This window comes from Musca domestica, unplaced genomic scaffold (assembly GCF_030504385.1).
Source record: "Musca domestica strain aabys unplaced genomic scaffold, Musca_domestica.polishedcontigs.V.1.1 2, whole genome shotgun sequence".
Lineage (NCBI taxonomy): Eukaryota > Metazoa > Arthropoda > Insecta > Diptera > Muscidae > Musca > Musca domestica.
The window spans coordinates 31,097,706-31,241,884 of NW_026712249.1; the positions used below are offsets into that span (position 1 = coordinate 31,097,706).

Sequence of the window (144,179 nt, forward strand, 5' to 3'; positions counted from 1 at the left end):
GAACTGTATGATGTAGGTAGTTATGCGAATTTTTATTTAAGTGTACTAAATGGTACTAAATTTGGCACAGTTTGGATTTGGGTGAACCAACGGAACTAGGAACCTGAAAATAGGAAATAATTTTACTGTCGGAGTGCAGGATTGGGATACATATGTATTTATGGATTACTTGCACGGAAGTACTAAATGGTACTAAAGTTGGTACAATTTCGATTTGAGTGAACCGAGAAATTTAAAAATAAGATTAATATTGCATTTTAGGATTGAATAATGTAGGTTGTTTTGGAGATTGGTATTTATGTGTGCTACACGGTACTAAATCGGGCACAATTTAAATTTTGGGAGAACCTATAGAGTTGGAATGAAATTGAAGTATGTAGGTTTATTTTAAAAATTAGTACCTATGGGTACTAAATGGTACCAATTTGAGTACCATTGAAATTTGGTTGAACTGTGTGATGTAGGTAGTTATGGGAATTTTTATTTAAGTGTACTTAATGGTACTAAATTTAGAACAATATTGATTTGGGTTAGTCAATAGAGCTGGTATCCTGAAAGTTGGAAATAAAATTACTGTTGGAGTGCAAGATTGGGATATGTAGGTAATTTTGGATATTTGTACTAAAGTGTACTAAATATAGTACAATTGTATTTGGGCGAACTAATAGGTTGGAATCCTAAAATTTGGAATTGCTGTAACTGTGAGAGTGTAGGATTGGAGTAGGTAAGAAGCTTTAGAAATTCGTACTTTTGTATACTAAATTTGGTGCAAAGTGGAATTGTGATGGACCGATGGAGCAGGAATTCTGAAATTTGAAATAAGATTCACTGATGTAGTGTAGGATAGATGCATCAAAGGGTTATTTGAAATTATGGGAAATGTTCTAAAATGTTATTAAACTTCTCAAATGGTACCACTTGGTATTATGTGAACGGAATAGGGCTAACAACTGGATATTTTGTGTGAGAATTAAGGTTGGAAAATGAGTTTGATATATAAAACTGATTTAGGAAATGGGTACTGTGCGAACTGTACTGAAATTTGTATTGGAGTCCCTGTTGGTGGAGGTTTGTGATAAAAAGGTGGTTTTGGAAAGTACTAAATATTTTTTTCTTAAAGTTGGTATTAGGGTCGCTATTCATGTGTAGCTTGGACATATGGAGGTTGTTTCGGAAACATGTACGAAGCGTGCGAACTGTACTGAATTGTACTAAATTTGGAACATTTTGCTTTAGGGTGAATGAATGAAACTGGAATTTTTGCATTGAGGTCCATGTTGGTAGTAGGTTTGTGGGTAAAAAGGGTAAAAAGATTTTCAGTATTAAGTATTCGAACATTGGTTCATGTGTAGCCGGGAAATATGGAGGTGGTTTTAAAAATGTGGCCTATATTGTACGAAAAGTACTGAATGGTACAATATTTGGCATTGGGCCAACAGATAGAGACAAGATTCTGAAGTTTGATATTTTAATTAATGATGGCATTTGTGTTTGAGATTTAGCGGTGGTTCGGGAATGCATTGCGAAAAGTACTAAAGGGTACTAAAATGCGTGATGAAATATGACTGGAATCCTTAAATTTGATATAGAGGGGTCTGTTGCTATTTGGGATTGATATATTTTGTAAACGTATATTAAAATTGTTCGAAAAGTACTGAATTAGGTATTGGGTTAAGGATTAGAGATGAAACCCTAAAATTTGATATGGATGGTTTTGGATATGCGTACTATAATTGTAATTAATGGTACGAAATTTGGTAATGGAGGAAATAAAAGAGCTGAAATCCTAAAATTTTATATTTAGGTCACTGTTGGTATCTGAGTTTGGATTATGGAGATAGTTTTGAAAATGGATACTATAATTGTTTGAAAAGTACTAAATTTTGTATTGGGTGAAGGGATAAAGCTGGAATCTTAAAATTTTATATAGATGTCACTTTTGGTATCTGGAGTTTAGAGAAGGAGGTGGTTTAGAAATGCGTACTATGAATGTACGCCGTTGCGTATTGCTATTTAGATCGAATTCTGATACAGGTTTAGTAGGAATAACTGCAACCATCTTTAGACTGCTGTTATTTCTAAGCCACTTGTCCAACAGCTGTTAAAATTGTTTCAGTGACGGCTCATTATATTGTTTACAAGCGTACATACGCATTTTGGTGAGAATTTTCCAGAAAAAAGTTATTCGTGATGCAATTCAAGCGTGATAGTGTGATTTCTTTATATTTGGCTGGAAAACCGCACGTGGCTATCGTTACAGCACTCCACCATTTAAATGTGAATAAATCTTTTGAGTCTCGTACCATCGCTCGTTACCGTGATACTGGTAGCGTAGCCCGACGGCAAGGGAGTGAACGGAAGAAAACAGCAACATAAGCGGAAATGGCTAGAAAAGTAATGAAGCATCTTGGTCGAAATGAGCTCAGGGTAAAGCCATTGAAATTCTAAAAAGTGCAAGAACTTACACCGCAATAGAAAGAAAATAGACTCAAAAGATCTAAGGAGTTGCTTCGCTTGACCGAAAGTGGTGAACTGCCGAAATTGTTTTTTTCCGATGAGAAAACATTCGTTGTCCAGCACTTTGTAAACAAACAAAATGATCGTGTTTACTTGCCAAAGAGGTCAGCTGAAAATGTGCACCTTCGGTTGGTCACCAGAACTCAAGCGCCGGACAAGGTGATGGAGTGGGCCGCCATAACAGTCGATGGTCGCTCTCTGATCATATTAATCGATCGTGATATCAGAATAAATACCGAATATTATCACGAAAATATTCTTGTTGGTGTATTAACATTAACGCAGACCTTGGACAGCGCATAATGGTCACCAAAATCTCCGGATACCAATTCGTTGGACTATTGTGTCTGGAGTATTTTGGAAAGCAAGGTTGGCACTAAAAAATACCAAAGGGTCGATCACCTTAAGCAAGTGCTTCGCCGGGTATGGGCCAGAATATCGCAAAGCAACATTTGGGCAGTGTGAGACTGTCTTATTCGCCGTTTGAAGGCCAAAGGTGACCAATTCGAAAAAAATCTAAACTTATTCTAAAATTTGATTCTATTTTCGACAATTTTTGCTTTCATTCAATAAAATTAAAAAAAAAAATATGTAAAAATTATGCTGTTTGACTTTGTTGCAATTTTTTTAGATGTCACTCTTGGTGTCTAAATGTTAAAGCGGGGTTCTAAAACTTCATATAGTGTTGAGAGAAGGATTTGGAACTGTGTTTGTTCGAAAAGTACGAAGTGGTATTAGATTTGCCGTAGAGTTAATGGATAAAGCTTGAATCCTTGAAAATCTACGATTTATGTTTTATGGTGGCCAATTTTTATTAAAAGGTTTTATTTATTTAAAAGGTTTTGATTTTTTTTTTTTTTTTTGGAGAAAAAGTTGGATTTTGAAGCATTTCGCAACAATTGGTTTTTTTTTTGTTAATCGATCATCAGTGAACCTAATATATTGCTCGATTGATTACCTCTATCCCATATCAGAAACGTAATCCTTGGAGCATAGTCCCCTTCCAAGTATGAATCATAAATCGCCTAATTTCATTTCAAAAAGTCTATTAACAACGTATATTGCGTGCTTAATTATTTATCCCTGAACGACCCATATATATGTGAGTCTGAAGTAGCAATGCTTCCCTCTCTTTTATTTGTTTTGTTTTTATTTTATTCGAATTCTTGCCACCGACCCTTCGAAGGAAATAACAAATTCATTTTGTTTTGGCGGGAGGGTAAAAGCGGTTTAACTGTTGCCAAATTATACAGAAATATAACATAAATTGTACATTTACTACAACAGCAATTTAACAATAAACTATGACCGAGACACACTCACACACACACCCGACCATATACACACACTCTCTCACACGACAATAAAATGAAATAAAACTGCAGTTGGGTTGTTAAATAAATGTACAAGTTGGTATGTGTTTGCCAAGTAATTGTAGTTGTAACACTCACACACACACACACATGAATCCTTTGGTATTCTTTTTTGGTGAAATTATTTTAAAATATTTCGGTATAGCGGCTGGATAGTTTTGTTGGCATTCGCCTCGATGTTTGATGGCTGTTTCGAAGGCGTTTACAACATGAATGGAGGACTTTTTATGGAGTTTTTCAAGAGTTTCCCCATTTTTTGGAGGTCAAATGGTAATAAAAATCCGTTGCCACTTGTGGGTGTTCCTTCTACAATTGTTAAATCTAAATAGGAAGCAGATAAATGCCAAAAGTTCCACAACAAACTTTATTATCACCCGGCCGTCTATGGCTGGAATGGAGGGCGTAAAATTTATGTTCAGGGTTTGGTTTATGAGATTTTCATTAGTAGAAGGAATTTTTTGGTTTAGGTGTAGTTTCGAAATTTTAAAATTGGTAGATAAATAGGTTTAGGAAGAGCAATGTAAAATAAATAAAGCCTTACAGATATTGATTGATATTGATATTGAGCATTTATTCCATACAACACTATGTGTTGGGGGTATCATAGGTTTGATTGGGCCAAAAATTATGGAACACCTCGAAATATTGGTTTTCCACATAGGAAAGAATATATGGATCTTCCTTTCTAGACGAGCTGAGTCGTTCTAGACGAGCTGAGTCGTTCCGTCCGTCTGTCCATGTTAATTTTTAATCACTCTACAGGTCAATTATGGCCAGATCTTCACGAAATTTAGAATGGAGTTGAGCCTAGGGTCAGAATAGATCCCTATTTCATTTGGAGATGATCGCATAATATCTATGGACCAAAAACTGAAAAAAGTCCTGATTTTGCAGTTGCTCTACAGGTCGTAATTATAGAACAATCAAAGCGGAAGTTAACATGGGGCTAGAGCTTAGGGCTAGGCAGAAGTCTTCCAATTTTGATGGTTATCGGGTAATATTTAGTGGGTAAAAAAGACCATAACATTTGTGTTAGATAAAAGTCCAAGTTTTCATTAAGCTGCGATTATTTTTAATCCCGACGAAATCACAAATAGACATACAGGTGAATTCTGACCGTTACTTAGATGCCGATAGTAAATATATCGGTTATATATAGCGAAATATATACAATGTGTATATACAAAGGAAGGGGATGTTAGTAAGAATGCTTATATCTCAAGAATGGCTGGACCGATTTTGACAAATTTTGTCAATTCAAAATGCCCTCTTGACAAAAAAGTATAAAATCTGAGAAAAGCGCAGAAAATATGTCAATAATGATGTTAATAAAGATTTTGTAGTATTTTGTGACATTTTTTTATTTTTTCATATTTTTTATCGCATGCGATATTTTTTTAAATTTGATTCATAATATTTTGTAATATTTTTTCACCTTACAACACAGGTTGGGGATATTATATAACGATTGCAAATATCGTTTGATCCTCACGAACATTTTCACAAGGGTAGGGTTGGACTCAGAATGGCTAGGCCTATTGTTTTCAAAGATGTCCGCAATATATTAGGAGTTGAAATGGACCAACAACTAAAAATTTTTCCTGAGTTTACAGCCGTCACAAAGTTAGAGTTTAGAACAGCGGGTAGAATGGACCACTAATTTTGTGTGAAAAAATACCAGCATTACTTACAGGCGATATCCGAAATACACAAAAGGCGAGCTTCTGGCTTTTGTTATGCTGATTTCGTTGACAAATATAGCCAAATATCGTAGACAAGCAAATCATATAGATGAGTCTAAATTTGGAGATACAGAGGGGCTTATGGAGATGATTGCAAAATATTTAGGGGTTCAAATTAACCAAAAACAGAAATGTTTTTCCGATCACACAATTGAAGCCAATCGACACGCCTGTGAAGAGAGTTAAGGACAGGGAAGAGTTATAGCATTTTGGATGACCATTGGATTATATTTAGCTGTAAAATGGACCACAACAACTAACAGCCCGACGGAGTGCATAAAAGTTGGGCAACTGTGCCTAGTCAAAATCCTAATTTCAAAGGCGAAATCTTCCAATATGGATTTGGACATAAGGGGCTTCTAACATATTGTAGTGTTGTAGGGCATAACATAGTCGGCCTAGCACGGCTATAGCCTTTGCTTACTTGTTTTTGAAATAATGTCAAAGAGCCCCTCCCTTTCCGAAGAATTTGGCCAATATTTACGTACTTCGTAGTGTTGTTAAGTATTCAAAACAATTTCACACGAAAGTTGTGGTATATTTTACAGCTAAATATTATCCAATGGTCACCCAAAATGCTTAACTTCTTCCCAGTCCTTAACTCTCTTCTAATGCGAAATTCCGTGTAGATTAGTTTTCAATTGCGACTACAAAATTAGAAAAAAGTAATTTTTTTAGTCTATTTACACCTCTAAATGCACATCCTAAGAACAATAGGCTTTAATCCTGACCCTAACCCTACCCCCATGCAAAATTTCGTGTGAATCGGACGATAATTGCGATATACATATAATACCCTCAAAACGTAGTGTAATAATTTAGAAAATTTACAATTCAAATTTGTGAGTCAAATTGAAAAAATGCGATAACAAATATGACAAAAATTGAAAAAATTCTACAAAATATATTCACTTTTTTATTGGTATATTTTTTTGCGATATTCTTAGATTTTATCGTTTTATGGCAAGAGACCATTCCGAATTGATGGAAATTGTGAAATTCGGCCCAGCGGTTCTTGATTTATAAGCAGAATAATAAGATCTCTTTCTTTTACATATATATTGTTCCTCTATTGCAATATATTCGATGTCTTGGCTATCAGCATCACTCTAACGATCAGAAGTAATCTTTTAATGTATTTGTGATTTGGCTGGGATTGGAAATGTTCGTGGTTTAGTGAGTATTTTCCTATTTTCTTACATAAAAGTTAGGCTCTATTTTACCCGCTAATTATTGTCCGATGGCCGCCCACTCCTGAACTCTAACTCCATGTAAATTTTCGCGTCGATTGGTTCATAATTGTGGCCTATAGAGCAACCGAAAAGTCAGGAATTTTTTCTGTTGTTGGTCCATTTCAACCTAAATATCGTGCAATCATCTCCAAAAACAATAGGGCTATATCATGACCATAACCCCATCAAACTTATAATAGCTCCAACACATAGTGTTGTAGGGTATAAACATATTGTGATGTGTGTAATATAAAGAGAACCGGATGCTTATTTCGGATTTTATTATCGTTTGGGTTATTCAAAATGTTGACCTATTGTGGGTGAGGTACCAAAGGAAATTGTCCGATCTCTACCAACGTTATAACAGATCTTGCGTTGATGAAAATATTGAGATGTGTCAAGCCTAAATGGAATCGAGTGTTAATTTCGTGTTTTATGAGCTTCATGTATGTTCAAAATATTGACCTTTTGTGGGGGAGGCGCCTTGAGTTAATAAAAATACTGAGATGTGTGTAATTTGGCGACAATCAGAATTATAATTATTCAAAATTTTGACCCTTTTTGGGGGAGGCACTTGATAGAGTGGACCGATATTGTTCATTTTCGCGTCTGACGTAGCACTGATGTATGTAAAGTTGGAGAAAAATCGGATTATCCTTTCTCTTTCTGTGCAGAAAAAAAATATTTTTTTTTGAAAATTTCGGCCTTTTTTGAGGGAGTTACAAGGAGGAGGGAACCGATGATGCCCATCTCCGAACTCAATCTAAGTTTGACAATAATATTACGATGTACCATGTTTGGATCAAATCGGATACTACCTTCGAGAGTTATCGTGCGCACCAGCCAGACAGACAGACGGACTGACGGACGTCGCTAGATCGACTCCAAATGTCCTGAAACAAATTTGATCCAAAGAGACCTCATTATATATACCCTCTGTAGCCATAAGGCTGAGCGTATAAAAAACGTTTACATTGATCACAAATTTAATTGTCCATTACCTCTTATATTAATGAGGGATGGGCATCTTTATATGCTGTGAAAATCGATTCAATAAAACAGTTTCGTAAATCTAACAATGTTGTCTGAACTGTTCTTCGAGGGAATCCGGTATTTTATATTTATACCCTACACCACAAGGTGGTCAGGGTATTATGTCTTTGTGCATTTGTTTGTAACAGGCAAAAGGAAACGAGATAGACCCATAGTTTCTTTTTATGATCTGCATAGAATCACTTTCTGAGTCGATTTTTGCATGTCCATCTGTCCGTCCGTCCATGTATTTTTGTAAACAAAGTACAGTTCGCATTTATTGCCCTATCCAGATGAAATGTTGCACAAATCATTTGTTTGGCCCAAAGACGAACCCTATTGAAATTGGAGATAATCGGTCAAATTTTAGATATAGCTCCCATATATATCTCCGTCCGATTTGCCTTGTATTGTGCACCAAACGTGTAATATCAATCCGAATGGTATGGAATTTTGCACGTACGATCAGATTGGACCTGAAAAAAAGTATGCCGAATTTGAACGAAATCGGTTCAGATATAGCCATAGCTCCCATATATATTTTTCATCCGATTTATTATTTTTGTCCTCCGCAGCCGTAATATGCACTCTGCAACAGTAATATTTAAATAAATATATCAAATACAGTTTAGAAATACATTTGCTAAATTTTATCGAGATTGGTTCAGATTTGGATATAGCTCCAATATATATCTTCGTCCGATTTACCTTTGATTGTGCACCAAACGTCTAATATTTGCCCAAATTGGATGAAATTTGGCACTTACGACCGAATTGAGTCTAGAAGGTAATATGTTAAATTTGGTGAAGATCGGTTCAGATATAGCTATAGCTCCCATATATATTGTTCATCCGATTTGTCATATTTGTTACCCACAGCCGTAATATGCACTCCGTAACAACGATATTCAGGAAAATATATCAAATGCAGCTCAAAAATATCTTTGCCAAATTTTAGCGAGATCGGTTCCGATTTGGATATAGCTTCCATATATATTTTTATCCGATTTCAAATTAACTGTGCACCAAATGGACAATACAAGTCCGAATTTAAAAGATACAAATGCTTCGGCATATTTGTTCCTTTGAACTTTAAATTATAATTATAATAAAAGCGTGTATGATTGAATTCTCCTATAAAAACTTTTAATTGTTATGTGGAGCACTACTAAATAAGCAAAGTGGTGTAGGGTATCATAAAGTCTGCCCCGCCCGACTTTAAGACTTTCTTTATTGGTTTTACTACATGATTGAGAGCTTAAACTGCAATTTTTTTTCCTTCCAGCCCTTAGATTCTTTGTTAAAATTTTCTCCTAGCCCTCTATTGTGAATTTACAATTATAACCCCCTCGACACAGTTATCTAATTACATACTCAAAAATTAGTTTGCAATAATTCCCATTCCCGGCCAGCGTTCAAATACCACGGCTTACTTTTTGCAAAAACAATGGACAAAACAAATATTTGAAATATTTCATAAGTTTAAATTGTTTAAATTGTTTCAATTCTTTTCGTTTTAATATGAATGAATTTTTATTATTATGCATATGTTTGTTTCGCGGTATGTGCGTGAGTGAGCGAGTGTTGGTTTTGTTAAGCGGAAATTAAAATTGCATATTTGAAAACAAACGTTCGCCACACTCATACACACACACACCCACGCGTGTTCTTACATGCATTTGTGTGAATGTACAATTATGCGTTATTCAAAATTATGGCATTTACTTAACACTATATTGTCTGTCGGTCAAGCACACATATATACCCTTGCATATGTATGTGTTTGCGTGTGTGTGTGTGCAAAGGATCACCGTTCGGCCAGCCGTCCCAATTGTTTGTTTTACGGTTTAGCAAAACAAATTCATGCAAAAACAAGTAAGCAAAGGCTACAGTCGAGCGGGGCCGACCGTTGAATACCCTACAACACTATAATAAACCATACAGTTTATATAGGCGAGATACTCGAAAGAATTCCACAAAATATTGTGACAAATAATAAAAGAAAACCATCAGGTTTCGTTCTCTAATTTTCGAATAATAGCAACTTTAACTAATTTGATCATTTCCAATTTATTTGTAGGTGTTGCACTTAAATGGTCTTCCTAGATCTGGAACCAATATTTCCCAAAGATCTATAATCTCTCAGAAGTGGCAAAAGATTAACATTTATTATTGGTTTTTCACTGAAACGCATCTATATGATATATAGACATTTGACTATATTCTTCAACGAATATTGAATATTTTTGGATGGCCATCCAAAACTGCTTGGCTTGTGCAATGTGCGGTAACCCCCATTCAAATATGCGTGAGGATCGGGCGATAATTACGACCTGCCGACAATTTTGCAGTTTTTGGTCCATTTCAACCCCTAAATATATGACGATCATCTCCAAAAAGAGTAGACTTCTATTCTGACCCTCATCTTATCCCCATGCAAAATTTCGTAAGGATCGGGCCATAAATGCGATCTGTATATGATATCCTGATATCCTAACTACTTGGTTTTGTTAGCTGTAGAAATATTACCAAATGTTTAATTCAAAATGAAAATATGCCAAAAATATGACAAAATTGAAAAAAATATGAGAAAATTTTACAAAATCAATATTTTCATCTTTAAAGAGATATTTTTATGCGATTTTTTAGACGTTTTTTCTTTCCTGCCAAGAGACCATTCTGAATTAATGAGAACTGTCAAAATCAGTTCAGCCGTTCTCGACATATAAGAGATTTTTCAAGCATATCTCCTTTGATAAATATATATATCGCACATATTTTACTATATATCCGATTTGTTGGATAATAACATCAATGTAAAGGTCAGAAGTAACCTTTTGATGGCTTTGTGATTTCGCCGGGTTTTAAAATATTCACGGTTTAATGAAAAATTTTGATTTTTTTCAACACAAAAGATATGGTATATTTTACCCGCTAAATATTATCCGATGACCACCCAAATTTGTAGGCTTCTTCCCCGCCCTAAACTCTATCTACATGCGAAATTTCGCGTCGATTGGTCTATAATTGCGACCTGTATAGCTACTGCAAAATCCGACATTTTTTCAGTATTTGGTCCATTTCAACCCCTAAACATTTGGCGATCATCTCCAAAAGCAATAGGGTTCTATTCTGGTCCAAGCCCCACCTACATTTTAAATTTCGTGAAGATCGGGCCATAATTGCGACCTGTAGAGTGATTACAAATTAACATGGACAGACGGACAGACGGACAGACGGACGGACGGACATACATAGCTAGATCGACTCAGCTCGGCGAGCTAGGAAGATCCATATATACTTTCCTATGTGGGAAACCAATATTTCGAGGTGTTACATAATTTTTGGCCCAATCAAACTTATAATACCCCCAACACATAGTGTTGTAGGGTATAATGAAAATAATTTTTAATAATTACGCCGAAGCATATGAACGGAAATGAAAATAATTACTATCTGCTTGAATACATATGTACGTGTGTATGTGAGTATGTGTATGCATGTGAGCGAGCGTGTTTGAGTATATATTTCATCAATCTGTGTTAGTCGTAGTAAATACCTACACAATTGCAAATATTTATTCAAATGTGTTGGCCAAGGCAACACCAGCGAGCAGTAAAGCCTGTAAAAATTACTAAATAGTTATGAATGCAATGATAATAACAACAGCAACAACAACCACAGCCACTATAGGTGGCTCGAAAACAATTGAAAACTCTTTAAAATTGTGTTAAACAATTTTGCAAAATAAATCTTGTGCGTAAATTTGTAGAAAAATAAATTTAATAATTTTCTATTCAATTTAAAGAGATTACAATACGATTTTTTATTTAAAAATTATTTATGGTGCTCATGCATTTTTTATTTGTTTAAAGTAAATACCTTAATGTTTAAATACCAAATTCTCTTCAATTTGGAAATTATGCAATAAACTTCAATTATACCAATTTCATATTGAGCATATTGAAGGTCATGGTATACGAGATCAAAACTTACAATTGGACAAAACATTATTTGGTAAGCCCTGATCTGAGTCAGGAACTATACCGAACCACATACCTTTATTGAAATAGACAATATGGAGATGGACAATATTTAGACACAGGGTGAGATAAAAAAAGTCAAACGCCATAATTTTTAGATTTCTTTTTTTAATTTTATTGAATGAAAGTAAAAAATGTCAACAATAGCATCAAATTTTAGAATAAGTTTTGATTTGTTCGAATTGGTCACCTTTGGCACGAATTATGGCCTTAAAATTGCCAATGAAACCGTCACACGCTGCCCATATGTTGCTCTGCGGTATGTTGGCCCGTTCCCGGCGAAGCGCTTGCTTGAGGTGATCGACACTTTGGTATTTTTTTAGTGCCAAGCTTGATTTCCAAGAAACTCCAGACACAATAGTCCAACGGATTGGTATCCGAATATTTTGGTGGCCATTGTGGAAATGAAGCGATGAAACTCATTTTGTAACCTTTCTTGTGTGGCACGTGCTGAATGCAATGGTGGTGAGTTCTGTTGGAATGACCAAGGTCTGCCGCCAAAATTTTTGCGTGCCCAAGGCTTTAATACACCCGTTAGAAAATTTTCGCGATAATATTCGGCATTTATTCGGATGCCATAGTCGATTAATACGAGCGGAGAGCGACCATCGGCTGTTATGGCGGCCCACACCATCACCATAGCCGGCGCTTGAGTTCTGGTTGCCAACCGAAGGTGCCCATTTTCAGTTGAACTCTTTGGCACATAAATACGATCATTTTGTTTATTTAAAAAATGCTGGACAAGTTCTTGGTGTTAGTTCTTGCGCTTTTTGGAATTTCGAAGGCTTTACCTCGAGGTCGAGCTCCTCCTTTGAAAGGAGGGTATATTAACTTTGTCAGTCCGTTTGTAACATCTTTAAATATACGTTGTAGACCCCATAAAGTACATATATTTATAATCAGCATAAAATTCTAAACCGATTTAACGATGTCCGTCTGTCTGTCTATCTGTCTGTTAAATCGCGATACAGCCCACATAATTTGACGTAGATCGCCAAAAATTAGCGGAACAGTTTATATTGTGTCTAGGATGGTTGGTATTGAAAATAAGATATATCGGTCCACGCTTTGGTACAGCCTTTATAAAAAGGTTATTCCCGATATTCGGTATTTTGATTATTTTTGCCATATTTGTTTACAGATTTGTCTGAAAATTGGCGAAACATTGCATGTATAGGTCCACGTTTTTGTATAGCCCCATATAGCCCTATTTCCCGATATTCGGTATTTTGTTGATTTTTGGCACATTTTCCCATGAATATGTCTAAAAATTTGTATTTGTGGGTCATAATGAGCTCTAATGTTTCCTTTAACTTAAGGTGGAGGGTATTAAAAGTTTAGCCCGGCCGAACTTAATGTTTTTACTTGTTTAATATCACGAGCCATTTTTCGGCCATTGCGATGCGGGTTTCGATCAAATCGCTTCGTTATATTTCGAACCATTTCTGCTGATGTTGCTGTTTTCTTCCGTCCACTTCTTTGACGTCGGACTACATTACCAGTATCACGGTAACGAGCGATGGTACGAGACATTAAAGATTTATTCGCAATTAAATGCTGGACTGCTCTAAAAATAGCCACTTGTTTTAGTTATCCAGCCAAATGTAAAGAAATCACACTACCACGCTTGACGGACGAGTGATTTAGAAATGGCAGCAGTCTGAAGTTGATTGCAGTTTTTTTATTTCACCCTGTATATTTTATTTTATATGACGATTATTCAATATGATGACCCTTTCTAGGGAACATTTCAGGTGTCGTTTGGTCGTATTAAGTACAAATGTAAAAGTAGCTCCTAATTTTGAGCTCTAATTTTGAAAAAATATCCATCCAATATGGATATGATCTATGGTTTGTTTTTGGTAGGTTTCATTAGGGTTTAAAATGTCAAATGTATTAAAAAAAATGTCTACGCACTAAACTCATCATATTTAAAACCAATCCTTTATAATATAGGAACTCGTACAGAGGATGTTTTATTATTTTTATTATTATTAATAATAGTAAGATTATTATTATTGTTATTATAATTATTATTTTTTTGCTTTAATTTGTCTAAAATACCACAAAATTCATGTTGTTGTGAAATTAAAATGTTTTTAAATATTAAACATTAAACATTTGAAAATATTTCCGACACGTTGTCATGCATGTGATTAGTGTTTGAATTTTCGGTTCGATTTAAAGCTCATTTACCTTTCATCCATCGATAATACCTTTAACCCAGAAAATTTGTTTGCCAGTCCAACCAATATTTATTTATACGCAGTGAGCATTATATTTATCTTATTTAAATTTAATTGTCTGTTTAGTTGTTAAATAATTATTTTCTCACTCCCCTTTGATCGCTCCCCGTTCCTTTTCCGCCACCCCCCGTTGTGGGAACAAAACAAATATAAACCTCAAAAGTGTAGTAATTAAAATTTAAACCCTTTAGGCGCACACGACCAATGTGGCAAAAATAACTAATTACGCTAAACGTTTTGCATGGAAACCGCATTGAAACCTAATATTTATTGGTGGCCAGCTTGCCTTGCCAAAATCTGCACATGCTTATGTTGGCTGTCGTTGTTGGTGTTCTTCGTTTTGTTGATGTTGTGTCGAATCTATGGATTTGAATTGTGCACAAAAGCTTTTTGCGAAAAAAAAAACATTTCAGTTAACCAATCAATTTTCCTATTGAATAATTTTCCTATTGTTGTAAACATTGTTGAAACTAACAACAATACTAAAATGAATTGTAAAAGAGAAAATAATTATTTAAGGGAAAATAGATAGGAGTGAAGTGTTCCGATTGGGATTTTGAGATTTGTTGTTTAATTTTGTTTGTCTGCTCAGTTACTGCTTTTATTAAAACAGAATCAAGTTATACTTAATTGAGGAGTTGTATATTATCGTTACTGGTTCCTGGACAATTCAGAAGGGAATGTTAAATTTGAGTTTTGAAAGCATTTCAATATAAAATTTCTAACACCTAAATACTTGAATTAGGATCAAATTTTAAATAAATTTAAGAATATATTTTGAATTTAACAAATTAAAAAGTAGCTCTCGGATTTGCCGACAGATGTATACCCTCAAGCTATGTCCACAAATTAATACGATCTGACTTGTGTTATTGTTATTTAAATTGTGAACAGTTTTTGAGGGAGGTACAGAAGGGTGGACCAATACTATTTATTATCATGAACATATTACAAAGTACCAAATTTGGACAATATCGACTTTCTAGAGGAAGCACTTTACATAAAACTAGCTGAATCCGTTGCGCTTCGCTACCCCCTTAGATTTGATATGCATTCAAAATTTTATGTACGAATATTTGTTGGTTAGAAAAAAACAAATTCAAAAATTTAAAAAAAAAAATATTGTAATAATTGTAATACCATACTGCTGCTTTAATGCCATAATACGCATTCAGAGAGGTTTAGAGCTTACTTCACATGAATTGAAAATATAAACTTTTATTTGTGGCGGGTAGCTTTGATTAATATTGGTGAACGGTCTTATATAGTCGACACCGACAGTCATATTTATATTTATATTGCTCTACAGGACGCAATTATAAACCAATCGACGCGGAACTTAGCATGGGTCTTGATCTTAGGGGTGGGTAGAAGCCTTCCAATTTTGATGGTCGTTCGTTAATATTTAGTGGGTGAAATAGACCATAACATTTGTGTTAAATAAAAGTCAAATTTTCCATTAAACCGCGAATATTTTTAATCCCGGTGAAATCACAAATAGAGGAACAGGTCAATTTTGACTGTTACGTAGATGCGATAGTAAATATATTGGATATATATAGCGAAATATAAACAATGTATATATACAAAGAAAAGGGATGTTAGCTAGAATGCTTATATATCAAGAATGGCTGGACCGATTTTTACAAATGTTGTCAATTCAGAATGCCCTAAAAGAATATGACATAAAGTATAAAATCTAAAAAAACCGCATAAAAAGATGCCAGTAATGATGTTAATAAAGATTTTGTAGGAATTTGGGACATATTTTTATTTTTTCATATTTTTTATCGCATGCGATTTTTCCATTTTGACTTATAATATTGAATTTTGAATATTTTGTAATATTTTTTCACCTTGCAACACAGGTTTGGGTTATTATATACAGATTGCAAATATCGACCGATCCTCACGAAGGGGTTAGGCTCAGAAGGGCTAGGTCTATTGTTTTCAAAGATGTCCGCACTATATTTAGGGGTTGAAATGGACCAACAAACAAATTTTCCTGATATTGCAGCCGTTATAAAGGTCACAAACAGAAACCATTGGAAACGAAATCTCGCAAAAAGTTAGAGTTTAGGACAGCGAGTAGAATGGACCATTACTTTTGTGTGGAAAAATAGCAACATTACATACAAATTTGAAGATACAGAGGGGCCTCTTCATTTAGCATTTTGGATGACCATTTGAATATATTTAGCTGTAAAATGGACCACAAAAACTAACAGCACGACAGAGTGCGTAAATATTGGGCAAATGTCCCTGGTCAAAATGCTAAGGATAATATCTGGGCTGTGCTTCGTGACATGATTTCAAAAGCGAAATCTTCCAAAATGGATTTGGCCGTAAGGGGGCTTCTAACATATTGTATTGTTGTAGGGTATTACATGGTCGGCCGCGCACGACTATAGCCTTTGCTTACTTGTTTTAGAAATATCCAATGAAACCGTCACATGCTGCCCGAATATTGCTCTGTGGTATTTCGGCCCATTCCCGGCGAAGCGCTTGCTTGAGGTGATCGACACTTTGGTATTTTTTAGTGCCAACCTTGATTTCCAAGAAACTCCAGACACAATGGTCCAACGGATTGGAATCCGGATATTTTGGTGGCCATTATGCGCTGAAAATGAAACAAGAAGCCTTATTTTGTTGGTTGTTGGTGCTGAGTCCTGTTGGAATGTCCAAGGTCTGCGGCCAAAATGTTTGCGTGCCCAAGGCTTTAATACACCCTCCAAAATATTTTCGCGATAATATTCGGCATTTATTCTGATGCCACGGTCGATTAATACGAGCGGAGAGCGATCATCGGCTGACCTCTTCGGCAAGTAAATATGAACATTTTGTTTGTTTGCAAACTACTGGACAACGAATGTTTTCTCATCGGAAAACCCAAATTCGGCAGTTCACCACTTCAGCAAGCAACTCTTTAGTTTTTTTTTGAGCCTATTTTCTTTCTGTTGCGGTGTAAGTTCTTCAATTTTTTTAATGACAGAGATTTTAATGACTTTTTCAATATTTGTCGAATGGAATATTGCGATATGTTCAGCTCACGAGCCATTTTTCGGCCATTGCGACGCGGGTTTCGATCAAATCGTTTTTTTACTTTTCGAACTATTTCTGCTGATGTTGCTGCAAAGACATAGAAGTATAAAGATAGGACAAGACAGAGTAAAATATGCAACCCTGTGAAAAATACCTCTGTTGTTATGATATCGTAACAACATAGTTACCAATGTTAAGCAATTTAAACCGCTAAGACAGTATGCAATTATTTTGGAAGTTATATGGAATAAAATTTAGAAACCAATATTTTGGATTATCCAAACTTTTATTTGTCATTCTTTCCTATAATTGTGTTTTTTATATTAACATGCCTTTGTCATATGCTGTTATTTAAAGTGGTACAGCCACAAACCATTTGCTCAGAATGCATTTCGTCTAGTCTTTACCATTTTCGGTCTTTGGTTGCTGTTTTTTTCGACCACTTCCTTGACGTCAGGCTACGCTACCAGTATCAGGGTAACGAGCGATGGTACGACACACAAAAGATTTATTCACATTTAAATCCCGGAGTGCTCTAACGATAGCCACTTGTGGTTTTCCAGCCAAATATGAAGAAATTACACTATCACGCTTGAATTCCATCACGAATAATTTTTTTTTCTGAAAAATTCTACCAAAATGTTTTTGTACGCTTGTAAACAATATAATGAGCTATCACAGGAATAATTTTAACTGCTGTCGGACGAATGGCTTATAAATGACAGTATTCTGAAATTGGTTGCAGTTTTTTCATTTCACCCTATATATTATGTCTACGTCCCTCAAAGCCTTAATTTTCCCTGCAAATAAAATATTTCGTACAAGATTCCAGACACAGTTTAGGAATAACTTTGCCGCATTTTTTCGAGATCGAGCTCCTATATACGTAGGTTTCATCTGATGTTATATTTAAACCTTCTCAAAGTTATGAAATGCGGTCTATGACATTGATCTTTGTCGCATAGCCCTTATATACTTCGTAATCGTGGCGTAATCAACGCGACCGTTTTCAAAATAATGCATCATTAGAACCTTCTAAAGATATTTGCGGATCCAAGTCCTAAAAAATAAAATTTCAACCCATAATACAAAGTTTCTAATTTTGTTGGTGTATTTTATTATGAATTTCCAAGAACATCACCCTTTCACCAAGAGCTACCTCCATGTCATTGTAGCCGTTTTTTCCGGTCGTTGATAAGGCATTCTGATATTCCTCTTTGATTTGTAAATATGAAATCAGAAGGGGCTGCTACCATTTAATTTTCGACCATTTCAATTAAATTTGACCCATCTTCTAAAAAATAATTTTATTTCACATTGTTTTCGAACTTACCCTTTGTCACAGTTCATTGCGGCCAAATCTTCTTTGTGTCATTGTTTACCAGTGATTGTTGTATTGCGTTTAAATGGAATTGTTTTATGTATTTTGCATTTTTAGTTGATCACAATGGCAAATAAAATAGTAATCGCTTTCACATCCATATATATATGTGTGTGTGTGTAAATTCACTCGACTAACATAAATATTTATAAATAAAATGAAATATTCATGTTGTCAAAATAAATATTTGAATTCACAGAAAGAAAAAAATACAATATAACGAACAAACATGTGTTCGTACAATACATGTATTGTATGGGAGTATTAGAATGGGTTACAATTGACATGTTTATGGCATATAAACTTAAGAAAATTTTTTTCCAAGGAACTATACAAAAATAGCCAAGAGAAATTGATTTTATAAGAGGAGAGCAAACAAATCAAAGAAGATTTTTTTCCGAAAAAAAAGTTCTACAAAAGAGACTGTCTCAGCTGTCTCCTTGGAAAAAGAGACAAGAGATAGGTATAAATTCAACGACTTTCCAATTTCAGACTAAGCCATACTAATACGAGTATGTGATTTATGATTTTAAGTTTTATTAGTTCTTATTATCAGGATCGGAATAGAGTATTTCGTCTAAGACTTCAAATCATTTGGAAATATCTACAACAACCATAGGTTGAGAAATATTAATGATGATGACAAGAACTGCAACCAATTTCAGACTGCTGTCATTTCTAAGCCACTCGTCCGATAGCTGTTAAAATTATTCCAGCGACAGCTCATTATATTGTTTAAAAGCGTACGGAAGCATTTTGGTGAGAATTTTTTCAGAAAAAATATATTCGTGATGGAATTCAAGGGTGATAGTGTGATTCCTTCATATTCGGCTAGAAAACCACAAGTGGCTATCGTTAGAGCACTCCAGCACTTAAAGGTGAATAAATCTTTTGTGTCTCGAACCATCGCTCGTTACCGTGATACTGGTAGCGTAGCCCGACGTCAAGGAAGTGGACGGAAGAAAACAGCATTTTTAGCGGAAATGGTTCGAACAGTAAAGAAACGACTTGATCGAAACCCGCGTCGCAGTGGTCGAAAAATGGCTCGTGAGCTGAACATATCAAAATATTCCATTCTGCAAATATTAAAAAAAGAGTTCGGGGTAAAGCCATTGAAATTCCAAAAAGTGAAAAAACTTACACCGCAAAAGAGAGAAAATAGACTCAAAAGAGCTAAAGAGTACCTTCGCTTTGCCGAAAGGGCGGAATTTGGTTTTCGCCGAATAGAAAACATTCGATATCCAGCTGTTTGTAAACGATCAAAATGATCGTGTTTACTTGCCAAAGAGGCCAGCTGAAAATGTGCACCTTCGGTTGGTCGCTCTCCGCTCATGTTAATCGCCTGTGGCATCAGAATAAACGCCGAATATTATCACAAAAATATTCTGGAGGGTGTATTAAAGCTTTGGGCACGGAAACATTTTGGCCGCAGACCTTGGACATCCCAGCAGGACTCATGGTTATAATGGTTACAAAATTAAGCTCTTCCCTTTTTTCCCGCGTACAGTGGCCTCCAAAATCTCCGGATACCAATCCGTTGGACTATTGTGGCTGGAGTATTTTGAAAAGCAATGTTGGCACTAAAAATACCAAAGTGTTAATCACCTCAGAAAAGCGCTTCGCCGGGAATGGGCCAAAATACCGCAGAGCAACATTCGGGTAGCGTGTGACGGTTTCATTGGCTATGTGAAGGCCATAATTCGTGCCAAAGGTGACCAATTCTAACAAATCTAAAATTTGATGATATTTCCGACATTTTTTGCTTTCATAAAATAAAAAAAAAAAACAAGTAATAACACATTAAGTTCGGCCGGGACAAACTTTTAATTCCTTCCACCTTAGGGTAAAGGAATCATTAGAAGAAATGTGGTAAAAACCAATAAAATCCCAAATATCGGGAGGTACCGTTATATGGGGGCTATACCAAATCGTGGACCTACACATGCAATGTTTCGCCAAAGGAGCTAGAACCCATTATGACCTACAAATACCAATTTTCAGACAAATCCGTGAAAAAAGTGTAAAAAATAATCAAAATACCGAATATTGGGAGGTACCGTTATATAGGGACTATATCAAAACGTGGACATATACATACAATGTTTCGCCACACGAACTAGGACCCATTATACCAATTTTTAGACAAATCAGTGAAAAATTGTGGCAAAAAAAATTAAAATACCGAATATCGGGAGGTACCTTTATATGGGGGTTATACCAAAACGTGGCTCATACATGCAATGTTTTGCCATACGCACAGGGACCCGTTATGACCTACAAATACCAAATTTCAGACAAAGCCTTGAAAAAATGTGGCAAAAATAATCAAAATACCGCTCTACGTCCAATAATGTGGGCTGTTTCGTGATTTCAACAGACAGACGGACATCGTAAAATCGACTTAGAATTTTATTCTGATTATGAATATATATACTTTATTTGGTCTACGACGAATATTTAAGGATGTTACAAACGGAATGACAAAGTAATATACCCTCCTTCCCAAGGTGGATGGTATAAAAATGTAAAAATTAAGGCGTTTGATTTTGTTGCCGTTTTTTTTTTCTCACCCTGTATTGTATTGTCATCTACGCCAGCTGCTGCAAACTTCACATTCATTGCGCTGCATTCATTCACCTTTTCCAATGACCCCACTTCATGTACCAGTTCTAAACGAAGCTGTCACTCCACCATTGGCCTTCTATAACATTGTGTCAACTTACTTCCTTCCTGCGGTAAATACATATATCCATGCATGCATATGAATGAATGCATAACAGGTTCGTATGGCAATAACTACTATTGACATATTTTTGCAGCAGTGTGTAGGCGTATTGCCGATATTTCACTCAATGCCATTTCATAAATTGAATTATTTTTCAAATTATTTCGGTTGCTTTAGATTAAAAAAACATATTCAAATGCATCGGCGATAGAAATGAAATATTTTGCTAAAAAATAATTACCAAATATCGTTTGACAAGGCGGCTTCCGTTGCAGTCGAAATATTGATGGCTAAACATGCGGTTATTTATTTATCTTTTCTGTTTAATTGGCAATTGTCAAAGCGAAAAAAGAATGAAAACAAATTTAGATTTTGGATGTTTAGAAAAATTTGACTGAAAATTCAAATTAAGTTAAATGTCGGGGTGATTGGAAGATTTCAACTGAAAATGGAAATTGGTGGTAAGAATATTAGAAAATAACAAGTTAGCAAAGGCTATAGCCGTGCGGAGCCGACCATGTGATACCCCACAACACTATAATATGTTAGAAGCCCCCTTATATTCAAATCCATTTTGGAAGATTTCGCTTTTAAAATAGTGCCATAGAGCACTGCCCAGCTATTACCCTTATCATTAGACCAGGGGAATTTGCCCAATATTTACGCACTCCCTCGTGTTGTTAGTTGTTGTGGTCCAGTATACAGCTAAGAATAATCCAATGGTCATTCAAAATGATATACTTCTTTCTGGTCCTCAACTCTCTTCTCAGGCAAAATCCCGTAGGTTGATAAAATTTTCTGAAATGTATATTATGTCTGTAGGACTTTTGGTATTGAAAATGGGTCATGTAGGTCCACGTTTTGGTATAGCCCTCCCTACTTTCGGTATTTTGGTGATTTTAGCGAATTTATTCACGGGAATTGTTTCAAATTTGGTATTTAAAGTTCGTAATGGATACTACAGCCTAAGACAGAAAATTGTCTGTGCAGGTCCACGTCTTCGTATAGGCCCCATATAACGGTACCTCCCGATATTCGGTATTTTGATGATTTTAGCGACATTATTTTCCGGAAATGTTTCAAATTTAATATTTGTCGTTCGTAATGGATACTACAGCCTATGACAGAAAATTATCATTTCTTCTGATATTCGCTACTTTGATGATTTTACCTACATTATTCACCGGAATTGTTTCAAATGTTGTATTTGAAGTTCGTAGTGAATACTACAGCCTACGAAAGAAAATTGTCTGTGGGGGTTAACGTTTTGGTATAGCCCCCCATATAATGGTACCTCCCTATATTCGGTATTTTGATGATTTTAGGTATTTTGTTAACCGAATTTTTTTCGCAGTTTCGCATTTGAATATTGTAATTGCTTACGGCAAAAGTTGCTTATGGAGGATTTTAACAGAATTTTAACGGATTTTTTTTTGAAAATTTCCACATTTTTTGCAAATGGTGGAGGGTACATAAAGTTCGGCCCGGATGATTTACTTGTTTAATTATTGGTTGAATTCGTTTTAAACGTATTATATATTGTGTTCGTTAAACCAATTTTAATGGTAATATAAATAAAAATCCATAAGTTTTTTTTTATTTTTATATATTTTTTATTATTGTTTTCTTTTTGTTTTGTCAGTATATTTTTGCATTATTTTCTCTAGCGGTTGGTTGTTTTATTTAATATTCAACATTTCTGTTTGTTTTTTGAGGGTTTTTCCACTTTCATATACAACAAATTTTGTTTTTTTAGTTTTTTATACTTTTTTCTAATAGTTAATACTTTGTTGCGGTTTTTTGTTTATTTATTCATTTGTCATTTATAAATAGTAACTTATATCCAATAGTTATTAATTTTCTTTTGTTTTTGTAGTAATTTCTAATTTGCATTTTATACAAAGTGTCTACACATTTCTAGGTAATCGATTTTGAAGGGAGTGGGGAGGGGGTAATTATTTTCTAAATAGTTATAGTTCGTATTTCTGGAGACATGGTTCCCTTTGAAGCATTTAAACTCAAGTAGTGTTAACAAAATTTCAATGGCACCTAATTCTTTTGCTTTTATGGTTTCTTTAGTTTTTAGATTTGTTTTTTTGCTTTTCAAATACAAACAATAATTGCACAAATATATATCTAGTTTGTTTTTCAATATAAATAACTATAGTTTAACTAACGATTTTTTAATATATATTTTTATATATTTATTTAGTACCATATTTAACTTATTTTATATATTTGTCTGTATATTTTATTTATTTAATTTATGTGTCTAAATTAGTTTATCTTATATATTATTATGTTATAATTGTAGTATATTAACATAAGCTTTTTAGTTTGAATTTTAAGAAATGAGTTTATTACAATAGTTGGTTGGTGGTGGAAAATCGGATATTGAAAAAAGGAATTTAGTTTATTTTAGGTGAAAGAGTTATTGTACAATAGAAGTAAAAGCGGCGTCGTCTTTAGGGTAATTCATAGTAACTCGTTTAAAGGGCGTACATAGTGTGGTATGTGTAACATAATTAGGAATGTAACATGTATACGACATATGGGACTGTAGTCGTCGAAGAAGTGATCTGATTTGAGACAACAAATTTTAATCATAGTAACTCGTTTAAAGGGCGTACATAGTGTGGTATGTGTAACATAATTAGGAATGTAACATGTATACGACATATGGGACTGTAGTCGTCGAAGAAGTGATCTGATTTGAGACAACAAATTTTAATCATTCCCAACCAGTAAAGAAAGTCTTAAAGTCGGACGGGGCCGACTTTATGATACCCTACACCACTTTGCCAACTTAGTAGAGCTCCACATAACAATTAAAAGTTTTTATGGGAGAATTCAATCATATACGCTATGATTATAATTAGAATTTAAAGTTCAAAAGACTAAATATGCCGAAGCATTTGTATCTTTTAAATTCGGACTTGTATTGCCCATTTGATATATATGGGAGCTATGTCTAAATTTGAACTGTATTTCATATTCTGTATTTCATATTTTCCCCTGAATATCGTTGTTACAGAGTGCTTATTAAGGCTGTGGGTAACAAATATAACAAATCGGATGAACAATATATATGGGAGCTATAACTATATCTGAACCGATCTTCACCAAATTTGACATACTAGCTTCTAGACTCAATCCGGTCGTTTATCCCATTTGGGAAATATTAGATGTTTGGTGCACAATAAAATGTAAATCGATCGAAGTTATATATGGGAGATATATCCAAATCCGAACCGATCTAGATAAAATTTAGCAAAGATATTTCTGAGCTGTATTTGCTATATTTTCCCAAATATTGCTGTTACAGAGTGCATATTACGGAGGACTAAAATAACTAATCCGATGAACAATATATATGGAAGCTATTGCTATATCTGAACCGATTTCGATCAAATTTGGCATACATATTTTCAGGCCTAATCTGGTTGTATGTGCAAAATTCCATACTATTGGGGCTGATATTACACGTTTGGTGCACAATAAAAGGCAAATCGGACGAAAATATATATGGGGGCTATCTAATTTTTTACCGATTATCTACAATTTCAATAGGGTTCGTCCTTGGGCCAAACAAATGATTTGTGGAAAATTTCATCTGGATTGGGTAATAAATGTGAACTGTACTTTGTTCACAAAAATATATGGACAGAACAGACGGACGGACATGCATAAATCGACTCAGAATGTGATTCTATGCAGATCATCAAAAGGAACTCGTTTTCTTTTGCCTGTTACAAACAAATGCACAAAGACATAATACCCTGACCATCTTGTATTGTAGGGTATGAAAAAAAAAAAAAAAACTTCAGCTCATTTGAACCTATCGCTTGGATTATGTATAACCTCTACTACTTCGCACATATAAGCAGTAGGGAAAAGTCAAAAGTCGGGTCGGTGATTTTATGATACCCTGCGCCACTATGTATATTTAGTAGAGCTTCCTTAGAGTACATGATATCACTTGGAGAAGGATTATATTACAAAAATATATATCGGAGCCGAGTTACACAAAATGGAAACTTACATCCCGAAATTCACTCCATGTGGGCTGATATTAAACATTATTTGCACAATAAATATGAAATCGGATTAAGGATATATATGGATGCTATATCCAAATCTTAGCCGTTCTCGATAAAATTTGGCAAAGGTATTTCCGAGCTTTATATTGGAAAAGCTCGTATTCATTTTTTCATAATTTACATGCAGTTTAAATAATGCAAAATTTTCCATAGTTATCCCTAGTAAGAAATATTTTTCATAGCATTTGATGACATTCGGAAATGACAACCAATTACATATTTCTCCAAAGAATATCTCTCAAACAAGAGAAATGAAGCCGGATCAGCCGGTGGAAGTTTTTTTTTTTTTTTTTGAAAATTTCAAAATTTTCTATTTTGGAAATATCTATATTTTTGAAATCGGTGATTCCTGTTCCCCAGTAAATCGAATTCCGAACCTATGTTATAAAAAGATTGACTGTCTCTTTCAAGAGTACATCTTAACATAAGTGTGAACTGTTATGTTCATGGAACTATTCATGTATATTTCAATCAAATATAATGTGTCACATCATAAATACAGAAATATTTTCCTCATTCATATAAAAGGTAATTCCGAGTGAAATTTAGATCTTATTTTTTACACCATCAACTTAAAAAAACGATTTACAGCTAATAATAACATTTAGTTTAAAGCTTAAACCAATACAAATAGATTTAAGAAATCTTTGTCGAGCGATATACACTTAATGTAGTTTCAGAGAAAAAAATAAATATTTTTTCTTCAATATATATTATTTTTTTAATTTACAATATACAACTCTTCAAATGATGATTGCATAACAAACATTTGCGAATAAATCAAATGGAAATATAAACAAGTTTCAACACTTTACTATTAATAAAAGAGAAATTAAATAAAAAAAAACAGTTGCATAAAAATCTCAGAGATTTTTTTTCTGCCGTTGTTGTTGTGTGACAATCGTTTTGATTAAATACATGGCGTTTAATGCGATTTCAATGTTATTTTTGCAATGGATTAATAATAATGATAATAATAGTAGCTATTTTTTTCAGTTTTGGTTTGTCGTCTATAGTTTATGTATAGGATTGTATATGTATAAGTATGTATAAATTGGTAGGTAAATTTTTCGATGATTATATATTGGGGTGTAAAGAAGAAGGGTAATTTTATTTGGGAAATAAAGGTGAAATTTATATAATTTTGATTTCAGTGACTTTTGAAATTAATCTGACCATTTTATATTAATTTCCCCAACATATATTCTAGGCAAAGGGTAAGGTTTCCTACTATCTGAAAATGACAATGACAATGGAAAAACCTGATTAGAAGGCAATAAAGAAGTCAAATTAGAAATCTCAAGTAGCTTGGAAGTTTAAAGTTTTATCCCAGACAAAAAACAAGGGAACTGATGAGGATTGGTGGCTCTTTCCGAAAGCTGGGTATTCCCAGCATTACCCCCTGGTAAACATTACCATCGTTCTCCACTAATAAACAAACGTTGTTTTTATAAAAACAACAATGAAGGGATTAAGCCTGATCATTTTGCAACAACATAATACTATGGTATCCCGAACAAACAAGCCAACACTGTTTTTCAAAATAAGTGTATAATAATTTGATGGAAATTGTATTGGATGTTATTTCATTACGCTAAAGTTCTGTAAGTGAATTGAGAGATTTTTTAAGGAGTTTTCATACTGAGAACTTGCTAAATTTTAGCGGAAAATTTTAAAAAGTAAAGTTTTGTAATGTAGCGTCTTCAAAACAATTTTAAGATAATTTGTTAAAACTTATTTAAATCTATATATATAAAAAACCAATTGTTGTTCGTTGGTAACGGAATCAGTTGAGAACGGCTGAACCGATTTTCATATTTTGTGTCCAAACATTCTTCATACCCCGAGTTAGGTTTTTAAAGAAAAAAAATATTGACCGCGCCTACTTTTACGCCCACTATTTCGATTTATCTAAAATCCTTATATTTGCCGAATAATGAAAATATCGGTTATAAAATTATTACACGACATACTGTTGACTTTCCCTCCAATCCTAAGTATTTGTTTGGAGGCTGAGGAACTGACCACGCCTTATTTTTGATTTATATATAAACCATTTGTTGTTCGTTGGTTATTGAATAAGTTGAGACCGACTGGAACTATTCGGATATTTTTTTTAAATGTTCTTCCTACCCCAATTGTTCTTCCTTGCGCCATTTTTTTCGATTTATATAAAATCCTAATATTTTCCAAAATCATGAAGATATCTCTTCCACAGTTAGTATACGACGTAATCTTGTCTCTCTCTCCAACCTTAGGTATCTGTTTGGGGTCAGAGGAACTCGCCACACCTACTTCTTTAAATTTATATGTAAAAATTTTGAAAAAGTATAGTAACACATAAGTTGAGAACGGCTGGGCAGATTTGACTTAAATTTTCTTTTGGTTATTTGTAATTACAGTGGAAACGTTGTCATGAAAGAAATTTTGAGAAAAATCGCGGAACTGAAAAAATGACTGTGTTATTATGATATGGAATTTTTTGTAGAATTGTTTCAGAATGCCTTTTTGGAATTGAAAATTCGTATTGAAAAAAAAAAAAAAAAATCAAGAAAGTTTGCATATTTTCTATGCGTGCAGTTATATGGTTGACATACCAAACTTTTCAATTTTGATTAGATATGGAAATAATCCATCCAGTGAGAACTCAAAAATGCAAAATTCATTTGGACTTCAGTCAGTGAAATACCGAATATGAAAAGGCACTATAATATGCGGACTATACAAAATAGTGGAGTGAATTGATAATATAGTAAGAAAAGGATTCATATACTCGAAAAATTCTTCCGAACCTTTAAAAGTAACCTTAATCATAGTTAACGTTGTACGGGCACTATGCGCTATCATCATCAATTACACTGCGCCGCAGATAATCTAGGGTTTAGGAAATTTTTCGGTTGGTAAATAAAAATCCCAAAAGAGGGGTTCTCGGATTAAACTTTTTTAGAGTCCATTTTCCATACGCAATGGGCCGCAAATATATTGTAAAAAGTTACGATGAAGTTTTAAATTTTATACAGTCCTAGGGGTTACATGAAGAATTGTTTGTACAAAATATGTATCAGGTTGGTCTACATTGTGATATAGCCCCCTCAAATGATATAGCCGCATTCAAATTCCTCCAATATGGTAATTTGAGATTTTAGAAAGAAAAACAAATTATTTCAAATAATTATAAGCATGCTTCATTATAACTCTTATGTGAAGGTATCTGGTGATTTTAGCTATTACCAGGGTCTTGGTCACACTTTTCAATTGATTTTGCCCTTATTTGGAATCTAGCTTCTGGTAGAAGACCTCTTCGCGAAAAATTTTCAATGTCAATGTTTCGGAGTAGAGCTCATATAAAAGTACCTCCTGATTTTACCTATTTCGAGGGTTTTTATTATACCCTACAACACTATATGTTGGGGGTATTATAAGTTTGATTGGGCCAAAAATTATGTAACACCTCGAAATATTGGTTTCCCACATAGAAAAGTATATATGGATCTTCCTATTTCGCCGAGCTGAGTCGATCTAGCTATGTATGTCCGTCCGTCCGTCTGTCCGTCTGTCCATGTTAATTTGTAATCACTCTACAGTTCGCAATTATGGCCCGATCTTCACGAAATTTGCAATGTAGGTGGGGCTAGGGTCAGAATAGAACCCTATTTCTTTTGGAGATGATCGCATAATATTTAGGGGTTGAAATGGACCAAAAACTGAAAAATTTACTGATTTCACAGTTGCTGTACAGGTCGCAATTATGGTCCAATCGGCCCGGAAGTCTACCAATTTTGATGGTCATCGGGTAATATTTAGTAGGTAAAATAGACCATAACATTTGTGTTAAATAAAAGTAAAATTTTCCATTAAACCGCGAATATTTTTAATTCATAAGTAGACGAACAGGTCAATTCTGACCGTTACGTAGATGCCGATAGTAAAAATATCGGATATATATAGCGAAATATATACAATGTATATATACAAAGGAAGGGGGATGTTAGCTAGAATGCTTATATCTCCAGAATGGCTGGAGCGATTTTGACAAATTTTGTAAATTTAGAATGCCCTTTCGGCAGAAAAGTATAAAATCTAAAAAAATCGCATAAAAGATGCCAATAATGATGTTAATATAGATTTTGTAGTATTTTTTTTTTATTTTTTCATATTTTTTATCGCATGCTATTTTTTCAATTTGACTTACAATATTTTGTAACATTTTTTCACCTAATAACATCGTCCGATCCTCACGAAAATTTTCACAAGGGTAGGGTTGGGCTCAGGCCTATTGTTTCCAAAGATGTCCGCAATATATTCAGGGTTGAAATGGACCAAAAACTGTGCGTAAATATTGGGCAAATGTCCCTGTTCAAAATGCTAAGGGTAATATCTGGGCGGTGACATAATTTCAAAAGCGAAATCTTTCAAAATGAATCTGGACATAAAGGGGCTTCTAATATATTGTAGTGTTGTAGGGTATCACATGGTCGGCCCCGCACGACAATAGCCTTTGCTTACTTGTTATATTTTCGAATCGATTTGACCTAAAATGTGTTTTTAGGCTACTTTGGGGGTAGAGAACCACCTTTCATGGGCCTATTTTAGACAGTTATTGTATACTTTTTAATACATATGCTGTATTATTTAGGTTTTTAACTTTCAAACTAAAACCTCTTACTGAAAAATAAGATCAGGGTTTTTGAAAGACGTTTTTGTTTCTATTTAATCGAGTCATCATTTAAACTAAAAATTGTGCCACTTATGTGAGCCAGATTTGTGAATTATTATGCTTTTAAAACTATGCATTAAAGACTAAAACTACGGACCGTCAACGCCGACTGGGCCAGATAGTTTACTAATAAAATTTAATGTTTTTACTGAATTTTTTTGGCTTACTTTTTTTAGAAAGTATCGTTCTCTCTCGAAAGAGTTTACTGAGTATATATTAATCGAAAAATACCGGAACCAGAAGTTATCGGAAGGTACAGACCATATTAAACCATACCATGGCAGCCATAATTTGAAGTTAGGTTACAGATACACAAGTTACATTATTGGACTCTTTGATTTTTAGGGAATACAAATAATTATGATTATATAGGATTATAATAGGATTTTTTGCTATTCAACTCTGAAGGGCAAGTGGTACAAGGAGACAACTAGAAAGTCGCAGTCTAATCAAAAAATCTACTTCCATCTATTAGATTAAAAACATTAAGTAGTGGAAAATCGGAGGTGAAAAAAAGAAAAAAATACTAATTTTGCAGTATTAGTTTAAAAAAATATTTGTAATAACTTCATTTATAATTCATCATGAATTTTCGAAAATCATTGTAAAAAAAATATCTTCGAGTTTCAGGTCAACATTGTTTAATATTTTGAGAACATATTCAAATCCATTCCTTCACTTGTACAACCAAATATATAATCATCTCTTAATATCTTTATACTGATTACTGTAGCAGTTTAAATTATCATTTAATGTGTGTATGTGGGGATGTCAGTTTTGTTTTTCTATAAATATTTGATTAATTTATGTATAGCAAGTTGTTATTTCAGTAATTGTTTCTTGTCTATAGTTTCTATTTTTTTATGTTAATATATATCGTATGTATATCTTTCCTTCCTATATAAATTATGTTTTTATGATTTGCTATTTCTGTTATGTTTTTTTTTTTAATATATTAATAATATTTGTATTTTTTCGTTTTGTTATATAGGTTATGTTAAAGTTATTGTCCACCCATCCAGTTTTGTGTTTTCTGCATTTCCATTTTCCTTTTTGTAAGTTCTTTTTTTTTTGCTTTTTGTTAATTGTATATTTTGTTGTTTTATAGTTTCATAATTAATTTATAGTACTGCTGTGTTTGGTATTTTGTTTTAATAGAGAGGGAGAGTGATGATGAAAAAGTGAAATTATAAAAAATATATTTATATCAAAAAAAACATATCCATAATATAATATTAAAAAAAAAAAAACGTTCAACAAAGGCTTGAACATAGTATGTTGGGGTACAGTGGAACAAGGTAACAGAGACATTTCCACAAAAATTTTTCTTCATAACACCAAATAAATTGTAACGACCATTAGATCATGAAGTCTTAAAGGACAGATGCATACACTTAGTTAATGTTCGATTATTAAAATATATTTTAAATTCTGGTATATTTATTTATATATTTGAACATTTATAAAGAAGAATCCGAACGAATGAACCAATGTTGTCCTTTCCGTATCAGACCTAAATCCAGGGTGAGATAAAAAACTGGAACCAAATTCAGACTGCTGTCATTTCTAAGCCACTTGTCCGACAGCTGTTCAAATTATTCCAATGACAGCTCATTATATTGCTTACAAGCGTACCAACTCATTTTGGTAAGAATTTTTCCGAAAAAAAAGTTATTCGGGATGGAATTCAAGCGTGATAGTTTGATTTTTTTTATATTTGGAAGGAAAACCACAAGTGGCTATCGTTACACATTTAAATGTGAATAAATCTTTTGTGTCTCGTACCATCGCTCGTTACCGTGATACTGGTAGCGTAGCCCGACGTCAAGGAAGTGGACAGAAGAAAACAGCAACATCAGCAGAAATGGTTCAAAAAGTAAAGTAGCGACTTGATTGAAACCTCCCGTCGCAGTGGCCGAAAAATGGCTCGCGAGCTAAGTATATCGCAATATTCCATTCGGCAAATATTGAAAAATGAGATCGGGGTAAAGCCATTGAAATTCCAAAAAGTGCAAGAACTTACACCGCAACTGAAAGAAAATAGACTCAAAAGATCTAAAGAGTTGCTTCGCTGGGCCGAAAGGGGTGAACTGCCGAATTTGGTTGTCTCCGATGAAAAAACATTGCACCTTCGGTTGGCCACCAGAACTCAAGCGCCGTCCATGGTGATGGTATTATAAGTTTGAATGGGCCAGAATTTATGTAACACCTCGAAATATTGGTTTCCCATATAGGAAAGTATATATGGATCTTCCTATCTCCCCGAGCTGAGTCGATCTAGCTATGTATGTCCGTCCGTCCGTCTGTCCATGTTAATTTGTAATCACGCTACAGGTCGCAATTATGGCCCGATCCTTACGAAATTTTGCACCAAGGTGGGGTTAGGGTCAGAATAGAAGCCTATTTACTTTGGAGATTATCGCCAAATGTTTAGGGGTTGAAATGGACCAAATACTATTTAGCGGGTAATAATATTTAGCGGGTAAAATAGACCATATCTTTTGTATTGAAAAAATTCATAATTTTTCATTAAACCGCGAATATTTTAAATCTCGGCGAAATCACAAAGCCATGACAAGGTTACTTCTGATCTTTACATTGATGTTAACATCCAACAAAACGGATATATAGCAAAATATGTGCGATATATATGTCTATCAAAGAGGATATGCTTGAAAGATCTCTTATATGTCGAGAACGGCTGAACTGATTTCGACAGTTCTCATTAATTCAGAATGGCTTCTTGGCAGGAAAGAAAAAACGTCTGAAAAATCGCATAAAAATATCTCTCTAAAGATGAAAATATTGATTTTCTAAAATTTTCTAATATTTTTTTCAATATTTTCATTTTGAATTAAACATTTGGTAATATTTCTACAGCTAACAAAACTAAGTAGTTAGGATATCAGGATATCATATACAGACCGCATTTATGGCCAGATCCTTACGAAAGTTTGCATGGTATAAGATGAGGGTCAGAATAGAAGCCTACTCTTTTTGGAGATGATCGCCTTATATTTATGGGTTGAAATGGACCAAAAAACTGCAAAATTGTCTGCAGGTCTTAATTATCGTCCGATCCTCTTGCACATTTGAATGGGGGTTACCGGACATAACAAAAGGAGTTCGCCAACTTTTGTAGACAAAATACGAAAATGTCCATTCCAGCGACTTTTTGGAGAATTCACAAATACAGGAAAGACGCACTTCTGACTATTTCGTTAACACTTAAATGTCTGTATCTCATATAGATGCGTTTCAGTCAAAAATCAATAATAAATGTTAATATTTTACCACTTCTGAGAGATTATAGGTCTTTGGGAAATATTCGTTCCAGATCTAGGAAGACCATTTACGTGCAACATCTACCAATAAATTGGAAATGAGCAAATTAGTTTAAGTTGCTATTATTCGAAAATTAGAGAACGGAACCTGATGGTTTTCTTTTATTATTTGTCACAATATCTTGTGGAATTCTTTCGAGTATCTCGTCTATATAAAGTGTATCGTTTATTATTGTGTTGTAGGGTATTCAACGGTCGGCCCCGCTCGACTGTAGCCTTTGATTAATTATTTGTTTTCATTCAAAAAAAAAAAAAAAAAAAATTATGGCGTTTGGCTGATGTTGCAGTTTTTTATTGCACCCGGTATTTCGTTGGAAATATCAAATTTGAAATTTGCATTAAATGCGTTATGGTGACCATTAGGTCATGAATTACTAATCATAACTTTCATTGGATAACAAAGTGCTAGAAAATTTACTAAATGTTCCTCATATCCATGTGCCACTGTACCCAATAATTATATTAATTTTATACCTTTTTTTCTGTTCTTTTTGTTGTCGTTCAATACTTAAATAAAAGACCTGAGTCTATGGTTGTATAATCATTGTAATTGTTATTAAATTTAAAATCATTATAAACACTTCCACCAACACCAATGCGGTGATGATTGTGCTGGTCTTGACCACCTCCACCAATGCCGTCAACAGCAACACCATTACCGCCAATGTCAACATCAACATTGACATCATTATTAAAGCCATCAGCATCGAGATCATCGGAACCATCATCGTCGTCGTTGTCGTTGCCATTGTCCTCCACATCATCATCATCATCGTCATTATTATTAATATGGTGCAAATTATTAGCATTGGCTTCATTGTCATTATCGACATTATTATAATTATTAACGATGTTGTTGTTGTTGTTGCTGTTTGTTTCGAGCGGAAAATATAATGGTAAATTAAATTTAAATTCAACATCCGGTGTTGTTGACATGATGGATGTCGTCACGGCTGCTGGATGCAATGATGAAGGTGACAATGATGACAACAAGGATGAAGATGATGACGACAAGGACGAAGATACGGCCAAGGATGAAGGCGAGGACACGGACGACGTATCGGCTGCTGTCCAAAATATTAATGAAGGATATGAGGAGAAGTTTGCAATTGTCGTTGACGTTCTTTTAGCACCATTTGATGTGATTGTTGTGACAAGACTACCTTTTCCTGAACCGGCAATCAGTTCCTCCTCATCGTTTCCAATCTCATTGGCACTTTGTCGAAGTCTTCCTGCAATTGTTGCTCCGGATGTTGCTGTTTGTGTCGTTGTTGTAATTGTAGCCAATTTTAATTTGTTGGCTTTTCTACGTCCATAATTGTTGTTTTTGTTATTTTTTTGGCGGCCATGATTTTTCTTTTTGCTGCTGCTGTTGTTGTTACTGTAAGTGACCATGTCGATGTCATAGTTATCAACATCGTAATTGTTATTATTATTGTACAGAATGGGTCAACGAACCAGCAGACCTGTATCAGGTGACCATCGATTCGCTCTATAATACATATCCTTATACATTGTGGGACAGGCATTTTGATTCTGAAAATGAAAAACAGAAAAAGATGAATAAAACGCAAACATATTGAGATAATTGGTAACGGTAAGGACAAATAAATGAGAGAACAGAACATAAACAGACACGTATGAGGAATATATAAAGAGTTAATTAGGCCAAAGGAATAACAGAACAACGTATCAAGTTTGTGTGAGTATGTAAAAATTTGTAGTTACATTTCAAGGTTTTTTAACAATATGCCTTAAATGAGATATATGTTGGAAAATAATAAATAATTATGAAATTTTCCATAAAAAGGTAGGCGAGGAGTTTGGTACAACCATGTGATGCACTACATAAGAACTCATGAGGATGAACTTTCTGGAAATTGAAAAATGATTATTTTCCACTTTTACATAGCTATTGGACACAATAACAAGTTAAAAAGCAGTAAGTTCGGCCGGGCCGAACTTTGAATACCCTCCAACTTTAAGAACGAATTTAAAAATTTTCGAAAAATAAAATTCTTAAAAAATTCTGTTAAAATTTTAAAAATACCATAAAATACCATACTATTGGGGTCTATATGACGCGGACCAACATAGGCATTGTTTGTCATAAACAATTACCATATTCAATCTCGAAACTGGAAATAAACAGTGAATAATGTAGCTAAAATCGTCAAAATATCGCATATAGGGAGGTACCGTTATATCGGAGCTGTGCGAAGACCTGCACCTGCATAGACGATTATCTGTCACAGGCTGTAACATCCATTACGAACTTCAAATACCACATCTTAAACAATTTCGATGGGTATTGTACCTAAAATCGTCAAAATACCGAATATAGGGAGGTACTGATATATGGGGCCTATACGAAGACCTGCACCTACATCGACAATTTTCTGTCACAGATTGTAGTTCTCATAAGGAACTCCAAATACGTAATTTGAAACAACTCTGGTGAATAATGACGCTAAAATCATCAAAATACCGAATATTGGGAGGTATCCTTATATGGGGGCTATTAGAAGACGTGGACGTGCACAAACAATTTTCTGTCTTAAGGTGTAGTATCCATTTCGAACTTCAAATACCAAATACCTCCATAGTATGGAGGGTATATTAACTTTGTCCCATCTCGCCGAGTTGAGTCGTTCTAGCTATGAATGTCGGTCCATTTGTCTGTGCCAATTCTCACGAAATTTTGGATGGAGGTGGGGTTAGGGTCGGAATAAAAGTATATTGTTTTTGGAGATGGTCGCAAAACATTTAGGTCAAAATGAATCCAAAACAGAAAAATTGGTGTGAAGGTGAAATATGTCGGCCCACTCCTTCAGGGTAAAAATTTTGAATAACAAAAACGATTATGAAATCCGAAATAAGCATTCGGTTCTTCTCACACATCCTATTATTTCTACTAACAAAAGATCTGCTGTAAAGATGATATACAATAGTCATGAATCTCGTACAGCAAGAAATAAGCTTTTGATGTTCTTCAAATTTAACATATCTCAATACTTCTACTAACAAAAGATCTGCTGTGAAGATAGAATATATCGGTGCACTCCTTCTGGCACCTCCCCTACAGAGGGTCAATATTTTGAATATCCATCGAGCTCATAAAATGGGGAATCAACATCCGATTCTATTCAGACTTGGTACATCTCAATATTTCCATAAAAACAAGATCTGTTATTAAGATGGTAGAGATCGGACCATTTCTTCTGTTCAGTTTGTGTTTGCAGTTTCTAGGAAATATTCTTACAGAGAACTGTCCATGTAGGTACAAGTTTTGGTATGGTCCCTTATAACTGTATCTCTAGATGTTCGGAACGATATTTCTATGAGAGAAAGTTGCCTTTAAGTTCGTAATGATTAATATTGGGATTTCGGATTGAATACAAAATCCTACGCGAAGTTGGAATATATTGCCACACTCTGTCTGATTCACCCTTTTAATGCGACTACTCTCCACCATATAACTATATACATACAATTATACCGTTAAAAATGTTTTCATTTAATATTAGTTTTTTTTTTTTGTACGCTACATATGTACAGAGGACAGAATCTCAAGACATGTTGTTGTCTAGCCAACCAAAGAATACCGATGGGTGTCTCCAACTCAGATATTTTTACATAATGTTCGGAAAGATGAACAAAATCCATTTACTTGAAATTATCTCGATAATAGTCCTTATTGTTCCAATGTCTTAGAAACATTTCAACTAAAAGAACAGTGTTGGCATGTTTTGTTGTCGTAAAATGGTCAGGCCTAATCCCATTATTGTTGTTTTTATAAAAACAACGTTTGTTAAAAAGTTTTTTGTCATAGGAGCTATTTTTAAAATAACTCCTGGGTCGAATATTCCAGATAAAAAACAAGTAAAAAAGCTGTAAGTTCGGCTGGGCCGAAGATTGAATACACCCCACTATTTGGTACAAATTTGGCAATTTTCAAAAAATAAAATTCGTTAAAAATTCTGTTAAAATCTTAAAAATACCGATGTAGCCGTATATTAGGGTCTATACGACGACGAGGACCTGCATAGGCAACTTATGTCACAAGCTATTACAATATTCAAATGAGAAATTTGAAAAAATCTGTTTATAATATAGCTAAAATCATCAAAATACCTAATATAGGGAGGTACTATGTGAGTTATAAAACGTGGACCCGCACAGACAATTTTCTGTCATAGGCTGTAGTATCTATTACGAACTTCAAATACGAAATTAGAAACAATTCCTGTGAATAATGTCCCTGAATTGTCAAAATACCGAATATCGGGGAGTACCGTTATTCGAAAACGTGGACCTGCACAAACAATTTTTTATTATATGCTGTAGCATTCCTTACGAAATTCAAATTACACATTTGAAATAGTTCCGGTAAATAACGTCGCTAAAATCATCAAAATACCGAACATCGGGGGGTACCGTTATATGGGGCTATACGAAGACGTTGACCTGCACAGACAATTTTCTGTCATAGGCTGTATCCATTACAAACTTCAAATACCAAATTTAAAACAATTCCGGTAAATTATGTGGCTTAAATCATCAAAATACCGAATATCGGGTGGTACCGTTATATGAGGGCTATACGAAGACGTGGACCTACATGGCCCATTTTCTGTTTTATGTTGTAGTATCTATTACGAACTTCAAATGCCAAATTTGAAACAATTCCGGTGAATAATGTCGCTAAAATCATCAAAATACCGAATATTGAGAGGTACCGTTATATGGGGGCTACATGATAACTTGGACCTACATGGTCCATTCTCAATACCAAAAATTCTGCCGGCATAGTACACATTTGAGTAAAATTTCATTGACCTACTTTATTTCGTTCGGAAGCTAGAGGACGGACATTGCTATATCGACATAGAATTTTATGCTGATCTGAAATATATATACTTTGTGGGGTCTAAAATGTATATTTCAAGTTGTTATAAACGGAATGACAAACTTAATATCCATACTCCATACTATGGTGGAGGGTATATCAAGGGAACTGATGAAGATTGATGGCTCTTTCCGAAACCCAGGTTTTCCCTGCTTTTCTGCCTGGTAAACATTATCATTATTCTCCACTAATAAACAAACGTTATTTTTATAAAAACAGCAATAATGGGATTAAGCCTGACCATTTTGCAACAACAAAATATTTCAATTAAATTAAGAATCAGATTAAACTTCTGTTGGATCTTCTCTCCCCATGTAATTGACTCACTGGTTGTGTCAAGGGTTGCGATACGAACGACTTATGTGAAAATCGTATATTGACCAAAATTTACTAAATATTCCATTGAACGATCGATGCTTTAATATTATATGAATATGCTGAAATACGGTATAAATATACAATTTTGAGAAATACACGCAAGAGCAATCTTAAAATAATGAGCATTGGTAGATGATGTAGAAGGAAAAAATATAATGAAGTTATGTCGTTATATACCAACGAACATTTTGAATTTGCCATTCCCTTGGCCAAGTCTATTACATGCTTTTTAATTCATATATAACCACTTACCTTATTCCTCTTAAAGTCTATATTAGTCCTTACTGTTCTATGGTGTAAATTTTGCACGGGTCGTGCATTATTGCCTAAAGGAGCTTTCGGTGTTGTTTCTGAGCCCTGCATAAGTCGCCTCAGCTGGTATAACTGCAAAAAAAACAGAGACACAACAAAAAATCGTGAAATAAATCAAATCTGCCCTTTTTATTGATTTGGCAATAAATCGTAATAGCAATAATTATTAAATATTTTATTAAATACAATATTTAAAATAATTTATGTGAATTGAATGACATGAAATTATTCCACTACATTCCGTTTTTCAGCGTTACTTTATTGTGAAAAAAAAAAGAAACAAAATGAAACAATAAATAATTTACTCATAAATCATATTTAACTGACATTTCATAGTTGCTGCTGGTGGTTGTTACTTTTTGCCCGCGAAACGAAACGATGCGAAAAAAACCTCCAAACTAAAGTGGGGAAACAATTAAAAATATAACAAATTATCCATACTTAACACGTAATCATGTTGAATTACATTTCAAAAATAACAAACAATAACAATAACAACAACAGCAATTGATATAACAGTTTTAATCATAACAATAATATTACTAACAACACCAACAAAGAGTGTGGCGGCGGCAACAGATAGAAATATACAAAAATACCAACCGCCATTTATTCGTTTATTCAGGCATTTATGGTTAACAAGAGTTTTTCAATTTTAATTGTAACCACATTTTCACACTACCGCCATGTTCTGTCCTCCCTACCACCCCTATCACGGATATGGATAACAACATTCGCATCGAACCGCATTTAATATTAAATCATAATAATGCTACGGTTACAAAATTAAGTGGTTTATGTATTTGCATCAATTTGTTAAATTGTTACATGAAAAATGCTGTAATTATTATCGAAAAATACACAAACATATTTATGTGAAGTAATTAAGAATGAAATGATATGATTGCTGGCATGGAATTTTAAAACAATACAAACACACAATACAAACACAAACAGGGAATTGAGTTTCAGCCTTAAAATAGTTTAAATAAATTAACATCAAAAGGGAAACTACCAAAAAAATTAAAAAAAATTATTCGTGATGGAATTCAAGCGTGGTAGTGTGAGTTCTTTATATTTGACTGGGAAACCACAAGTGGCTATCGTTAGAGCACTCCATCATTTAAATGTGAATAAATCTTTTGTGTTTCGAACCATAATTCATTACTGTGATACTGGTAGCGTAGCCCGACGTCAAGGAAGTGGACAAAAGAAAACAGCAACATCAGCAGAAATGGTTCCAAAAGTAAAGAAGCGACTTGATCGAAACCCGCGTCGCAATGGCCGAAAAATTGCTCGTGAGCTGAACATATCGCAATATTCCGGCAAATATTGAAAAATGAGCTCGGGGTAAAGCCATTGCAATTCCAAAAAGTGCAAGAACTTACACCGCAACAGAAAGAAAATAGACTCAAAAGAGCTGGAGAGTTTCTTCGCTTCGCTTGGACGAAAGTGGTGAACTGCCGAATTTGGTTTTCCGCCGATGAGAAAACATTCGTTGTCCAGCAGTTTGTAAACAAACAAAATAATCGTGTTTACTTGCCAAAGAGGTCAGCTGAAAATGTGCACCACCAGAACTCAAGCGCCGGCCATGGTGAGGGTGTGGGCCGCCATAACAGCCGATGGTCGCTCTCCGCTCGTATTAATCGACCGTAGCATCAGAATATATGCCGAATATTATAGCGAAAATATTCTGGAGGGTGGAGGGTTAAAGCCTTGGGCATGCAAACATTTTAGCCGCAGACCTTGGACATTCCAACAGGATTCAGCGCGCGCCACCTAAGAATGGTTACAAAATGAGGTTCTTCGCTTCATTGTCAGCGCACAATGGCCACCAAAATCTCCGGATACCAATCCATTGGACTATTGTGTCTGGAGTATTTTGGAAAGCCAGGTTGGCACTAAAAAATACCGAAGTGCGGATCACCTCAAGCAAGCGCAACATTCGGGCAGTGTTTAACGATTTAATTGGTTTTTGAAGGCCATAATTCGTGCCTAAGGTGATTCAATTATTCTAAAATTTGATGCTATTTCCGATATTTTTTGCTTTCATTCAATAAATTTAAAAAAAAAATGTAAGAATTATGTCGTTTGTCTTTGTTGCATTTTTTTATCTCACCCTGTGTACCCTGCGTAGCCATATTGTTGAGGCTTTATAAAAACCGAATTATATCTAAGCTTTAAAAATCTACGATACTTGACATAGAAGTAGTGTGAAAAATCTACGATTGGTGTCTAGGAAGTCCTATTTAAATCCATGATTCTTGGCTTAAATATTCATGATTCTTCACTGGGGAGTCCTTCAGAAATTTCACAATTCCCGATTCTTGGTCTTTTAAAAATTATTCTTGGTTGGAAAGGTTTTTAAAAAATCTTAGTCTAGGAATTCATGTAATAGTCCTCGATTCTTGGTTAGGAAACCCTTCAAAATATACCTTTTTTATGCAGGAAAGTTGTTCAAATAAATCCATGATTTCTGAACAGAAGGTCCTTTAAATAGCCACGATTCTTTGCTATGAAGTCTTTTGAAAAATTGATTTTTGTGAAAAGTCTTTTAAACCATTTACAATTCGGGACTAGAAATTGGTTTATAAAAAAACAATGACGGGAAAGGCCTTTTTAAATCCATGATTCTTGCCTAAGGATCCATGATTCTTGGTTACGAAGTTTTATAAAATCGCAACCAGCCTCAGGCAGGGTGTCCTTTAAAAGATCAACGATTATTGGTTATTATATCCACTATTTTTGGCTAAGGAGTTCTTAAAATATCCAGAGTTTGCATCCAAATTATTGGTTATCAAGGCCAGGAATCTTGGATATTATAAACAATAACCGTGGATCATTTAAAGGACACCCTGCCCAAGACTTTTTAAGACTTCGTAACCAAGAATAATGGATTTTTTCAAGTACTTCTTAGCCAAGAATCGTTGATCTTAAAAAGCCTTTTCAGCCAAGAATTGCTGTTTGTTGAGGAATTCCTATCCCCGAATACTCTTAGCTGAGAAGTTCTTTGAAATAATTCCCAATTTTTGGGTCGGAAGTCCCTTTAAATAAGTACAATTCTTTACAAGGAAGTCAAAGTATTGTGAGTACATTCTGTGACTGAAATATTATAAATATCGGACAAGTAAAAAAGCTGTAAGTTCGGCCGGGTCGAACTTTTAATACCCTCCACCATTTGATAGAAATTTGGCAATTTCCAAAAAAAAAAAAAAAAAACTAAATAAATAAAATCCGTTAAAAATTCTGTTAAAATCTTAAAAATACCGAATGCTTATACGACGACGTGGACCTGCATAGGCAACTTTTGTCATAAGTTATTACAATATTTAAATGCGAAACTAGAAGAAAAATCTGTTTATAATGTAGATAAAATCATCAAAATACCGAATATCCCCCGTCCCGTTACATAGAGGCTATACCAAAACGTGGACCTGCACAGATAATCTTCTGTCATTATATGGGGCTATATCAAACCGTGGACCTACATTAACCCACTTTCAATATCAAAAGTCCTGAAGACATAATACACATTTGAGTAAAATTTTATCAACCTACTTCATTTCGTTCTTAAAGTAGAGTTATTTCCACAGACGGACGGACCTCGCTAAATCGACATAGAATTTTATGTTGATCAGGAATATATATACTTTGTGGGGTCTAAAATGTATATTTCGAGGTGTTACAAACGAAATGATAAACTTAATATACCCTCCATACAATGGAGGAGGGTATTAAAACAAACATTATTTGATTAAGAGCAATTAAAAAATATTCCAAATAATTCTTCTACAAAAACTTAAAGATTTGGAGATTTTTGGCCTGAAAGCTCTTTCAATAAATCTATATTATTGGCTAGGAAATCCTTTAATATTCCATTCGGCAAATATTGAAAAATAAGCTAGGTGTAAAGCCATTGAAATTCAAAAAAGTGCAAGAACTTACACCACAACAGAAAGAAAATATACTCAAAAGAGCTAAAGAGTTGCTTCGCTTGGCCAAAAGTGGTGAACTATCGAATTTGGTTTTCTCCGATGGAAAACATTCGTTGTCCAGCAGTTTGTAAACAAACAAAAGAATTGTTACAACATGAGGTTCCTCGCTTCATTTCCAGCACTTACTTTCATTCCATAAAATTAAAAAAAAAAAATGTAAAAATTGTGGCGTTTGACTTTCTTGCACTTTATTATCTCACACTATAAAAGGGAGTTGTCTACCTCATACCTGTTTGGAGGAAATCATTTTTGGATGTTTTGAGTGGATATAAGCACTTAAAAATTGTCTCCAGTTTGAACAGCATTTCCAAAACGTTATACCTCTTTTAAAAAGGGGTACAAATAAGACAATTTCTTTTCGATATGGGCTTTGCTCATGTAACGCTTTGTTTTTGCCAAATTCAAGCTACCAGAATATGCAACATGCAAAAAGTCTGAAATAACAAAATATACTATCGAAATCAAGTTCCCGAAATTCCCCTTTCACTTTTTGTTTGCATTGAATAAACTTAACTGGTTATTGAATTTATAAAATTCCCATAACGGAATGATTTTAATCTATTAATTTCAATATACAATTCTCGGCAAAATGCTGCATTACAAAATAACCAGAGAACAACAACGACGACAATAACAACAAAATAATAAAAACCTCATAAATTTTATACGCACAAAAATTATATTCAGTATCTGAATCAACTGAAAAGGGAATTGAATTGTTATTTTTATTTATTTTCATATTTATATTCAATGTATATGTATATATGCATATATATAAATATGCAGTGATAGTAATTTATTATATTTACCGCATCCATACGCCCACATACCCAACCACCCAGCCATCTAACCAAATAACCAACCAACACCAACACCACCAACAACAAATAACAACTGTCAGAATCGGATTGCAATGTATTCAATTAGAATATTCGATACTCAGCTCTATACGTGTGTTGGTACATGCGTTTGTATGGCCACATAGAACTGTGTGAAAACCATCAACATTAGCATTTGTTTGTTAGCTGTTCGACCACTCATATTTACCGCAAAAAAAGAATTATTCAAAATTTCGAAACATTTTTAGGTATTTCAATCTTAATTTAATATTTTATTTGTAATTCAAAATATTTCAATTAACGTTCGAAGAAAATTATTATACCCTACAACACTATGTGTTGGGGGTATTATAAGTTTGATTGGGCCAGAATTTATGTAACACCTCGAAATATTGGTTTCCCATATAGGAAAGTATATATGGATCTTCCTAGCTCGCCGAGTTGAGTCGATCTTGCTATGTATGTCCGTCCGTCTGTCCGTCTGTCCGTCTGTCCATGTTAATTTGTAATCACTCTACAGGTCGCAATTATGGCCCGATCTTCACGAAATTTAAAATGTAGGTGGGGTTAATGTCAGAATAGAACCCTATTTCTTTTGAAGATGATCGCCAAATGTTTAGGGGTTGAAATGGACCAAATACTGAAAAAATGTCGGATTTTGCAGTAGCTAGCTGGTCGCAATTATAGACCAATCGACGCGGAATTTCGCACGTAGCTAGAGTTTAGGGCGGGGAAGAAGCCTACCAATTTGGGTGGTCATCGGATTATATTTAGCGGGTAAAATAGACCCTATATTTTGTATTGAAAAAAATCTAAATTTTTCATTAAACCGCGAATATTTTAAATCCCGGCGAAATCACAAAGCGATGACAGGGTTACTTCTTATCTTTACATTGATGTTAACATCCAACAAATCGGATATAGCAAAATATGTGTGATATATATGTCTATCAAAGAAGATATGCTTGAAAGATCTATTTTATGTCGAGTACGGCTGAACTGATTTCGACAGTTCTCATTAATTCAGAATGGCCTCTTGGCAGGAAACATAAAACGTCTAAAAAAATCGCATAAAAATATCTCTCTAAAGATGAAAATATGGATTTTGTAAAATTTTCTCATATTTTTTCAATTTTGTCATATTTTTGGCATATTTTCATTTTGAATTAAACATTTGGTAATATTTCTACAGCTAACAAAACTAAGTAGTTAGGATATCAGGATATCATATACAGATCGCATTTATGACCCGATCCTTACGAAATTTTGCATGGAGATAAGATGAGGGTCAGAATAAAAGCCTATTTTTTTGGAGATGATCGCCATATATTTAGGGGTTGAAATGGACCAAAAAACTGCAAAATTGTCAGCAGGTCGTAATTATCGCCCGATCCTCACGCATATTTGAATGGGGGTTACCGGATATTGCGAAAGCCAAGCAGTTTTGAATGGCCATCCAAAAATATTCAATGTGTGAAATAGTTTGCCAACTTTTGTAGACAAAATACGAACATTTTCATTCCAGTGACTTTTTGGAGAATTCACAAATACAGGAAAGACGCACTTCTGACTATTTCGTTAACGCTGATTTCGTTGAAGAATATAGTCAAATGGATGTATCTCATATAGATGCGTTTCAGTCAAAAACCAATAATAAATGTTAATCTTTTGCCACTTCTGAGAGATTATGGGTCTTTGGGAATATTGGTTCCAGATCTAGGAAGACCATTTACGTGCAACATCTGCCAATAAATTGGAAATGAGCAAATTAGTTTAAGTTGCTATTATTCGAAAATTAGAGAACGAAACCTGATGGTTTTCCTTTATTATTTGTCACAATATCTTGTGGAATTCTTTCGAGTATCTCGCCTATATAAACTGTATCGTTTATTGTAGTGTTGTAGGGTATTCAACGGTCGGCCCCGCTCGACTGTAGCCTTTGCTTACTTGTTTTTAATTTATATTTACAAAAGTTTTTCCAGTCATTTTTGAGTTATATAAAGTGAAAGTTATACTATTGGATATTTTTAAATTTTTGCGTAATAATGGGGATTTTAGATTACTTTTCAATTAAAATCAAGGACCTTAGCGCTCTTGAAATTCTGCTCAGATACAGTACAGGGTGAGATGGAAAAATTGCAACCAACTTCAGACTGTTGTCATTTCTAAAACACTCGTCCGACAGCTGTTAAAATTATTGCAGTGACATCTCGTTACATTGTTTTCAAGAGTTAAAAAGCATTTTGGTGAGAATTTTCCAAAATCTCCGGATACCAATCCGTTGGACTATTGTGTCTGGAGTATTTTGGAAAGCAAGGTTGGCACTAAAAAATACCAAAGTCTCGATCCACTCAAGCAAGCGCTTCGCCGGGAGTGGGCCAAATACCGCAGAGCAACCTTCGGGCAGCGTGTGATGGTTTCGTTGGCGGTTTGAAGGCTATAATTCGTGCCAAAGGTGACCAATTCGAACAAATCTAAACTTATTCTAAAATTTGAGGCTATTTGCGACATTTTTTGCTTTCATTCAATAAAATTAGAAAAATGTACAAATTATGGCGTTTGGCTTTGTTGAAGTTTTTTATTGGGTCATGTTGGCCCACGTTCGTTTATAGTCCGCATATACCCGTACCTCCAAATTTCCGGTATTTTGATGATTTTAGGTACTTTTTTTCGAAATTGTTTCAAATTTTATATTCAACGTAACTGTTACTACAGTTTATGAGAAAAATTCTCGTGTGTAGGTCCTTATCTTTGTATAGACCCCATATAACGACACCTCCCGATAGTCGGTATTTTAATGATTTTAGCGACATTATATACGGAATTGTTTCACATTTAGTAATAGAAGTTCGCAATGACGGAAAATTGTGTATGCAGGTCCACGTCGCCCTAGCGAATCTTTTTGGACATTTTTCAAGTTTTTCCAAATGGTGGAGGGAATTAAAAATCGGCCCGGCCGGACTTAGCTTGTTTTTTACTTGTATCTTTAAATTTTTTTTCAACTATTGTGTGGAAGGTACAAGAACGAGTGGTTCAATATTGTACATTTTCGTATGCAAACTAAGTCGTTTCTTAATATTGTAACGTTGTTTTCTCCTCGGTCGGAGTAAGCTCAGACGCAGCCATTGTCATCATAAGAACCCACTAAACCCTTTACTTTGTGGAAAAATAAGGCTTTTTATTGATTTAAATACTATATGGCAATCTATTCGTATTTAAATGCGATAATATCGATTTAATAGCTATTTTGGAGTATTGACTTCAGAGATACACGGGATTACAATAAATAGCTGTTCAGGTACAATTGATGATCGAGAAACCGACCTTTGCGACAGTAGGGAATGTTGGTGTTGAGATCTCGTTTCTTGAAGATTTGTAGATAATCGGAATGCAATGATGATCTTCGGTTTGAAGACGATTTGAAGATAATCTTCAACTCTAAGGGATCGACGTCGGGCTCAGAAGAAGATGTCATGAAGATGTCCGTGTTATAGACGATTTAAAGATAATTGGGAATTCTTATGAATGGAAGTCGGATGTCCGGGGAATACGATGATGTTTTTCGGATTGTTGACAATTGGAAGATAATCGGCAACTCTGATGGATGGATGTTCGGGTTGTAGATGATTTTAAGATATTCGGAAATTCTAATGGATGAACGTCAGGTGTCCGTGGATTACGATCATCGGGATGTAGACTATTTGAAGATAATCGGGAACTCTGTTGAATGGTCGTCGGATTGGTATCCGGAGATTTTAGTGCGCTGGATATGAAGCGAGGAACCTCATTTTGTACCCATTCTTGGGAGGCGCGTGCTGAGTGCGATGGTACTGAGTTCTGTTGGAATGTCCATTGTCTGCGGCCAAAATGTTTGCGTGCCCAAGGCTTTAATACATTAAGATTTGTTTAGATTTGTTCGAATTGGTCACCTTAGGTACGAATTATGGCCTTCGAACGGCAAATGAAACCGTCACACACTGCCCGAATGTTGCTCTGCGGTATTTTGGTCCATTCCCGGCTAAGCGCTTGCTTGAGGTGATCCGCACATTGATATTTTTTAGCGCCAACCTTGCATTCCAAAATACTCCAGAAACAATAGTCCAATGGATTGCTATCCGGAGATTTTGGTGGCAATTGTGCGCTGGAAATGAAGCGAGGAACCTCATTTCGTTACCATTCTTGGGTGGCGCGTTCTCAGTGCGATGGTACTGAGTCCTGTTGGCATGCCCAAGGTCTGCGGGCAAAATGCGTTCCCAAGGCTTTGATACACCCTCCAGAATATTTTCGCGATAATATTCGGCATTTATTCTGAAGCCACGATCGATTAATACGACCGGAGAGCGACAATCGGCTGTTATGGCGGCCCAAACCATCACCTTGGCCGGCGCTTGAGTTCCGGTGGCCAACCAAAGGTGTCCATTTTCAGCTGACCTCTTTGGCAAGTAAACACGATCATTTTCTTTGTTAACAAACTGCTGGACAACGAATGTTTTCTCATCGGAGAAAACCAAATTCGGCTGTTCAACACTTCCGGCCAAGCGAAGCAACTCTTTAGCTCTTTTGAGTCTATTTTCTTTCTGTTGCAGTTTTTCTTGCACTTTTGGAATTTCAAAGGCCTTACATCATTTTTCAATATTTGCCGAATGGAATTTTGCGATATGATCAGCTCACGAGCTATTTTTCGGCCACTGGGACACGGGTTCCGATTAAGTCGCTTCTTTATTTTTCGAACCATTTCTGCTGATGTTGCTGTTTTCTTTCGTCCACTTCCTTGACCTCAAGCTACGCTACCAGCATCACGGTAACGAGCGATGGTACGAGACACAAAAGATTTATTTACATTTAAATGCTGGAGTACTCTAACGATAGCCATTTGTGGCTTTCCAGCCAAATATAAAGAAATCACACTATCACGCTTGAATTCCATCACGAATAACCTTTTTTTCTGGGAAATTCTCACGAAAATGCTTTTGTACGCTTGTAAGCAATATATTGAGTTGTTACTGGAATAATTTTAAAACTTGTCGGACGAGTGGACTAAAAATGAGAGCAGTCTAAAGTTGGTTGCAGATTTTTCATCTCACCCTGTATGCATGGTATACCCTTGAGCTTCATTTTAGGTTTCTTTTTTGTCAGAGTCTTTAGGAAGACCTGTTCTGCAGACCTGTGGCATTTTGAACGTTTTCATTACAATTTCAACCAACGATTGTACTTGTTTTGAACTTCATGAGTCTTTTACAAAAAATTCTCGAAAATATTAATAGCACGCAAGTAACAACCTCTGCTTTTCTCACACATGCATGCCAACTAAATTTCCCTCGAAAAATTAAACACAATTTTCGCCCACATATTTGTCAATCTGCCAACTAGTGATTATGTCTACAATTTGTTCGCAAATTAATTTGTAATTTTATTACATTGCTACTAATTGGCTATTAATAGGGTTTTCATTATTTAATAAAAACTAAAAACAAAACAAAAAAAAAAAAAAAGAAAAGCAATGGTGTTTTTTTTTATGAAAAATGATGCATGTAACATTATTATATTTATGCATATTCCCTTTTTTCTACAATTTGATTTATTCGGGATATATATATTTTTTTTGTTTCGACAACTTACCTCTTGTTTTGTTATATAAATTGGCTTATTTACTATTATCCAGACAGTACTCTCCCAACAGCCGGGATGTGTGGTGGATCCTTCGTATGTTATATAATGATCGGTATTTGGCAGTAGAGCACGTACAGACAAATGTCGAATGGGCGTTGAAAAACCTGCAAAAAAATGCGTGCATGTATGAGTTTCGGGAAACCAACAACAACAACCAAATTATATAAATATATTTAAAATTATTTATTCATGCAAGGGAATTCCAATTATAGCTATTTGCACGGCATGGCGGAACGTGTTTAGAAAAGTAAAAGTATAATGGAATCATATTAGCTTAGTTGGTAGAGAATTTAATATTAGTAAAAATATTGGAATATTTTGCATGCGATTTAAAATTATATTATATGTTTTCAGTGTGGGAAAGCCCATTGCAAAATTGAAGTTTTATTATATAATGTCTGAAAGGTGGTTTCTTTGAAGAAGTCCTTAAGTAATATCCATATATGTACCATGAAATAAAGACATTTGTAACATTGTCGATTTATGCGATGATTTTTGTAATTGTAATATCATCCTTTACAATATTTAATATTTGAATCACTTTTCTCTGGTAAATTATCCGTTTGTACCTATACTGTTAAGGGTTGCCCATATGCTAATGTTAAAACAATATTAATAAGTTAGAAATCAATTTGGTCGGACGTGGCATAACGTATAAGTTATTATACCCTCCACCATAGTATGGAGGGTATATTAAGTTTGTCATTCCGTTTGTAACACCTCGAAATACACATTTTAGACCCCACAAAATATATATATTCTTTATCAGCATAAAATTCTATGTCGATTTAGCGATGTCCGTCCGTCTGTGGAAATCACTCTAGCTTCCGAACGAATTGAAATAGATTGATAAAATTTTGCTCAAATGTATGTTATGTCTGCAGTACTTTTGGTATTGAAAGTGGGCAATGTAGGTTCACGTCTTCGTAGAGCCCCCATATAACGGTACCTCCCGATATTGGGTATTTTGATGATTTTAGAGACATTATTTACCGGAACTATTCCAAATTTATTATTTGAAGTTCATAATAAATACTACAACCTATGACAGAAAATTGTCTGTGCAGGTTCACGTCTTCTTATAGCCCCCACATAACGGTACCCTCCAATATTAGGTATTTTGATGATATTAGTTACATTATAAATAGACTTTTCTTCAAGTTTCGCATTTAAATATTGTAATAACTTATGACAAAAGTTGTCTATGCAGGTCCATGCATCGTATAGACATTTGGTATTTTTAAGATTTTAACAGAATTTTTAACGGATTTTATTTTATTTTATTTATTTATTTATTTTTTTGGAAATTGCCAAATTTGTACCGTATGGTGGAGGGTATTAAAAGTTCGGCCCGGCCGAACTTACAGCTTTTTTACTTGTTTATGACTAAACTAAGCCACATTGAAATTTTATGACGGTACTTTTTTCCAATATTACGGGTAGTCCGTTCGCTCAATGCGATATTTTTACTTTTATTCGTTTTTTGGGGGGAAGTTACCAGGAAGAATGACCTTTATGCCATATCAAAGTTGGTTTGTGCGAAGTTTGAAGAAAATTGAACAGCGATTTCACACCAAGTTATTTTTATGGGGTAGGCTCAGGAACGAGTGGACCAATATTGTTTATTTTCGCTCCTGACCTAAGTCTTATCTGGGCACAGATAGATCGACGAACATTCAGACATGACTACGATTTCAAATGTCCCGAAGGAGTACTCTTTCAAAGAGACCGAAAGTTTAAAATATTTGTTTCGACGAGGCACATTTTGGCCGAATCATATGATAGGTGCCTTCTGAAGCCATAAGACAGAATATAATAATTTTGAATGTGTTCTTTGTTATGCTTGTGTAAAATCGGTTCTTTTTAAGTAGCTACTATTATCTGAATGTTTCTGATGAGCTATAAAGTACTTTGTGGTTCCACTAAATATGCATTACTAGAGTCGAAACCGCATTTGAATTCCTATTCTATGAAGTTTTTCACGTGCCCTCATCGATTAATAAAGACTTACATCATATACACCTATCATTGTCATAGTGGGCTGATATATGCAAGTTTCAGTGTATTTTTCCTTCTCCACAAAGAATATTGATTACTCAGGAAGTTAAAATTTGACGCATGGAACTAACAAAATATTTTCATATACCACATAAGTTATAGGCTTAATATTTGGAATTTTGAAGGAGTTACCTACATTTTCTAAAGGTGTTGCTAAGATGGACTGTAAAATAAAAACCTTAAAAATATTCACGTGTATACATGTTCCTATAGAATTTATAGTTGTTAGAGGATGCATATTTATAGTCAACAAAACAAAAACAGTAAAAAAACACCCTCCACTATTTGAAAGGAAACTTGACAAATTTCAAAACAAAATTAGGTTGAAAATACCGCTCAACCCTTAAATGGTTCTGCATACGTAATGTTTAGTGTCATAGGCTGTAGTACCGATCCTGAACTTCAAATAAGAAATTCAAAAAAAAAAAAAAAAAACAGAGGAATAATGTCGCTGATATTATCAAAATACCGCATAAAGGGACGTAACTTTATAATTGGACTATACGAAGACGTTGACCTTCATGGAAATTTCGTCATAGATTGTGGTACCCATTACTGACCTTAAGTACGAAGCTTGAAACAATTTCGGAAAAAAAAACCGCAAGAATCATTAAAATACCGAATAGTGGGAGGTATTGTTTACGGGGGCTATACGAAAACGTAGACCGACATTTTCCTACCCACTGGCAAAATACAGATATGTGCAAAATTTTAGCCTTCCATCTCAATTCGTTCGAAAGATAAAGCAATTAAAATAGACATAAGGGCATCGCTAAATACGCTAAGAATGTTACGCTCATCAAGAAAATATATACTTTTTTAGGGTCTGAATACGTATTTCGAGAAATTACAAATGGAATGAAAAAGTTAATATACCCTCCACCACTTTCTTCCTTTTTTAAGAGACATTCTGTTTTTAATTGTTTCCACTTAACAGTTATAATGGTATTATTATTAGGTTTATTTAACTTTCTATAAAGACAAAAAACAATTTGGTTACCTCAAGAAACAACTAAGGATATACTAATGCTTGAAACCACAATTGAACTTAATCTTTCTGGAAAATAGAAAAAGCACCCCTCCCTCAAGATCAAGTGAAATAACAACGTCCCGAAATAAAATAAGTGAAAAATAGGCAGCTTTAAGTGTTGGTTTAAAAATTTCACACCATTTCCGCCAACACTAAAGTTAGCTGGCAGGGGGTTACACCTAAGACTCGACATCAACAAAATACACATACATCTAAACAGCAAGAAGCCAAAACCATGGATGGCCTTAAGCAGCAAGTCATGCCGCAACTAGGCAATTGATGTTGGGACCTCGTCGACTGTTGCATGGCAAAATTATGCTTCAAATTTGCAAGCATTATAAGCCACAAACAAATTGTGAAACAACAACAACAGCACCGACGTGAATGAAAATGACGACAATCCCACACAGGTTCTGAGGAGAAAGAACTACAGGCGGAGAGGAAAGTTATTTTCTCTTTTTCTTAGGTGCCCGCAAACCTTGTTGGGGGTGGGAGACTTGCACACACTCATACAAACACATTCCGGCTTTACGTGCCACATTATGATATATTTTTATTGCTGTTAACGGTGGCAATGACGATATCAACGGCTTTGGCGAAAGCCAACTAATATCCATAACTTCTTGAAGTCGCCCCCATTTGAAAGTTGTTTATTTTTATGGAATTGCAGTTAACTGAAGAGCGAGGAACGTGCATCGCTCGCTCGCTACAAGTTCTTGGAGTGAAGTTTTTGGATGTCGTGCTTGATTTTCTCTATTTTTTGGGTTTGCATAGAAAGGAAAAGCATATTCAGGATACATGAATATGACTTGTAGCTGCTAGACGTTTTGTAATTCGTTCGGTATTTGTATGAGTGTGTGAGAGGGAACGAATGCAAATAAATTCGATTTTATTTTTTGACTTGGAAAGTGTGCAAAAAGTGCATGACATTATTAAAATGTCGGATGGTATGTTGTATGAGCGAATTGCTGAATGGGAATGGTACATCTTTGATGGGCAAGTCGACATTTTATAATGCTACCTTTGTAAATCGGTAAAAGTTTGGAAGTTTTTAGCTAAAACTTTGTGGAATTTAGTCCAGTGTTTATACCCTTCACCACATCATGGAGGGTATATTAAGTTTGTCATTGCGTTTGTGATATCTCGAAATATACATTTTAGACCCCACAAATTATATATTCTTGATCAGCATAACATTCTATGCCGATTTAGCGATGTCCGCCCGTTTGTCCGTCTGTGGAAATTACTCTAGCTTCCGAACGAAATGAAGTAGGTTGATAAAATTTTACTCAAATGTATATTATGACTGTAGGACTTTTGGTATTGAAAATGGGTCAAGTAGGTCCACGTTTTGGTATAGCCCTCCCTACTTTCGGTATTTTAGTTATTTAAGCGGCATTAGTCACCGGAATAGTTTCAATATTTGAAGTTCGTAATGGATACTACTGCCTTAGACAGAAAATTGTCTGTGCAGGTCCACGTCTTCGTATGTCCCTCATATAACGGTACCTCCCGATATTTGGTATATTGATGATTTTAGCGAATTTATTCACCGGAATTGTTTCAAATTTGGTATTTAAAGTTCGTAATGAATACTACAGCCTAAGACAAAAAATTATCTGTGCAGGTTCACGTCTTCGTTTAGCCCCCATATAACGGTACCTCCCGATATTAGGTATTTTGATAATTTTAGCGACATTATTCACCGGAATTGTTTCAAATTTGGCATTTTAAGTTCATAATGGATACTACAGCCTAAGACAAAAAATTATCTGTGCAGGTTCACCTCTTCGTAAAGCCCCCATATAACGGTACCTCCCGATATTCGGTATTTTAAATATTTTAGCGAATTTATTCACCGGAATTCTTTCCCATTTGGTATTTAAAGTTCGTAATGGATACTACAGCCGAAGACAAAAAATTGTCTGTGCACGTCCACGTTTTGGTATAGCCCCCATATAACGGTACCTCCCGATATTCGGTATTTTAATGATTTTAGGTATATTCTTCACCAGAATTGTTTCAAATTTGGTCTTTGAAGTTCGTAATGGATACCACAGCCTACGACAGAAAATTGTCTGTGCAGGTCCACGACTTCGTATCGCCCCCATATAACGGTACCTCCCGATCTTCGGTATTTTGATGATTTTAGGAACATTTTTCACCAGAATAGTTTCAAATTTGGTCTTTGAAGTTCGTAATGGATACCACAGCCTAAGACAAAAAATTATCTGTGCAGGTCCACGTCTTCGTATAGGCCCCATATAACGGTACCTCCCGATCTTAGGTATTTTAACGATTTTAGGGACATTTTTCACCAGAATTGTTTCAAATTTGGTATTTGAAGTTCGTAATGTATACCACAGCCTAAGACAAAAAATTGTCTGTGCAGTCCACCTCTTCGTAAAGCTCCCATATAACGGTACCTCCCGATATTCGGTATTTTAATGTTTTTAGCGACTTTATACATCTGAATTATTTCAAATTTGGTATTTGAAGTTCGTAATGGATTCTACAGTCTATGACAGACAATTGTCTGTGCAGGTCCACGTCTTCGTATAGCCCCCATATAACGGTACCTCCCGATATTCGGTATTTTGATTTTATCGACATTATAACCGATTTTTTTTAAGTTTCGCATTTAAATATTTTAATGGCTTATGACAACTGTTACCTACACAGGTTCATGTTGTCGAATAGACTTTAACATAATAGCTACATTCGGCACTTTTAAGATTTTAACAGAATTTTTAACGGATTTTATTGTTTTTGAGAATTGCCAAATTCGTTCCAAATGGTGGAGGGTATTCAAAGTTCGGCCCGGCCGAACTTACATCTTTTTTACTTGTTTAAATGTGTCATATCTTTAAACTTCTAAAGCAAAAATACTTATTCTTTACTTTAGATTTACGTTCATTGATAATTCTATCGCCATGGAGATGGTGTCCTTTGTTTTTAGCTGTATGTGCCATTATCTGATATACATTTCGCGACTTTCTACATTTCATATTTAAATCCTGTAGCTGTTTGCGTCATTTCACCGGTTCATACAAGTTTGCACATTTAATCATAAATTTCAATTAGAATTTTAATAAGCTTCTCCAAATACCTTCCACAATCAATTGTACAATTTTCCATCTCAATTATTTCTTCACTTCAAATTAATGTGCAAAGGTCTCTTGAGGAGCATAATGTCGACAATGGAACACTTTCGCTGCAACCTAGTTTCAACGTCCCCCTCCCCCTCCTGAATTTGTGTGCCAAATTGCAAGCATCACCCACCATTTGGGCAACTCATTATTAGCTGCTTCAAACATTCCAACACCAAAATAAGGTCATCATTATGAAATACAAAAAATCGACGATGTTTCTAAATGACCGGAAATATAAAGTCTTGTTAATGTCATAATATTTGACACCTGTTTATGGCTGACACTCGACATTCAACAAGAGCTACAGAAAGCGATAACAACATGCAACAAACATGCAGCCTTGTTGTGGATGTCGTCGACGACGACGACGTTCCACCGACACACACACACACACACACACACACAACCAAACTTGTAGAAAAACTCGTTGTGTGTATTCAAAGTCTGAACAACAACAAAAATAATACTACAACAAAGTGAACAACAACATCAATGTTGACCTACATTATTAAATTTTTAACAATCACACCATGTCGCTGTCAATCTCGACGTTTGGTGGGTGTGTATGTATGTGTGTGGGAATGAAAATCAGTGGAATAAGTAAAGGTATTTATGAATATATGGGTGGGTGAAAGTATAGCGGATGACTTTTAATAGCCTCCTATTTGGAAAATAAAAACGCACACGCATACACACTCGTATTGGTTGTGGCCAACCAACCAACCACCCGGTCCGCCTACTCACCCCGAAAAACCACTTTGTTGAACGTGCTCGTTATGATGCGCAATTCAGGATTTGGCGTTTCACCAATTTGCACCATTAGTGAAAGTCCAACAATGCCTTGGGATTTGTGCTGTGCTTCGGACATATTATGATACAATTCCTTGTTGAAGCCATAAATTTGTATCTGCAACAAGAACAACAAAAGAGAGAAATATGAAATTTTCACACACACAAACACACACACAAAATGTTTCAATGAATGCATGCATTTTCAATAATTTAATTTCGCATAGACGAAAGACGAAAGCCTTTGTATTACTCACCTCTCCGGGAAAACTATAGCCTTGTACATAGTGCTCCGAGCCACGTGTGTCCTGGGTACCGTAGTGTATATAAATTTCTTCGAATTGATATTTATATGCCAGTGGACCACCGGATATATTGACGTGTTGTTTGGTATCTTTGTCAACACGAAATACCAGCGATTGTCCGGTATTGTGCAATGTTCCAGAAACCTATGGTTTTGAAGAGGAGATGCAAAGAAGCCAATCAATTTTTATTCGTTTCGAAATGAAGCGAATTAAATAAGAAGTGAGAAACTAAAATTATTATTATTCAAATATAAAACTAATAAAGAAAATCCTAAAGTCGGCGGGGCCGATTTTATGATACCCTACACCACTTTGCTAAGTTAGTTGAGCTCCACATAACAATTAAAAGTATTTATGGGAGAATTCAATCATACACCCTATGATTATAATTATAATTTAAAGTTCAAAGGACTAAATATGCCGAAGCATTTGTATCTTTTAAATTCGGAATTGTATTGCCCATTTGGTGCACAATTAATTTGAAATCGGATGAAGATATATATGGGAGCTATATCCAAATCTGAACCGATCTCGATAAAATATGACAAAGATATTTCTGAGCTGTATTTGATATATTTCCCTGAATATCGTTGTTACGGAGTGCATATTACTGCTGTGGGGAACAAATACAACAAATCGGATGAACAATATATATGGTAGCTATAGCTATATCTGAACCGATCTTCACCAAATTTGGTCGTATGTGCCAAATTCCATCCCATCGAAGTTATATATGGGAGCTATATTCAAATATAATCTCCATAAAATTTAGCAAATGTATTTCTGAGCTGTATTTGATATATTTCCCAAAAAATTGTTGTTACAGAGTGCATATTACGGCTGCGGAGGACAAAAATAACAAATCGGATGAACAGTATTTATGGAAGCTATAGCTATATCTGAACCGATTTCGATCAAATTTGGCATACTTATTTTCAGGTCCAATCTGATCGTAGGTGCAAAATCCCATACTATTCGTACTGATATTACACGTTTGGTGCACAATAAAAAGCAAATCGGACGAAGATATATATGGGAGCTATATTTAAGTTTTTACCGATTATCTCCAATTTCAATAGGGTTCGTCCTTGGGCCAAACAAATGTTGTTTGGAAAATTTCATCTCAATCGGATAATAAATGCGACCTGCATTTTGTTCACAAGAATACATGGACAGACGGACTGACATGCATAAATCAACTCAGAAAGTGATTCTATGGAGATCCTCAAAAGTAACTATGGGTCTATCTCGCTTCCTTTTGCCTGTTACAAACAACTGCACAAAGACATAATACCCTCACCACCTTGTGGTGTAGGGTATAAAAATCAAACGTTTGTGTTTATACCCTCCACCAAACATTGTACGGAGGATCTAAAAAGTCCATAATTCCGTTTGTAACCCATCGAAATAATAATTCAGACCCAACAAAGTATATATATATATTCTTGATCAGCGTACAATTCTAAGATGATTTAACCCTATCCGTCCATCCCCCCATCTATTGTGAAAATCTAGAATCAAAACGAATAAGTATAGGAAGCTAAAATTTTGCACCAATCTCTCTTTTGTCTGTAGGCAGATCAAGTTCGAAGATGGGCTATATCTGCTATATCTAAGATGTCGTGTAGCCCCCCGTATAACGGTACACCTGATCTTCGGTATTTTGATGATTTTAATCAAAATTTTCAATGAAATTGTTTGAAGGCGTTCTTTGTGACTACTTTACCCCCTGAAAAATAATTGTCTATATAGGTTCACGATATCGTATATCCTCGATATAACGATACCTCCCGATATTCGGTATTTTGATGATTTTAGCCACATTTTTTATGGAATTGTATGAAATTCTACACAATGATTTCTCTTTGTGTACTTTACCCCCCTGAAAGAGAAATGTCTTTATAGGTCCTCAATATCATATTGCCACAATACAATGGCGCTCCGCGATACTGGGTATTTTGATGATTTTAGCCACATTTTCCAATGGAATAGTCTGAAAATCCACACAAGGAGTTCCCTCTGAGTACTTTACCCCCTGGAAGAAAATTGTCTATACGTTTTTGTATAGCAACCATATAACGCTACGCAAATTTAGTATTTGAAGTTCGTTATGGGTATAACCACGTATTGGTACCTCCCTTTATTTCGTATTTGAAATTCGGAATCGGTGCTACAGCCTATGACAAAAAATACTTATCCAGCACCACGTCTTAGTATAGCCCACATATAAAGGTTTTCATTGGAAATTTTTCGACGGAATTTTTCTTTCCTTCCGAATGGTGGAGTGTATAAAAAGTTCGACCCAGCCCAACTTAGCTTCTTTTTTACTTGTTTTCTCTCTCATAAATTTTCAAAATTAGAACTTTATTTCAATGTTATGAGATTTTTTAAATTTGTCCTTTTCGAACTTACCTTGTGTTTGTCTATATGCAATGGCCTCAGAAATGGATCGAACAGCAATTTATCTGGCACAATATCGATGGGCGACTGTCGTCTACCTTTGTTGCACATATTCCATTGTGGATTTATAAGGCCCCAAAAACTTGGTCCTGAAAAAAAAAAATATAATAAATATCATGAATTATTGGTGATGAATAATAACTGTTGCATTGTGTAGGTCATTGATGTTCTCTTCAAAGTGTCATGTATTTTGCATTACGATAGCATACAAAATTCTTCATCGGTTATAAAGTTTAGTGAGAACATACTTAACATGTGAATTTTAGTAGCATCTCATGTGTTATACTAATACATCATTACTAGAAAGGGGTTTAAATATTAATTACTCTTCTGCCCTCAAAATTCTGTTGGAGAGTCATATTTTATCTTGACATTAATATTTTGGCTTTCTGACTTATCTATTAATACCTTCCTTCGCACCGAAACTTTTGAAAATTTGACACAGTAGAGTTCGACGTATTGATAAGCAACTCTTCTTTAAGCGAAAATGTGCACAACTCCTATACAGGGTGAGATAAAAAACAGCAACAAAGTCAAACGCCATAACTTTTAAATTTTTATACCCTCCACCATACGATGGAGGGTATATTAACTTTGTCATTGCATTTGTAACTCCTCAAAATACTTATGTCAGACCCAACAGAGTAAATATATTCTTGATCAGACTGTCTACCTGTCCGTCTGTGGTAATCATGCTATCTTTCGAACGAATTGAGATACAAGGCTAAAATCTTGCACACATGATTATTTCACCAGTAGGCAGGTTAAGTTCGTAAATGGGTAATGTAGGTCCACGTTTTCATATAGCCCCCATATAAAGGTACCTCCCGATATTCGGTATTTTGATGATTTTAACTATATTGTTCACCGGAATTTTTTCAAATTTGGTTTTTGAAGTTCGAAATGGATAGTACAGCCTATGACAGAAAATTGTTTTTAGAGGTCCACGACTTCGTATAGCCCCCATACAACGGTTCCTCCCTATATTCGGTATATTTATGATTTTTGCGACATTTTTCACCTGAATTGTGTCAAATTTGGCATTTGAAGTTCGTAATGGGTACTACAGGTTTGACAGAAAATTGTCTGTGCAGATCAACGTATTCGTATTCGGTATTTTGATGATTTAAGGGCCATTATTCACCGGAGTAGTTTCAAATTAAATATTTCGAGTTCGTAATGGGAACTACAGTCTGTGACGGAAAATTGTCTATGCAGGTCCAAGTCTTCGTATAGGCCCTATAAATCAGTACCTTTCGATATTCGGTACTCTGACGATTTTAGGTACAATACTCACCGCCATTGTTTGAGATGTCGTATTTGAAGTTTGTAATGGATGCTATAGCCTGTGATAGGAAATTGTCAGGTCCAGGACTTGAACAGGTCCAGGACTTCGTATAGCACCGATATAACGGTACCTCCCTATATACGGTATTTTGAGGATTTTAGTTACATTATTCACCGTTTATTTCAAGTTTCGAATTTGAAAAAAAACAATGCCTTTATAGGTCCGCGTCGTATAGACCCCAATATAACGGCTACATTGGGTATTTTTAAGATTTTAACAGAATTTATAACGGATTTTATTTTTTGAAAACTTCCAAATTCGTTCCAAATGGTGGAGGCTATTCAAAGTTCGGCCCGGCCGATCTTACTGCTTTCTAACTTGTTTTTTTTTTCTTTTTAATTTATTGAATGAATGCAAAAAATGTCGGAAGTGGCATAAAATTTTAGAATAAGATTTAGATTTGTTCGAAATGGCCACCTTTGGCAGAAATTATGGCTTTCAAACAGTCAATGAAACCGTCACACGCTGCTGGAATGTTGCTCTGCGGTATTTTGGCCCATTCGCGGCGAAACGCTTGCATGAGGTGATCTACACTTTGGTATTTTTTAGTGCCAACCTTGCTTTCCAAAATACTCCAGACAAAATAGTCTAACGGATTGGTATCCAGAGATTTTGGTGGCCATTGTGCACTGGAAATGAAGCGGGGAACCTCATTCTGTAACCATTCTTGGGTGGCGCATGCTGAGTCCTATTGGAATATAAGGAAATCAAACTACCATGCTTGAATTCCCTCACGAATAAGTTTTATTTCTGGAAAATTCTCACCAAAAAGCTTTTGTACTCTTGTAAGCAATATAATGAACTGTCACTGGAATAATTTTAACAGCTGTCAGACAAGTGGCTTAGAAATGACAGCAGTCTGAAATTGGTTGCAGTTTTTTTTATCTTACCCTGTCTTTGTAATGGCGCCCAATGCGCTCGAAAATCAAACTTTTTACCGGAAAATATACTTATCAATTTTATTTCTTATGACATTCACTTTGTTTCTGTTTCAGAAACATTTTATTAGCCTCATCCATTTTCCAAGTGTCAAAGAACAAAAAAAAAGAACAAAGGTGCCTTATAAATAACAGCAAATAAAAATGGACGTTGATTGTAAATATTAACCAAAGGATATTAATAAATGTTGCCAATACCATCAGCACACAATGTGGTTACACATGTTTCGTTTTTTTGCATTTTGAATATTTGAATTTTTTGCCAAAGGGGTATACAAATGGACTGACGCGTAGAGTAACCAGGGTGTGACTTGAGGAGGCCTTCGGCATAAATTAAGTAATAAAATGGATATTCTTTTCATTCGAGGAATCGTTTTTATACTGCATTTGTGGGAATAATTTCTTGGAATTGTCCTATGCCACTACTTCGTATTATTCAAGGCTGTCCGGAGGTAACACCAAGTTAAATTTTCCCTATAATATGTTTTCATAAGAAAGGGCTCTTCATTGTATAAAACAAAAATGTTGAAATATTGACTTTCACAATAACCCTGTGTTCTCTCTGCATTGAATCCTGTCATGTGTTGCTGATGTTGCTACCAGTGTTATTGTTTCCAACATTTATACATACATATATTTTCCTTTTTTCATGGAATACAATCCTTTTTTATACCCTCCACCATACATAGTATGGAGGGTATATAAAGTTCGTCATTCCGTTTGAAATTCCTCGAAATATTCATAATAGACCCTACAAAGTACATATATTCTGGATCAGCGTAAAGTTCTAAGACGATCTAGTGATATCCGTCTGTTGTAACCACGTTATCTTTCGAACGAATTGAGATAGAAAGCCAAAATTTTGCATAGATGCATAGTTTGGCAGTAGGCAGGATAAGTTCGTAAATGGGCCATGTCGGTCCACGTTTTCGAATAGCCACCATACAACGGTACCTTCCTATATGGGCAAAAAAACCGTATGCAGGCTCTCGTTTTCGTGTATCCCCCATATAAAGGTACCACCCGATATTCGATATTGTAGTGATTTTAGCTACATTATTCACTGGAACTGTTTAAAATTTCGTATTTGAAGTTCGTTATGGGTACTACAGCCTATAACAAAAATTTTTGTATGCAGGTCCACGTCTTCGTATAGCCCCCATATAACGGTTTTCATTTAAGTGGTAGTTTTCTGAATTTTTATACTCTACGCCACAAGGTAGTCAGGGTATTATGTCTTTTTGCATTTGTTTGTAACAGGCAAAAGGAAACGAGATAGACCCATAGTTCCTTTTGATGATCTGCATAGAATCACATTCTGAGTCGATTTATGCATGTTCGTCCGTTCGTCTGTCCATGTATTTTTGTAAACAAAGTACAGTTTGCAATTATTGCCCTATCCAGATGAAATATTTCACAAAACATTTGTTTGGCCCAAGGACGAACCCTATTGAAATTGGAGATAATCGGTCAAAATTTAGATATAGCTCCCAAATATATCTTCAACCGATTTGCCTTTTATTGTGCACCAAACGTATAATATCAGCCCAAATAGTATGGAATTTTGCACATACAACTAAATTAGGCCTGAAAATAAGTATGCCAAATTTGATCGAAATCGGTTCAGATATAGCTATAGCTCCCATATATATTGTTCATCCGATATGTTTTTTTTTGTCCTCCGCAGCCGTAACATACACTCTGTAACAACAATATTTGGCGAAATATATCAAATACAGCCCAGAAATACATGTGCCAAATTTTATGGCGATCGGTTCAGATTTGGATATAGCTCCCATATATAACTTCGTCCGATTTACCTTAGATTGTGCACCAAACGTCTAATATTTGTCCAAATGGGATGGTGTTTGGCACTTAGGACCGAATTTAGTCTAGAAGTTAGTACGTTAAATTTGGTGAAGATCGGTTCAGATATAGCTATAGCTCCCATATATAATGTTCATCCGATTTGTTTTATTTGTTACCCACAGCCGTAATATGCACTCCATAACAACGATATTCAGGGAAATATATCAAATACAGCCCAGAAATACATGTGCCAAATTTTATCGAGATCGGTTCAGATTTGGATATAGCTCCCATATATAACTTCGTCCGATTTACCTTATATTGTGCACCAAACGTCTAATATTTGTCCAAATATTTGGCACTTAGGACCGAATTTAGTCTAGAAGCTAATGTGTGAAATTTGGTGAAGATCGGTTCAGATATAGCTATAGCTCCCATATATACTGTTCATCCGATTTGTCATATTTGTTACCCACAGCCGTAATATGCACTCCGTAACAACGATATTCAGGGAAATATATCAAATACAGCTCAGAAATATCTTTGCCAAATTTTATCGAGATCGGTTCAGATTTGGATATAGCTCCCAAATATATATCTTTATCCGATTTCAAATTAATTGTGCACCAAATGGGCAATACAATTCCGCATTTAAAAGATACAAGTGCTTCGGCATATTTAGTCCTTTGAACTTTAAATTATAATTATGATCATGGCGTGTATGATTGAATTCTCCCATTAAAACTTTTAATTGTTATGCGGGGCTCTACTAAATTAGCAAAGTGGTGTAGGGTATCATAAAGTCGGCCCCGCCCGACTTTAAGACTTTCTTTACTGTTTTTTTTTTTTTTTTGTTTTTGTAATTTTTCAAGTTCCCTCCAAATGGTGGAGGGTATTAACAGTTCAGCCCAGCCGTACTTAGCTGCCTTTTTACTTGTTTCTCTCTCTCCATTTCTGCTTGTAGTCCCGTTGTTCGAAAATGTTGAAAATTATCGAAAATGACAGTCTATCTGATGCGGAATGAAAGCCATTGATGTTGTTTGGCTTTTACACTGCAACCATGTCTCGGCAGTGCGTCTGGCTAACCGAACACGTATCCGTCGTATATGTGCATATTTTTCGATTCTCTGTGACCGACCATGTTCAATAGTATTGCAAAATGTATTTCCATTTTAAATATTAACAATTTTTCTCATAGTTGTTGTTGTTGCTGCCCTTGCTGTTGTTGTTGCTGTTATTGTTGTATGCAGTATGTCCATTGTGTTAAAAGTTACCTTAACAAATTTGATTATTTTTTTTACCTTTTGTTGCAGCTTTGCGAATGGAAAATGTAGCCAGCGTATGAATGCAAGAACAACAAAACATTGGCAGTGACACAAAATTGCTGTCTGACTGTATCTATTAAGTTGCAATGTTCGTGTCAAACCGAATGATGGCATTGTGTGACATTTTGGTTTGAAAGCAGTACGTAGTGGATGGACGACAGATTCGTGGAATTCATTGATATTTAATTGTTTAATATTTTTTTGCGGGCTGTCTTTAAAATGCTGTTGCTGTTTTCATTTTTTGGAAAGCAGACCAAGGTGTGGAAGGTTAATGTTGATAATAGTTGGAAGAGAAGGCTATCATTAAAACTTAATTAGCAGGATTATGGTGGGGTTTAATTATTCTGCTAATTTTATTTTTGTTCTCAATATAAACAAGTAAAAAAGTATCGGTCGGTTTTGCCGACAGATGTATACCCTCAGCCCTCTTCACCCTCTATGGGGTGGGTTCTGAAAGAATCGGTCAATATTGTCCATTTCGTATCCCACCTAAATAAATATGATATAAATAATCTATCTTTCTATATCTATAAAAGAGGAAAATGTTTGTATGTTTGTTTGTTTGTTTGTAATTTATGGACTCGAAAACCGCTGAATAGATTTTCCTGAAAATTTCCATATATACTGCAACATCGCCTGAAAGTAACATAGGCTATATACATTTTTGAATTTCCACTTGGAACTGGAGATATAGCATCAGAATCGGAGGTACCTCCCAAAAATTTAGATTTTATATGCACATATCTATTGATTGGTTGAAGATACAGTCTCCAAATTTGTAACGGAACTTGGAACAAAAATAAGTTTGCCAAATTATATTGTAATCGGTTCAGATTTGGATATAGCTCCATCGACCGATATAGCAATGTAAAGAATCGATGAGTTGCTTCGCAATTTATGATAGATATAAATATTGAATATTGTGTCCCTTTGTGGGTGAGGCACCAGAAGGTGTTCGCAGATATATAGCATATTCACAACAGATCTGGTGTTAGCAAAAAATTATTGTATGTTTGAAATTTGAAGAGAGTTGGATCCTTATTTTGCTTTCTTTGAGTGTTATGTTTTTAAAAATTAGATTATCGCTTCCCTTTCTGTGCAGAAAATATTTCGACCATTTGTGGGGGAGGTATCAGAAGAAGTGGACCGATATACTCCATCTTAAAACCAGACCTTGGCTAATAAAATTATTGGGATGGGTGAAATTTGAAGACAATCGAACTCTTGACTCACATTTTATGAGAGTTGTAATTATTCAAAATGTTGAACATTTGTGGGGGAGGTACTTGAAGGAGTGAACCGATATTGTCCATTGTCGGACCATACCTAGCACTGATGCAAATATTAGGATTTGCAAAGTTGGAGCAAAATCGGATCATCGTTTCTCTTTCTGTGCAAAAAATATATGTTTTGCAAATTTCGACCTTTTGTGGAGGAGGTACCAGAAGGAGTGGACCGATATTGCCCATCTTAACACCAGACCTTAGGTTAATATAAACATTTGGATGTATGAAATTTGAAGACAATTGAACTGTTACATCACATTTTATGAGAGTTGTAATGATTCCAAATTTTGACCATTTGTGGGGGAGGTACTTGATGGAGTGGACCGATATTGTCTATTTTCACACCTAACCTAGCACTAATGCAAATATTAGGATTTGAAAACTTTGGAGCACAATCGAATTATCCCTTCTCTTTCTGTGCAAAAAATATTTTTTTGAATATTTCGACCTCTTGTGTTGGAGGTACCAGAAGGAGTGGACCGATATTGCCCATCTCCGAACTCGATCTAAGTTTGACAAGAACATTACGATATACCAAGTTTGGATCAAATCGGATACTCCCTTCGAGAGTTATCGTGCGCACCAGCCAGCCAGCCAGACAGACAGACAGGCGGACGGACGGATGGACGGACATCGGTGGATCGACTCCAAATGTTCTGAAACGGATTTGGTCCAAAGAGACCTAGGGTCTAAAACCGTTATTTCCTCTAGGCACGTTTTTGCCGTATCAAATGATATATACCCTCTGTAGCCATATGGCTGAAGGTATGAAAATTGTCAATTTTGTTGTGAACAACACGGAAACATTTTAAGGAAGTGGTTACGATAACTGTAAATTGATATAGGAAAATGTTTTCTACTCTTACCACAAACCTCCCCCTCCTTCGGATACCTCCCCCACAAGTGGTCAACATCTATGTACAGTGACATTATAGACCGGAATTGTTTAAAATTTCTTATTGGAAGATCTTAATGGGGACTACAACCTATGACATAAAATTACTTATACAGGTCCAAGTCTTAGTGTAACCCCTATTTTATATAGTTATTTTTATGGTAATAGAGACATTCTAAATCGGAAGTGTTTCAAATTTCGTATTTGAAGTTCGTAATGGGTACTACAGTTCACGTCTTCGTGTATTAATAATAGAACGATAGCTTCTCATATTCGGTATTTTGATGACTTTGGAGATGTTATTCACCAGAATGGTTTCAATTTTCTTATCTGAAGTTCGTAATGAACACTTCAACCGATGACAGGATGTTCTCTATGCACGTCCACGTCTTCTTATAACCCATATATAACGGAAACTCCCTTTTTCGGTATTTTGATGATATTAGCGACATTATTCATCAGCATAGTTTCAATTTTCGTATTTGAAGTTCGGAATCGGTATTACGGCATATGACGGAGAATTACTTAGGTGGATCCATGGTTTCGTATTGCTCTCATATAACAGTTTTAATTTAAGCAGAATTTTTCGATGGTATTTTTTGAAATTTTTCAAATTCCCTCAGACTTGTGGAACTTCCAAATTGTGGAACTTCGCTTTTTTCATTCCCTACACCACATAGTGATAAGGGTATTATTTATTTGTGCATTTGTTTGTAACATGGAGTAGGAAGCAAGATAGACCCATAGTTCCTTTGAGGATCTTCGTAGAATCACTTTAATGGCTAATATCAACCAAAATGGACTGAATTTTTGCAATTAGGACTGAATACATCTTACCAATAGGTACTTGAAATTTGGGATTTTCTGATTTGGGTTCTAAAGTCCCTCACAAGCGTAATATGCATTCCACAACAATGATCGATGGTACCAGATGTCAGATACAGGTCTAAAATAAGTGTATAAAATTTTGTCAAAATCGTGTCAGATTTGGATATTGGTCCCATATATATATATATATATATATATATATATATATATATATATATATATATATATATATATATATATATATATATATATATATATATATATATATATATATATATATATATATATATATATATATATATATATATATATATATATATATATATATATATATATATATATATATATATATATATATATATATATATATCCAACCGATTTCGGGTTAATTGTGCACCAAATGGTCATTGTCAGAGTAATTGACCTGAATTACTGGTACATCTGAAGAAAATCGGTTCAGATATATTTATAGCTCCCATATATATGGTTCATCAGATTTGTAATATACATTCGACAGAAATGATATTTGGTACCAGATACAGCCCAGAAATACCACTGCCAAATTTTATCAGTATATCAAATTGAGCTATAACTCCCATATATATGTTTCATCCGATTTGGTTTCTAAGTCCCTTACATTCCTAATGTGCATAGCTCAGAAATACCTTTGCCAAATTTTATCGGTAACGTCTAAGATTTGGATACAGCTTCCGAATATATCCTTAATCCGACTTAAGGTTTATTGTGGAAATAATAGCTAATATCAGCCTAAATGAACTGAATTTCGGGACGTAGATTTTATTTTTATATCCTCCACGATACATAGTATGGAGGGTATATTAAGTTCGTCATTCCGTTTGTAACTCATCGAAATAATCATTTTAGACCCAACAAAGTATATATATTCTTGATCAGCGTAAAATTCTAAGACGATTTAGCCCTGTCCTTCCGTCTGTCCGTCTCTCCGTCCGTCCGTCTGTTGTAATCACGCTACAGTCTAAACGAATTAAGATAGGAAGCAAAAATTTTGCACAGATCTGTCTTTTGTCTGCAGGCAGGTCAAGTTCGAAGATGGGCTAAATCGATCCACGATATCGTATAGCCCCCATATAACGGTACCCCCGATATTAGGTATTTTGATGATGTTAGCCACATTTTTCAATGGAATTGTCTGAAAATCTACACAAGTAGTTCCTTGTGGGTACTTTATACCTCGGCACAGAATTAAATATATAGGTCCACAATATCGTATAGCCTCCATACAACGGTACTCCCATGGTATTCGGTCTTTTATGATTTTAGCCACATTTTTCAATGGAATTGTCTGAAATTCCACAAAGGGAGTCCCTTGTGGGCATTTTACCCCCTCAAAAAGAATTGTCTATATAGGTGCATAACTGTACCCCCCGATATTCGGTATTTTGATGATGTTAGCCACACTTTTCAATGGAATTATCTTAAAATCCACACAAGTCGTTCCTTGTGAGTACTTTACCCCCTGAGAGAGAATTGTCTATACAGGTCCACGATATCTTATATCCCCCATATAACGGCACCCCCGATATTCGGTATTTTGATGATTTAACCCACATTTTTCATTGGCGTTGTCTGAAAATCCACAAAAGGAGTTCCTTGTGGTTACTTTATACCTCGACAGAGAATTATCTATATAGGTCCACGATATCGTATAGCCCCTATATAACGGTACCCCCGATATTCGGCATTTTGATGTTTTTAGCCAAATTTTCAACGGAATGGTCACAAGGGGTTCTTTGTACACAAGGAGTTCTTTGTAAGCACTTTACCCCCCGACAGATAATTCTCTATATAGATTAACGATAAAGTATATCTCCCATTTAACGGTACCCCGCGATATTCGGTATTTTGATGATTTTAGCCACATTTTCCAATCGTATTATCTGAAAATCCACACACGGAGTTCTTTGTGAGCACTTTACCCCCTGAAACGGAATTGTCTATGTAGGTCGCTATATTCGGTATTTTGAAAATCCGCACAAGGAGTTCCTTGTGAGTACTTTACACTCAGACATAGATTTGTCTTTATAGGTCCACAATATTGTATATCCCCCCATATATTGGCACCTTCCTATATTAGATATTTTAAAGATTTTAAAAGAATTTTTAATGGATTTTATTTTTTTGAAAATTTTCTAATTCGTTCCAAATGGTGGAGGGTATTCAAAGTTCGGCCCGGTCGAACTTGCTGCTTTTTAACTTGTGTTAATATAATCCTTCTTGAGTAATATCATGCACTCTATAGCAATGTTATTTGGTAGAAAAGATTTTAATGACCATGTCAAATTTAGTGAAAGTCGATTCAGAACTGGATATGCCTCCCATATATTAGTTCCCTCTGAAACCAAACTGTAACTGCTCTAAAGCCAAATGTTGATAGGTGGTATGGTCTAATTAAAAAATTGTTATGGGAGCTATACTAAATATGCATAGTGGTGTAGGATATCATATAATCAGCCCCGTCCGACTTTTGAATTTTCCTAACTGTTTTTTGTTTTTTTTTTTTTTTTGGAACCATTTGTAGAGGTCAAAATCTTTTAAGAAGTAAGCATAGTTTACTTTATTTCCTTGAGTTTTAAACCTGGAGAAATAAGCTTTGATCAATAAATTTCATTGCTACCAAAATTAAAAAAAAAAAAAAACTTAAAAAGTAGTAAGTTCGGCCTGGCTGAACTCCAAATACCCTCCACCACTTGGAACTAATTTGGAAATTTTCAAAAAATAAAATCCTTAAAAAATTCTGTTAAAATTTTAAAAATACCATATGTAGCCGTTATAATGGGGTCTATACGACGTGGACCTACATAGGCATTGTTTGTCATAAGCCATTACCATATTCAAATTCGAAACGGTGTATAATGCAGCTAAAATCATCAAAATTTCGAATATACGGAAGTACCGTTATATCTTAGCTGTACGAAGTCCTGGACCAGCATAGACAATTTTCTGTCATAGGCTATAGCATCCATTACGAACTTCAAATATGACATCTCAAACAATTTCGGTGGGTATTTTACCTAAAATCGACAAAATACCGAATATTGGGAGGTACTGATATATGGGGCCTATACGAAGACCTAGACCTGCATAGACAATTTTCTGTCATAGGCTGTACTATCCATTACGAACTTCAATTGCCAAATTTGAAACAAATCCGGTGAAAAATGTCGCTAAAATCTTCAAAATTTCGAATATTGGGAGGTACCGTTATATGAAGACGTGGACCTACATGACCCATTTACAAAATAAACATTTTTTAGCCTTCTATCTCAATTCGTTCGAAAGATAGCGTGATTACAACAGACAGATAGATGGACAGACGGACGGACATCGCTAAATCGACTTAGAATTTTACGCTGATTGGGAATATATACTTTGTATGATCTGACATGAATATTTCGATCCTCCATAGTATGGTGGAGGGTATAATAAATAATTAAAATTAATCTCCTCCTGTAAGTTTGTGGATCTCAACAGAGATACCAAACACTGATCCATCATGAAAAACTTTTATTACAAGTCTCAAAGTGTGAATATCTATAAATCCTTTCTTATGACTGCTTTCTATGCCACAATTTGTGGAATTTCTAGTCTTGTATGATGCATGGAGGCGTTAATGAATTAACAAGTCAATTAGTCAATCAACTGCTCACAAAAAAATCAAAACCCAATTACAAACATAATAAAGATGTATTAATAACATTTACACAAAACTGTTATTCCTCCCATAAAACAATTCTATTTAAGTTAATTAAAACAATTCTCTTTCATTTCCCTTTCTGACTTTTTTCCGAGTTCACAAAATTAAATTCAAATTGTGCCTCGAAAAGCAAAAAAACGTGATAAAAAATATAATTCATCTATTATGAAAATCCTCTGGGGCTGTATCTGCATATTCTAGTTTTAATTTCATTTTATTAGCCATGATTCGTCCCTGATGTCAAATTCACGAATAAATGTATACGCCTGTAAATGATTTAATTGCTAAAAATATTTAACAAAAAGAAATAAATTACAAAAAAAATACCCTGACTAGAATTACGATGGCATATCACAATGCCATTGAATTTCATTTGTTAATAATTGCACGAATGTTTTTACCAGACAGCAAACTAAAAATAATAGTTTTTTTTTTTTTTTTGTTATTCGCCGTTCTCTTCTTTTGCCTGCTACTATGCACCAGTTTTGTTTGCAAACAAAGCATTTGAATTTGTGTGTGTCTCTCTGTCTCTGTATGAGTGTTCGTGTGAATCGAGTTCATTTCATTTGGCCATAGTTCACTTACCGGATATACCATCATATGTCCACCATTCCTCCCAACTGGCTTTGATTCCTGCAAAAATACAAAAAACAAACAAACAGAGAGGAATGAGAGAATGTGCATACAACAAAAGCAACGAAAAAATAAAAAAAAACATGAAGAGAACATACCCAACATACCAAAAATACAATACAGCTTGAGAATAATATTATGAAAATAGTTTATCGTAGGAATTCCTCAACATTGCTAGAGAAAAACTTTTTTGCACAAACTTTTCTCAAATCTGTCCTTTGTTGACAAATTTGTTTTGATTTTTTTTTGTGAAAATTGTCGACAAAAAAAATATTTTCTTTGGTTAAAATCAAAATCACGCGAATTTAAGACCCATTTCTGGACGAAACTCTAAGGTAATGATGAATAATAAATCTGGGAATCTGTAGTGTATATTTTTTCAATCTCATTTCAGAATAGAGGCGTCAAAAAGTTGCAAGAATTCAAGAGATGTGAATAATTAGTGGAGGAGATGCGGAAGCTCAAATAAGGGGAAAGAAAGCATCTAGGTATCAATGCAACAGGAGGCAGCGACAGCTGGGATGGCGATTAATGAATGAAATGTGTAAAATAATTAAAAAAAATTAAAAAATAAATATTTTATACCATTGAAAAAATAAGCTTGATATAATATTACTTTCGTAAGCTTATTCTGCAATTACAAGAATAAGCTTATGAATAAGGGTTCCCTTTCGATTATTCTACAATTGTTAAACAAGCATTTCTCAATACATTCTCAATATTTTCTCAAGCTTAAGGCTTATGTTTGAAAGCTTATTAAAATATTATTCTCAAGTCAATTTGGTATGTTGGGTAAATTATTCCAATATTTGTTTGTGTTGTCTCGTTGAGTTAGTGTGAGTGTGTGTGTGTGTTTGTATGGGAAATAGGATTTTACTGGATAAATAAATGTTTTTCTAGTTTTTGGCCAAATCAATATTCCGACTCCATAAAGTCTTCTTAAAGTGCAATGCGACTATGTCTCTGACATTCGGGCGCCAGAGTAAATTAATAACACAAATGGAAATTTGGCATAAATTTTCGGGTTGTGTTTTTCCTCTGACGGCAAAACTTGACATCGAATAAATAAGGAATAAAATACGGGAAACTTAAATAACACCCTAGGTTCATTGAATTTTTTGATGAAATTTAAAAATAAATAAAACATTTTGAAACTACACTGAGACGCTATGAGGCAAGGAATTAGACAGTAAAATACACTGTGCGACAAAAGTCAATATTTTTCAATAAATCGGGGCAAAATAGCGGATTATGAAAGTAGTGATAAAAAAGAAGACACGTGTATCAGCATTTCGAAAGTTTTCATCGAAAAGTAGCCAAGAGTGACCAAGAGCCACCTGGCATTTTACACAACTCATACAGGCTATTGTATAGTGAAATTATAAGAAAATTGGTAAGTGGAAAAGAGTGCTCACTTTTTCAGAAATAAACAAGTTTCTTTATTAACAACTAGTAAACAAAGGTCAAAGTCAAACGGGACCGACTGCATACTGCATGATTGCATTAAAAAATATCTATTGGAACAATAGATATACCAGACCGAGTTTCACCAAATAGAAAAATTCGGTTGACTATGGAAAAATCGATCAATTAGGATTGATATTGCATACAGGGAGAGATAAAAAAAACTGCAACAAAGTCAAATGCCATAGTTTTTACATTTTTCTGTTTAATTTTATTGAATGCAAGCAAAAATGTCGGAAATAGCATCAAATTTTAGAATAAGTTTAGATTTGTTCGAATTGGTCACCTTTGGCACCGCCACACGCTGCCCGAATGTTGCTCAGCGGTATTTTGGTCCATTCCCGGCGAAGCGCTTGCTTGAGGTGATTGACACTTTGGTATATTTTAGTGTCAACCTTGCTTTCCAAAATACTCCAGACACAATAGTCCAACGGATTGGTATCCAGTGCGCTAGAAATGAAGTGAGGAACCTAATTTGGTAACCATTCTTGGGTGGTGCGTGCTAAGTGCGATGGTGCTGAGTCCTGTTTGAATGTTTAAGGTCTGCGGCCAAAATATTTGAATGCCCAAGGCTTTAGCACACCCTCCAGAATATTTTATTACTGTTGCCACGGAGAGTGACCATTGGCTGTTATGGCGGCCCATAACAAGTGCACATTTTCAGCTGACCTCTTTGGTAAGTAAACGCGTTTATTTTGTTTGTTCACAAACTGCTGGACAACGAGTGTTTTCTCTTCGGAGAAAACCAAATTCGGCAGTTCACCATTTTCGGGTAAGCGAAGCAACTCTTTAGCTCTTTTGAGTCTATTTTCTTTCTGTTGCGGTGTACGTTCTTGCACTTTTTGGAATTTCAATGGCTTTGTTCCGAGCTCATTTTTCAATATTTGCCGAATGGCCACTTTTCTGCCACTGCGACGCGGGTTTCGATCAAGTCGCTTCTTTACTTTTCGAACCATTTCTGCTGATGTTGCTTCTTTATTTTTCGAACCATTTCTGCTGATGTTGCTTCTTTACTTCTCAAACCATTTCTGCTGATGTTGCTGTTTTCTTCCGTCCACTTCCATCATGAATAACTTTTTTTTTTGAAGATATAATAATATATATAATGAGCTGTCACTGGAATAATTTTAACAGCTGTCGGACGAGTGGCTTAGAAATGACAGCAGTCTGAAGTTGGTTGAAGTTTTTTCATCTCACCCTGTATATTAATTCGCAGTAAATGAACTTTCTATATTGAGGTCAAATCAATAAAGAACAATTAAAAAAACAGTTAAGTTCAGTTGTGCCGAACTCTTAATACACTTCACCATTTGGAAGGAACTTGAAAAATTAAAAAAAAAATCGGAAAACTAACAATTAAATGAAAACCGTTTATGGGGGCTATACGAAGATGTGGAACTGCATACAAAAATTTTTGTTATAGGCTGTAGTACCCATTACGAACTTCAAATACGAAATATTAAACAGTTCCAGTGAATAATGTAGCTAAAATCACTACAAAATCGAATATCGGGTGGTACCTTTATATGGGGGATACACGAAAACGAGAACCTGCATACGGTTTATTTGTCATAGGCTTTAGTACCCTTTACGGTCTTTAAATACTAAATTTATTACAATTCCGGTGAATAATGTCGTAAAAAGCATGAAAATACCGAGTATCGGGAGACACGGTCATATGGGGGCTATATGAAAACGTGGACCTACATACGATTTTTTTTCCATAGGTTGTAGTACCCATTAAGATCTTCCAATACGAAATTTAAATCGATTTCGGTGAATAATGTTGCTGAAATCATGAAAATATCGTATATCGGGAGCTACCGTTATATGGGGGCTATACGAAGACGTGGACCTGCACAGACAATTTTCTGTCGTAGGCTGTAGTATCCATTACGAACTTCAAATTTTAACAATTCTGGTGAAAAATGTCCCTAAAATCCTTAAAATACCGAATATATTGGGGCTATACCAAAACGTGGACCTACATGGCCCATTTTCAATACCAAAAGTCCTGCAGATATAACATACATTTGAGCAAAATTTTATCAATCTACTTTAATTCGTTCGGAAGCTAGAATGATTTCCACAGACGGGCAGACGGATAGACGGACGAACATCGCTATATCGACATAGAATTTTATGCTGATCAAGAATATACTTTGTGAGGTCTAAAATGTTTATTTCGAGGTGTTACAAACGGAATGACAAACTAAATATATTCTTCATACTATGTTGGAGGGTATAAAAATCCATCAAAAATACCGCTCAAAAAAAAAAAAAAAAACCACTTGTAAATAATGTCGTTAAAAATATCAAAATACAGAAAAACGGGGGCTATACGAAAACGTGGACGACATGGTCCATTTTCGAACTTAACCTGCCTATTGGCAAAATACACTCATGTGTAAAATTTTAGCCCTCTGTCTTAATTCGTTAAAAATATAGCGTGATTACAGCAAACATTCGGAAAGACGTTGATAGATCAACTTAGAATTCTACGCTGATCCAGAAAACTTTGTATTGTCTATCATGAGTATTTCAAGGCCTTACAAATGGCAGGACAAAACTAATATACCCTCCATAGAACGGATGAGAGTATAGTACATTTTGTATAAAATTGGTAATATATATCTATGTTTTGTTCTTCGAAAAGCAGCAGAACACTTTTTGACATATTTAGAGATTTTTGTGCCTCAATTGCGAATTTTTCCGTTAGTCTTTGAAGTTATAAAATTTGATGAATGGCCAAGTTTAAGATTGATCCAACTTAGTATTAACTTTTTTCCCCTCAAAGATCATATCACACCGTCTAAAAGAAGTCACTGACAGTTAACAAAATTGATTTCAATTTCTTTCTGTACCCCACTTAAATAGGGCATCATTTAGGGGAGTTTCTTAAATAAGGACTACCACATCAATGGAATTTAGCAGCAAGCAGCACATCACGCCATCACACCCATCGAAGAAAACAATCAGCAATCAAAGGGAAAGTCATTTATATGTGACAGATGTTTATCAGCGTTTAAAGATGAATGCCATTGAGGACAAAATGTTCTATTGTCTTTATTTCCGGGCGTACAACTATGGCAATTTAACAAAGTACTAAACAATAGGACGAACACACACACCCACCCATTCATTTACACAACTACACAATGAGGTAGTAAAACTATAGAAGGGCACATTGTCATTGGGTGTAATAGATACCAGATAAATTAATGGCCGAAAGATTGATGGAAATGAAAGAAATAAGGGGAAGAGGGAGAATCTGCAATGCTTGTTATAAAAGGGCCACTGTTAATTGAGGCCTTAGAAGAAGGGGTCTAAATTATATGAGGTCAGATAGAGGTCAAATAGACTCAAAAGAGATAAAGAGTTGCTTCGCTTGGCCAAAAGTGGTGAACTGCCGAATTTGGTTTTCTCCGATGAGGAAACATTCGTTGTCCAGCAGTTTATAAACAAACAAAATGATCATGTTTACTTGCCAAAGAGGTCAGTCGAAAATGTGCACCTTCCGTTGGCCAACAGAACTCAAGCGCCGGCCATGGTAATGGTGTGGGCCGCCGTAACAGCCGATGGTCGCTCTCCGCTCGTGTTAATCGACCGTGGCATCAGCATAAATGCCGAATATTATCACGAAAATATTCTGGAGGGTGTATTATTGGGCACGCAAACATTTTGGCCGCAGACCTTGGACATTCCAACAGGACTCAGCTCCATCGCACTCAGCATGCGCCACCCCAGAATGGTTACAAAATGAGGTTCCTCGCTTCATTTCCAGCGCACAATGGCCACCAAAATCTCCGGATACCAATCCGTTGGGGTATTGTGTCTGGAATATTTTGGAAAGCAAGGTTGGCACTAAAAAATACCAAAGTGTCGATTACCTCAAGCAAGCGCTTCGCCGCTAATGGGCCAAAATACCATAGAGCAACATTTGGACAGCGTGTGACGGCAATCTAATCTTATTTTAAAATTTGATGCTATTTCCGACATTTTTATACCCTACACCACAAGGTGGTCAGAGTATTATGTCTTTGTGCATTTGTTTGTAACATGGAGAAGGAAGCGAGATAGACCCATAGTTACTTTTGAGGATCTCCATAGGATAATTTTCTGAGTTGATTTATGCATGTCAGTCCGTCTGTCCGTCCGTCTGTCCATGTATGCTTGTGAACAAAATGCAGGTCGCATTTATTATCCGATTAAGATGAAATGTTGCACAAATTATTTGTTTGGCCCAAGGTCGAACCCTAGTGAAATTGGAGATAATTGGTAAAAATTTAGATATAGCTCCCATATATATCTTCGTCCGATTTGCCTTTTATTGTGCACCAAACGTGTCATATAAGCCCGAATAGTATGGAATTTTGAACATACAACCAAATTAGGCCTGAAATTAAGTATGCCAAATTTGATTGAAATCGGTTCAGATATAGCTATAGCTCCCATATATATTGTTCATCCGATTTGTTATTTTTGTCCTCCGCAGTCGTAATATGTACTCTGTAACAACAGTATTTGGGGAAATACATCAAATGCAGCTCAGAAATACTTTTGCTAAATTTTATCGAGATCGGTTCAGATTTGCATATAGCTCCCATATATAACTTCGTCCGATTTACCATATATTGTGCACCAAACGTCTAATATTTGCCCAAAAGGGATGGAATTCGGCACATGCGATCGAATTGAGTCTAGAAGGTAGTATGCCAAAATTTGGTGAAGATCGGTTCAGATATAGCTATAGCTCCCATATATATTGTTCATCCGATTTGTTGTATTTGTTACCCACAGCCGTAATATGCAGTCTGTAACAACAATATTATGGGAAATATATCAAATGCAGCTCAGAAATATCTTTGGCAACTTTTATCGAGATCGGTTCAGATTTGGATATAGCTCCCATAAATAACTTCGTCTGATTTACCTTTTATTGTGCACCAAACGTCTAATATTTGCCCAAATTTGGAATTTGGCACATGCGACCGAATTCAGTGTATAAGCAAGTATGCCAAATTTGGTGAAGATTGGTTCAGATATAGCTATAGCTCCCATATATATTGTTCATCCGATTTGTTGTATTTGTTAGCAACAGCCATAATATACAAAATATATATATAAAATATATTAAATACAGTTCAGAATATCTTTGCCAAATTTTATTGAGATCGGTTCCGATTTGGATATAGCTCCCATATATATCTTTATATGATTTCAATATAATTTTGCACAATTCGGCACATTTAGTCCTTTGAACTTTAAATTATAATTATAATCATGGCGTGTATGATTGAATTCTCCCATAAAAACTCTTAATTGTTATGTGGAGCTCTACTAAATTAGAAAAGTGTTGTAGGATATCATAAAGTCGGGCCCGCTCGACTTTAGGACTTTCTTTACTGGTTTTAAACATTAAAAAAAAGAAATTTAAAAATTTTGGCGTTTGATTTTGTTGAAGTTTAGAGGTTAAGCAGGAATTGCGACAAACACTTCAGATGTTTTAAGTGATCAAATATTAAAAATAAGTATTGTTCAAATATTAAAACATTGCCATCTAGCAAATTTATAAAAGGCCCCCCATGCGTTTTCTGATGCTTTCTCATTTCTGTAATGGAAAAATTTCTATCAAAAATGAATTTATATGTCACACATTGACATTCATACACACATTTCATCAACACAAAAATGATAGACATTAATTTCTGTATAGATTTTTAATTAAAATCGATGACATAATATCATTCTTATGAATACAATAAATATTTATACGATATGTCAGAAGTAGAAACCTATCAATTTTCCAAATCATTTCTATATTAAATGAATATTTAAGATATACATTAAGTTAGGTAATGCATGTATTGCCTGGTAGAATAAAATTTAAAAATTAGTCGAAACATTAAATTATCTTGTATTTAAGAAAAACTTCTTTAAATTACGCTGCATCACTAAGGGCGAGAACACAAAGTAAACTCAAAACTTTAGACTTATATTAAAAGATTTCCAAAGAGAAAGGGCACACATTCTCTTTGGAAATCTTTTAACCTTATACAAGCTTTCATAATACATATAATACGCCTGTACTGTATCTGTACTGACTAACAAGGGTTATACCAAACTGTTGATCTGTATTTGAATTTAGAAACGCCGAAATCATTAAGACAATAACAAGTAACCAAAGGCTATAGTCGTGCGGGGCCGACCATGTGATACCCTACAACACTACAATATTTTAGAAGCCAATTCAGTTTTGAAGATTTCATTTTTGAAATTATGTCATAAGGTACTGTCCAGATATTAACCTTAGCTTTTTGACCAGGGACATGTCGATTGATTTCAATTGTGTGATCAGGGAAATTTTTCTGTTTTTGGTTCATTTGAACTCCTAAATAATTTGCGACCATCTCCAAATACAAGAGGCCCCTCTGTATCTCGAAATTTTGACTCACATATATGATTTACTTGTCAACGATATTTGGCTACATTCGTCAAGGAAATCAGCATAAAAAGCCAGAAGTGTATATTATCTTCACAGCAGATCTTGTGTTAGCAATAATGTTTGTATGTGGGAAATTTGAGGAGATGGATTGATGTATTTGGATGCTTCTTTCGAATTCCTTGAGCGTTTTGTTTTACAAAAATCTTGAACCCCATGTGGGGAGGTACCGGAAAAATGGTCCGATCTCCACCATCTTTATAACAGATCTTGTGTTGATGAAAATATTGAGAAGCACCAAGTCTGAATGGAACCGGATGTTAATTTGGGGTTTTATGAGCTACATGGATACTCAAAATGTTGACCCTTTGTGGGGGAGGTACCAGAAGGAGTGGACCGATATATTCCATCTTCACACCAGATCTTGAGTTAGTAGAAATAATAATAATAATAATAATAATAATAATAATAATAATAATAATAATAATAATAATAATAATAATAATAATAATAATAATAATAATAATAATAATAATAATAATAATAATAATAATAATAATAATAATAATAATAATAATAATAATAATAATAATAATAATAATAATAGAAATATGAAGAGAACCGGATGTTTATTTCGGACTCTTTGCTCGTTTTGATTATTCAAAACTTAGGCCCTTTGTGGGGGAGGTACCAGAACGAATGGTCCGAATGCTCTACCTTCTTTATAAAAGATCTTGTGTTTTAATGAAAATATTGAGATGTGCCAAGCCTGAATGGAATCGGATGTTTTTTAAGTGTTTTAAGAGCTTAATTGATCTTAAAAATTTCGATCTTTTGTGGGGGAGGTTCTTGATGGATTGGACCGATATTGTCCATTTTCACACTTGACCTAGCACTGACGTAAATATTAAGATTTGCAAAGTTGGAGCAAAATCGGATTATCGTTTCTCTTTCTGTGCAAAAAAAAAAAAAAAAAAAAAAATTTGAAAATTTCGACCTTTTGTGGGGTAGTTACCAGAAGGAGTGTACCGATATTGCCCATCTCCCAACTCGATCTAAGTTTGACAAAAATACTACGATGTACCAGGTTTGGACCAAATCGAATACTCCCTTCGAGAGTTATCGTGCTCCAAATGTTCTGAAACGCATTTGGTCCAAAGATACCTAGTGTCTAAAACCGTTATTTCGACTAGGCACATTTTGACCGTATCAAATGATATATACCCTCTGTAGCCATATGGCTGAGGGTATAAAAACTATAATCATAACTCGCATAAAATGAGAAATTATACGCCAGATACTTTCAAATCGCAATATTCCTTCTAAGACTGGATCTAGTGTAAATAAGCGGTTACGCAGTTCAAATATTCATGGCACGTCTCCTCAAAAAGGCTACACAAAGGGAAACTTTCTAATGTACTCTCAACAGATAGATGGAAATTGTTCAGTTGACTTGGTATTTTTTTTTTTTTTTTTTTTTTTTTTTGATAAAGAATATTTGTATTGTATGAGGTCCCTATTATATCCAAAAAATTCGAATGACCGAAGTGATACCCACTTTAACGTACGACTATATCAACAGCATATGCTTTACGTACGATTTCTGTGTTGACAAAGGTGCGTTTTGTGTTTATAGTTTGTAAGAGAGCTTATTTGTATTGTAAGACATATCCTAGCCGAGACAATATACGTCTGTCATGTGGGAGTGTGCGATTTGAGGTGTGTAACATGTTTGAAGTCTATACGATCTTTTCCAGAGAGTTCTTGTCATTCGTTCGTTCATTCATGTCGTGTCGAAATGTTTATCATTCATTGATGGCATGTTTAACATTGTTCATGGAAATGTCTTTGGTTTCGGTTTCAGTTTCACATTCAGGCGAAGTTGAAGGAAAATGTCAACACGGAAAAGTGAATAAATGCTCGAAGAACTTTAATTGCTGGGGTTAAATTTAAGAGATTTTTCAATATTGAACCAGTAAAGAAAGTCTTAAAGTCGGACGGGCCGACTTTATGATACCCTACACCACTTTGCTAATTTAGTAGAGCTCCACATAACAATTAATAGGAGAATTCAATCATACACGCTATGATTATAATTATCATTTAAAGCTCAAAGGACTAAATATGCCGAAGCATTTGTGTATTTTAAATTCGTATTGCCCATTTGATATATATGGGAGCTATATCCAAATCTGAACCGATCTTGATAAAATTTGGCAAAGATATTTTTTTCTGAGCTGTATTTCATATATTTCCCTGAATATCGTTGTTATGTTATTACGGCTGTGGGTAAAATATATAAGATATCGGATGAATAATATATATATGGAAGCTATAGCTATATCTGAACCAATCTTCACCAAATTTGACATACTAGCTTCTAGACTTAATTCGGTCGCAAGTGCCAAATTTCATCTCATTTGGGCAAATATTAGACGTTTGGTGCACAATAAAACGTAAATCGGACGAAGTTATAAGTGGGAGATATATCCAAATCCGAACCGATCTCGATAAAATTTAGTAAAGGTATGACCGAGCTGTATTTGATTTATTTCCTCAAATATTGTTGTTACAGAGTGCATATTACGTCTGAGGAGGACAAAAATAACAAATCGGATGAACAATATATATGGGAGCTATAGCTATATCTGAACCGATTTCGATCAAATTTGACATACTTATTTTCAGGCCCAAATGATTTGTGAAAATTTTCATCTGGATCAGGTAATAAATGCGAACTGTACTTTGTTCACAAAGATACATGGACAGACGGAAGGACATGTATAAATCGACCCAGAATGTGATTTTATGCAGATAATCAAAAGTAACTATGGGTCTATCTCATTTCCTTTTGCCTGTTACAAACAAATGCACAAATACATAATACCCTGACCACCTTGTGGTGTAGGGTATAAAAATATGATTTTCGAAAGTGACTTTTCTTTGAGAATTTTTATGGCAAAACGTATTACTTCACAATTTTTACGTAGAAAGAAATGATGATTTTAGTTATATAATTTCTTATGAGATGGCTTCTCAGTAAAGGGGTTGTTTGACAGCTCCTCTGCCCCAACCCCATTGCAAAAATTATGCAAATGAGCAAAATACCACCCCTGTTGCCTTGAAAATTAACATCTTTATTTTCCATGCACTTAACATTATAAATCTTCCACAAAAAAAAAAAAAAAATCACTTTATTTTCCCCCTAGAATTTCCCATTGTCATTTTGATGAGGCTGCAGACAAATTGGGCGATTCGTAGATATATATGCGTTTTTGTACACACCACCATTATGTTGACAATCAATTTTATTCATGCTTCACAATTGCCGTCTTCAGTGTCACAAAATTCATTCATTCGCATATTGCAATAATTCCCACCCTCCTTAGATTTTTCCTCCCTCCATAGCTTTTCAAAAGATCTAAGGAAAAGTCCCATACCCCCACTCCCCTTTGGCTGGCTTCAGACTAAAACAGCAGCCAGGATGACGACATCAAGAACAGTTTTATGATACTTTGAATTGTTTTGTTGTCTTTGCAGTCAGTTAGTCGCCAACTTAATAGCATCGTATCGAGTCGAGTCGTTATGTGTGTGTGTGTTGACTTTAAGTTGACAGTAAGAAGGATGGTTGTTTGTGGCAAGCGAGTGAGAGCATCGCTTCAACATTAGAAAACAAAAATACGTAATGGGGTTTATGATTGGGTTACGGGCTGTGATTTTAGTTTGAACTAAAGAAGAGGGAGGAATTATCGGTTGTATTTGAAAATTGGTTCAAAATATGAATTTATGATTTCAAACAAGAAAAAATAATTCAAAATTTGCTCGGGCCGAGTTTTAGAGATTTTGAAAATTGCTGGTGGAGGATATACCACAGAAAATCAGACATATGTAAAAGTAGAAGTAACCAGTAAAGAAAGTCTTAAAGTCCGACTTCATGATACCCTACACCACATTGCTAATTTTGTAGAGCTCCGCATAACAATTAAAAATTTTTATGGGAGGATTCAATAATACACGCTATGTTTATAATTATAATTTAAAGTTCAAAGGACTATATGCATTTGTATATTTTCAATTCGGACTTGTATTGCCCATTTGGTGCACAATTAATTAAAAATCGGATAAAAATATATATGGGAGCCATATCACAATCGGAACTGATATCGATAAAATTTGGCAAAGATATTTCTGAGCTGTATTTCATATATTTCCCTGAATATCGTTGTTACGGAGTGCATATTACGGTTGTGGCTAACAAATATTAGAAATCGGATGAACATTATATATGGGAACTGTAGCTATATCTGCACCGATCTTCACCAAATTTGACATACTAGCTTCTAGACTTAATTCGGTCGTAATTTCATCCCATTTGGACAAATATTAGACGGAGCTATATTATTATGGGAGCTATATTCAAACACTGAATAAATTTTGGAAAATGACAAAACACACTGACTTATTTAGACAGCATGGTAACCACCAGCAGCAAACATAATTTCAACGCCTCCATATCCGAAACAAAATTGGTAGCATTAAATATCTTTCAAAAAATATAGTACGCATTTGCAAAACCAACTTCATATCTCAATCACTGATACCAACAGAGACCTTAATATCGATTCGGGGCTCCAGCTCTATTCCCTCGCATAATACCATATTTAATACTATTTAGTACATTATAGTACACATTTCCAAACCAATCTCGAATTGCGGTATACCAGTCTTCCCCATCACCCAAAACCCGCTTTAGTACATACTAGTACTTTTCGAACAAATATAGTATGGATTTACAAAACCAGAGCTTAATACAGAGACCTCAATGTAAAATACCACCTCCATATATCAATTTCAGATACCAACAGTGATCTTAATATCCAAAACCATCTCAAATTTCAGCTCTATAATTTCCCCCATTTCATTTTTTTACCATTTGGTGTTTTTCGAACAAATAAAGGACGCATTTCCAAACTAGCGTCAAAACACGGGTACTATCAGGGATCTAAATATCAATTTTCAAAATTTTATCTCTATCCCTTCATCCAATACCAAACAAAGTACCATTCAGTACTTTTCGCAGAATTATAGAACACATTTTTAGAGACCACCTTCATATCTAAATTCCAGATACCAATAGAGACCTCAATATCAAATTTGAGGATTCCAGCTCCATCCCTTCACCCATTTACGTACAAAAATAGGACCCACTTCCAAACTACCTCCATTCCTCAAACACAGATACTATCATTAATCTAAATATCTAATTTGAGAATTTCTGCTCTTTATTTTGTTCGATTACCAAATTTATTACCATTTAGTACATTTATGGTACGCATATTCAAAATCAGCTCCTTCTCTCATCCGCAGACACCAACTGTTATATCTGTATTAAATTACAGAATTTCAGCTCTATCCCTTTACCAATACCAAAATTAATACATTTGGTAAATTTTTGTACAGATTTCCAAAACTACCTCAATATCTCAATTCCAGATACTAATATCCAATTTCGGGATTCCAGCTCTATCCCTTCACTCATGAGCATATTTTGAACCATTTAGTACTTTTCGTACATATATACAATGCATTTCCAAATTTCAAGTACAGATACAATCAAACTTCAGAATTTGATCCCTATCCCTTCAATCAATACTAAATAAAGTACCATTTAGTAATTTTCGTACAAATATAATATTTTCAAAAATTGTTTCTCATATCAAATCTTAAAATTTTACACCTATCCGTTCACATGATACCAAATGGTACCAAATAGTACTATTGGTACAACATCAAATGGAATGAGAAACATTCCTCAAATACAGGGTTGCTCATATTCTACGGACCCATGACTCTTTGGGCCCATTCCAATCAACGAGGTTTGTCCGCAGGCAACATTCTTTGCGTCAATTGAATTTTTTTTTGGGATGTTCTTGGGGACCTCTCAACACTGGCTCGTACGGCAGCGATATTCTCGGCCGATCGCCTTGGTCGACTTTTATATGGCCTCTTCGGATTAGAAAGAGCCTTACCAGTCGAAAAATTTTCGTATAAACGCTTAATGGTGTATTGGTTCATAGTAAAAATCTGCTTGGACTGACGCTTCAAACACGGTATGTCATTAAGCGATGTGACATCTCTTTCAAAACTTACAGATGGGTCCGTCGAATATGGACAACCCTGTACAAAGATGGCATTATTTAGTCCTTTTCGTGCTTTCTACTACGTATTTCCAAAATCCTGATGACAAATTTTAGACTTAGAACTCAATGCTTTCCTCAAATACCAAATTTAGAACTATTTAGTACTTTTTTGTACGTATTTCCAAAGCAACCTCATAATCCCAATGTTATACAGTAAAAGTGACCCTAATGCCAAATTTAAGATTTCTAGCAGTCTCCATTCACACAATATCAAATTTGGTACCATTTTGTTCCTTTCATACGCTTGCTGAACGCATTTCCAGGTCCAATTCTTTAGGTCAAACCTACCCACCAGCAGACACCCTAATACTAATATTTTTAATTTTCCAGATCAATTCGTTTTACTAAAACCAAGTTTAGTGCCATTTTGTACTGTTGATACACTTAGTACACATATCCAAATACCTTTTTATATCAACACTAATTCGAGTTCGGTTCCCACAATTCTAAAAGGTACGAACTTTAAGTTCTCTTCTGATCCGAATTTTCCAAAAGTACTTTTCGTGCAAATAAATACGAATTTGGAATACTTCATCCATATTCCACTCTTATGCTCCGCCAGTAATGTGAATTTAAAATTTCAGGATACCAGCTCCATCCGTTCCTCAAAAATTTAAATTGAACTAATTTTGGTACCGTTCAGTACTTTAGGTGTACATGAGTACGCATTTCCAAAACTAACTCTTTACATCGACTCTACTTCCCTACCTTCAAGTTTTTAGCTCTAACCGTTCACGTGGTACGAAATGGTACCATATGTAGTACATTTTAGTATTTTTCATACATTTATAGTGCGAATTTCCAAAAACTCTTAGGTACATCTATCATACACTCCCATAGTGACCATTATTCCAAATTTAAGAGCTATAGCTCTACTGATTCCCCATATATAAAGGGTACCACATTTAGTACCTTTTTAGATACTTTTCGTACCATTCTAGTACGAATTTTCCAAAAACCCAGCTTTATCTGACCCCTTCTAGAACGAATTTTCAAAACCCTGCTTTATCTGACCCTTCGGACCAAGGGTGACCATCACCCTAAATTTCAAGATCCTAGCGTCATACGTTACGTCTGGGCGTTGATGAATCGTTAAGTCAGTCAGTCAGTCAGTCAATTACTTTACTCCTTTATTAATGTAGATAAATAACTTCCAATCAAAAATTATTATAAAACCTTCGCGATGTTATCCTCGCTGAAAAAAAAAAAAAAAAATAAAACAACAAAAAAACTTTTTTCCTCTGCAACCGATTTCGCAGCAACCTTACACTTCCGCGGCAGTGAAACCTCAATAAGAATAACAAAACAAGTTCATATAAAAAAGGCAAATATGAAGCTTCCGTTATGCTTTTGAAAATGGGTTTACTCAACTATTTTACGAGCTGAAGTAATACAACTTCAAAATTTCCTTCGTTGGTTTATAATAATGCATAAATTGTGGGATTTCGTTCTTCTCTCGAACACTGAAGCGTTTTCCGTAAAGCTTTTATTGCTGTTGTCATAAGATCTGTTTCTTTACAACATGAATGATGCGGGCATAAGAAGCATGTCCGTTATCCACACGTTCTTTTGATTTGAGTTTCAGTCATTTCCTCCACTCGCTTCTTTTTTTTTTTGTTTTGTTTTTCCATTTTACATTAAAGTGAACGAAGTAGCGACCAAGATTGCCAAAGTTAAAGAAAAAATTGCTGGTTTTTGCAAAAATAAATGGCGCCAGACATTGTGGCGTCCACAATGGCACAGCATCAATTGTCATCGTTCGGTCGTTCATTCGTTCCGGGCATGGCGAGACAACGCACAGACAGTAAGTCAATGAACAAAATAAACAAACAAAGCATTTCCATCTGTCTTCTCTTTTCATTTTGTACGGGGATGGTGGCTATTTGTTTGCCAAAGGGGAGGTTGGGAGTTTCTTTTTTCCTAGATCTCTGATTTTTGGCAAGTTATGCCATTTTATCGATTTGTTTCACAATATTAAATTAAGTCGAAGCGAAGTAGATGTTTAGGGTGGCGGATAGGGGTGTGAGGATTGTAAAAAACATGATTTTATGTTGGCGTTTAATGCGCAAACTTTTCGAAACTGTTAACAACATAGTTAACATTTGGAATTAATTGAGGTCTTAACCTAAATTCCATGATATTTTATGACATCTCTGTGATAAAACAGAGAAACCAATTTATTTTGTTAGGATTTTTTTTCTTGTGGCACTTAGAGATAAAATATGTTAAATGTGAAACAATAAAAATTGGGTTTTATTTTGGAAATGTAAACAAGTAAGAAAGCTACAAGTTCGGCCGGGCCGAACTTTTAATAACCTTCACCATTTGGAACGAATTTGGCAATTTTCAAAAAAAAAAATCTTTAAAAATTTTGTTACAATTTTAAAAATACCGAAGATAGTAGTTATATTGGAGTGCATACGACGTGGACCTACACAGGCATTGTATGTCATAAGCCATTACCATATTCAAATTCGAAACTTGAAATAAACGGTCAATAATGTAGCTAAAATCATCAAAACATCGTATATAGGGAGGTACCGGTATATCGGAGCTGTGCGAAGACCTGGACCAGCATTGACAATTTTCTGTCACAGGCTGTAGCATCCATTACAAACTTCAAATACAACATCTCAAACAATTTCGGTGAGTATTGTACCTAAAATCGTCAAAATACCGAATATAGGGAGGTACTGATATATGGGGCCTATACGAAGACCTGGACCTGTATAGACAATTTTCTGTCACAGACTGTAGTTCCCATGATGAACTCTAACTATGTAATTTGAAACAATTCTGGTGAATAATGACACTAAAATCATCAAAATACCGAATATTGGGAGGTATCGTTATATGGGGACTATACGAAGACGTGGACCTGCACAGACAATTTTCTGTCATAGGCTGTAGTATCCATTACGAATTTCAAATACCAAATTTGAAACAATTCCGGTAAATAATGTCGCTAAAGTCATCAAAATACCGAATATCGGGAGGTACCGTTATATGGGGGCTATACGAAGACGTGGACCTGCACAGACAATTTTCTGTCATAGGCTGTAGTATCCATTTCGAATTTCAAATACCAAATTTGAAACAATTCCAGTGAATAATGTTCCTAAAGTCATCAAAATACCGAATATCGGGAGGTACCGTTATATGTGGACTATAGGAAGACGTGGACCTGAATAGGCAATTTTCTGTCGTAGGCTGTAGTATCCATTACGAACTTCAAATACCAAATTTGAAACATTTCCGAAGAAAATAATGACCTGCAAAGAAAATTTTCTGTCTTAAACTGTAGTATCCTTTACGAACTTCAAATACCAAATTTGAAACAATTTTGGTGAACAATGTCGCTTAAATTTCCGAAAATAGGGAGGTACAATTATATGGGGGCTATACCTAAACGTGGACTACATGTCCCATTTTCAATACCAAAAGTCCTGCAGACGTAATATACATTTGAGTAGAATTTTATCAACCTTCTTCATTTCGTTCGGAAGCTGGAGTAATTTTCACAGACGGATAGACGGACGGACATCGCTGAATCGACATAGAATTTTATGCTGATCAAGAATCTATACACTTTTTGTTGCCTAAAATGTATATTTCGAGGTTTTACAAACGGAAGGACAAATTTATATACCCTCCATACTATGGCGGAGGGTATAAAAAAGTGCATGCGATAAAAAATTTTACAAAAATCTTCACTTTTTTATTGGCATATTTTGTAGAGTCCGGCAGGTTCCATTTATGCATAACATTATTCGATAATAAATCCATGCAGAAATATGTTTGTAAGTGCCGAAATTTCAGCAAGGGTATGCCTCACTTCTGCCTTAGGAACATCAATCCAAATTTCCTGCAATTCTGTAAAAAGTTGACTAAAATCATCCAAGTACCGAATAAAGTAAAGGGGCTATAGAAAACATCGACTTTTATAGAAATTATTCTAAGTCGAAGAATCCATTACGGAATCCAAATCCTGAATTTTATGTAATTCCATTGGAAACTGTGGCTAAGATCGTCGGAATAACGAATATCAGGAAGTACCTTTACCTATAACTCTATAGACAATATTTCTCAACATGGTGTAGAAACCGTTACAAATTCGAAATACCGAATTTAAAAATATTCCCATAGAATTCAGAAAATCAGAAGGTGCAATTAAAATGGGGGATATATGAAAACGCTGACCTATAAACCTCATCTTCGAACTCATCCCGGCCGCAAGATGAATACATTTACTCTGTTGGGTCTATAATGATTATTTCGATGATAATCCACCTATACCCCTGTGACTTTTAAACAGATTATTACATTTCATAGTCATTTCTGTGGGAGTTATTACTATAATGACATTGCCCATTAAAACTGGCTCATTTCAAATCTCCTTCTTTATGTAGGCACATTTTGCCACTGTGCACCCAAAATACAACCAGTTCGCCTCAATGCATATGAAGAACAACTCAACCAAGCCAAGAATGTTAAGTTCAAAACCACTAATGAACAATCACGTTTTCATGGGGCACTTCCTTCCGCCGAAAGCTAAAAGTACCTGTGTGCATAACTATCGTGTATCTTCCATAACTATATACAAGCAAAACTTTGCACATACACGGAGACTCACACACACGCTCACATTCACTTTATGTTACAAATACCTAAATATGATCCCAAAAGGGGTGTTGTGTGTGTGTGTGTGTGTTTGATGGCGATGGTGAGATGATGATGATGACTGTTGCTTTGCCATGCAAATATGACGACGTTGACGTTGAGCTTCGTTGCATGATACCCACGTGCGTATGAATAATAATTATTATTGTTCATACGCCAACGAGTACTTTTAGAACTAGCAAAGATGGCGATGACGATGATGGTAATTATGTGAAAAACTTGAAAATATATACTCTACCAAAAATAATTCTCTTGAAATTTAAAGAGAAAATTTTAAGAGGAAATATTTTATTGTTTAAAAAATATTTGAAATTATTTCACTTAATTAAATGGTATTTTAATGCGAATGATACTTGAATGTCATCGACGAGTTATTTCATATACATTTTACAAATTTCCTCTCCAAACGCATATTTTTCTCATTAATTTATAAAAACCAAAAAAAAAAAAAAAAAAAATAAATAAAATAAAATAAAATAAAATAAGGTAATTTTTTCCATTTCAAATTGTTAATTCGATTCTCAGTAAAAATGCTTTCAATGCTGATAAGGGGAAACGCTGTAATTCCATTCATTTTTTTTCTCTCAAATTATTATTTTTTTTTTTTAATTTTTATTCTAAACCATCAATTATGTGAACTTAATTTCCACTTGAGTTGAAAAAATCATGTTATTTTCCACTGAAAAAAAGTTCTACATGGCGAAAAAAAAATTAATTGATTTTAATGTAGTTCAATTTAGTATTACAATTACATATGGCAATATGATAAATGACTTGCAATTATTGTTATGCGGTTTTCTAGTACATTTTCATATGTATGTATTGGAATGAAACATCCTCTTTTCAATTGTTTATTGATCTAATATTGATTACATTGAAATATGTTTGAAACTCTAGGAATTATAACATAAAAAGCTTGAAATAGGAAATTAATTTGAACAAGTAAAAAAGCTGCAAATTCGGCCGGGCCGAATTTTTAATACCCTCCACTATTTGGTACAAATTTGGCAATTTTCAAAATCCGTTAAAAATTCTGTTAAAATCTTAAAAATACCGAATGCCTATACGAACACGTGGACCTGCACAGACAATTTTCTGGCATGGGCTGAAGTATCTATTAAGAACTTCAGATGCGAAATTTGAAACAATCCCGGTAAATAATGTCGCTAAAATCATCAAAATACCGAATATCGGGGGGTACGGTATATTGGGGCTATACGAAGACGTGGACCTACATGGCTCATTTTTTGACTTAGGATGTAGTATCTATAACGAACTTCAAATACCAAATTTGAAACCATTCCGGTAAATAATGTCGCTAAAATCATCAAAATACCGAATATCGGGGTGTACCGTTATATGGGGGCTATATGATAACGTGGACCTACAGGACCCATTAACGAACTTAACCTGCCTACTGTCAAAATATACATGTGTGCAAAATTTTAAACGTCTATCTCAATTAGTTCGAAAGATAGCGTGATTACAACAGACAGACACACAAACAGACGTCGGATATGGCTAAATCTTCTTAAGAATATATATATTTTGTTGGATCCGACATGAGTACTTCGAAGAGCTACAAACGGAATGACAAAATTAAAATACCCTCCATAGTATGGTGGAGGGTATAAAAAGAGGAAATATCACATATAATAGACTTTTGATATGTCATGTCAAAGAGGGGAATTAGGTCATGCCTTGTCCTGTTTATACACGTTTTACTAATTATATGGGACTTCAATAAGAAAAGGCAGTAAATACTCTTTCAAAATTCAGGATTTTCTAATACATAAAAAAATCGATATTTTTGGGTATCAAACGTTCTCGGTCTTTAGGTCGACATATTACTTTTAAATTAATAATTTCCATGTCAATATTTTTATTAAAAAAATTCGCAATAGTCGGAAAGGAATTTTTTTAGAAATATTCTTGAAAAAAATGGATCTGTGTCTGCGACAGAATTCAAATTTGCCTATAAGGTCTAGACAAAAACCGATAGATTATGAAAGTAGAACTAGTAAACGAAGACAAGTATATTGTCGATTTGAAAGTTTACATCGCAAAGTAACATAAATTGCGAGGCTAATTTTGGGGATTACGATATTTTGAAGTCTTCATTACAAGTCCAGGATAATTTTTGTGGAAAATGTAAACACCTCAAAATATTGGTCTAAGATATGGGAAACTATATATGGATCTTCCTTTCTCGCCAGGCTGAGTCGATGTAGCTATGTATGTCCGTCCGTCTGTCTGTCCATGTTAATTTGTAAACAAGCTACAGGTCGCAATTATAATCCGATCTTCACGAAATTGAAAATGGAGGTGGGTTTAGGATCATAATAGAAGACTATTTGAGATTAAGGGGTTGAAATGGACCAAAAGCAGAAACAAATTATTAATTTTGCAGTTGCTCTACAGACCACAATTATAGATCAATCGACGCGGAAGTTAGCATGGGACTAGAGAGGGCCGGGCAGAAGTCTTTCAATTTTGTTGGTCATTGTGTAATATTTAGTGGGTGAAATAGTTCATAACATTTGTGTTATATAAATATAAAATTTTCCATTAAACCGCGAATATTTTTAATCCCGGCGTAATCACAATAGACGAACAGGTTAATTCTGATCGTTATGTAGATGCCGATATTAAAATTTATCGGATATATATATGTAGCGAAATATATACAATGTGTGCAGGGTAACATACAAAAAACTGCAACAAAGTCGAACGCCATAATTTTTACATTTCTTTTAAAATCTATTGAATGAAATCAAACAATGTCGGAAAAAGCATAAAATTTTAGAATAAGTTTAGATTTGTTCGAATTTGTCACCTTAGGCCTTCCAACGGCCAATGAAACCATCACACGCTGCCCGAATGTTGCTCTGCGGTATTTTGGACCATTCCCGGCGAAGTGCTTGCTTGAGGTGATCGACACTTTGGTATGTTTTAGTGCCAACTTTGCTTTCCACAATACTCCAGACACAATAGTCCAACAGATTGGTCTCCGGAGACTTTGGTAGCCATTGTGCGCTGGAAATGAAGCGAGGAACCTCATTTTGTAACCATTTTTGGGTGGCGTGTGCTGAGTGCGGTGGTGCTGAGTCCTGTTGGAATGTCCAAGGTCTGCGGCAAAAATGTTTGCGTGCCCAAGGCTTTAATACAACCTCTAGAATATTTTCGCGATAATATTCGGCATTTATTCTGATGCCACGGTCGATCAATATGAGCGGAGAGCGACCATCGGCTGTTATGACGGCCCACATGATCACCATGGCCGGCGCTTGAGTTCTGGTGGCCAACCGAAGGTGCCCATTTTCAGCTGACCTCTTTGGCAAGTAAACATGATCAGCAGTTTGTAAGCTAGACAACGAATGTTTTCTCATCGGAGAAAACCAAATTCGGCAGTTCACCACTTTCGGCTAAGCGAAGCAACACATTAGCTCTTTTGAGTCTATTTTCTTTCTGTTGCGGTGTAAGTTCTTGTACTTTTTGGAATTTCAATGGCTTCACCTCTAGCTCATTCTTCAATATTTTCCGAATGAAATATTGCGATATGTTCAGCTCACGAGCCAGTTTTGGGCCACTGCGACTCGGGTTTCAATCAAGTCACTTCTTTACTTTTCGAACCATTTTTGCTGATGCTGCTGTTTTCTTCCGTCCTCTTCTTTGATATGGAGCTACGCTACCAGTATCACGGTAACGAGCGAAGGTACGAGACACAGAAGATTTATTCACATTTAAATGCTGGAGTGCTCAACGACAGCCACTTATGGTTTTCCAGCCAAATATAAAGAAATCTCACTATCACACGTGAATTCCAACACGAATAACTTTTTTCTGGAAAATTCTCACCAAAATGCTTTTGTACATATAGATGTTTTGTATATACAGCTGTCGGACAAGTGGCTTAGAAATGACAGCAGTCTGAAGTTGGTTTCAGTTTTTTCATCTCACCCTGTATATGAAATTTCATAAATTTTTAGATGTAAAATTAAATTTCCATATAAAGTTGTGGAAAAAAGAAAAGGGAAACAGTATACTTTTTTATTCTCTTTAAAATGACCTCATTAATTAAACCACATTATTGATGTTCAAACTTTTCTCTCATTCAATTTTAATTTTTCAAATTTAATTAACATCATTTGACAAAGAACAGTAATACCTGTAAATACTAAAAAAAATCGTTTTCCAAAAAACAGTAATTCAGTATGTGTCGGCAGCACAGGTGCACATCTCTCTTCCTCTTTATCTCTTCCTCTTGAACACAACTTTGCACTTCAGTCGCAACAAAAATACTACAACAGGAAAAACTTTATAATCGCTTCATTTTTAGACCTCGCTACCACATTGCCTTTCCCAAAATCTTTTTTGTGTGTGAATCCCTTACAGCCACAGTGACACATTCATACATGCACACACACACATAGAGATTTAAACTCACCACACCATTCTGTCGAGTAACAGAGAATGATAGTGAAACCAATGACCACTAACTGACCATTGCTTAAATGTGTCTGCCGGATAGTTGAACAACGGCAAATAAGATATATGGATGTAACTAAAGGGGCTTTTAACCATCCGCTAACTGGCATATAGTCCCGGCGACTGAACAACAATTTTTTTCTGTGCGGCATTAGCGCTTTTTAAGTTGAAAGTCTAAGGCAGGGCTAGGCAAAGAGTATCCCTTGGGATATCTGTGTGTTCACCAACACAATTGTAAAAAATAAATTGTTTTGAATTTTCTGTCAAATTGGTTTTGGGAAAATATTTAGTTTTATTCGAGCAGTCGATGAGGAAGGTGCTGTCGGATATTTTTATGAATACACCGTAAGAAATATTGGATCATATAAATATATCTTACTACATATTTGAAACAAATATTTCCGAAATTATAAAAATTACAACTATTAAGATTTATATACTTGATTGATTTATTTTTGACAGAATTAGTATAAAGAGGGAATTCATTTCATATTGACCGACAAATTAATTGTCCTTCTAAAGTAGTAGATATTTTCATATTCCCTGATTTCTATGAAATGTCATGTACAGTCTTAGTCAATTTTAGGAAAAATAGCAAGATGCGATGTTTATCGTTCTGTTATTAATTCACAGAAATAATATTGTAGGAGCCAACACAGGATATGAGTTTTTGAGTAAAATTCTACGACTATTTGCATATATAGCCTGTGGAAATCGGTATTACTTAGATGGTTAGCATGTTATGTACAAAATTATTAAACACAAATAACATCAAAATTATATAAAATTTCTGAAAATGTCAACTTATATATTTTTTAATTTTAAAATGAATCATAATTAAAATAATTCTGCTAATATATCTTCGAATTGTCTGTCAAAATATTAATTTTTACCAGCGAAGTTGTTTGGAAAACTGAAAATTTTAAATTGAAAATTTAAAGATAATAAATTATTTCTCACTCTGTAAAGAGAGGGAAAAAAAACACTTGCAATATTTTATTATTTCAAAACACATACAATCACAAAAAAATTTTGAGGCTCTCTGCCTTGCCCTGGTCTAAGGCAAAAAATGTTGTAGTAATAAGAAAAAAAAAATCGTCTGAAAATACACATCCGCAAAGTCAACAATGTACAAAGTACCTCAACAATAATGAAGTACCCTTTGTAACAAAATAACCAAAATTGCAGCTTATATAATTAGGATTAAACCGTTTTTTTTTGCGGAGGAACAAAATGAGAGTAATTTTGTAAAAATAAACTGGGATTGTTAAACAAATTTAGTTGTTTCGCATAATTTTGAAAATGAAAGAAAAAAGTAAAAAAAAACCAAAAACAAACAAATTTTGCATTAAAAAGAAATGAATAAATTAAAGCGATCAAGAAAATAAATAAATTAAATGCCTTTCCCAAAATTTTTTATCCGATTAAATTTGAACTCAGCATATTCCAATTTTCAGTCAATTATTGGTCAAAAGTGAAAACGGGATATATCGGACAGACTCTTAACAAAAATCGAATCTTTCACAGAAATTGAATGGAGAATATGGTTTGAAAGATATTTTGAAAATGGTATTTATTATAGCAACCTCCTCTACAAAAGCTCAAATTTTAAAACAACAAGTTAAAAAGAATCAGTCGGTTTTACCGAAAGATATATGCCCTCACTTTATGTTCGATTATTTCGACTTATTCGACTTATTCAAGTTGTTGAACCTCTATGGAACCTCTATGGAGTAGGTTCAATATAGTTCATTTCGTATCGTACCTAAAAAAATATGATATAAATATTCCGACGTACGAGGATTGGACTACATCGACTACTTCCTTCACTTTATATGAGGTATGTCATTTTTTGTAGAAAATATTAAAATGTGCGTGGGGTAACAGATATAATCCGTCTAAGTATTCCATTTTCATAAATTATTTAATACATATAAAAATATTGATATGGGCAAAACTAGAAGAAAATCAAACATACAGGGTGAGAGAAACAGCAAAAAAGTCAAACGCCATAATTTTTACTTTTTTTTTTTTTTTGAAATGAAATGACAATGAAATTTTATCGGATGAAAGCGTAAAATTTCGGAAATAGCATCAAATTTGACAATAAGTTTAGATTTTTTTGAATTGGTCACCTTTGGGACGAATTATTTGTTTCAAACGGCCAATGAAAACGTCGCACGCAACCCAAATGTTATTTTGAGGTATTTTGACCCATTCCCGGCGAAGCGCTTGCTTGAGGTGATCGACATTTTGGTATTTTTTAGAGCCAACCTTTCTTTCCCAAATACTCCAGACACAATAGTCTAACGGATTGGTATCCGTGCACTTCACAACAATGATATTTGATACCGGGGACCAGATACTGCTCGAAAATATCTCTGCCAAATTTTATCGAGATATTTTGAAAGTTTTTCTACACACCCAACACTATGTGTTAAAGGTATTATATACAGGTCACAATTATCGTCCGACCTGATTTAGTTCAACTGTGTATCATCTACTTCACATAAATTCCCAATATAAACTTTTTTTATTACGGGATCTCTACTAAATACACATAGTGGGTGAGGGTATCACTGAATTATTTTGATTCCAAAAAGTGCCGATTATTACAAAATTATTGACCTTGTATTTAAATCTCCCAACTTTCTAACACCATCCCCTATTATTATTCTGCTATTAAATATCCAACCAACGTCTAGCCACAATTAGTCCGAACAACTATCAAATCAACATTGTTATTTGGTAATAAACAATAATTACCAAATTAGGTAAATAAATTAATAAATGAAAAATTATGCACTATACCTGTATGTATTTCAGTTAACATGCTATATTATTGGAATATACAACACAATTTGTCTGTTCGGATTTACCACAAAAATTCATTAAATTGGCCAACAATTTAATAAACTTGTTGGTGACCAGGGCAATGATTTTGAAGTGTAAAACACAAATTCAATTCGTTTGCCAAAATCGTAGAAATTACAAAAAAAAAAATAAAATCAACAAAACAACAAAAACACATCAACAGACCATAAACAACTTAAAGTTTAGTTGGAATCCGAACGTTTTTTGTTTTGTGCTTTGGTTCAGCATAACTGTTGTTGCTGCTGCTGTTGCTGCCTCTGTTGCTGGAGGAATTAAAAATTATTTGTTGTTAATATATCAAACCACAAACTACAACCACAAAAACAATATACAAAACTAACTCCTGAACTTCTCAATGGACTGATGACGACTACCACTACTACTGCTAGTTGTAGTCAATGTTTGTAGGTATGTATTTTTAGTCATATGTATGTGTGTATGACTGTGCACATTAGTTGTTGTATGCATGTTGGCGGCAAATCTATGAATGCAGTCATGTGTATATATCGGCAGACATGTTGGTGTTCTGTAGCATACTATTTGTGTTTGTGTGTATTAGGTTGTGTGTTGATGGAGTATAATAAGATACAGAGATCGGCTTCACACTGCATATTTTAAGTCGAATTAGCCCCATATATCTGCACGTCAATCCGGTGTTCATCTAGTGTTTGTAACCACATTAGAGCTTCAAGTTTAAGGGAAATCGAGTTGAAAATTTGTGTACAGTTAATACCCTTACCATTAATGTTTGGTCTTAAATTTCAGAATATGAGCAAAATTAAAAAAAAAACAACTAAAAATATTTTATGGATTTGCGTGAAATACCAATTGAGGCATATTTTTGAACACGGTTTTGAAGGAAAATATATCCAGAGTGAGATGAAAAAACTGCAATCAACTTCAGATTGCTATCATTTTTAAATTATTCCAGTGACAGCTCATTATATTATCTACAAGCGCGCAGAAGCATTTTGGTGAGAATTTTCCAGAAAAAAAGATATTCGTGATGCAGTTCGAGCGCGATCGCGTGATTTCTTTATATTTAGCTGGAAAGTCACAAGTGGCTATCGTTAGAGCACTCCAGCATTTAAATGTGAATAAATATTTTTGTGTCTCGTACCATCGCTCGTTACCGTGATACTGGTAGCGTAGCCCGACGTCTAGAAAGTGGACGGAAGAAAACAGCAACATCAGCAGAAATGCTTCAAAAGTGAAGAAGCGACTTGATTGAAACCCGCGTCGCAGTGGCCGAAAATGGCTCGGGAGCTGAACATATCGCAATATTTCAAAATGATGGGCTGAAAAATGAGCTCGGGTAAAGCCATTGAAATTCCAAAGAGTGCAAGAACTTACACCGCAACAGAAAGAAACTAGACTCAAAATAGCTAAAGAGTTGCTTCGCTTGGCCGAAAGTGGTGAACTGCCGAATTTAGTTTTCTCCGATGAGAAAACATTCGTTGTCCAGCAGTTTGTAAACAAACAAAATGATCGTGTTTACTTGCCAAAGGGGTCAGCTGAAATTGTACACCAGAACTCAAGCGCCAGCCACGGTGATGGCATGGGCCGCAATAACAGCCGATGGGCGCACTCCGCTCGTATTAATCTAACGTGGCATCAGAATAAATGCCGAATATTATCGCGAAAATATTCTGGAGAGTGTATTAATGCCTTGGGCCCGCAAACATTTTGGCCGCGGACCTTGTACATTTCAACATGACTCAGCACCATCGCACTCAGTACGCGCCACCCAAGAATGGTTACAAAATAAGGTTCCCAGCTTCATTTCCAGCCCACAGTGGCCACCAAAATCTCCGGATACCAGTCCGTTGGACTATTGTGTCTGGAGTACTTTGGAAAGAAAGGTTGGCAAACTGTCGATCACCTCAAGCAAGCAGATCGACCGCAGAGCAACATTCGGGCAGCATGTGACGGTTTTATTCGCCGTTTGAAGCCATAATTCGTGCCAAAGTTGACCAAGTTGATTTATTCTAACATTTGATGCTATTTCCGACATTTTTTGCTTTCATTCAATAAAATTAAAAAAAAGGAAAAAATATGGCGTTTGAATTTGATTCAATATTTTCGGAAAAAATAAGTTAAGAAGCAGTAAGTTCGGCCGGGTCGAACTTTGAATACCCTCTACCATTTGGAATGAATTTTAAAATTTCAAAAAATTCTGTTAAAATTTTAAAAATACCAAAAATACCGTTATATTAGGTTCTATACGACGTGCACCTACATAGACATTTTTGGCCATAAACCATGACCATATTCAAATTCGAAACATGAAATAAACAGTGAATAATGTAGCTAAAATCTGTGCGAAGACCTGCACCTGCATTGACAATTTTCTGTCACAGGCTGTAAGATCCATTACGAACTTCAAATACGACATCTCAAACAATTTCGATGGGTATTGTACCTAAAATCGTCAAAATACCGAATATAGGGAGGTACTGATATGTGGGGCTTATACGAAGACCTGGACTCGCATAGACAACTCTCTTTCACAGACTGTAGTTCTCATAACGAACTCCAAATACGTAATTTAAAACAATTCTGGTGAATAATGATGCTAATATCATCAAAATACCGAATTTATGGTGGTACCCTTATATGGGGGCTATAAGAAGACGTGGACCTACACAAACCATTTTCTGTCTTAGGCTGTAGTATCCATTACGAAATTCAAATGCCAAATTGGAAACAATTCCGGTGAATAATGTCGCTAAAATCACCGAAATACCGATTATCGGGAGGTACCGTTATATGGGGGCTATATGATAACTTGGACCTACATGGCCCATTTACGTACTTTACCTGCCTACTGGCAAAATATACATGTGTGCAAAATTTTAGCCTTCTATCTCAATTTGTTCGTGATTACAACAGACAGACGCTGATCAAGAATATGTATACTTTCTTGGGTCTGACATGAGTATTTCGAGGAGTTATCAACGGAATGACAAAATTAATATACCCTCCATAGTGAAGGGTATAAAATTATGGCGTTTGACTTTGATGCAGTTTTTAATCTCTTAAATTTCAATATTTTCGGAAAAAAATAAAAATTGTATGCAAATGTCATATGGACACATTCTTGAAATGTACGGTTAATTTAGATATGATTATTAACGGTTCACTCTTTGTAAATTGGAAACAAAAAAGGAAAACAAGTTCCGAATTAATTAAGACATTTCGCTTTGTAATATTTTGATGAAGCTCAGGGCAAAGATCTATAATTAAATGTATTGTGTTTAATTTCCTTTGGTTCATCATCTCCCCCTACCTTATGCATCAAACCTTTTAAATAAAATTTATACTTAAATATAAATTTCCGACTTCACTATTTTTGAAAATATCACGGTTTTTTTTTTGTTTTTGTAAGATTCGCTTTTTTTGGAATATGAGATTTGGAATTTAAAATCACGGATAATTTGTATTAAAATTGAATGTTTAAACACTCTTTTCACATCAATGTCTCAGCCAAATGCAGGAAGATATTCGAATAAAAACATTTATATACCTCCCAATTACGGAACACCCCAATACCCCAGCTTATATGTACACATTTGTTCAATAATAGATATGTTGTATTTTGAATACCATGTTGTTAGTTGTATTGCTAGTCGGTCGTGTCGTTAAAACAATTTCATTTAGTTTTGTTAAAAGCCATATGAAAATGTTGGCAACACATTCCGCAAAAGTTTCGGGTTTTTGCATTAGGCACTCCTCCAAATGAATTCGCCGGCCAGATACAAATTTGGGAAAAAAAAAACACACCATCAACTAGGATTATGAATTCAGATTAAATTTTTAGATATGACAAATCAACTTATAATAGGAAAACTTGCATTATTTTAATGGGGGAATACAAACAAACCAAAAAAAAAAAAAATGGAATTAAACTAAAAATTCTAACGAAATTCATTTTGTGTGCCATTTCCGGTAAATTTTAAATCTACCTCTCATATATTTTGTTGCTAGCATTCGAAAAACCAATCGTTTTAGTGAATTACCTATTCAAATATGGATACCGTCGTAGTGGCATTAAAACCAATAAAATATGTGTTCACCAAATAAAGTGCGAGTGCAGGCGTTGTAGAGAATTTAAGTGCATAACTTAGTTGGTGTTTTTTGCTGAGTATTTTTAGTTGAATCCACATTAAAACGACTACATTAAAATTTTATTTTGCGAAAAAAAAAAAAACGAAAATAACAAGAAAATATTTTGCTTTCTAATCCACTATTTGGTGAAAGTAATGCAATATTGATTTAGAATTAAATTGAAGTTTTACAGTCATGCCAAATGTTGTTGGCTAAAACAGTGGAAAATGTTGTACCATGATGCGTATTAGTAATATAGGTAGGTAATATCAGTTATACGTTATTGTAATAGTAGCCCATTGGGTAGGAAATTAAAATCGGAAGTGAAGGTAATGAACATAATGCTGATTAATGCAAGTTCCACTATTTGAATACAGTCTAAAACCCTGAATATAAGATTGCTATATCGTTTTCATAACTTAAAGTGGTGTCCTTTTTCTATTAAGCTAATTTCATAATAACAATAATAATAAAAAAAATATAAATAATAGTAATAATAATAATAATAATAATAATAATAATAATAATAATAATAATAATAATAATAATAATAATAATAATAATAATAATAATAATAATAATAATAATAATAATAATAATAATAATAATAATAATAATAATAATAATAATAATAATAATAATAATAATAATAATAATAATAATAATAATAATGATAATAATAATAATAATAATAATAATAATAATAATAATAATAATAATAATAATAATAATAATAATAATAATAATAATAATAATAATAATAATAATAATAATAATAATAATAATAATAATAATAATAATAATAATAATAATAATAATAATAATAATAATAATAATAATAATAATAATAATAATAATAATTTAGTTCAGCCCCACATAACAATTAAATGTTTTTATGGGAGAATTCAATCATACACGCTATGATTAAAATTCAAAGGACTTAATATGCCGAAGAATTTGTTTCTTTTAAATTCGGACATGTATTGCCCATTTGGTGCAAAATTAATTTAAAATCAGATAAAGATATATATGGGAGCTATATCCAAATCTGAACCAATCTCGATAAAATTTGGCAAAGATATTTCTGAGCTGTATTTGATATATTTCCCTGAATATCGTTGTTACGGGGTGCATATTACGGCTACGGAGGACAAAAGTAACAACTCGGATGAACAATATATATGGGAGCTATAGCTATATCTGAACCGATCTTCACCAAATTTGACATACTAGCTTCTAGACTCAATTCGGTCGTAAGTGCCAAATTCCGTCCCATGTGGAAAAATATTAAACATTTGGTGCACAATAAAGGTAAATCGGACGAAGTAATATATGGGAGCTATAACCAAATCTGAACCGATCTCGATAAAATTAAGCAAATGTATTTCTGAGCTGTATTTTATATATTTCCACAAATATTGTTAGTACAGATTGCATATTAATGCGGCGGTGGACAAAAATAACAAATCGGATGAACAATATATATGGGAGCTGTAGCTATGCCTGAACCGATTTCGATCAAATTTGGCATACATATTTTCAGATCTAATTTGGGGGTATATACAAAATTCCATACAATTCGGACTGATATTACACGTTTGGTGCACAATAAAAGGCAAATCGGACGAAGTTATATATGGGAGCTATATCTAATTTTTTGACCGATTTTCTCCAATTTCAATAGGGTTCGTCCTTGGGCCAAACAAATGATATGTGCAAAATTTCATCTGGATCGGGCAATAAATGCGACCTGTACTTTGTTTGCAAAAATACATGGACAGACGGACGGACATGCATAAATCGACTCAGAATGTGATTCTATGCAGATCATCAAAGGAACTATGGGTCTATCTCGTTTCCTTCTGCCTGTTACAAACAAATGCACAAAGACATAATACCCTGACCATCTTGTGGTATAGGGTATAAAAAAAAATTAAAAAAGCAGTAAGTTCGGCCGGGCCGAACTTTGAATACCCTCCACAATTTGAAACGATTTAGAAAATTTTCAAGAATAAAATCCATTAAAAATTCGGGTAAAATCTTTAAAATACCTAATATCGGAAGGTGCCGATATATGGGGGATATACGATATTGTGGACCTATATAAACAAATCTATGTCTGGGGGTAAAGTACTCACAAGTAACTCCTTATATAGAATTTAAGACAATTCTGCTTAAAAATGTGACTAAAATCATCAAAATACCGAATATCGGGGGGTACCGTTATATGGGGGCTATACGATATCGTGGACCTATAAAGACAATTCTCTTTCATGGGATAGATTACTCACAAGGAACTCATTGTGTGATTTTTCAGACAATTCCGTTGAAAATTGTGGCTAAAGTCATCAAAATACCGAATATCGGGGGGTACCGTTGTATGGGGGCTATACCAAATCATGGACCCATACATGCAATGTTTCGCCTGGAACGCATTATGACCTACAAATACCAATTTTCAGACAAATCTGCGAAAAAAATGTGGCATAAATCATCCAAATACCGAATATCGGAAGGTACCGTTACTACAGGGTTAGACAAAATAATCAAAAAATGTTGGAAATTTTATCAAATTTTAGAATAATTTTAGATTTGTTCGAATTTGTCACCTTTGGCATGAATTATGGCCTTCAAATGTTGCTCTGCGGCATTTTGGCCCATTGCCGGCGAAGCGCTTGCTTGAGGTGATCGACACTTTGGTATTTTTTAGTGCAAATCTTGCTTTCCAAACTACTCCAGACACAATAGTCCAACGGATTGGTATCCGGAGATTTTGGTGGCAATTGTACGCTGGAAATGAAGCGAGGAACCTAATTTTGTAACCATTCTTGGCGTGTGCTGAGTGCGATGGTTCTTAGTCTTGTTCGAATGTTCAAGGTTTGCGGCCAAAATATTTGCGTGCCCAAGCCTTTAATTCACCCTTCAGAATATTATCGCGATAATATTCGGTATTTATTCTGATGCCACGGCCGATTACTACGAGCGGAGAGCGACCATCGGTTGTGATGGTGGCCCACACCATCACCATGTCCGGCGCTTTAGCTCAGGTAACCAACCGAAGGTGCACATTCTGACCCCTTTGGTAAGTAAACGCGATCATTATGTTTGTTTACAAACTGCTGGACAACGAATGTTTTCTCATCGGAGAAAACCAAATTCGGCAGTTCATATAGTAATTTCGGCCAAGCAACTCATTAGCGCTGTTGAGTCCATTTCAATAGCTTTATCCCGAGCTCATTTTTAAATATTTGCCGAATGGAATATTGCGATATGTTCAGCTCACAAGCCATTTTACGGCCACTGCGACGATCAACGATAGCCACTTGTGGTTTTCCAGCCAAATATAAAGAAATCACACTATCACGCTTAAATTCCATCACGAATAAATATTTTCTAGAAAATTCTCACCAAAATGCTTTTGAAAGCTTTTGAACAATATAATGAGCTGTCGCTGGAATAATTTGGAAATCTGTCGGACGAGAGGCTTAGAAATGACAGCGGTCTGAAGTTGGTTGCAGTTTTTTCATATCAGCCTGTATATTACTTTTTACACCATTATAGGAGACGGTATATATAATTTATTACGGCCAAAACATGCCTCATCGAAATAACGGTGTAAGACCCTAGGTCTCTTTGGACCAAATCCGTTTCAGGACCTTCCGTCCGTATGTCTGTCTGGCTGGAGCGCACAATAACTCTCGAAGGAGTGGACCGATATTGTTCATCTCCAAATTCAATCTAAGTTTGATAATAATATTTCGATGTACCAAGTTTGGATCAAATCGGATATTTCCTTCGTGAGCTATCGTGCCCACCAATCAGCCAGAGAGACAGACGGAAGGACATCGCTAGATCGACAGCAAATGTCCAGATTGGATTTGATCCAAAGATTCTTGGAGTCTAAAACCGTTATTTAGGTGAGGCACGTTTTAGCCGTATCATATGATATATACCCTCTCTAGCCATATGGCTGAGAGTATAAAATAAGTATAAGTTAGAGTTTAGGTCCCAGCTGTTCCTGAAGTTTTCAACGAATATAAACTACCACTGAGCTGAGAACAAATTACAGCACGGTTAAAATAAACAAATATAAACTGTATAAACCACATTATTGAGAATAATCTGATATTCATTACATTAATATCATTTTTTTTTTTTTTTGATTCTTTGCACACTTCCTTCCATTACAAAAATTACGTTTTAAATAATACTGAAGATATCCTCACTTATTCTGTGACACATCGTATTATTCTTTAATTTTTTATTTTTAAATAAAAACATCAAACCAAAAATAACATTCAAATATGGTTATATGTCACATTTGCCTATGCATTTCCTTTGCATTTCTCTCAATTTTAACTTTAAAATCAATTTGGTAAAGAAAAATAATAAGGACATGGCTGCATGGATGCAATGAAAATATTTTTTCACTTTACATTTCCCACCTCCCCTCAAATCGAATGTTAGTTTTACTTATTTTAAATTTGTTACTCTTTGTCGAACAGCATTTGCATACAACAGGCATTTGGCCAAATTCATTCAACATAACATGTATTGAATTTCTCTATTGCATTACCAAAAAATAACAACTAGAAAAAAAAAACATTTTGTTTCAATTGAATTTTATTTGGAATTCTCGTTAAAGAAAGCTGTAGCACTTCTAGTTGAGGAAATGCGTTTTTCTTTTGCCTTCTTTGCAGATATCAATGAGAATGCTAGATATTTATGGGCAGGAGAATACAATCATTTTGGAAAGATTTTCTTTTCGGAAGTATTTCTTTTTTATCTTATGTTTGAAGAAAAACTATGCAAAGGATCATAACACTTTAAAAAATTTTCAATTGTATTGTGCAATGAAAAAGGAAAGCAGCAAAAATGGGAGCTTATGACTCTTTTGTAAGACTGTATGTTTTAACTTGAAAATAATTAGCAGTATTATAAAATGAAATTGCCCTACCCTAACGTTTGGTAGTGGTTGGTAAACTTGAATGTTAAAAATTCAATAAAACAATTTGTGTGACTCTGCAATTTGTGTTACGGTGACTGCAAATTTTATTCCAAAATTCAATGTCTACAAAAAAAAATTGGAAAATAGTTCCCTTTGTAGAAGTAATATTTGTAAATTCCATAAAAATTTATGACAATTTCGGCAAACCGAACTGATGTGTAATTATACCATCAGACATATGGCTACATAGGGTATGTATCATTTGACGCGGCCAAAATGTGTCTCACCGAAATAACGTTTTTAGACACAAGGTTCCTTTGAACCAAATTCGTTTCACGAGATTTGGAGTCGATCTAGAGGTGTTTGTCAGTCTGTCTGGTACGCACGATAACTCTCGATGGGAGTATCTGATTTGGTCTACACATGATACATTGTAATATTATTATCAAACTCAGATCGAGTTCGGAGATGGGCAATATCGGTCGAAATTTTCAAAAAAAAAAAAAAAAAAAAAAAAATAAAATAAAATAAAAAATAAAAAAACTGTAAGTTCGGCTGGGCCGATTTTTGAATACCCTCCAGCATTTGGAAAAAAATTGACAATTTTCAAAAAAAAAAAAAAATAAATAAAATAAAAATAAATAAAATTCATTAAAAATTCTGTTATAATCTTAAAAATACCGAATGTAGCCATTATAGTAGGGTCCATACGATGACGTGGACCTGCATAGGCAACTTTTGACATAAGCCATTACAATATTCAAATGCGAATCTTGAAAAAAATACGAACTTCAAATGCCAAATTTTAAACAATTCCGGTGAATAATGTCGCTAAATCATCAAAATACTGAATGGGAGGTGTCGCTATAAGAGGGCTATACGAAGGCGTGAACCTGCATAGACAATTTTCTGTATTAGGCTGTACTATCCATTTCGAACTTCAAACACCAAATTTGAAACATTTCCGGTGAATAATGTCGCTTAAATCAACAAAATACCCAAAATAGGGAGGTACCATTATATGGGGTTATACCAAAACATGGCCCATTTTCAATATCAAAAGTCCTGCAAACATAATACACATTTGAGTATAATTTTATCAACCTACTTCATTTTGTTCGAAAGCTAGAGTGATTTCCACAGACGGACGGACATCGTTAAATCGGCATAGAATTTTATGCTGATCAGGAACCCCTTCACAAAGGGTCAACCTTGGACATTCCAACAGGACTCAGCACTTGGGTGGCACGTGCACGTGAATGGTTAAAAAATGAGGTTCCTCGCTTCATTTCGAGCGCACAAGGGCCACCTGGAGTGTTTTGGAGAGCAAGGTTGGCACTAAAAAATACCAAAGTGTCGATCACCTTAAGCAAGCGCTTCGCCGGGAATGGGTCAAAATACCGCAGAACAATATTTGGGCAGCGTGTGATGGTTTCATTGGCCGTTTGAAGACCACTTTGTTGCAGTTTTTTGTATCTCAACCTATATCTTCGTCCAATTTGGCTTTTTTGTGTACCAAACGTGTAATCTCAGACCAAATTGTATGCAATTTGGTACTTGCGGCCAAATTGTGTCTAGAAGCTAGTTCGTCAAATTTGGTGAAGATCGGTTCAAATATAGCTATAGCTCCAATTTTTTATATTTGTTCCCCACAGCCGTAATATGAACTCCTTACCAACGATATTCAGGGAAATATATCAAATATAGCTCTGAAATATCTTTGTCAAATTTTATCGGGATCGGTTCAGATTTGGATATAGCTCCCATATACATCTTTATCCGATTTCAAGCTAATTGTGCACCAAATGGGCAATACAAGCTCGAATTAAAAAAATACAAATACTTCGGCATATCTAGTCCTTTGAACTTTAAATTAAATTTATAATCATAGCATGTATGATTTAACTCTCCCACAAAAAAAATTAAATTGTTATGTGAAGCTTAACTATGCAAAGTGGTGTAGGGTATCATAAAGTCGGCCCTGCATGATTTTAAGACTTTCTTTACTGGTTTTATCTGTATTAGATGATGTACAGGGTTACCCATATTCGACGGACCTTTGGGCCTATTCCAATCGACGAGGCTTGTCCGCAGGCAACATTCTTTGTGTTAATTGAATTTTGTACGGGAACAAATGCAAATCAATGCGAATAATCCGTTGTAAAGTGGACCGAGCCATGCCCAACTGCTGAGAACGGCGTTTTTGGGATGTTCTTGGGGACCTCTCAACACTGGCTCGTACGGCAGCGATATTCTCTGCCGATCGCCTTGGTCGACTTTTATATGGCCTCTTCGGATTAGAAAGAGCCTTACTAGTCGAAAATTTTTCGTATAAACGCTTAATGGTGTTCTTAGAAGGCGCACTTCTCACATTTTTTAATGTTTTAAAAGCACGTTGAGTTTTCACAATTGACTTCTTCTGTTGAATGTAAATTTCAACTATTTCAGAGCGCTCGCGTGGCGTGTATTGGTTCATGGTAAAAATCTGCTTGGACTGACGCTTCAAACGCGGTATGTCATTAAGCGATGTGACATCTCTGTCAAAAGTTATGGCGTTACCAGATGGGTCCGTCGAATATGGGCAACCCTGTATGAAAATGGAATGCTTCGATCGACTATTGATGGTACCTTACCCACAATTTAACAATTTCTAAAATTTGTCACATATCTCATATAAAGTGGAGGAAGTGACCAATACAATCCTAACCTGGAAGGTCGAGATATTTATATATTTTTTAGGACCTATGCGAAATGGACAATATTGGCAAACTTTTAGAAACCTACTCCAAAAAGGGTCAACAATTTGGATAATCATACCTGAAGCCAAAACTTTATCTAATAAAGAAACATGGGCTGAATACTTTTTATATTTTTTTTAACTTATAATTAAAACTGTTTTATTGTTTTTGGTTTTACAAAAATAATTTTTTGTATTATTTTTAATAATAATTAATAATAACAATTAATCATAAATGCCTCATTTTTGTATTGGGGTATTCTCGCAAGAATTATTTCAAACTACTCCTTTATACAAAAGAAACTCATAAACTCAGCAGAAAAACAACAAAAGCATCAAACACAATAACTGCTTCCACGAAATCATTTGGAAGCCAATCTTTTGAGAATTTTATTAAAAGGAGTTAATTTTAACGAAATTCATAGAAAAATAGTTTCATAATACGAACGTTACATTATAACAACCCTTAATTCTAATATTTAGGGATCTAAGCGTTGCCCTCGAAAACTTTAAAACCACACACAAAACAAGCTGCATTTAAACATCATTTCAATTTCAGTAAGCCAACAGATCAATGTTTTAAACTTATGTATTGAAATAAGCACTTTAATAAAATGCATTTGTTTGTTTTTTTTTTTTTTTGTCTCGGTTTTGCCAAATTTCTTTTATTTTCTTTTTTTTCCCCCGTTTTTTTCTTCAACATTTTATTCAAAGTATATTGAATAACATTGAAATGCAATTCAGTGAAAAGAAATGAACTAACAAAAAATACAAACCGACTACCAAATGCAAAATGTGCTCCCATATACCCAGGAGAAAGTTCAGAAGCATGCATATATACTTGTTGGCAATATTACCGCACAGTGTATTAGGTTGGTGAGAGAAAATAAACTGCTTTGTTTGAAAATTGAACCGAACCAAACTCTTAAAACTTAACTTATATACGACACATAACAAATCATTAAAATATATTTCTTCAATGTATTTCCTTAACCAAAAATAAATTTCGAAAAGGAAGTCGAAAGCATTGCAATAGTTTATATCAACTTATTTGTATGTAACTTGTATTCAGTAAAAACAGTTTTGGGATAGGTTAAATTTGGAAAGTCTTCGGGCAGGAAATATTGGACACATGTGAACATTTTGGCAAGACTCTCATAAATCGATATAATATATTATAACTAAATGTTAATACAAATGGATTTTATTTTTGGTAAGGGGCTCATGATGATAAATAACAGGGTACGGGAATCCCAGTAAGAATTGTGCGGAATATTAGAAGAAAATAAGTAAAAATAGCAAATTCACCCAACAAAATATAGAATAATTCTCTTATGGCGATTTTGATGGGTTGCAATCTAGTTTCGGCATTTTTCGACCGTGTTTGCATTAAGTCCGCTCAAATATCACAGCAAATTGGTGTAGTATGTAAATTTGTAGAAGGCATGGTATTTTATCCTTCGTTTTCGGTTTTTGAATTTATTTAATTTAATCTTATAAGGAATAATGTCAGGGACGTGAAGAAATTGCAAATTATCCGTTGCCATTTTTTTAATACCCTCCACCATAGTATGGAGGGTATATTGAGTTTGTAACACCTCGAAATATACATTTTAGTCCCCACAAAGTATATATATTCTTGATCAGCATAGAATTCTATCTCGATTTAGCAATGCCCATCCTTCTATCCCTCTGTGGAAATTACTTTAGCTTCCGAACGAAATAAACTTGATTGATAAAATGTTACTCAAATATATATTATGTCCGCAGGGCTTTTGGTATTGAAAATGGGCCATGTAGGTACACATTTTTGGTATAGCCTCCCTATTTTCGGTATTTTGGTGAATTAAGCGACATTATTTACCGGAATTGTTTCAAATTACGTATTTAGAATTCGCAATGGGATCTACAGTCTGTGACAGAAAATTTTCTACGCAGGTCCAAGTCCATATATCAGTGCCTCCCTATATTCGGTATTTTGACGAGTTTAGGTACAATACCCACCGAAATTGTTTGAGATGTCGTATTTGAACTTCGTAATGGAAGCTACAGCTTATGACAGAAAATTATCTATGCTGGTCCAAGTCTTCGCACAGCTCCGATGTAACGGTACATCCCTATATACGATATTTTGATGATTTTAGCTACATTATTCACCGTTTATTTCAAGTTTTCGAATTTGAATATGGTAATGGCTTATGACAAGCAATGCCTATGTAGGTCCACGTCGGATGGACTTCAATAAAAGGGCTATATTCGGTATTTTTAAAATTTAAGCAGAATTTTGAAAGGATTCTATTTTTTGAAAATTTCTAAATTTGTTCCAAATGGTGGAACTTACTGCTTTTCAACTTTTTTTTTTTTTTTTTTTGAAACTTTCGCTATGTCAAAATCGAATTTTTGCCTAAATTCAGCCGCTATTTATTAAATTTATTTAAAGAAATACGTTTTAAAATTTATTTTCTAAAAAGAATCAAGACATACATAGCTTTTTGCGAAAAATGTATTTCTTGAAAGTAAAAACTGAATTCCGATATAATATTTTGATCAAACACATTTGACTTGAAGCTGGCGACGTTGAGTTCGGATGTGCCGTATGTCCTTAAAATTGTTGAATATATTTTAGAATATTTTAGCTATCCACTGAAAAGCCTACGAGAACGTCAAATTACTGTAAATTTGGTTGGAAATTGTGATTAAAACCTTAGAAATACTGAAAGTCAGGAAGCGGAATAATATAACGCATATTTACCAAAAAAATGGGTGTAATAGAACTTTTTCTACAATTTGACATACCGAAAAAAAGCTAAATGTCAAATGACTACTAATTTCATGGAAAAGTGATACCTAATCCTCCAAAATATCAGTCCTACAGACCTAACCTCTGTCTATTGTATTAGGGATGGTAAGTCTATGGTTAGATCAATGAAGATTATTCGAGAGGAGGTCAAAATAGGACCAACTTATGTTTATACCCTGCATCACACTGTAGTCAGGGTATATTATTTGTAATATGGAGAAGGAAGCGAGTTAGACCATACTTCCTTTTGATAGTCGGCATAGAATCACATTCTGAATCGATTTATGCATGTCTGCCCGTTTGTCCATGTATTTTTGTAAACAAAGTACACGTCGCATTTATTGTCCAATCATGATGAAACTTTGCACAAAATATTTGTTTGGTCCAAGGACGAACACTATTGGAACTGGAGATAATCGACCAAAATTTGAAATAGCTCCCATACATATCTTCGCCCGATTTGTCTTTTATTATGCAACAAATTTGTAATTTAGTCCAAATAGGGCGGAATTCGGCACATATAATCAAATTAAGAATAGAAATAAGTGTATCAAATTGGGAAATCGGAAAATCCGTTCGGAAAATCGTTTGATATATAGCTATAGCTCATATATATATATAATTCATTCGATTTGTTAAATTTCTCCTCCTCGTCCGTAATATCGCCACAACGATTTTCGGAGAAATATATCAAATACAGCTCAGAAATATTTTTGCCAACTGTTATCGAGATCAATTCAAATTTGGTTATAGCTCCCATGCACAACCGTAAAATACTCCGCGCAACAATTATATTTGGTGCCAAATATCAGACACAGCATAGAAACACCTTTGTTAATTTCTATAGAGATCGGTTTAGACACAAATGTCTGCGTCAAATTTGGTAGAATACGATAGTACCTTTCGGCTTTGAATTATAACTGCTCTTAGCCATAATACAGATTCAAAAATGGCCATAGTTGGCATGTTTTAATTCTAATAAATTCACCATAATAACGTGAATTTGTTATGTGTAGCTCTACTACATACGCAAAGTGGTGTAGGGTATTATAAAGTCAGCCCAGCCCGACTTTGGCCTTTATTCACTGGTTTTAAATTGTAAATTAACAAATTAGTTTACTACTCGAAAATTATATATCGGGCCCAGATATTTCGAATGGATTTTTTTGTACCCTCAGACATATGGCTACAGATTGTATATATCATTTGATTCGGAAAAAAACTGGCCTAATCGAAATAACGGGCTTAGACCCAAAACGTATAGGATAACTTACGAAGGGAGTATGGAATATGGAATATATCGGAATTTATGATTTCCCAAAAAATTGGATATAAATGTTAGATTTTTTTGTAATTTTGTCTATACAAATATTTTATGGGGAAATTGAATGCGTATAATTCAATATTTTCTAAAAATTACCACATATCTCATATAAAGTGAAGGGAGTAGTCGATATTGTCTGAACCTATCGCTTTGCAAAATGTATATCATGTTTATTTAGCTCCAATAAAATATGGACAAAATTACCCCATACCCTTCTTGGGGTCAACAGTTTGAATAATCATAAGACCAGTAAAAATATGCGTAAATAGTCGAACATTAGAGGAGGGTATACATATTATTTATCAGAATAATCTGAGGAATTCTTTCGGGTATCAGCCTATATAATATGTGGAATATATTATAGTGTTGTAGGGTATTGAATGGTCGGCTCCGCCCGAATGTAGCATTTCCTTACATGTTACCCTTCAAAATCAATTCGTCTTTTTCGGATTCGAGCAGAAAAGCATATAATACGACTTTGAAGGAGTACGACTTTATATAGGGAGTGTTCTGCTGAAGGCTTCGTGGTTGTCGAAATACAGGTCTGTGTCTCTAGGTAGGATGTACTGCTGTCCTTAGTAACCAGAATTAATACAATGTCAACATTCAAACATGGGACACCAAAAAAATTTCTAAGCTTATGAGAATGTGGATTTTCCGATCTTCTTGTGTAGATTATATTTCATGATACCCTACAACACTATGTGTTGGGGGTATTATAAGTTTGATTGAGCCAAAAATTATGTAACACCTCGAAATGTTGGTTTCCCACATAGGAAAGTATATATGGATCGTCCTAGCACGCCGAGCTGAGTCGATCTAGCTATGTATGTCCGTCCGTCCATCTGTCCGTCTGTCCATGTTAATTTGTAATCAAGCTACAGGTCGCAATTATGGCCCGATTCCCACGAAATTGAAAATGGAGGTGGTGTTAGGGTCAGAATAGAACCCTATGTTTTTGAAGATGATTGCAAAACATTTAGGCGTTAAAATGGACCAAAAAAAGAAAAAATACTTGATTTTGCAGTAGATCTACAGGCCACAATTATAGACCAATCGGCACGGAATTTTGCATGGAGTTGGGGTTAAGGACTGGGCAGAAGCGTACAAATTTGGATGGTCATCGGACCACATTTAGCGGGTAAAATATACCATAAATTTTTTTGTAAAAAATACGAAATTTTCCATTAAACCGCGAAAATTTTTTTATCCTGGTGAAATCATAAATACACGAAAATGTCACTTCTGACCGTTGCTTCGATGCTCATATCCAAAATCTCGCATATATAGCAAAATATATACAATCTCATATATCAAAGAAGGGAATGTTAGTTAGATCGCTGATAAATCAAGAACCGTTGGACTACTTTTCACAATTCTCATCAATTCGGAATGGTCTCTTGCCAGAAAAGGATAAAAACAAAGAAAATCGCGTAAAAATCTGCCAATAAAAAAGTGAATATTTGTTTTATATTTTTTTCAATTTTTGTCATATTTTTTATCGCATGCGATTTTTTCAATTTGACGTACACTTTTGAATTGAAAATTGTTAGAGTTTTTCTACACACCCCAACACTATGTGTTGAAGGTATTATCTACAGGTCGCAATTATCGTCCGATTCTCACGATTTTTTTCCCTGGGGTAGCGTTAGGGTGAGAATTAAAGCCTACTGTTATGCAGATTTAAATTCAGAGGTTCAAATGGACCAAAAAAAAAAAACATTTTCCTAAAAGAGGGAAAAAGTCGAGCATATTGGATGACCATTGGATTATACTTAGCTGTAAAATGGACCATGGCTTTTGTGAATTTTTTTCGAATACATAATACGGCGGAATGCGTAAATATGGGTAACATATGGGCAGGCCTCTATGACATTATTTCAATGTGGAAATCTTCCAAAATGAATTTGGACATAAGGGGGATTCTAACATATTTTAGTGTTGTAGTGTTTAGTGTTGTTGTATCACATGGTCGGCCCCGCACGACTATAGCCTTTGCTTGCTTGTTTTTATAATATTTCCATTACATCCCAATCCTCACCATCAAATATACACCAACTCCTACACACACACCCACAAAAAAGAGCAGAAAAGTCTAGTGGCATAAAACTACAAAGACACCATCAACGAATGTTGATGTCAATGAGGATTGTTGAGTAGTGGAGCTGATGAAGAGCTGATGTCGTTTTTTTTTTTTTTTTTTGCTGCAGCTTTTGATGCTGTTGTTGGTGGTGGTAGGGTAAACTCTTTATAAAAGAACATGGAAATGGGAATTTGGTTGGCATCAAAAAAGCAGTTGGCGCGGGAGCGACAACTATGACGACGAGGATGGCGTGGATGATGATGATGATGATGAAGTTTTCACTTACCGGAAGTACAAAGTAAAACGATGGCTGAATAAGCGATTAATCCTGAAGGGCACCACGATGACATTATGTTGTTGTTGGTGTTGCAGCAAACGGCTGTTGATATTCGTAACTGCTGTAGAAGAAATGTGCAGGAGCCTTAGCAGTGGCAAGGCTTGTTGTAACAAAAAAATAAAACGATTATTATGACGTTTCACTTGTCAGAAAGTAAAAATAATATTGCAACAATTTTCTCTACTTTTTTATTTTCTATTTTCTTTTTGTCGTTGTTATGTTATGGTTTTCTTTTGGCGTTTTGGGGTTTTAGAGCAGTAGCAGCACAAATTTTTGACGATCGTATTTGTTATAGAAATGCAAACGCAGAGCAGCCGGAGAGAAATAAAAAATTTCTTGTTGTAGTTTTTGTGTTTCTTCTTCGTTGGCTGGAATATACTTTTTTGTTAAAGCAAAAATGCAATACGGAGCACAAAAAAAAGAAGGAGGTGGAAAAAATTCTTGTTCCCCTTGGTGTTGAAATAACAAGAATAAAAATTGAAGTGGGCTATTATTTGGTGGGTTGGATTCAAATTGGTTTTACCCGGGTTATTTGTTCTTTTAGATGTTCAATTTTTAGTTTTCTTTTTTTCTTTTTGATTTTTTGGTTCTCGTTGGTATGACTAGTTGGTTTTCTTATTTCTTTTTGGTTTGTAGATTATGTTATGGTTCCAAAGGCAAAAAATGCAAGTACAGAAAACTTAAAGCCTTTGGGCCTTTAAAGTTCGGTGTTGTTGCAGCTTGATTGCTTATGCCAAATCGTTGATGTCATTGCCGTTGTTGTTGTTGTTGCTGTTGTTTTATTACGTTGCACAAACAAGACAAAATGGCAACATGTGCATGTTTGCCATAATAACATTGTCCTTCCTCATCACCACCATGAGCTAGCTGTGCAATAGGAGCATCATCGTCGACATCATGCTCCTCATTATTATCATCATCAGCATCAGGAGTGAGTGCTGTCCTGATCGACAAGTAACTGGTGTTGCTGTTGTTGTTAGTGTTATTTCCTTGCAAAAATCAGGCAAAAACATTGCTCCTAGTGCTGTTGTTTCAACATTGTCTAAACGTGTCTGCTAATGTAGCTTCCTTTTAGTTTTTGTTGCTGCTACTGTTGTCCACATATATGTATTTATGCATGTGTGTGTGTACGGCAACATGGTGCGGTTTTAATACAGCCTTTTTGCCTTTAACTTTTTTTCTCCTCCAAATACCATAAAATAAAGAGTTCTCTTGAAAGTTTCTATGTTCCGTAGATTTATGTGTGGTGTGGCAGGGCCATGTAGGCGCTCCAGGAAAGCGGGTGGGGAAAAATGTTGAATGTTAAAACAACAGCATGTAAACATTAACTCAAATTGACATAAAATGCATTAGAAGTGGTTTTCAATGCAACATTGGTTGGCAGGCACGCACAGCATAACCAGGCAGGCAAGCAGGCAAGCTGCCTGGCTGGATGGCGGACAGACACACAGGCCGTTTGGCTGGTTGCCGGAGTAAAGAATACTCCAATTAAGTTGTTGCAGCGACAATGCAACTTGTAGTCTTGGTGATGGTGGTGGTGTTAATGAAAGCCCTTTTAAAACATTAGAGAATGGCTCGGTGGATTTGAAATATGACTTTGAAATGCCGACATCGCTTTAAAGCGGTTGTCTGCCAAATTACACTTCCGGCTGTTTGAACACTCACTCATGTGCACACAAACAAATTATAAATTTTCTAAAAATTCAAAACACTTCTTTATTTCACATTTTTCCGACTTCACATTTTCAAACACCAAATTTCCGTTACAAAATCACGCAAAACACTCATCGCATTATTGCATTTTATTTTTTGATCATCAATGCCCTCAACCTCTCTGTCAATTGAATTTACAATTTCTTTTTTCTCTCAAATTTCTTTGTGATTTCGTTTAACGCTTTTGTTGGTCTATAATTTCCGCTTCGGTCCGTTTATCTGTAAATCCAACATTTAACTGAATTGTCATTGCCTTCGTTGCTTAAGGATATGCTTCGTTCGGCATATTTACTTTTTTTGTTGCCCTATCACATCATAGAACTTCACATTGCTGCCATGTGTGCGTGCTTGTGTGTGTGAGTGCCGGGTCACGGTATTCGTCAGCTTCGTTCCACGAGAGACAGCATCGTGTAACCGTATTCTCGTTTAATATTGTGTGGTGAGTTTTCTCTAACTCACAACGTACAATTTGTAAACAAAGAGTAGCAAACTCCCGTTGTATTGTTAATGACGACTCTCTTCTCATTTCTCTTATTCTCACTTGAAGTAATTTGCCAGTGGTGAAAAAAGCAGGAATATTTAGTTCAAGTTTAAGGTTTTTCTTTGACGTTTGTGTGCGTATGTGTGTTTGGGGCATTCTCACCATTGCATCAGTGGCATTTGTGAAATTTGTATGCAATTTTAAAAGGAAATAATAGTTTTTTGCCTTTTTCTTCTTCCTTTTCCTTTTCTCTCTCGGTGAAACGGGGACTTTGGTCAATACAAAACGTCAACAGCTTTCATTTCTTTACATATTTTGCATATTTCTACATGATTTCATAAATTTAAATTTTTGATGGTGCTCTCTAAACATTACAAGACATGCAAAAAGGGGACTCATGCATTTAAATTATAATGCTGGAAAGACAGAACACGGAAGAAGAGATTCTAGAATCCATGGTTTGTGAATAAAATATTGCTGTATAATACAACAGCATCATCTATTGAATTTATTTATTTGTTTCTCGCCGATTTTAGGAAAGCAAAATATTAGTTCGAAGTTATTGCGAATTAAACACCAGAAATCATTCAAGTTCGATTCAAATTCTACAAGCACATATTTTTTTGAGCACATCTTAATAATTTTTTCCACAACAACTACATTGCTTCGAATGCACATTATTAAAATGCTTAATCTTAAGCATACGTTTGAGAATAAAGGTTTTTATGTTGTTTTGTTATATTGTTATGTTTTTATATTCTACACCTTATGGTGGTAAGAGCATTATGTCTTTGTGCATATGTTTGTAACATGGAGAAGTCGATTTATGCATATCAGTCCGTCCGTCTGTCTAGTGAACAAAATGCAACTCGCATTTATAATCCGATTGAGATGAAATTTTCGAAATAATATTTGTTTGTCCAATAATATTTGTTTGTCCCTATTTGGATATAGCTCCATATATATTTTTATCCGATATTGGGTTAATAGTGCACCTAATGGCTAATATCAACCCAAATTGAGTGCATTGTGGCACTTCCGACTGAATTCATCCAAGAAATAAATACTTCAAATTTGTGAAAATCGGTTCAGATATAGATATAGCTCCAGTATATATATGTTTCCTCCGATTTGGGGTTTTAAGTCCCCCACATGTGTAATATGTGCTGATATGTGCCAGATATCAGATATAGCTCAGATATGAATGCCTAAAATTTTGTGAAGATCGGTTCGGATTTGGATATAGCTCACATACATATCTTTTTCTAATATCAGGTTTATTGTGCACCAAATTATTAATATCAGCCTAAATGAACTGAACCTTGGCAATTCCGACTGAATTCATCGTAGAAACTAGTAGCTCCCATATATGTATATGTTTTATACGATTTTGTGTTAATCACATGTGTAATATGCACTTCGAAACAATCAAATTTGCTACCGGACATCAGATGCGGCTCGAAAACACCTCTGCCAAATTTTATTTGCTAACCAAATTGGATAGATTTTATAATATTCAGCCGATTTTTTCCATTTACTGAAACTCTGTTCGGTATATCTATTGCCACAATAAATAAATGTCTTATTGAAGTCATATCATGCACTATACAGTAATGTTATTTGGTAGTAGAGGTACAAAAGCCTCCGTCAAATTTGTTGAAAATCAACTCAGAGTAGGATAAAGTTCTCAAATTTTGACTACTCTAAAACCGCATTCAAATATGGTTCGAGGTTGATATGGTGTACTTTACATAAATTCCCAATATAAACACGAATTATGACCTCCAAACGGCCAATGGAACCGTCACATGCTACCCGAATGTTGCTCTGCGGAATTTTCGCGATAACATTCTGCATTTATTCTTATGCCACGGTCGATTAATACGAGCGGAGAGCGAGCATCATCTGTTATGGCGGCCCACACCATCTTCATGGCCGGCGCTTGAGTTCTGGTGGCCAACCGAATTTTCATTTTCAGCTGAACTCTTTGGTAAGTAAAAACGATCATTTAGCTTGTTTACAAACTGCTGGACAACGAATGTTTTCTCATCGGAGAAAACCAAATTCGGCAGTTCACCACTTTCGGCCAAGCGAAGCAACTCTTTAGTTCTTTTGAGTCTATTTTTTATGTTGCGGTGTAAGTTCTTGCATTTGTTGGAATTTCAATGGTTTTACTCCGAATGGAATATTGCGATATGTTCAGCTCATGAGCCATTTTTCGGCCACTGCGACGCGGGCCTCGATCAAGACGCTTCTTTACTTTTCGAACAATTTCTGCTGATGTTGCTGTTTTCTTCCGTCCACTTCCTTAAAGTCGGGCTACGCTACCAGTATCACCAAAATGCTTTTGTACGCTTGTTAATAATAAAAAAGCTGTCACTGGACAATTTTAACAGCTGTTGGTCAAGTGGCTTTGAAACGACAGCAGTCTGAAGTTGGTTGCAGTTTTTTCATCTCACTCTGTATATCAAAATAGGACAATATATATGTAAATGAAATATATCTTAGTTATTCTGCTTATAAGTCATGAACCGCTGGACAGATTTTTACAATTCTTATCAATTCGGAATTATCTCTTCCTAGAAAAGGGTGAAGTAAAAATAAAACAATAAAAATGTTAATATTTTTTCATATTTTTTGTAATATATTTTATCGCATAGATTTTTTTCTGTTTGACTTACAATTTTGAGTTGTAAATTTCCTAAAGTTTTTCTACACCTAGCAACACTATATTATTCGAATACATAACAACAAGCGGAGTTCACAAATAAGGATAATATCGGGGCAGGGCTCTATGACATTATATCAAAAATGAAATCATTCAAAATGGATTTGGACATAAGCCCCCTTTCTTATTGCGGTGTTGTAGGGTATCACATGGTTGTCCCCAAACGACTATAGCCTTTGTCTATTTTCTATTTCTATTTTATACCTTCCACCATAATATGGAGGGTATATTAAATTTTTCATTCCGTTTGTAAAACCTCAAAATATACATTTTAGACCCCACAAAGTATATACATATATTCTTAATCAGCATAAAATTCTATGTCGATTTAGCGATGTCCGTTCGTCTGTGGAAATTACTCTAGCTTCCGAGCGAAAGTTCAGGTTCACGTCTTCGTATAGCCCCCATATAACGTTATGTCAATTCGTTACTTTGATGATTTTAGCGACATCATTCACCAATTTTTTTCAAGTTTCGCATTTGAATATTGTAATGGCTTATGACAAAAGTTTTCTATGTAGGTCCAAATCGTCGTATTGAACGTAATATAACGGCTAAATTCGGTATTTTTAAGATTTTAACAGAGTTATTACCGGGTTTTATTTTTGTTTTCTTTTTTTTAATTGCCAAATTCGTTCCAAATAGTGGAGGGTAATCAAAGTTCGGCCCGGCCAAACTTATAGTTTTTTACTTGTTTTTCGAAATAAATATTATATTCCAACTGTTCCGTTTATTTAAAGTAATGGTATTAAAATTAGTACAATGTTGTTCTTTTTGTATTTCAAGAATTTCAGGACTCTTGCTCATCCAATTTTAGTAGAAAATAAATCCCTCAATCGGGTTTTGCTCGAAATTTCATTTAGATTTCATTCATTCAACAAATACCAATAGCACGAAAATTAAAACTTCTGGTACTCTTTGTGATAATTGTGACCTACATACGAAGTTTCAAGATTGTTGGAAACACAAAATGTTCTTTTAAAAATAAAATTCAGTAACTATTTAATAACGTTAACATTAATTCTCCCTATCGTTTCTATATCAACAATACACCTTTTTGGAATCATTTATGTTTTAATGTAAACATTTCATTTATATTTCTGCAATATTTAATTTTAATTCAAGAACTTCTTTGGTATTTTAATAATTTATTTTGTAGTGTTTTTTTTTTTTTTTTTTTTTTTTCTTTTAATTGTTTTGTTCCTAATTCGAATTTTTCTATTTTAAAACGAATTACTCGAATTTCGAATTATTCTTTTTATGTAAATAAAACATTTTAGTGCATGTAAAAAATGCAAAAAAAATAATAAAATTTTTTAATTAATTTTATTAGTTGCCAAAAAATAATTCATGTTAAATTGTTTATTTGTATTCACATCAACTCACATGCAATAATCAAAATATATGATTATACAGTCAGCGTCAAATTGAACACACTTTCAATGCGAAAACTTCCCCCAAAATCATCTCGCATTTTCCCAATATTTCACCAAGCATAGAAAACTCTTATACCAAGAGCAAACAATTACTCTCTTGGCCGCTTAGCTTCTGCGCACTAAGGTCTTACATTATTAACGAATAATATTCCTTGAATTCCACGTGCTTTTTGTGATAAACATATGAGGGCTGTCCCGTCAGTCTGTCTCGGCAAATGTAAATACCAAATGATAATGTTGTTTCCCTTGTTGTTGTTGTTGTTGTCGTTGCTTGTTATCAATCACACACAGTGTTACGCACACACACACACATACAAACTTTCGAAGAGATTTGATGGATTCTAGTTTTTTTTTTTCTCGTGTTTTATTAGAAGCTTTAGGAAGGAAACCCACCAACTGGCGGCAGTGATTTTGTTGTTTACTTTCTTTTTTTTTTGGCCTATGTGAACGGTACTTGTAGGTAATTGATTATGTCAGACATGATCAACTGGGAATAGGGAGGAACTTTGCTTTTAACACCAATGTCAAGAAATGTGCTGTCATTAGAAAAAGGTCATCATTTGTGTCAAGTGTCGTTTGTGCTGTGTTGTCAATTTGATCGATGTTGAGTGATAACACTTTCAAGTTGTGTCCTTTTTTCACTTAAAATGATGGAAACTGTCATTAAAGTTTTTTTATTTAAAATTTGCTTATTGAATTGTGTTTTGAATAACGGAGAGAAAAATATAGGAAATGTCAGAGACGTCATTTAATCACTTGAGAATATTATCGGAAATGCAACAAAAACTTTATTATATATTTGAAGGCGTTGCTAAGATCTTTTATTATGAACGCCTGTACTTGGGAAATAATTGTTTCCCAATAAAGGAACATGTATTATATCCAACTGTGAGTTTACAGAAAAAATTCAAAAAAACAGGGTTAGATGCAAAAACTGACAGCAGTCTGAAGCTGTCATTTCCAAGCCACTCGTCTGACAGCTTTTAAAATTATTCCAGTGACAGCTCATTATATTGTTTACAAGCGTTCAAAAGAATTTTGGTGAGAATTTTCCAGAAAAAAAAGTTATTCGAGATGGAATTCAAGCGTGATAGTGTGATTTCTTTATATTTGGCTGGAAAACCACAAGTGACAATCGTTAGAGCACTCCAGCATTTAGTGTCGATCGCCTCAGCAAGCGCTTCGCAGGGAATGAACCACATTACAGCAGAGCAACATTCGGGTAGCGTCTGACGGTTTCATTGGCCGTTTTTATACCCTCCACCATACTATGGAGGGTATATTAATTTTGTCATTCCGTTTGTAACTCCTCGAAATACTCATGTGAGACCCAACAAAGTATATATATTCTTGATCAGCGTAAAATTCTAAGACGATATCCGCCTGTCTGTCTCTCTGTCCGTCTGTCTGTCTGTCTGTTGTAATCACGCTATCTTTCGAACAAATTGAGATAGAAGGCTAAAATAAAATTTGAACACATGTATATTTTGCCAGTAGGCAGGTTAAGTTCGTAAATGGGCTATGTAGGTCCAAGTTATCATATAGCCCCCATATAACGGTACCTACCGATATTCGATATTTTGATGATTTTAGCGACATTATTCACCGGAATTGTTTTTAATTTGGCATTTAAAGTCCGTAGTGGATACTACAGCCCGAGACAGAAAATTATTTGTAGAGGTCCACGTCTTCGTATAGCCCCCATATAACGGTACCCCTCGATATTCGAATTTTGATGATTTTAACGACATTATTTACCGGAATCGTTTCAAATTTGGTATTTGAAGTTCGTAATGGATACTACATCCTAAGTCAAAAAATGAGCCATGTAGGTCCACGTATTCGTATAGCCCCCATATACCGTACCCCCCGATATTCGGTATTTTGATGATTTTAGTGACATTATTTACCGGGATTGTTTCAAATTTCGCATGCAAAGTTCGTAATGGATACTTCAGCCCATGCCAGAAAACTGTCTGTGCCCACTATATTCGGTATTTTGATGATATTAGCTATATTATAAACAGATTTTTCTCCAAGTTTCGCATTTAAATATTGTAATAACTTAAGACAAAAGTTGACTATGCAGGTCTACGTCGTCGTATAGGCATTCGGTATTGTTAATATTTTAACAGAATTTTAAACGGATTTTTTTTTGGAAATTGCGAAATTCGTACCAAATGGTGGAGGGTATTAAAAGTTCGGCCCGGCCGAACTTACAACTTTTTTACTTGTTTTCATCTCACCCTGTATATCTTCAACCGATTTCGGGTCAATTGTTCACCAAATGGTCAATATAAGTCCGAAATGATCTGAATTTTGGCACATTCAACCGAATTCAGCCTAGAAGCAAGTACATCAAATTTTGGTGAAAATCGGTGCAGATATAACTTTAGCTCCCATACATATGTTTCATCTGATTTGGTGTTTAAGTCCCTCATATTCGTAATATACATTCGACAACAATGATATTTGGTACCAGATATTTTATACTGCTCGGAAATACCCTTGACAAATGTTATCAAGATCAGTTCAGATTCGGATATATTTCCCTTATATATCTTCAACCGATTTCGGGTTAATTGTGTAAATAATGGCTAATGTCAGTCCAAATGACCTGAATTTTAGCCTATCCGACCGAATTCAGTCTAGAGGCAAGTACATTAAATTACCACATATCAGATACATTTCCAGATATCAGATATAGCTCTGAAATTAGTGTATCAAATTTTGTCAACCGATTTCAGGTTATTTGTCCACCAAATATCCAATATTAGTCCAAATGTCCTGAATTTTGGCCTATCCGATCGAATTCAGTCTAGAAGCAAGTACATTAAATTTGGTGAATTAATTTCGGTTCAGATATAGCTATAGCTCACATATATATTTTTCATCCGATTTGGTTTCTAAGTCCCTCACATCCGTAATATGCATTCGAGAGCAATCTTATAGATATCTTATATAGCTCAGAAATACCTTTGCCTAATTTTATTGAGATTGGCTAAGATTTGAATATAGCTTCCATATATATCCTAAATCCGATTTTAGGCTTATTGTGCATATAATGACTAATATCATATCAGCCCAAATGGAGAGAATTTCGGGATGTAGGTTTCCGTTTTGTGGAACTCGGGTCCGATAAATATTTTTTTTAATATAATCCTTCTTGAAGTGATGTCATGCACTCTATAGAAAACTATAGCTGCTGTAAAGCCAAATGTTGATAAGTGGTATGATCTTCTTGAAATAAATTCTTATTACCAGAACTCTATATATAGCCCCGCCCGAATTTTGAGTTTTCCCTACCGCTTTTTTTGTGATATTCGTTTCAGGACAATCCGAGTCTGGGACGTAGTTTTCCGTTTTATGGAACACGGGTCCGATATATATATTTTTTCATATAATCCTTCTCGAAGTGATATCATGCACTCTATAGCAATGTTATTTGGTATAAAAGAAACCAAACTATAGCTGCTCTAAAGGCAAGTATTGATAGGTGGCATGGTCTACTTCAAATAAATTTTTTTGTTACGGTAGCTCAACTAAATATGCATAGTGGTGAACTGTATCATTTATTCGGCCCCGCCCGTTTTTTGACATTTCCTTAATGGATTTCATTTTATATCAAATATGGTTCCTAGATACGTCTCCATCATTCATAGAATGGAGGGTATTTTAAGTTTGTCATACCTTAAATCCAGAAATTTTATGATTAAAATCATGCTTCATATGAATTTATATTTTACAATAATAAGTGTTATGAGGACCAGATTGTCCATACAAACCGGCGGCAATTTTCAGATTGCTGATCACCAATTATGAGATTTTTCAAGAATATGTTTAAAGCACTCAAGTCTATAAAGGTTGAATTTTAATATTTTAGAGCATATATTTGGATTATTGTGGGGTTCGTGAGAGATATTCTTTCAAAGACACTCGAAGCATTTCATTGTTTCTTAAGGACATTAATAAGAAAAGCAAGGTGGTTGGCTATTTGAACTTTTAGTAATAAAATCGATTTAAATTGTATTTGATACATATCCGCACTGTATTTAAAACACACTATGTAACACATTTCACTCAAACCTGTCAGATAAGGGTAAACATACACCTGTGTAGCATATGCATTGTGTTGACGACAATACACTTATCGATAATATAATGCTTGCATCCAACAAGAAACAAATATTTCAAATGTCTACACTTTTGAATTTCTATGAAAGGTTAACAATTTGTTCTCAGCTATATTGACAGTTTGACAGGTAAAGATAAACATGAATGCTAAGAAAACACATTCATACATCATTCACATACCAGGTGATAATGTTCGATTGAATGACTTCAATAAATAATTTGATACAATTTGCAATATGAATATTGCATTTATTATACCCTACAACACTATGTGTTGGTGGTATTATAAGTTTGATTGGGCCAAAAATTATGTAACACCTCGAAATATTGGTTTCCCACATAGGAAAGTATATATGGATCTTCCTAGCTCGCCGAGCTGAGTCGATTTAGCTATGTATGTCCGTCCGTCCGTCTGTCCATGTTAATTTCTAATCTAGCTACAGGTCGCAATTATGGTCCGATCTTCACGAAATTGGAAATGGAGGTGGGGTTATGGTCAGAATAGAACCCTATTGTTTTTGAAGATGATTGCTCAATATTTAGGGGTTGAAATGGACCAAAAACAGAAAAAATTTCATGATTTTGCAGTTTCTCTATAAGCCACAATTATGAACCAATCGACGCGGAAATTTACATGGAGTTTGAGTTTAGGACTGGGCAGAAGCCTACCTAATTGGGCGGCCATCGGACAATATTTAGCGGGTATAATAGACCCTAACTTTTATATCAGGAAATAAGAAAATTTCCACTAAACCGCGAATATTTTTAATTCCAGCCATATCACAAATACTTTAAAAGATCACTTCTGACCATTAAAGTGATGCTGATAGCCAAGAAATCGGATATATAGCAAAATAGGTACAATATATATGTAAAAGAATAAATGTTATTGATTCTGCTTATAAGTCAAGAACCGCTGCGCCGATTTTCAAAATTCCCATTAATTTGGAATGGTCTCTTGCAAAAAAAGGACCATATCTAAGAAAATCGCGGAAAAATATAGCAAGAAAAAAGTTAATATCTTTTGTTCCATTTTTTCAATGATTGTCATATTTTTTATCGCATGCGGTTTTTTTAAGTTGACTTCCAATTTTGAATTGTAAATTTTTTAAATTTTTACACTCCCCAACACTACGTTTTGAGGGTATTATATGCATGTCGCAATTATCGTCCGATCCTCACGAAATTTTTCGAATTTGCAGACAAAATCCTTAAAAAATTGTTAACATTTTAAAAATACCGAATATAGCCGTTATATAGGTGTCTATACGACGTGGACCTACATGGACATTGTTTGTCATAAGTCATTACCATATTCAAATTCGAAACACGAAATAAACGGTGAATAATGTAGCAAAAATCATCATAATCATTCTGCCATAGGCTGTAGCATTCATTGCGAACTACAAATACGCGTCTCAAATAGTTTCGGTGGGTATTGTACCTAAACTCGTCAAAATACCGAATAAACGGAGGTACTGGTATGTGGGGCTTGCACGAAGACCTGGACTTTCATACACAATTTTCTGTCACAAGACTGTAGTTCCCATTACCAACTCTAAATACGTAATTTGAAACAATTCCGGTGAATAGTGACGCTAAAATCATCAAAATACCGAATATCGGGAGGTACCCTTATATGGGGGCTATACGAAGACGTGGACCTGCACAGACAGTTTTCTGTCTTAGGCTATAGTATCCATTTCGAACTTCAAATACCAAATTTTAAACAATTCCGGATAATAATGCCGCTAAAATCATCAAAATACCGAATATAGGGAGGTACCGTTATATGGGGGCTATAGGAAGACGTGGACCTGCACAGACAGATTTCTATCTAAGGCTGAAATATCCATTTCGAACTTCAAATACCAAATTTAAAACAAATCCGGTTAATAATGTCACTAGAATCCTCAAAATACCGAATATTGGGAGGTACCGTCATATGGGGGCTATATGAAAACGTGGACCTATATGAACTATTTACGAACTTAACCTGCCTACTGGAAAAATAAACATGTGCAACATTTTAGCCTTCTATCTCAATTCGTTCGAAAGATAGCGTGATTACAACAGACGGACAGACAGACAGATAGACGGACATGGCTAAATCGACTTAGAATTTACGCCGATCAAGAATATATATACTTTGTTGGGTCAGGCATGAATATTTCGAGGAGTTACAAACGGAATGACAAAGTTAATATACCCTCCATAGAGTGGTGGAGGGTATACAAACCTGACTTTGTTCTTTTTTTATACCCTCCGCCATAGTATGGAGAAGGGTACATACACATACATTTTAGACGCCACAATGGACACTTTTTTCTAGAGAAAAAAATTCCTCAGGTCCCTGAGGACACTTGTTTCTATAGAAAAAAATTCCTCTGGCCCCCAGGACACTTTTTTCTATAGAAAAAAATTCCTTAGGTCCCTGAGGACACTTTCTTCTATAGAAAAAAATTCCTCAGGTCCCTGAGGACACACTATAGAAAACCCGTTAAGAAAGTACATCATTTTAAAAATATTTATTCAAAAGGCTTCTGAACTTTAATTTCCGAAAATCGTGAATTTTTCATGAACAGAGTAACTTTTTAAAGACTTTTACATAACAAAACGTTTATTTCAAGGATTTTTTACAAATACATTGCAAAAACATGCTATAATGTGTCTCGAAACAGAAAATATTAGATAAAATCATACAGACGCCTTAACAAGTCAAAACTCACAACCTGTCCCTTCTGAAAAATGTAAACAAAATTTTACAGTTGTTATTTGAATTTACACATTTTTCAATCAAATAATGTGATTTTAATGGGAGTAGTCATTTTTTCTCTTCAATTTTGTATTTCTTAACAGCATTTGATAGTTTATTTTATTTTCATGAGTGGTCATTCTATCAGCTACAACACAAAAAAAAACCACTAAACACCACACAACCCTCAAAACAATGTGTCTATGAAATTAATATTTTCACTTAGTAAATGGATGGAAAACAAAAGATAAGTAATTGCTTTTGACTTTCGTTTTGCTTGACAAGGGCCGCAGACAAATGGAGAAAGTCACAGTGTCAATTGTCTTCTATTTCAGAGTAGAACGCAGTGACCTTCAAAGGAAAAGTGCACTTATGAAAAAGTATTTAATTTCTTTTGTGACAGGACAATTGTCCTAATAGCCTGATTTTTTGTTTTATTGAAGGGTGGTTGAAAGGAAAACAGAAAGATATATAGATATTTGCTAATAACATGAGACAGACAACTTTCCATGGAATTAATATGGAAAACGTTATGCCAGTCTGAAAAGTTTGAGGTTAAGGTGGGGGAAAATAAGTTCATGTATTTTATGAGAAAAATATGTTTTATATTTTTTTATACACAAATTGTACCCCACCCTTTTTGATTTTATATGCAATTAAAATTGTATAGGGTAAGTGTAGCAGTAGTCGGCACTTTTCGGATTTTCGCGTTTTTAATCGCACACCATTCTGAGTGGAACATTTCAATTATTACAAAGTTAATTTATTCTGATTCTGAATATTTTTGTTTAGTTAAACTGATTCGACGTCTTTATTGTATTTTTCTTAAGAATATGAATTGTTGAGGACCTTCACAGACAAAAATTTAATTTTTATTAGAATAATTCATCTTTTCTTAACAAAATTGTGCACAAAGATAGCTGACAATATATTTGAAGTAAACAAAATACATTTAGTTACAATAGTTTCATTTATTTGGGCTTAAAAATAAAAAGTGCCGACTACTGGGACATGCCGAACTTACCCTATACGAATATTTTTTTTATACCCTACAACACTATGTGTTGGGGGTATTATAAGTTTGATTGGGCCAGAATTTATGTAACACCTCGAAATATTGGTTTCCCATATAGGAAAGTATATATGGATCTTCCTAGCTCGCCGAGCTGAGACGATCTAGCTATGTATGTCCGTCCGTCCGTCTGTCCGTCTGTCCGTCTGTCCATGTTAATTTGTAATCAAGCTACAGGTCGTAATTATGGCCCGATCCTTACGAAATTTTGCACGAAGGTGGGGTTAGGGTCAGAATAGAAGCCTATTTCTTTTGGAGATGATCGCCAAATGTTTAGGGGTTGAAATGGACCAAATACTGAAAAAATGTCAGATTTTGCAGTAGCTATACAGGTCGCAATTATAGACCAATCGACGCGGAATTTCGCATGTAGCTAGAGTTTAGGGCGGGGAAGAAGCCTACCAATTTGGGTGGTCATCAGATAATATTTAGCGGGTAAAAAAGACCATATCTTTTGTGTTGAAAAAATTCAAAATTTTTCATTAAACCGTGATTTTTTTAAATCCCGGCGAAATCACAAAGTCATGACAAGGTTACTTCTGACCTTTACATTGATGTTAACATCCAACAAATCGGATATATAGCAAAATATGTGCGATATATATGTCTATCAAAGAAGATATGCTTGAAAGATCTCTTATATGTCGAGAACGGCTGAACTGATTTCGACATTTCTCATTAATTCAGAATGGCCTCTTGGCAGGAAAGAAAAAACGTCTAAAAAAATCACATAAAAATATCTCTCTAAAGATGAAAATATTGGTTTTGTAACATTTTCTCATATTTTTTCAATTTTGTCATATTTTTTGGCATATTTTCATTTTGAATTAAACATTTGGTAATATTTCTACAGCTAACAAAACTAAGTAGTTAGGATATCAGGATATCATATACAGATCGCATTTATGGCCCGATCCTTACGAAATTTAGCATATGGATAAGATGAGGGTCAGAATAGATGCCTACTGAAATGGGTTGAAATGGACCAAAAAACTGCAAAATTGTCTGCAGGTTGTAATTATCGCCCGATCCTCATGCACATTTGAATGGGGGTTACCGCACATTGCAAAAGCCAAGCAGTTTCGGATGGCCATCCAAAAATATTCAATGTGTGAAATAGTTTGCCAACTTTTGTAGACTAAATACGAAAATGTCCATTCCAGCGACTTTTTGGAGAATTCACAAATACAGAAAAGACGCACTTCTGACTATTTCGTTAACGCTGACTTCGTTCAAGAATATAGTCAAATGTCTGTATCTCATATAAATGCGTTTCAGTCAAAAACCAATAATAAATGTTAATCTTTTGCCACTTCTGAGAGATTATAGGTCTTTGGGAAATATTGGTTTCAGATCTAGGAAGACCATTTACGTGCAACATCTACCAATAAATTGGAAATGAGCAAATTCGTTTAAGTTGCTATTATTGGAAAATTATAGAACGAAACATGATGGTTTTCTTTTATTATTTGCCACAATATCTTGTGGAGTTCTTTCTTTGTGGAGTTCTTTCTCGCCTATATAAACTGTATGGTTTATTATAGTGTTGTAGGGTATTTAACGGTCGGCTCCGCTCGACTGTAGCCTTTGCTTACTTGTTTTTTAATAAAAATAAAAAAAAATGTTTTATTATAATTTGCAAAAAAAAAATTAGACCAAATTACATTATTTATTGAAACTCATTGGAATCGGTCATACAAATCGCGTTTGGTGCATAAAATACATGAAAGCGGTTTGAAAAATTGTCTTTGCTTCATTTGAAAGAATTGTTAATTTCCAGGTAAAGACATTTCTTAAACAAGTAAGCAAAGGCTAGTCGTGCGGGGCCGACCATGTGTTACCCTACAACACTACAATGTTAGAAGCCCCCTTATGTCCAAATCCATTTTGGAATATTTCGCTTTTGAAATTATGTGTATATATATCACTATATATATCCGATATATTTACCATCGGCATCTACGTAACGGTTAGGATTGACCTGTTCGTCTATTTGTGATTTCGCCGGCATTAAAAATATTCGCGGTTTAATGCAAAATTTGAAGTTTATTTAACAGAAATGTTATGGTCTATTTCACCCACTAAATATTATCCGATGACCATCAAAATTGGAAGGCTTCTGCCCAGCAATAAGCTCTAGAAACATGTCAACTTCCAACTTCGATTGGTCTACAATTGCGACCTGTAGAGCAGCTCAAAAATCAGGAAATTTTTCAGTTTTTGGTCCATTTCAACACCTAGATATTATGCGACCATCTCCAAAAGAAATAGGGTTCTATTCTAGCACAATCCCCACCTCCATTCTTAATTTTGTGAAGATTGGGCCATAATTGCGACCTGTAGAGTGATTACAAATTAACATGGACAGACGGACAGACGGACATACATAGCTAGATCGACTCAGCTCGGCGAGCTAGAAAGATCCATATATACTTTCCTATGTAGGAAACCAATATTTCGAGGTGTTACATAATTTTTGGCCCAATCAATTTTATAATACCCCCAACACATAGTGTTGTAGGGTATAAAAATATGCTCTAAAAATATTCTTTAAACAAAATTCAGGTTCAGATGTTGCTTTAAATATTATGTAAAGCACAAATCCATGTCCTGATGGAATAATATATCTTTAAATAACCAAATCGAGATTGATTTAAATCGAGATTGATTTAAAAAATTAAAAAAAAGAATCCACGTTCAAAAGAGGTTTTTAAAAATATTTATTAACAAAAAATACGAAAAGGTGGACCTCTATAACCAATTATCTTTCAGCGAGGACGAAAATTAAAATACCAAGCTTAAAAATAATTCCCTCCAACAAACCGAATATGGGGAGATACCATTATGTGTGGGCTATTTAAAAACGTGTACCTGTATATGCAATTTTCAGTGTCAGTGGAGGTAGTATCCAATTTTATAAAACAATTCTTTAGAAAATGTGACATAAATTATCAAAATACCGAATATCGGGGGTAGGGTAAAATGGGGAATATACATGTGTTTATATTATACATATATATATTGATATATATATTGATATATATATATATATATATATATATATATATATATATATATATATATATATCCATACAATTTGACAAAATTTATTTTAAGACCAAATACCGAATTTTTTTGGAATGTGTGTTTGGTGATGATGATTCATAGCGTATTTGGTGTATACAATACATGAAATTGGCCGAAATTATATGTAGGAGCTATATACAAAATATAATTTGGCAAATTTATTTTTATACAAAATTCCATTACTCATTCCGAATTCCATTAGAATCGGCCGAAAATATAAATATATATATAAAAATATATATGGAAGCTTTGTTTAAATCTGACCCGATTTCAATCTGACCCGATTTCTACAAAATAAGTTTCACCTTCTAAATGTCATTAAAATTTGGGATACATAGCGTGTTTGGTGCATCAAATACATGAAATCGGCCGAAAATATGTATGGGAGCTATATTTAAATCTGAACCGATTTAAATATAATTTGACAAATAAATTTTTAAAACAAATTCCGTCACACATTCTAAATTTCATTACATACACATATCGTTATTTTCGTGGTCCACCAAATGTACGGAATCGGCCGAATTTCGTTATACATTCCAAATTTGATCACTGTATCTATTACCGGTCAATAGATATGTGCATACAAAAACAATATTTTTTGGAATTCCAAGTGGAATTTCAAAAATGTATGTAGCCTATGTTACTTTCAGGTTATGCTGTAGTATATTTGGAAATTTCTAGGAAAAACTGTTTAACGGTTTTTGAGTCCATAAATTACAAACAATCAAATATGCACAATATAACACATCCTGTAAAATGTAGGCCCTCTCCTATATTTCCCATTGACCATTTCGAAATTTGTTCATTCAAATAATCATTTGTATTCACAAATAATTATTCTGCTCCATTTAATACTCTTTCATAGAAAACTTAAAATCTTCCCTTAACTTTCGTTCATTCCGAGAACAGAGCATTGAACATTTTTGGCAAATAAACACATCGAGCAACACATGCTAATGGGCTTAAATGTTATTTAAACGTATTTAGCCTTTAACAAAACCATTAAATAATCCTTAAGTTTGTGGCCGTACACATTCGACTAACATCAAGGCATTCAATGGCGAAGCCAGTAAATAGGATTTAAAATATTACCGTAAAATTTAAATCAGACTTTATGTAAATAAGCAAATAGTTTTGATACATCGGAACACAGGCAAATGTCAAAAAGTCAGAATACAAATTATAATTATGTTCAAATAAATAAAAATCAAGGAAATACCAAAATTCTTTACTTGAAAAAAAAAAACAATTTCTTAAATAAAATTTAAATTTTAAACTAGCCACCAGAAATAATTCAAACATCTGTTTTCTTTCAAATGAATTCATATTTTGTTGGCATCCCTCAACGATATTTCCCCCGCACAGGAAAATAAACAGAAAACAGGTGTCAGGATTTAACAGCCTAAAAGTTGGAGTGCTCATAAATTCATTTGGTTGTTGTTTTCACGCCTTTTCATTCCCATCACGCCCAAGACAGACAAGTCAAAAGTCACAGCAATAACACAGATGTGCCACCAACGGGGAAACAAGGATTTTATGAACGCACATAATGCTTTTGAAAGTCCTTGATATATTTTTCCTTGTGGAAGTTGTATGTACGTCGTGCACTTTAAGGCTATAAGGGAGAATTATGAAGTTTTTTTTATAAGTTGAAATGAAAATTATATAAATATTTAAGTTCCATATGTCCAAGTAGATCCTGTAACTATGAACCAAGATGTGAGTGTAAAAAATTAATCTTAAAAAGTCCAAGTTTGGATCCTCAATTTTAGCTTTTTTATTTGGCTATTCTAAAAAATTAATTCTTTGGAAAATATTCTTTAAAAAAAACATATTTACTCTATACCATACCTATGCCATGCCGAAAAGGGTTTGGACGGCTTAAATATCAAATCTGTTGAATCATACCGGGTGAGATGAAAAAACTACAACCAACTTCAGACTGCTATCATTTGTAAGCCACTCGTCCGACAGCTGTTGAAGTTATTCCAGTGCTAAAATTATTCCAGTGACAGCTCAAAATATTGCTTATAAGCGTACAAAAGCATTTTATTGAGAATTTGCCAGACAAAAGGTTATTCGTGATGGAATTCAAGCGTGATAGTGTGATTTCTGTATATTTGGCTGGAAAACCATCGTTAGAGCACTCCAACATTTAAATGTAAATAAACCTTTTGTGTATCGTACCATTGCTCGTTACCGTGATACTGGTAGCGTAGCCCGACGTCAAGGAAGTGGACGAAAAAAAAACAGCAACATCAGCAGAAATGGCTCGAAAAGTAAAGAGGCGACTTAATTGAAACCCGCGTCGCAGTGGCCGAAAACTGGCTAGTGAGCTAAACATATCTCAATATTCCATTCGGCAAATATTAAAACATGAGCTCGGGGTAAAGCCATTGAAATTTCAAAAATTGCAAGAACTTACAGCGCAACAGAAAGAAAATAGAATCAAAAGAGCTAAAGAGTTGCTTCGCTTGGCCGAAAGTGCTGAACTGCCGAATTTTGATGACAAAACACTCGTTGTCCAATAGTTTGTAAACAAACAAAAGGATCATGTTTACTTGCCAAAGAGGTAAGCTGAAAATTTGCAACTTCGGCCTTTGGCCACCAGAACTCAAGCGCCGGCCATGGTGATGGTGTGGGACGACATAACAACCGATGGTCGTTTTCCGCTCGTATTAATCGACCGTGGCATCAGAATAAATGCCGAATATTATCGCATAAATTTTGGCCGCAGACCTTGGACATTCCAACAGTACTCAGCACCATCGCACTCAGCACGCGTCAGTCAAGAATGTTTACAAAATGAGATTCCTCGCTTCATTTCCACCACCACCAAAATCTCTGGCCACCAAAATCTCCGGATACCAATCCGTTGGACTATTGTGTCTGGAGTATTTTGGAAAGCAAGGTTGGCACTAAGAAATACCAAAGTGTCGATCACCTCAAGCAAACGCTTCGCCGTGAATGGGCCAAAATACCGCAGAGTGTCGATTGGTTGCAATTGTGTGATCAGGAAAATATATCTGTTTGTTCATTCATTCGAACCCCTAAATATTTTGCGATCATGTCAAAAGCAATAGGTCCCTCAATATCTCCAAATTTAGACTCATCTATATAATCTGCTTGTCTACGATTTTCGGCTATATTTGTCAATTGAATTTGAATTTCGCCTTTTGTGTGTTTTTTTGGATTTCGCCTGTAGATTATTTACAGCGTTTTGATGGAATGGAAATGTAGTTATTTTTTCACACAAAATTAGTGGTCCATTCTACCATAGATCGTGTCCTATTATTTCTATTTGTGACCTTTATAAGAGCTGCAAAATCAGATATATTTTAAGTTGTTGGTCCACGTCAACCCCTAAATGTATTACGGGCATCTTAAAAACCAGTAAAGAAAGTCTTAAAGTCGAGCGGGGCCAACTTTTTGATACCCTACACCACTTTGCTAATTTAGTAGAGCTCCGCATAACAATTAAAAGTTTTTATGGGAGAATTCAATCATACACCCTATGATTATAATTATAATTTAAAATTCAAAGGACTAAATATGCCGAAGCATTTGTTTCTTTTAAATTCGGACTTGTATTGCCCATTTGGTGCACAATTAACTTGAAATCGGATAAAGATATATATGGGTGCTATATACAAATCTGAACCGATATCGATAAAATTCGGCACAAATATTTCTGAGCAGTATTTGATACAGGGTTGCCCATATTCGACGAACCCATTTGGCAACGCCATAACTTTTGACAGAGATGTCACATCGCTTAATGACATACCGCGTTTGAAGCGTCAGTCCAAGCAGATTTTTACCATGAACCAATACACGCCACGCGAGCGCTCTGAAATTTACATTCAACAGAAGAAGTCAATTGTAAAAACTCAACGTGCTTTTAAAACGTTAAAAAATGTGAGAAGTGCGCCTTCTAAGAACACTGACTGGTAAGGCTCTTCTAATCCGAAGAGGCCATATAAAAGTCGACCAAGGCGATCGGCCGAGAATATCGCTGCCGTACGAGCCAGTGTTGAGAGGTCCTCAAGAACATCCCAAAAACGCCGTTCTCAGCAGTTGGGCATGGCTCGGTACACTTAAAACGGATTATTCGCATTGATTTGCATTTGCTCCCGGAAAAAATCAATTGACGCAAAGAATGTTGCCTGCGGACAAGCCTCGTCGATTGGAATGGTCCCAAAGGGCCCAAAGGTCCGTCGAATATGGGCAACCCTGTGTATTTCCCTGAATATCGTTGTTACGGAGTGCATTTTACGGCTGTGGATAACAAATATAACAAATCGGATGAACAATATATATGTGAGCTATAGCTGTATCTAAACCGATCTTCACCATATTTGGCATACTAGCTTCTAGACTCAATTTGGTCGTATGTGCCAAATTTCATCAATATATATTGGAGCTATAGCTATACCTGAACCGATTTCGATCAAATTTGACATACTTATTTAAGGCCTAATTTGATTGTATGTGCAAAGTTCCATACTATTCGGGTTGATATTACACGTTTGATTCACAATAAAAAGGAAATCGGACGAAGATATATATGGGAGCTATATTTAAATTTTGACCGATTATCTTCAATTTCAATAGGGTTCGTCCTTGGGCCAAACAAATAATTTGTGAAAATTTTCATCTGGATAGGGCAATAAATGGGAACTGTACTTTGTTTACAAAAATACATGGACAGACGGACAGACGGACGGACGGACGGACATGCATAAATCGACTCAGAATGTGATTCTATGCAGATCATCAAAAGGAACTATGGGTCTATCTCGTTTCCTTTTGCCTGTTACAAACAAATGCACAAAGGCATAATACCCTGACCACCTTGTGGTGTAGGGTATAAACACTAGGCCCAGCCCTTCTGAGCCTAACCCTACCCTTATGAAAATGTTTGTGATGATCGGGCGATAATTGTAAACGGAATATACGCATAATAAACCCAACCTATAAGTACGGCTGAGCCGAACTTTGAATACCATCCACTATTTGGAACGATCCAAAATCTTAAAAAAACCACATATAGCCATCATATAAGGGTCTAAACGATGACGTGGACCTGCATAGGCAACTTTTGTCATAATCCATTACAGTATTCAAATGCGAAACTCAGAAAAAAAAACGGCGAATAAAGTAGCTAAAATCATTAATATAGGGAGGTACTATTATATGGGGGGCTATACGGAGACGTGAACCTGCACAAACAATTTTCTGTCACAGCCTGCAGTATCCATTTCGAACTTTAAATACAAAAATTTGAAATAATTCCGGTGAATTATGTCGCTAAAATCCTTAAAATACCGAATATAGGAAGGTACTGTTACATGGGGGCTATACGAATACTTGAACCTGCACAGGCAATTTTCTGTTATAGGCTGTAGTACCCATTTTGAACTTCATATACCAAATCTTAAACAATTCCGATGAATAATGTCGCCAAAATCAGAAAATACCGAATATCGGGAAGTACCGTTATATGGAGGCTATACGAAGACTTGAACCATTTTGAACTTCAAATACCAAATCTGAAATAATTCCGGAGAATAATGTCGCTTAAAGCATCAAAATGCCGAAAATAGGGAGGTACCAAAATATGGGGGCTATAAGAAGACGTGGACGTCGATTGCTTTATAATTGCGATATGTAGAAAAACTCAAAAATATTTTTTTAGAACTTCGTCAAATTTTTGTTCATTTCAACCAAATACTATGCGGTCATCTCCAGAAGCAATAGACTTTTATTCTGACCATAACCCCATTTCCATTTTCTATTTCGTGAAGGTCGGGCCATAATTGCGACCTGTAGTGTGATTTCAAATTTACATGGGCAGACGGACAAACATACATAGCTAGATCGACTCAGTTCGGCGAGATAGGAAGATCCATATATACTTTCCTATGTGGGAAACCAATATTTCGAGGTGTAACAAAATTTTTGGCCCAATCAAACTTATAATACCCTCAACATATAGTGTTGTAGGATATAAAAAAATACTACATTACAAATTTAAACTCAATCAATACAATACAATCTATCATTCTCAAATCATGAGTAATATATTGGATTTTCCAATTAATGTAACTATATGGATTTCGTATTTATCTTTTAAGCCAACGAAGAAGCCCCCAAAACATATTTATCTCCGAAGAAGAAGAAAAAAAACAGGAAGAAATATAAACGAATTTGATTCTTGCACACGTCTGCACACTTCAATAATCCTTTCATTAAACCGCAATCATTATTGTTTTGTTTCGACGTTGCTGCTACATTTCTTGATTTGTATGGTTTCGGGCCAGTAACGAACACACAGACGCACACACTAACAGAAGAACATTTTCGTACGCACAAACATACACGTCTTCGATTGCAACAATCTTTTGGCCATAGTATGTACAAACATACATATGTACGTATATAGGGAGACAGACAACAAGCTATCGTTATAATGAAAAAAAAAAAAACATCTCAATTCCAATTTTCAATATCTACAGAGCCTTAGATAAATAAATCGATATTTGTTGTTGTCGTTATTGTGATGCTGCTTCTGCTTCTTCTTGTCCATATTCTTCTTAAGGATGCCTCTCTAAATAGTATGTAATGGTAGGTTATTTGGATGAATAGATGTCTGTAGGTTTGAATGGATAGACCGATGGATGGATGGATGCTCATAAGGAAGGATGTTATTACTTGACTTGAGTCCTTTTTGACTTCTTCTATATTTTGTTTTTATTTTTTCTATTCTACTTGAACGTTTTATGTGTTTTTGTTTTATAAGCAAAGGAAAGAATCCTTGAAATATAAAAATAAAATAAAAGCTTTCCTAAAGGCATTGAAACGAAGGGGTTCTCTTGAAAACACACATTCAAGCACACAATGTACACACGCACACACACACACATTTACACGTGGCCATTATGTCCAGAGGAGATCAGATCAAATGGTCTCATGATAAAATTGTTTATTGGCATCTTAAGACAATATTGTTTCGATTTTCGAAGAAACAAAACAACAAAATTCCCAAACACTTTAAGAAAATTCCAATACAAGATAAGGGAGAAAATGGAAAATTGGTGTGAAGAAAAATGGCAATGCATTTGAAAAGGAGTTAATTGTTGATGCGAAGAGTAGGGAATGAATGTGTGTGCAGTTAGAAATCGGCATTGATGAATCAAACGCCAATTCAGCATAGGTTGCTAGGTATATTGTATTTTTTCATTCAGCTTGCAACGTAGTTAAATACTAAAATTTAAAAAGTCTTAGAGTAAGAGGTCTACGTTTTGAATGTTTGTTCCTCATTTTCCCTCTTTAGCAAATGTTCGTATTAAGATACCTTGGAATTCGTTATTTTTATACCCTACACCACAAGGTGGTCTGGGTATTATGTATTTGTGCATTTGTTTGTAACAGGCAAAAGAAAACGAGATAGATCAATAGTTCCTTTTGATGATCTGCATAGAATCACATTCTGAGTCGATTTATGCATATCAGTCCGTCCGTCCGTCTGTCAATGTATTCTTGTGAACAAAATGCAGGTCGTATTTATTATCCGATTGAGATGAAATTTTCCAAACAACATTTGTTTGGCCCAAGGACGAACCCTATTGAAATTGGAGATAATCGGTAAAAATGTAGATGTAGCTCGCATATATATCTTCGTCCGACTTGCCTTTTATTGTGCACCAAACGTGTAATATCAGCCCGAATAGTATAGAATTTTGTACATACAACCAGATTAGGCCTGCAAATAAGTATGCCAAATTTGATCGAAATCGGGTCAGATATAGCTATAGCTTCCATTTATTATGTTCATCCGATTTGTAACAACAATATTTGGGAAAATATATCAAATGTATCTCAGAAATACCTTTGCTTAATTTTATCGAGATCGGTTCAGATTTGGATATAGCTCCCATATATAACTTCGTCCGATTTACCTTTTATTGTGCACCAAACGTCTAATATTTGCCCAAATGGGATGGAATTTGGCACATATAACTGAGTTGAGTGTAGAAGTTAGTATGCCAAATTTGGTGAAGATCGGTTCAGATATAGCTATATATGCCATATATATTGTTCATCCGATTTATTGTATTTTTTACCCATAGCCGTAATATGCACTCCGTAACAACGATATTCAGGGAAATAAATCAAATACAACTAAGAAATACCTTTGCTAAATTTTATCGAGATCGGTTCAGATTTGGATATGGCTCCCATATATAACATCGTCCGATTAACCTTTTATTGTGCATTAAACGTCTCATATTTGCCCAAATGGGATGAAATTTGGCACTTACGAACGAATTGAGTCTAGAAGCTAGTATATATATAATATAATATATATATATATATATATATATATATATATATATATATGTATATATATATATATATATATATATATATATATATATATATATATATATATATAAATTGCAAATCCATATCATTGCGTCAGTGCTAGGCCAGGTGTGAAAATGGACCATATCGGTCCACTCCATTGAGTACCTCCCCTACAAATTATCAAAATTTTGAATAATTACAACTCTCAAAAAATATGATGTAAGGGTGCGATTCTCTTCAAATTTCACACATCCCAATATTTATATTAATCCAAGGTCTGGTGTTTAGATGGAATATACAAATCCACTCCTTCTGGTATCTCCCCCACAAAAGGTAGAAATTTTGAATGTCCATTAAGGTCATAAAACGCGAAATTAACATCGGATTCCATTTAGACTTGACACATCTGATTATTTCTACCAACACCTACCAAAAAAAAAAACGGTAAAGATCGGACCATTCCCCCTGGTACCTCTCTCACAAAAGGTCAAAGTTTTGAATAACCAAAACGTTTATAAAATCCGAAATAAGCATCAGGTTCTCTTTATATTCCACACTTCCCACTATTTCCACTAACAAAAGATCCGTTGTGAAGATGGGATGTATCGGTTCACACCTTCTGGTACCTCTCCTATAAAAAGCGAAATTGACATCCGATTCTATTCAAGACTCATGGTACATCCCAAAATTTCCATTAACACAACACAGTCCACACCTCGCACCTCGCAATATTTATATCATATTTATTTAAGTCCGATACGAAATGGCTAATATTGGGCCATTCCTTCGGAAACTGCTGCATAAGGGGTTAAACATTTGAATAATCATAAGAGAACTCAAAATATTTTTAAATAATCGAACATTGGCTAAGGGTATACATCTGTCGGCAAAACCGACCGACACTTTTTATACCCTACAACACTATGTGTTGGGGGTATTATAAGTTTGTTTGGACCAAAAATATGTAACACCTCGAAATATTGGTTTCCCACATCACAGGAAAGTATATATGAATCTTCCTATCTCGCCGAGTATGTATGTCCGTCCGTCCGTCTGTCCATGTTAATTTGTAATCACTCTACAGGTTGCAATTATGGGCCGATCTTCACGAAATTTAGAATGGAGGTGGGGCTAGGGTCAGAATAGAACCCTATTTCCTTTGAAGATGATCGCAAAATATTTAGGGATTGTAATGGACCAAAAACTGAAAAATCCAATCAAAGCGGAAGTTAGCACGGGCTAAAGCTTAGGGCTGGACAGAAGCCTTCCAATTTTGATGGTCATCGGGTAATATTTAGTGGGTGAAATAGGCCACAACATTTCTGTTAAATAAAAGTCAAATTTTCAATTAAACCGCGAATATTTTTAATCCCGGCGATATCACAAATAGACGAACCGGTCAATTCTGACCGTTACGTAGATGCTGATAGTAAATATATACAATGCGTATATACAAAGGAAGGGGAGTTGGTTAGAATGCTTATATCTCAAGAATGGCTGGACCGATTTTGACAAATTTTGTCAATTCAGAATGCTCTCTTGACATAAAAGTATAAAATCTTAAGAAATCGCAGAAAAATATGCCAAATAGGATATTAGTATAGATTTTGTAGTATTTTGTGATATTTTTTTTATTTTTTCAAATTTTTTATCGCATGCGATTTTTTAAATTTGACTTATAATATTTTGTAATTTTTTCACCTTACAACACAGGTTGGGGATGTTAT

At 34.7% G+C, this 144,179-nt stretch overlaps 2 protein-coding genes across 2 annotated transcripts; both read right to left on the reverse strand.

Annotated features, from left to right (window-relative positions):
* Positions 1-33,995: 33,995 nt before the first annotated feature.
* Positions 33,996-34,430, reverse strand: LOC101892034 (putative uncharacterized protein DDB_G0287265). The gene is made up of 2 exons (XM_005178082.1): positions 34,364-34,430; positions 33,996-34,306 (listed from the first exon to the last, which is right to left on the reverse strand). The coding sequence occupies exons 1-2, from the start codon at positions 34,428-34,430 to the stop codon at positions 33,996-33,998; spliced, it is 378 nt and encodes a 125-aa protein (XP_005178139.1).
* A 505-nt stretch (positions 34,431-34,935) lies between these two features.
* On the reverse strand, positions 34,936-118,340 carry LOC101892206 (carbonic anhydrase-related protein 10). The gene is made up of 8 exons (XM_005178083.4): positions 116,623-118,340; positions 72,142-72,189; positions 59,344-59,480; positions 56,884-57,075; positions 56,582-56,744; positions 49,547-49,701; positions 39,034-39,165; positions 34,936-35,030 (listed from the first exon to the last, which is right to left on the reverse strand). Exons 1-8 carry the CDS (start codon positions 116,684-116,686, stop codon positions 34,944-34,946), a joined length of 978 nt encoding a protein of 325 aa, XP_005178140.1. The 5' UTR covers positions 116,687-118,340; the 3' UTR covers positions 34,936-34,943.
* Between the last annotated feature and the right edge of the window lie 25,839 nt (positions 118,341-144,179).

What these genes read in the sequence shown, in the direction of transcription:
- LOC101892206 (XM_005178083.4), bottom strand. Translation starts at nt 116,686, where the DNA reads ATGTCATCGTGGTGCCCTTCAGGATTAATCGCTTATTCAGCCATCGTT. An exon ending in CGTTTTACTTTGTACTTCCG is followed by an intron (nt 72,190 to 116,622) that starts GTAAGTGAAAAC and finishes GTATTTTTGCAG; the next exon opens with GAATCAAAGCCAGTTGGGAG. An exon ending in TGCATATAGACAAACACAAG is followed by an intron (nt 57,076 to 59,343) that starts GTAAGTTCGAAA and finishes TCAAAACCATAG; the next exon opens with GTTTCTGGAACATTGCACAA.
- LOC101892034 (XM_005178082.1), bottom strand. Translation starts at nt 34,430, where the DNA reads ATGTCAACAACACCGGATGTTGAATTTAAATTTAATTTACCATTATAT. An exon ending in TTTTCCGCTCGAAACAAACA is followed by an intron (nt 34,307 to 34,363) that starts GCAACAACAACA and finishes ATGACAATGAAG; the next exon opens with CCAATGCTAATAATTTGCAC.